We start from the raw sequence: 117,645 nt of genomic DNA, 5'->3' as shown, positions 1-117,645 counted from the left end.
TGTAATATCCCTCTTCTCAAAACTGGGTTGTCAGATTTGTGTGTGTGTGTGTGTGTGTGTGTGTGTGTGTGTGTGTGTGTGTGTGTGTGTGTGTGTGTGTGTGTGTGTGTGTGTGTGGTGTGCGTAGTGTGTGTGTGTGTGTGTGTGTGTGTAAGTGTTGGTCTGATCTTTTCTAATTGTGTATGTAAAACAACTGGTGGCGGACCAGCTGAATAACACTAGGATGTAACTCAATTAAGGAAACCTGGCATTTGGCATCGTAGATACAATTTTACTTAAGTCAATTACTGCTGGATTACAAAAATTGGAAGCACCTTAAGTGTGACCCATTCATCACAAATTCTCTGACTGTGAGTTTTATCTGGCTACAATGATTTGTTAGAGTTAGATTTAGGTGAGAGCAGATGGGCTTTGCAGAGGGAGGATTTAGTAAAGGTAATAGGTATCGGATTGACAGAATCCATGGAAGCCTGGTCTTAGACAGCACATCCTCTGGAGATCCTGACATGGTACTATACCACTCGTGCCATGTGCCACAGGCAATGTGTCTATTTAAACATCACTAGTAAATAAACTGAGTTTTCTTCATAAATCCACTGGTTCTGCAATTAAATAATTCATCACAGTTGTTATCTGTGGTTTGAAAACCAGTTTTGTCTCTTTTTCTGGCTGGCCTTGGTCGCTTGTCAAAACCGAGACATGTTGAGTGGGTTGTCTATTGGTCATCATGCCTGATCTCCATCCTGGCCTTCACCACCAGCCTCCCTGATGTCTCGTCTACCAAGCCACTTGTCTCTACACCTCCATTAAGTCATCTATCTTCCTGTGCTCCACCCCTGATCTCCCCTCAACTCACTTGTCTTGTTCACCCGTTTTCACTGTCTCCGTGTGGATGCCTCTGTCATGTCAGCTTTCTTGTATTTCATTCATTCTTGATGAGTCTGTCTATGTCCTGATCTTTTTGGGCCGGCTGCCTTGCAGAGTCAAGATAACAAATGAGCTTATCTGTTAAGGGGTAGAAGTTAGAATGCAAGCATGAAAGGAACGCTGTGAGTTTGTGTGTGTTAAAAAAAAAAAAATTTCAGATGGGAAAAAAAATATCCAATAAAGCCTCAACACCTATGGCAATGATAAAACAGGCTGTAGCATCAAGATTTCCAACTTGTCGGACAAAGTGCCCTTTCAGTAAATCCTAGCCACTGACAGACAGACAGACAGACAGACAGAGTATCCTGCTGCCACTGGACTATAATATCTCAAAACATGATTAAGCATTCAACAGCACTTTATTTACACTCCATGCTCATCTAGCAGCTTTGCTAGATGCTCGTTTTGCTCGATCCTTGTTAAGTGAGTGCTCTTTCTCATGGAACTTTTTAAGGAGGCCAGTTGATGGGCGTCAGGAGGACCAGGGTGAAGTTGAATGATTGAGTTGAGTGAAAAGATAATTAATGGTGAATCAATGAACAAAGCAGGAAGGGGTTAAGAGAGGAATGTACAGCCAGCGTTCAGGGATCTAATCTAAGATCCGTAAATTATTTATCAAGCTAAAATGACTTGAATGACAATGTAGGACTTTGGGCAAGCAGCCTTAAACATATACTTACCTTTGTGGTTTCAAGCATAAATATTTGCAATCAAACAACCTTTAATTATGAATAGTTCCATTTTGTTCTTTTAATCAATCTTATTATAATTGTGTTGATAACCTGTTTGTGAAGCCCACATTGGCCTATGTGAGCTCATATACAGTACAGCCCTTTGCATACAACTTATCTGAAAACAGAGGTCTGGGAAGGCGTGATTCATCCTTGATGAATGAATTAATGTTAAAAACCCCTTCAAGAATGTTTTTGAAATTTGAAGACGTCCGATGAAATCCGTGTGATTTATCCCACCTCTCATCTCCCCACCCTCATCAGCCCCTCTGTCTTTAATTAGTGTCTGGGGAATGAGAGTGGATGAGTGGACTGTCAATTTTACATTCATTATTTATTTAGCTTAGGTGTAAACTGACTACTCCACGTACTGACAGACATTTCTCTGGTGCTCTTTTGCACTTCTGTTTAGGTGATAATCAAACTCTGTGTATGATACTTACTAATTAGTCTGTCCCTTTCGGTGAGAGCGGCTGCATTCTGCCACTTGTCATTTAGCTACAGCGCATATTGAGAATGCAAATGTATGTAGCTGTGATTTTGGGCTGTATAGCATGGATAGCCCTTAATGAGGAGAAAGATTGCTATTTCATTCTTTGGCTGACATGTTGCCACCTGCTAAGTGGAATGTGCTCTGAATCTGAAGAGCTCAATGTGACAGGGGTGAATGTGAGTCAATGGTAATACAGGATGGTCAACAATAAAAAAATAAAAAAAATTCTGGCGCATGGTCGTGTATGTGCATAAATACAAACACACTGACCCTCCATTTCACGCACGCCTTCATGCATCAATATACTCTTACTCAAGCATACATGCACTCACACGTGCATACACAAAACACACACACACAATCACACATGCACTTAATTACTAACCAGTCCGTTCTTCTTGAGGTCAGCCCACATGCTGGTCCCGTCACCACCCCTCATTAGAACGTGGTAGGTGAAAAAGTAGATGCCAGGCAGAGGACAGGTGAACTTGCCGGTGCTGGGCTCATAGTAGTTACCAACATTGGTCACAACGTCATCAAATTTCAGTATTTCATTTCCCTCGTGCTGCTTGCGTAGCCCTGCATAAAAGGCGATTTTGGGGGTGTACAGTGAAGGCGAATAGCCACCAGGACCTGGACCGGGGGGCCCCTGTGGCCCTGGTTTGCCTGGCTCTCCAGGTGGTCCACGTGCTCCTGGGGGGCCAGGTATCCCTGGTGGCCCGCGAAACCCAGACCTAATCTTCTTCCCAGAATAATCCTGGGGTGGTGGAGAAACAGCTGTCAGCTCCTGACCAGGCTGAGATGTCACATAGGGGTCACATACCATCCTGCAACTTCCGAGCATTTCATAATGACTCCCTGTATTTCCGCTGTTTCTCCCTTTGGTTGTGTGGACCAGCAAGGGAATGGCCACCAACAGTATGAGAACCATGGCCACACCTACAGCAGCTCCAATGACACGTTTCCTGCGGCTGAGCCGCGAGGCGGCCAGCGTCAGGAAGTCCTCTTCCCCCTTGGCTGGAATAGTGCCGGCCAGGATGAAGCCTCTCAGAGAACCAGTATGGTATGAAAGGGTGAAGAGCGATGTGGAGAGTAGTGGAAGGAAAACAAGGTATTACTGGGTTAAATATAAGAGAGAATGCAAAATGGAGGAAAACAACCAGATGAGAGGATCCTAGAGAAATGACAAAGATATCCAAAGGACCTGCAACACAATATTCAAAAGGCTGTTTGAAAAGATTAAACCTTTATACACCACATTGTTTAAAGAAATAAAAATAAAAATCTGGTCGTCACAAATGTGTGGTGACACAATACAAAAGCATAATTTATGTGATGAAGTCAGGTTCTCCATTTTTGACATTTTTTACTCTTGTCTCCAAGTCTAGTTTAATTAACGGTGAACAGAAACCATGAGTGGCACTGAGAGGGTTGTTGTGAAAGCTTAAATATGCTGAAATAAGGGCTGATGTCAAACTCAGCTCGGTGAGGAGGGAGTAGATGCGTACTTATGTTTTTTCTTTTTGATTAAATTTTTTTTGGGGGGGGGTTAACTAAAAATTTCTTTCAAGTCCCCTTTTCAAAGAAGAGGCTTTCACTTCAGCTTGAGGACTCAACGCCATGACTTTAGGCAACAAATTCATTAGAGACACAATCATCTGCTTCATTGTCCACATTCAAAATGTACTTTTAAGCATTTTGATAACACTTTTTAAAAAAAAATCAAACTGGTGAGCTTTGATAGATTGCTCCTTTGTCTATTTGGATTTGGAAAGGTGAGCAAAAGCAATAATCACTCAGTCATTATTTTCTCCTCATTTACCACAGGTATAAATAATTATTTTAACATTAATAAACAAAAATCTGCGGGAATATTGTAAAAAAAAAATTATAAAGTGAATAGATGGAGATAAATATAAAACAACACATTTCGAATAAATTAAAATTACAATATTGTTGTCTAGAAAATAAGAAAATTAAAATTGCACATTCTCACAGGTGATTCGTGTAAACTGGCTTCAAAAAAAAGGGCCTGAGCGAAAATCTACACTGCACCAAAAGAACACGTCTTCTGCTTCAGTTTAAAACGGCTAAGATAAATGAGAAAAGACAAAGGAAAAAACTCACCATCTGTTCTTTGTTATCAAAAATTGGTGGACCATAAATTTCTCCGTGAATCAGCCCGGTTCCCGTCCCACCAAAAACGACTGAAAGTCTTCGGAGTGCCGGAGCGCCAATCGCGGAGCCAAAGAGCCGAGCGGAGGAAACGCCAGGAAAGTGATGGGAGTTTCTTAATCGGCTCGTAATCCCTCCTTTTCTCTCCAGGTGGAAAAAGTGACTTTAAACGGCGCTAACTTCAGAGTAGATTAAAACCTGGAAAATGCCCGCTAGAACACTTTTAGCGCAATTTTAAATGAAGGAGGCGCAGCAATCTGATGCTCATCCAGCGAGGCTGTCCGCTGTAGCGCTAATCGCCGTTTTTGGTCTATGGACAGTCAGAGTCGACACACCTGTTAGAGCTCTCTCTCTCTCTCTCTCTCTCTCTCTCTCTCTCTCTCTCTCTCTCTCTCTCTCTCTCTCTCTCTCTCTCTCTCTCTCTCTCTCTCTCTCTCTCTCTCTCTCTCTCTCTCTCTCTCTCTCTCTCTCTCTCTCTCTCTCATCTCTCTCTCTCTCTCTCTCGTCTCTCTCTCTCTCTCTCTCTCTCTCTCTCTCTCTCTCTCACTTTCTCGTCATTATTTAAAAATCAACCGTATTGTGTTCAATCATTCACCCCCCCCATTTCATTATCTGCATCTAAACAATCATTATTATCATTTGTTAGACCTATCAAATTAAAGTAGTCATCCAAGTAAGATGTCGACATATAAGTGACTGTAAAGTGCAACTGTAAAGGAAGAGAGTGATGTCTCCCATCTGTCTTCACCAGCACAACAGAGAGATAGAGGGAGCGCTGCAAAACGGACGCAGATGTTTTCATCGTCTTTGTCGGACAAGGGAGGACAGAGTAGGGTGACTAAGTAAAAGCTGCCTCAGCATGATGTGTGAGGAACGGAGAGAAGACACTAAACGTTCCCCTGACCATTGTGTGTGTGTGTGTGTGTGTGTGACTCGGAAGTGTGTGCTGTGAAGCCTCATTAGTGAGATACCATGGCCCACACATTGTGATGCTCTTTTTCCTTTACCTAAAACATCACACACAAACATACACAATGCCTGCACTGCGGTCCACACAGAAACACACATCCCCATTAGACATACCCTGGTCAATAATGACATTTTACACCATTATGAGAGGCCTGATTTGTATTCTTAACATTTTCTCAGTTGCAGCAACAGTGTGGAAATGATGTAATGTCATGTGGGTTAAAATATGTTTTGTCCGTGCAACAATTTTGCAATTGTTGGTAATTCATTGGTTTACAACGTCCATTTCATAGACATCTTTAGTTCATATTGTCATTTCCTAAGAGTCTTATGTCACCTGTCTGACAGGCACAATCGGAGATCTGCATGATTAATGAGCCCAAGCAGCAAGGAAGGGGAATAGGTCTACATTTAGTATTGATGACTCTCTTTTCACCAGCCCCCACTTCCTTGACCTCTCTTCTCGCAAATGATGACCACTGTCTGGCAGCAGGGATCATGCAGTCATGTCATTGTGACATGAAAAGGGGGGATCGTTATTAATTTTTTTGGTTAGCTTTCAAACGATGGAGTGGATTTAGTGGGGAATTGAGGTAAAGTGATGGACGTGAAGGGCTTGGGAAACAGTTTGCTCTGTGATATTTCTATTGGGAAATTTCAGCATAGCTTAACAAGGTGGGGGACTACATGTAGTTAAATTCTGTCTCAGTCCCAGCTAGCAGGTCAGTCAGTCTGGGCCACTAGAACAGTGCTTATGGGTCTCGACAGCATGGGACAGATAATCATTGCCTGCAGTCAGAGGCAATATGCCCAAGATTGGATTTTTAAAGCCTGTTAAAATATTACTGAGGTGATTAATATTGAAATATGCGCATGTCCCTCCGTTGTCTGTCTCCTTCTCTCCCTATTCTCTCCTTGATTTGTTCTCCTTGGTATTCATTCTCACCTAAATTTTAACAGAATACGTTATGTTTATGAAATGAGCCTTTTTCTTTCTTTTTTTATTTGCTGTAATTTTTTTTTTGTCACGTCACTCCTACTTCACCATGACTCACACATTCTCCTATGTCACACAGTTAAAAAACAAAACAAAACAGAATCAGCACAAGACAGTTTGAGTTATTAGCTTGTTTATTAATTCATTTCATATAAGATACACTAATGATAAATCTCTGGCTTTTGTGCACATGCCTGCATGATTTCCGCTATAACTTTCTCTCATCTGTTCTGCGCAAAAAAGAGGAGTAGAATGTTATTTATGGCTCCATAACTCATGCTGTACATCTCCTCTACACTGGCTGGTTTACCTGCATAGTTTTTAAAATGTTGTAATTCTCCTCCTCAGCTGTTCACAGAAACATTTAAGCAATATTATAGTTTTCTTTAACTAAATACAGGGCACTAAACCGAAAGTGTCTTTTCAAACAGTGCGGTACTGGATGGAACCACCCCAACTGTATATTAGCCATTTACTAGCACATGTGATATATGGTTTTGTTTTGTTTTTTGAGATCGTGGCACTGTCAAACAATTCACACCAGCATGGTGATTGTGACCATCACATACTGAGCTCTGAGGGATGATGGCATATCTTTCCCAAGAGGCACGTATCTGCCAGAGCTCTTGCTCCTCAGGGACCACTGCTCATGTCTTCCACAGTTAACACTGACAGGAATCCAGCTATCAAGCTCCCATACCTTACTACGTAGATTACTCTCTTGTAAATCAATCTAGAGGTCATCAGGGAACTGAAGAGGTGATTTGTGGCAAGTCTGACACCAGTAATCATTTAGCAAGTGAATGGTAAAGTAGGTGAGAAAAGATCCTGGCAAAAACATCCACATTGCTGCTTTAAGATACAGGAATGTCTGTACAGGAAAGTAACATGTGAACGGAATCCCATAATATATCTGATGTTCTCATTCAAGTAGACACTACAAATTATGGCTGCTTTGGGATACGTCATGGAGTTAAAGGAAAAGACATGCCGGTCCTATGGATAATACGTCATGCTTTTTGTGAGATGATTCAAAGATGAAAGTTTGTTTATCCTGGCTCACTAGTCCATGCATCATACGGCTGTTGCACTTTGACATGAAATACATTCTTCTCTCCCTGTAAAAGTGTTACCTGCACAGTAAGGATTTTTAAGCGTTATGCTCAGGTGTGGATGTATCTACATCCTGGTGCTGTGCTGTCTCATTAGGGTCTGATTATGGGGCCTGATACAGAGTGACAGTGTGCAGATTGAGTTGCACAGCCACTCTAATTCTCTCTATTAATAACAACACTCCACATTGCTGTCCTGAACCACGTTTATTAATCACAATTTGTCATCTGTCTAAGGCTCCACCCTCTCCCTCCCCCCCTTGCTTGCCCTCCCTTTCTTTAAGCAGTGTTCTCCTCCTCCCTCTCTCCCAGTAGAGCCAGTTATCCTCACACATCCCCACCCCCACCTCCCCACACCCCTCAACCCGGCTCAGTTCGCCTTCAACTCAGAGACATGGTCCAGCATACAGAAGAACATTCTCACTCCCCTCCCTCGTACAAACTCTCCAGCTTGATCACTTTAGCGGTGCTCTGGAAGGAGTCTGATTAATCAAAAAGTCACTGGCTTTAATTGGACAAATAACAGTTCACAACTTGGCTTGTGTAGATGCCTTTGGAAGCAATCTCCTGGAGGTTTGTCATAATAAATTATAATAAAAGAAACCTTGATTTGTCATCACAGAATAGTTATGCTCTAACACATACAAACCTTGTTGAATGTAATCATTACAAACATTGTCAGCCAGCTACTGTTATTGCATGCAGTGGCCTATTGGTACCCATCGATTCATTTTTTAATCCCAGACTGAAATTTCTGCGTGGACAAAACACTGGCATTTAATCAATATGCATGCAGGGATATTCACGCAGTATTATTGCATTATTGGTGAGAAAATATTCCCATAACTGAAATCACATTTCTCCTCATGTTTCAGTCAAATGGCCCTTGACCCCACTTAGAAAGATGATTTATGAGTCAGTTGGTCCCCTCGGCCCTGTTCTGCCATTCTGTTCTGCCATTCCAAATTTCAAGTTGTGTTTTTGCTTATCATACTGGCATTTTTAGGATATGCATTTATCCTAAACCATTATTCGACCTTACAGCGGAACTTTCCTGCTACTTTGTTTTTCATAAAGCACGACTCTATCCGATTGTTCTCTAACCCGCAGCGCATCTAAAAACCAGTTCGTCTTTGCCAACCAATACTCCCACAGCCCAGCGGCACCCACCACCACATGCAGCCCCCATCACGTAGAACCTGGATCCCTCTACTGTTTCCTTTGAGCAGAATGGGTGTTTGGGGGAAACAGAGGTGATTTTCATGTGCAAATGTCAGTCACTCTGCTCCCAGCAATCACAGGCCCATCTTCTCCAGAGATCGGAGCTTGAGACACAGCCTGAATAATTTAGCAGCTCTGTGCCACCGTGCTTTAGGGTCGCAACCTTCTAAAGTGATGACAGAAAGACGTTGGGTGATTTCTCCTCCCATTACCACTTATTTACAATTCTTGATTCCAGACAGACAAAGCAGAAGACCACTCCGGGGAAGAAAAATCATGTGCCATATACTGGACCATATAGCAGAGCACAACCAACAATGACATTTTCAGTGCATTGGCAGTGGCAATCCAATCCCTGCCTTAGAAGAAACAAGTACTACATGCTCACCCTAGAGAGCAATCAAAGATAAAACAAATGATGGACACACAAAAAGGAAAGATCTGAGCTGTGTGTAAACAACACACAGTTGTATAAAAAGTGTAGATTCAAAATCAGTCAGGAACCAAATACCCAAATTTTCAATTTCAGAGGAGATGAAATCACCTCGGATTGTAAGGCAAGACAAGAGAGCACAGTGACATGGAGGACAGAGTGAAAGAAATTGATCTGTCCTTGCACACAGACACACTCTACATTTCTATCATTCAGCGGGAGACAGACAGTGCTTGGTCTGACAAAACTGGTCATCACTCGTCTGCAGCACAGCTCTGACAGCAACACGACGAGGATGAATGGACTGAAGAGGGATCCTGACCGAGATACATGCTGCTGAGAATTGATACATTTATCCGGCTGATAATTTCTCTAAATGATGATGAAATCTTTCCCTTTTTTCCCACGTATATTTTAGGCAAGACAAAATGCAGCCTGCTTATACAAATTTATATCCCTCACTTGGCATCTTTATCCTGTAGACTGTACTGTATACCCACTCACGAAAACTAGCATCGAGCTATGTTATTTATAAAAGAGCAAAAGATGTAAATCAATGGCACAGGCACTCAAAACCTGATGGGAGACTGTGTGTTTTCACAGTACAGGAGGTTTTTATTTCAATGTAAGAAAGCAGCGGTGAATTGTGGATTAGAAATGCAGTGGGAAGTTCCCATAGAGATGTCAGTTCTGACAACCTATTAGCCCAGCCAGGGAGATGCAGGATCGCCAAGAAAGACTGAGAGGAATTAACGATACGTCACACTTTTCCTTCCACGCGTCCCTCTAACCTTTTGTCATGCATTGCAGAAGAAAAGCGAGTCAAACCCAACTCAATTTGGTCAAACTGCATTTATGAGGAGTGTCACTGGGCATATGGTTTGACCTTGTGTCACTTGAGTGTGTTACAAGGGCAGGCAGAGGGGAAGGGAGAGCACAAGAGATCCCTATGAATTATAGAGAGTGATTATTTGGTGACTTATGGTTGGTGGCTGTCAGGTACGGCATGATAAATTGCTGCTAGCAAGAATTACACTTTCTCATTCCTCTGCTGTCTATTTATCTGCCTTTCTCTGTCTGACAACCCCTTCTCTACCGTAAACCCATCCCTCTACCTCCTCTGTCCTTGTGCATTTAAGTTCTCAGACTAACTTTTGGAGCAACATGTCCTCCAAAGTCTTGGAAAGAAGCAGCAGATGTGATGACTGCAGTTGTCACCTAAGTTTTTTTTTCCATTCTGTGTGAATGGTAATGTCAGTTTTGCTGTCAGTCAGCTTGACTATTGAAGGACTGTCATGGTTGCATGACATTTAGACCATATGTCCAGGTCCTCCAAATAATAAATTGGTGATCCTTTTACCTTGTCCACACCATCCGTAGTTAAAGGCCCCATATTATGTATTTTTAACTTAATTTCATTCAGCTGCCAGATGTCCAACTAGACTGTATTCCAAATATTTTGACCTAAAGTGATCTGTGGTCCTAAATATCAGCTTTTCAAAATCGCTCATCTGAGCTACTCACAAAACACTTCGTTTCAGGCCTCTGGCTGCAGTATGTTAATGAGCTCCGCTGGTCAACGCCCCCTTCACCTGGGCCACGCCCCTCTGAAGTCGAGCGTTAGGCTAACAGGACACTGACCGGCATCACGTTTGTTATCATTATGGTGTTTGGAGGACAGATCGTGTCGGCGTACATTTCTGACCCTGAGTCGGACCCAGAAGCGGGGGCTCCTAAAGAAAAACCGACTGTGCGGCTGCAGCAGGAATTTAACTGAAGTGTGAATTAGCGTCTTCTGAGTGGATTGGCACCAAATTTTGCTCCAGAATTCATAAAATGATGATCTGTCATCCTTTATTGCACATCCATTTTGGTGACACTTTTGATTTTTGAGTGAAATGCCTCAACAGAATGAAATTAGTTGGATTTGTTCCAGACTTATGTACCCGTACAGATGTGTTATCTTTTCTTTAACTGTTGATCTTGTGTCACTATCACGTTTAAATTGCTCTTGGGAGCATCTGTCCAGGAAGACGTTAGATCAAAACTTACAGACTTTATCCTTCCCAGGAAAACAAGAATTAGGAACAGTGTGCATCTGTTGATCTGTTGATCCCTAAGCTGAAGAAGTTACATTTTTGTTTCATTGCTCCACAGAACAGCATCCAGAACATCTGTGGCTTGCCGGGATGTTTGTGAAAATCCTTGCAGCAGTGATGCACTATTGATTCTGGAGCCCTTAATTAATTCAAACCTGAGCAGACAAAAATATACCCTCATTTAACATTTGACAATATAAACAAATTTCCAAAAAGATGGTGCAAAGACATGTTTACCAGTGTATTGCATCACGGCTTCTTTTAACAACAATTCAGTAGGTCACAAGCAAACAGGTCAGTTCAACAACCAAACTCTTTTGCTGCAGGGCAGTGCTGTTATAATACATAGAGAATGTTGCTTGTTATTGTGTGGAAGAAATAATGTTTTTTCTGAAAAAAGTGTTGGCTACATGGCAACATACACTTATCCAAAACCTGCTTGTAATATATTGTTCAGCATTAATGGTGCCTTCACAAATGTGCATGTTACCCTTTCCTTGAGAAACATCAGTCTTAAAATGTTGCACCATTTACCAGTACATTCTTTCACACAGTGCTGAACCCTTTCCAACCTTGATTCAGCTCCTTTTTAATGCTCGTTTTTTTCCCCAGACCTGTTGGTAACTTGTTGTCAGGGATCTTTGTTCATTTTGAGATGTTACAGCACGTGTTTTCTGTTTGCATTTCACAACTTCAAGTCATCTTTTGCTACTTTTGAAGAATTTCCTTAGCAGGAAATTTCACATTTTCAGTGGTTGTTATGTTATCTGGTTGTGTTATTTTCAATAAAATATTTTTTACTTTAATTTTTATATGATTAAGACTTTCCACATTAATCAACGTGTCAGCCAGAGCATCAATGTAAATATGCCAGAATTAGCATAGTTGCTAATTCACATCCATTGTCCTCATCTTTGTTCAAATGTTTTGCAAATCCTAACAGTCTTTGTTTTTTATATTTTACACTGTGTCTAATCTTGTAAACAATTTTGTAAGTCTATGACTATAAGTGCATTGTTTAGCCAACATCTTTTTCTTTTCCTTTCGACTTTTCCCTTCAGGGGTCGCCACAGTGAATCAGTTGCCTCCATCTAACCCTGTCTTCTGCATCCTCTTCTCTCACACCAACTACCTTCATGTCCTCTTTCACTACATCCATAAACCTCCTCTGTGGTTTTCCTCTTGGCCTCCTGCCTGGCAGTTCAAAACTCATCCTTCTACCAATATATTCACTATCTCTCCTCTGGACATGTCCATACCATCTCAGTCTGGCCTCTCTGACTTTATCTCCAAAACCTCTAACATGTGCTGTCCCTCTGATGTACTCATTCCTGATCCAATCCATCCTGGTCACTCCCAAAGAGAACCTCAGCATCTTCATCTCTGCTACCTCCAGCTCTGTCTCCTGTCTTTTCTTCAGTGACACTGTCTCTAGACCAAACAACATCGCTGGTCTCACCACAGTTTTATATACCTTTCCTTTCATTTTAGCTGAAACTCTTCTATCACACATCACACCTGACACTTTTCTCCACCCGTTCCATCCTGTCTGTACACGCTTCTTCACCTCTTTTCTACAATCTCCATTGCTCTGGACTGTTGACCCTAAGTACTTAAAATCCTCCACCTTCTTGATCTCTTCTCCCTGTAACCTCACTCTTACACTTGGGTCCCTCTCATTGACACACATGTACACTGGCTTACTGCGGCTAACTGTCATTCCTCTCCTTTCCAGGACAAACCTCCAACTCGCTTCTTCCAAGTTTACAACAGTCACCTCTTCTAGTCTTTGTTCTCTCTCATTTTCCTCATTCATCAACTCTTCAAAGTACTCTTTCCATCTTCCCATCACACTAATGGCACCTGTCAATAGACTTCTATCCCTATCCTTAATCACCCTAACCTGCTGCACGTCCTTCCCATCTCTGTCTCTCTGTCTTGCTAACCTGTATAGATCAGTCTCTCCCTCCTTACTGTCCAACCTAGCATACACGTCATCATAAGCCCCTTGTTGCCCTTTGCTACCTCTACCTTCACCTTACGCTGCATCTCCCTGTACTCCTATCTACTGTCCTCAATCCTCTCAGTGTCCCACTTCTTCTTAGCTAACCTCTTTGTCTGTATACACTCCTGTACCTCCTCGTTCCACCACCAAGTCTCCTTATCTACTTTCCTTCCAGATGACACACCAAGTACTCTCCTACCTGTGTCCCTGATCACATTAGCTGTAGTTGCCCAGTCCTCTGGAAGCACCTCCTGACCACCCAGAGCCTGTGTTAACTCCTTCCTGAAAGTCATGCAACACTCCCTTTTCAGCTTCCATCATTTCGTCCTCTGCTCTCTCTTTGTCCTCTTCATCTTCCTCACCACCAGAGTCATCCTACACACCACCATCCTATGCTGTTTGGCTACACTCTCACCTACCACTACTTTACAGTCTCTGATCTCCTTCAGATTACACCGTCTACACAAGATGTAGTCTACCTGTGTGCTCCTACCTCAACTCTTATAGGTCACTCTATGTTCCTGCCTCTTCTGGAAGAAAGTATTCACTTTAGCCATTTCCATCCTTTTTGCAAAGTCAACCACCATCTGTCCTTCTACATTTCTCTCCTGGATACCAAACCTGCCCATCACCTCCTCATCACCTCTGTTTCCTGCACCAACATGTCCACTGAAGTCTGCACCAATGACAACTCTCTCATTTTTAGGTATACTCTGCATCACTTCATCAAAGTCCAACCAGAATTTCTCCATCTCCTCCAGCTCACATCCTACTTGTGCAGCATACCCACTAACAACATTGAACATCATACCTTCTATTTCTAGCTTCAGACTCATCACTCTATCTGACACTCTTTTTACCTCCAGGACATTCCTAACAAACTCCTCCTTAAAGATAACTCCTACTCCATTTCTCTTCCTATCTACACCATGATAGAACGACTTGAACCCTGATCCTGTACTTCTAACCTTGCTACCTTTCCACCTGGTCTCCTGGACACACAGTATGTCTACCTTCCTCCTCTGCAACATGTCGACCAATTCCCTACCTTTTCCTGTCAGTTCCAAAATTCAACGTCCCTACTCTCAGTCCTATATTCTTGGCGTTCCTCTTCTCTCTCTTCCTACGAACACACTTTCCTCCTCTCCGTCCTCGACCAACAGTAGTCCAATTTCCCTCAACAATGATGTGCCCTCTTGCGGCTACATTATTGTTTTACCAACATCTAATTTACAAATGTTTCATCTTATGTGGGATGTCATTCACGGGGCTGAATAATTTTGAGAGTGCAGCATTTAATAAGAGCATTATTTTGTGTTCAAGGTGGAAAATAAACATGAAATTGGTTGTAGTAATCTATTTAACATTATGGTTTTATAAAGTTGTGCAAGTACTCATTAAAATGTATGTTTTTTAATAAACCTTAAATACATTTCAGCAATTTTGCTTTCAAGTGTAGATGCCTTAAAGACTTTCTTGTGAATGATGACAGGACTCAGCTGTAGACAAGAGAGGAAAATTCAAGCCACCTTCAGGGATCTAGCAGGAAGAAGAACAGTGATTGTGTGGAAAGATGATCAGAGAGGTATGAAAGTGTGGATTCTCAAACCAGGTTTTTAATCGTTTTAACAACAAATGCTCTGTCGCTTCCTTTGAAAGAATTATCAAAGAGCTGCACAGACAGTGGACAATATTCATTTAGTGAAAGTAAAATGAGGCCTCAGCATCATCATGAATGAGTCATGGGAATCGGTGTTCATGAAGGCAAAGAAGTAATTCAACCTGAAATTTGCCCGAAGAAGGAACTGAGTCTTAAGTCTAATGTGGTAAACATTGAAGTTGGAGTTCATTCTCCAACTAAATGAACTGCTGGACAATGAGTGGACACACGACAGAGATAGTTCCAACTTTGAGCCAATTAAAGTGAGCCACTCCTCTGTCCAATATTAACAACCTGGAAGTTTGACGTTCTTCAAGATTTTTCCTTGGTGGTTTATCCTCGCCTATTTATATTGTTTTGTTTTCCTTTTCCGTATGCACATACCAAGAGACCCATTTTCCCATTTCTAATTGACATTCCCTGTTGCATAATGTTTCTAACTGACTGATCAGGTATCAGAGATAGAGTTCTTTGTGTAAATGCAGTCTGAATAATTCATACATTGCTGTCAGAGAAAGAGAGAAGGGGTATTTTAGAAATCAGCTCACTATGCCCTCGACCATGAATAATTGATCTGAACTGATTAAAATTTGCTGTGATTACCCCTTACCCCCCCAAACAGATATAATGCCACACCTGTGTTTGCTGTCTCCCCTTTCTCTCTTTCCTCTCAGTCAAACAACTTTCAATTAACCGCCTTCTACTGCATGCTGTGTCATGGAATGTAAGACACTTCAGTATTGTTGTGATTATATATTTTTTGATGGACTTACAGCAGTAGGTTGAATTTCCTTTTTCATGTGCATTCATAGGCATACTCACAGCAGAATTCAGTTCATTAAATGCTTTGTTTGTATTCAGAAAAGAGTATTGTGCTACTGCAATCCCTGTCCCTGATGAAAAATACTATTTAACTATGTCCGGTTTTCCAAATATTAGACCTTTATTAGTTACTGTTCAAGTGCTGAAAACATTTCTTTTCCTTTTCCTGCCTCGGGCAGTGGATGTTCAGTCATGTGCTCTTCCTCAAATGCAGCTTCAAATGTAAACGTCATGCTCTTTGATTTCTCGCAATACTTAGATACCCAGCAGAGCTATCTTGAACAACTTTTGTCCAGTTGCTGCACATTTGCACAAAACACATGCACATGGGCATGCAGGCTCAGGCTGCATTGGAATCGCTTGTCTTAACCTTTAATGTCAAACTAAGGATGGCACATAGATCTGTGGACAGACAGAAAAATGTGACAGAAAGTGACTTGAAGCCGGATAGAGGCAGGGAGCTAAAGGAAAGTGTGGGATAGTGACAGCTAATGACAGTAGCTGCCCGCTATGACCTTTAGAATGATCACAAGCATGACGACCCGGCTCAAGGTGACAGAGAAATGGGCTACTGCGGAAGAAGATGTAAAGGACACCAAAGACTTGTGTGGTTTGATAGTTGTGATGCTGTCATGAAGCAACACAATACAAGAAAGAAAACCAGCCCGTTATCCAAATCATCAATAACTGATAAAAGATGCAGTCAGTGAGACAGTATTGTTGGGAGTGTATGCACAAGGTTAGACCGCTTGTGAAGCATACATTTTTGGCAATTATACATTTGTGTGTCACACTATAAACAGTAATTATTTTATTTTATTCTTTTAAAGGGCGGCACGGTGGCGCAGTATTTAGCGCCATCGCCTCACAACACGGCGGGTCCGGGTTTGAGTCCCACTCTGTGCGGAGTTCGCATGCTCTCCTCGTGTCCGCGTGGGTTCTCTCCGGGTTCTCCTGCTTCCTCCCACCTCCAGAAGCATGCGATTCAGGTTGATTGGTCGGTCCCAAATTGCCCGTAGGAGTAAGTGTGTGTGTGCGTGTTTGTGTGTCTTTGTATGTGGCTCCGCGGTGCTCTGGCGTCGTGCCCGGAGTGTCCCCCGCCTCACACCCTCTGCCAGCTGGGATAGGCTCCAGCTCCCCGTGACCCGCTACGGCGGATACAGCGGCGGTACATGAAAATGAATGAACAAATTTTTTTTAATAGAGGGGGGTTAGTGTAACAAGTGAGAGAACATGTGGGATTAGTTGGCCAGACGCTTTTTGTGGTTATTTCCTTAAATTTTGTGTTCTCATATTTAAGACTACTTATAAAAACCTAATTAAAATATCTAAACTATGTATCTTGAGGATTACCATAAAAACTTGCTACGCATGTAGATGAACAACCAATTTTAAAACAGAGAAAACGTTTTCTCAAATTGGGCCCAAAGGTGACTAGTGACTTTAATAATTCTAAGAGTATATTGCAAAAAGAATAGTGAGCAAATTATAAGATGGTAAAAAGAGAAAACCGAGCTAACGATATACCCAGTTTCGTTCTGTTGGTCTTTAACTACATGAAGACGATGTACAGTTTTTATTATTTCATCTTGGTTTTTTTTTTTTCTGGTGTCCATACACATTTGTTCAGCCTGTCATAATTTGCAGTTACACTTACCTGACTATTTCAGGTGTTTTTGCTGATATTTGTTTATGTCATCTAATACATAAGATCTCAGATATTTGTATCTGAGTATATACAGAATGAATAGTGAAGATGCATCTGTCCATCTGTCTATGACATAGCGTATAAATGTGACCTCGATGCGTGGCTCACCAAGGCAGGGCAACGGTTGTTGCTTGCAAGTTTGGGAGATCAACAAGTCAGCGCATTTAACCTTTTTTCAGATCAAATGAACCAAAAGGCGTGGCTTCCCAATTCATACAAACGTACATTTTTTTTGTAGTCAATAAGCTTTTTCTCAATTGTTAGCAAAATGTAAGAATACATTAATTGTAGCTTCAAATCAGAAGAGGTTTATTCATTCGTTTTCACCACCTACTATATACGTACATTCTAATGTGGTCCGAGGATTTAAATCAAATATTGTCATTTTTCTAGTGTCTATACTGTTCTCCTTCTCATTCAAGCAAGTGCAACTTCACTCTCATTCAGTTATCTACTATAATCTAATTATCCCTCTAAATGTGATGAGGACTGGTTGGGAATGTGGTGGGTTTTGGGAAAAGAGAGGGCGAGAGAATATAAATAATGAGCCTGAAATTAGTGTTCCTAATTAACCTTCGACTAAGCTTCACACGACCTAGTTTACTATAGTTTTTGGATGGCACCAATTATTTTCCATAAATATTATTATCAAAAGAAAATATCAAGAAGGTGAATCAGGACTTTTGCAGGAGACAGGAAATCCATCCAAATCCAAGAAAATTCATCACGTTTCATTTAATAACAGATTTTGTCGTGTGGAGATACAACTGTATGCAAGTAGTCTGCAGCCCAACAGCAGCTTTTATGAGGTTAGAATTACGCTCTTTGAGCAAAAGGTTGGCACCAGCATGTTAACCTGTGCAATAACAATACAAATCTGCTGTTACAAAGATTTTATAATGTTCAACATCTATATTTAGCTTGTTTGCATGCTTGCATTTGCTTACTGAAACTAAAAAAAACGTTTTTGCTAGTTAACATGAGACGATTGCATGAAAATGCAGAGAATCATCTGTTTGTTAAGATCTATGCACATTGCCATCCTCAGATCCACGGTTCTTGCAAGAATGAAAAATCACAGGTCCAATGGGTTTTTTTTATTTGGAGTCACCAGCTGAGAAGAAAACTTTTGATATAAGGCATGGCCAATTTCGTTTTTCCTTGACACACCATCTATACGTGTAACTCTGTGGTAAATATCGCCATTTGTAATTTTCCACTTTCCAAAAAGAAAGTACTGTAATATTTTTGCCAGCACTAGTGCATTTTTTTGTCCCTGTGTTTGCATGGATACAGATGGATTTTAATGGAGGCCATAGGAACAGGAATTTTTCCACATTCATTATCAATCGGAGAACATTCTTTTTTCCCCAATTCCTGTCTATACACATAAACACATAATACACAATAGATTTAAGTATATTTAATCTAATCTAAACAACTAGAGTTTGGTGAAACTGGTAGAAGGATTTGGTATCTGACAAGACCAAAACATTTTAGTGGATTTGGATAATTAGGTGGGTTCAGAAAGTATTTTAATAGTTTTTGAATACTGCAAAGTTTGGTTATTGTGTTTTTATAAACCACACTATAAGACTGATTACCCTGAAAACCATAGATGGAGAATATGCCTTAAAAGAAAACATGAAATTTTGGAGTGGATCCAGATAAAGATCTTTTGGCCAGGTTTGCAGCAATGAATGATATTAGTTCTGTTCCACCAAGTACATAATGATCTTTCTTCACTATGTTCATTTTGTTTTTTGCTGTTTTCTTTGTGTTTGTTACAACCTGCCTCAAATTGATATAATGTATGAACTACACTCATCTAAAACTGACATGTCCACTGAATAAAAGATTATTGGACGGCTTTTCTCCTACACAACCAGCTTTATTCAAAATGGCTGTCAGGGTTGGAGAAAAAAAACCCCATTGTCTTAACATTTTTAAAACAGATGACCACTAAAGCTTTAAGACTGCAACGTTTGATTGCAATGTATGAGAAATAGAAAACCATTTCAAAATCTATTCCTTGCTTTAGAAAGCTTTAGCATTGAAATATATTATATGAATATCTATTTTATAGCTATTTGCTGTGTAGAATCACAAATGACCCACAACCAGTTCTGTTGTATTCAATCCACGAGTCAGGAAGAAGGACCGTTTCTTTAACAAATAAAATGCTCTTAAAATCTGACTGTAGGGAAGTCTAAAAATCATTTGCAACCGTGGCTATACAAAAGCAGGAAAATTATGCAATTACACTTTATAATGAAAAGGCAAGTACATGAAAGTATTCAGGAAAGATCTCACATCTGTTTATTTACACATTATAATGAACCATGTCTTATTCATGAAAAATTAATATTTTATATTGTGATATCACAGTTATTGTTATTGTCATCAAACAGTAATGATTCATAAGTTGTTATTTTTTTTAAAACAAAACTGTGAGCACTGGGAGAACTGGTCCAGGTCATGTCCCTGGTAAAGAGTTAAGTGGCTCTGGGGTGGTTGGGGGGCTCACAACTATAGCACCACACACGGCTGACCAGGGTCTCACTAGCAGTCTACTTGTCTGCTTCCCCTGCAGTAAAGCCTTCATAAGAGATGGGAAGAATGCTAAGAGAGCAAACATAGATTTCCTGCTGGGGGGATGGAGGAGGAGAGGGAGGGCAGTTGGAGTGTGGTGGGGTTGACTGCCCACATCAAATTCCCCTCCTTTTCTCTCGCCCCTCTGCCTTTCTCCTCTCGTCTCCTTCTCATCTGCCCGGCTCTGGAGGGACCCACTGTTTGTCAGCCAGGCAGTGGAGCGTCTCCTGCTAAACCCACCTCCTCACGCTTCTCTCTGCTCCCTTTTCTCTCTGTGTTTCTCTCTCTATGAACCTCCACCTCTCAGTGGCTCTGTTTTGTTTGCCTTTTCACAATCCCTGTTTCTTACTCTTCTCGGATCCATTATACACAATCCCTTCACTCTCTTCATTCATTCACTTTCAGGGGTGCCTATTAATAAAATCCAGGGAGTTGAACAGGGTTAGCTTTACTCTGTTAAGTGCAAAGCAGGGGGAGAGATAATAGACGTTAATTTGATCCTGAGGAATAGTTCCCATGTTAACACTGAATTCCTGTTACCCAGACAGTAAATATGAGAAATTGAGAGTGACTAGCCATTTAAGTGTTTCAGGTCTGTGAACATTTTGTGTAATTTCCACAGTTGCTTCACTGAATTAATAAACTACACTTCAATGCAGTGTCGGGAGGATTACTTTTAAAATTGACTCCACTTCCCTCAAATGTATTTTGTAATATATTCAGTTAGATTAGTCAATGCAACCTATTTTAAATACTGTGTATTACTTAAACATTATCTTATATAACAGCATAAATGAACGAAGGCTTACTTGAGTCGACATTTGTATTGTTTTCCTCCATCGTATCAACAGACCAAATGCATTTGAGCCGCACTGCATGTGTGAAATACTTCAACACAGAGGAGCAAAGGCTTTAACTTAACAGTATGTGAAAAAAAATGTAAATTCATTCATGCATACATTGGACATATTCCCACGTGAGTTTATTGAAACCTCTATCTCAACAAGATAGATAGCATATTATGGTTTTCAAAATCTGTTTTCCAGATACCATCCGATATTCAATGGGCGGTAGGGAAAAGTAGGGAGGCATTAAGATAGGTTAGCCAAACTAGCCAGCACATCAGCCGACACACTGAACTAAATAATTCATTTAAAGATGTTTCCTTCACATTAAAGTAGTGTCTTTGGAGAAACTACTGGAAAGCAGAATCTGCACCATGCAGTCAATAATGATAACATCTCTTTCTCTTTTTCAGTGTTTCTGGTAAAATGTGAAATGTAAAGTTGTGTTAAACTAATCCTTTAAAGAAATCTGTTAATTTCAAACATAACTTCATGTATTAACAAACATGTACCACTATTATACGGTATGTATGTTGTCACACCCCCATCACTGCTTGCAGTGCAGTAAGTTCCCATTGAAAATTGATTTTAAATGTGGAAGTCTACCTGCACGAGTATCACTGTGAATACATGGAGCTGAGAGAAGTCTCATGTAATTCCTAAAACGATGTGGCCAGAGTCGACCTCATTGAAAATGAAAAAAGATGGAGCATATCATACTTACCAGATATTAAGATTGCATCATTCAGACTGTCAAAAGGTTTTGCAGATAATTTCTTAACCTGAAATAATTCCAAAATAATTGCTGCCTATCAAGAGTACTGGGAACACTGTGTTTTAATCAATGCATTGCTTATCATATTTAAAGACTGTAGTCACCTAAAATAAAATGTATTTCACACGACAAAAAAGAGGAGGGAGAAGTATCTTCAGCCCTACACAAAAAGGTTAAAGGAACAAAATTTATTTCATTCATTTCATTTTATTTATTGATTTAAGATCTGGCTAAAATGACCCCTTTACTTCAGTGTCATACTCCAAATCGTAATAGTTTGGTTGTCATTTCATTCAAGGAGGATATCCCCTTTATTTTTGTTTTGCCTCCTTCCCTTTCCGATAACCAGCCACTTTCCAGGCCCAGTTAGCTCAGGCTAACTCCACATGTATGCCAAGATTAGCAGGAGAACATGGGGCTTTATTGATTTCTGGAGCTGTGAGATGACAACTTGAGTCCCAGATCTCCCTGTTTATATCTGATTGACTTCAACCGCCTTGTGGACTCTGATAAAGGGAAACAGCAGGGAATGAGAGAAAAAATGCACCAATATACACTTCTCTAAAAAAGGCATTGCCAGTTATTTTATCTTGTTCATTGTACAAACATGTGTGTGTTTTGTCTTAAGTATACTATTGTTTAAAGTTGTTTTTGCGAAAATACCAGGGGATAGTCTATTGTGGCACACCGCTGAGATGCCAGGTCAGATTGCAGGAAGTGCTGAAACACAGGGAGTTGACTCGCTTTGGCATTTGGAGGAGGACATCCCTGTAGACGAAACACAACATGCCTGCAGATGTGTCCTGCAGCTGGGGATGGTGGATCGCAAACTGCCACAACAAGAGAATCTGGAAGATTAGATTAAAAGGAGTGACATCGACTATATAGCTGCAACTCTGTCTCTGTAAGGGGGGAGCTGCCACTACCACCACCCCAGACAGGACAAACAGAGCTTGGGTGCATCAAATTCAGCTTCTCTGATTTATCATTGTTTTGTAAGCAAAATTGGTTTACTATACAGTAATTTGTTTCCCCATATTTCTTGAGACAAATGACACAGCACACACATTAGATTGTCTGTAGGTCGTTTTTGGTGAGTCACAAACAGCAAATCTCTCTGTCCTGTCAACCAGGTATGTCACATTTTTTATCCTTAAGGATTCAAGACATCACTAGATGTATGAATCCCTTTCCCTTTGTCTTTGTGTCATTGAAATGCATAGATTAATCGCTGACAGTCTATTGACTGATCTGCCAAGCCCTGTTAAAACCAACTGGCAGCTTCTCCAAGACTAAAGCATACATTGCATCCTTTTATACTAACAACAAACTTCCTTTCTTCCCTCCAGCTATTTATCTACCTTTCAATTCATGTCACCTTTCATTTCTCACTGTTGTTTCCAGCTGTCTTATTGCCCGACTCCTGGTCTTGAAAGAAGCATGTTGATTTCAGGCAGCTTGCCAACTTTGTTTTCCCTACCAACATACCACAATTCTATGATTGGCCCATTAATGTCTCCTTGAAGCTCCTCTCCCTAAACGCCATGAGCAACTTCAAAAAACACACATTACAAGGTGCCACTTATTTTTTTCCTTTATTTTACCAGCTGAAATGTTTGAGAACCAGTTCTTATACAAAAATCTGATCCGACCGAGAGGCTCCTATAAGTAAAAAGTACAAAAACACATAGGTACATATTAACATACAAACATACAGTACAAAAGAAATCAATGAAAATAAAATGAACCAAGCATGAAGAGAAGTGAGAACTGATGTCTGACTGAGAACCAGGGTGATTCATATATTCTTCGGGGATCTTGTTTCTGCTCTTTGCTGCTGTGGAAGAAGGGGAGGAGGCGAGAGCTTCACTTTTTGTCCGTCATATGTCATGGCCACTCTCAACGTCCATGTTCTGTATGTCTGAGTCTCCTGATCCAGCAGGAAACACTCTTTCAAATCCATGGAGTTAAGTACAGCTCAGCATAGCTGGGCTCTGCTCTCACCTTGCTGACACCGTCTCCTCATCAGACACCTCCTCTCTGCATGGGCTCAGGTGGTTGACAGGCAGCTGTCCATATGGGTGAACCAGGAGAGGACACACACTGTAGTGGGAAGTCATTGTCACTGCCCACCTCTCTGACACCTTAGCTGTTGTCACCTCTTTGATATAGACCCTTGTTGTGGATGCGCCTCACGCTACCTTATAAACAAGATACACCTAAAGTGACATCAGGGGAGATTTTTCTTTCTTTAACTCGGGTTCTATTTTTTTATGTCTCCTAGTTTAGTTGTTTTTTTGTTCTTTTTACTTCAGCAGCTCAAAATGCTGAATACAAACACAGATGACATCTTACTGGTTTTTATGGTCGTTGAATAATTATTTCAGTTAAATCTGAAGTGTAGCTAATTGTTGAGACTAAAACAGCGGACTTTGGCTCAAATGCTTGTCCGTGTCTGATTACCGCTTGAAGGAAAATTCAGCCACAAGGGCCCAAAGCAAGCCAGTGGCTGATGAAGACAAATGTGCAAACACATGTTGGCAGAATTGCTTTTTGGTTGAGCGTGATCGGCTATGCTCAAGAGGGCGGAACCAAGAGTTGTGATTTATAGTTTTGTGCTGTCCCTGGGCCACCACTGTCTGCTGCCTCCCACTACTGTAATTACCACGTGTGTCTATTACAATAGTTCTTCTGCCCACAATGCATCACTTCAGCCGAGAGGAGAGGAGAGGAGAGGAGAGGAGAGGAGAGGAGAGGAGAGGAGAGGAGAGGAGAGGAGAGGAGAGGAGAGGACAGATAATGTTGTTATTCCAACAGTGTTCTCTGCAAAAACATGAAACACTGACAGAGAGTAAAAATACACCACGGACGATGTGATAAAGGTCAAAAGAACAATGCTGAAGTGTTGAGGGATGCGCAGAAAAAAGCGAGAATAATGACAAGCACAGGTATCTCCCTTCAGTGTGACTTTATTTGGATGCTATCAACCATATCAGATAGTTAAAGTACATTCTTGCAATCATGCTCGCAAAAAGCTACAGTCTTTCTGTATTCTTTATTGCTACAGACCTGCCATAAATTAAATTTAGTTTATAATTTCAACAACATCGAGGTTGTTTTGATGGGTTTTTTATCCGTGGGTTTCACAACATATTCAATCTTGTTTTACATTACAGGTTCTCCTACATCTGCATCCCTGCTGACCGCTCGAAAGCCTCCAAACTGCTGGATTCAGTTTGCTTTGCCGTGGGCTTTATAGCATCTCCTAGTGGGCAAGCTGCCTGCTGCTTCCAGGCCTCTCAAAAAGAACGCTTTAAGTAACGTGATTTCAGTCAATACCTTCACTTTCCTCAGCAAATGCAGATTTCAGCATCTTTTGAACTTTTAAATTCATCTGCAGTATTTCCGTTATTAGTCATTTTCCTTCGCTGTGTTTTAGTAGGCGTGTGCACATTCCACTTCCCACACACTTTGTCAACACATTTGTCTGCATTAATTACAGTTTTGTTTAGATTTAATAAACAATGTTAAGTAAGGCAAGTGGATTTCCCTCTCAGACAAATTTGTTTTTTTACACCTACCTAAACAGAACCATCTGAGCTGAATCACCTTTTTCCTCTTCATTAGAGCTCTGAACCTGTAATGAGACCTGACGCTAAGCTCTGGGCAATGTCATTTATGCTGTAATTGGCCTCAGGGTGTAAAGGGAAGCCGTGCATCGATGACAAGCTGAGAGGATTAAATACTAGAGGGCTCACATACTCAAACAGTCACATTAAAAAAATAAAATTAACAAACAAGTCATACATATTAAAAAGAAAAGCATTCAAGATTTTCTTTGGAAAATATCACATAGCCATATTCCAGAGGATGCCTGAATCATGAATAGCTACAACATTTTTCAAACAAAAGTACTCAAACAAGGCAATGCTTGTGATGATTTTATAAATAGCTTTTAAATGACATTTTTCATTGTGTCATACAAAAAATCAGTTTCCATATACAGAAAGAATAAAGCTTGGCACAAAAAAATGGTTTCCGTTACAGTGCTGGTTGTTGGCAGTTTTGTCCATTGGTTAATCAAGGGTCATTTGTGTGAGTGAGGTCACACAGAGAATAGGGTTGTCTTCTCCGAACTGATAACATAGCTCATTAGAGAAATAAACATCTTCTTACTTGATCTCTGTGACCCAGGCTGAAGTGATTCTGCACGGCTGATTTCACAAGCCTTGATTTCTATAGGGTTTTGTGTTTTTATAGATGAGAAAGTAGAATTACCAAGAAACAGGAGTACTGATTGGGTCAAGATGGGGCTGATTGTGACTGATGAGTCTAAAAATCCTGGTCACTGAGTAATATAGAATATCAATATTTAAACATAAAAATCATGGTCTTTTAACATATTTTTTAATATCAGGTACACAAGCAGAATCAGCAAGTAAACACGTGTAACAGTGGCTGCTATTTCAGAAAGTCTGTACAATCTGAAAGTGCAGCAGACAAACTGTTTCTTGTCATTGTGACGTCGCTGTATGACACTTTAACATGATTTCTGTCACGTATTCAAGGGGGCTTTTCATTATATCCTGTGTGTACAACAGAGGAGGAAAGTATTATGGCTTTCTCACTTCCAAATTACTGCACAACAGTATTTAAAGGAAACAGACTTCTGAAAGCAGGAAACAATTAAGGCAAACTGGATGAAGCCCAATCTTTGTCATGGTTCGGTGTGGCGGTGCTGGGGGGTGTGGCGGTGCTGGGGGGTGTGGCAGGTAGAAAGGCCAAACCTGTGGGTGGAGCCTCGGCTCCACACCTGTTGGTCCTCTCCACACCTCACGCTCATCACCACGCCCGTTGCTGGTCTTCTCACCTGAACTCGATTGGTGTAATCACCACGAGGCTTCTTAAGCCAGGTTGTGTCTGAGCTCTTTGCCGGTTTGTTTCTAAAGGTTGGTTCTGATGTCCTGTCCTGAAGTTTTTGTTCCTGCCTTGTTTCTTTCTCTGTTTTTGTTTGCATTCTTGCCTGTGTTTTGAGTTTAAGTTTATTATTAAAATCATGAAGTGGTGCCCATGGAGTCCTGCATTTGGGTCCATACCCCTCCCTGTGTGACAATATTTTGCAATACAGAAGTGGTAGAATACAGCTTTATAAAAAAGGAGGCCCCAGTGTAAACCGGACAACAATGGATTAGACCGTTCGCTTCCACATGATGAAGTGACTCATTCTTATATCAATGATACCTTAGAGACAAATGCTGAACAAAACATTATCATTATTTTGTGTGTTAGTTTGTTTGCAACAGATGTTTGTATAAACCAACAGTAAAACTAATCAAGATTGAATTATCGGGCCCGACAATAGGCCAACTAGTTTTCATTCAAAACTGCTTTTAACACTCTTATCAGTAGTTCGAACTTTGATTTGTGGCGTGTGACTGACAAGTGTAGTTCCGCGGCTCCGACCACTAGGTGGCAGTGTCGCGACATCTAGTCTCGCGGAACAAGGAAGTGAAGTGTTAACAGGTAGCTAACAGCGATAATTACGTCGTGAATGCACGGTAAAAACAAGACCTCTGCGATTAAGACGTTAGTGAATTTATTGTGACACGGCTTACTTTGTTTTATCATAGGTTTGTGGTCGAGGTACTTGTTTCGGAGGTCTTTCTGTCTGCTAGCTAGCTGACCTGTTCCAGCCGCTTGTGTGTTGTCAGCGTTGCAGGTGCTTCTGTAGGTCGTCTCATCTGCTGCAACATGACGTCTATCAGAGGAATATCCTGGAGCTGTGTGGTCGCTGTGGTGGTCAGTTTGTTTCTCCTGGATGGTTTTGGCATCGCACAGGCAAAGGTAAAATATTCAACTCTTCACGATAGTTACATCTTTTCTGAGACATACAGTGTTTACATTCATAAACTTAATTTTTGAATAATATGTTCTGTTTCCCGTTAGTAGTGTTGATAAGCTTGTTGATGGTCACTCACTATCGTTAGCATTACTAGAGTATTTTACATTGAGCTGCGTTTTGCCTAAAATGCTAAGAAGAACGTGTTGTAATTTTCTCTGTAATCTGATAAGAACTGATAGGCTATAATAAATACCTTTGCACTACTAAAATATTTATATTTGTGTGTATATATATATATATAGTATTGTATATATATTTTATATATATTTGTAGCCTGTACTGTGTTTTAAGTAAAACTGATCGAGCAGTGTGTCCATTTTGTAATTTCCGTCTTTGGTTTTGGAATCTTAGCTTGGATCATTTTGTAAGGTCAAAGTGAGTGAAAGCTTTGTAGTAACCAAACAATGATTTTTTTTAAAAGTACTGTACCATAAAGGGAAGGTTGATTTTATCAACAATTAAAAAAGGAATGCAACAGAATTCATGACCTGTGAAAAGTTTCTGTAAATGATTGGTTGAATCTGAACGAATTACTGTTTGACAGGTGTTTCTTTGGAGTACAGCTATCTTTCTATTCTATTTATTCGGTTTATTTCTTTCTTTCCAGACATGTTATTACAGCAGACTTCACCTTCATCACTTTTGCAACATCAACAAAAACCGAAAAAGGGAGGAAAAAAAAGGGTTGACGGGTAGAAGCCATTTGGCTTGTAAAATTCCCGTCCCCAGAATCAAAAACATCTGTCATTACAACACATTATCGACCAATTTCATACATTAAATGTAACATTTCACAGTAATATTTTACCACAGGCACAACATAATAGTCTTAAGATGTTAATCATCATTTATGTCAGAACTGTAACCTTGCAAAGTCAAGTTTTTAAAAGCCTTTGTAAAGGTAGAGTTCCTAGACTCCTAACTTTGTTGTCCAGTTTGTTCCAAAGTTTGACACCAGTAAAAGATAATGAAAATGTTTTTAATGTAGTTCTTGCTTTCTTCTGTGAAAATGCTATGTTTCCTCTCAGTTGATAAATAGATTTATTATTCTGAGTTTGTGCTAATATATTTAGTGTTTTATACATGAGTTGAGCAGTTCTATAGCTTGTGATGTCATGTGTTTTCAGTAGTTTAGATTTAATGAATAATTGATTTGTGTGAGCTATATAATGAGAATTTTTGATAATTCTTATGGCTCTTTTCTAGGTCAAAAATAGAAGTTGTCAACAACTTTTATATGTTTCCCCACTCCTCAGCGCAGTAGTTCAGATAAGGCAGAACTAATTCACAATGAATCATATAAAGCACCTTCTGATTTAATAGTTTTCCACAGTATGGACACACTTCTGGCTAGTTTCTTTTGCAATTGTCTTACATGAGGTTTCCAATTTAGCATCTCATCAATGATCTCTCCTAGCATTTTGTAATCTGCAACCCATTCAATATTTACTTCCTTCGCCTTGATATTTATCTTGTGTTTGCAGTTTTTTCCCCCAAATAATATACATTTAGTTTTTGTTAGATTCAATGATAGTTTGTTTATATCACCCACAATTGCAGCTCGGCCAATTTCTCATTTACTGTCTGGGCTAATTTGTATATATCCACTCCTTTGAATAGGATAGTTGTATTATTTGCATATAATTAGAATTAAAATAAAGTATAATTTTTAGAACCTTTGAAATTTTACACAAATCATTTATGTAAATTATAAACAATTTTGGACCCAACACTGACACCAGTGGTACCCCACACACAATGTCTAGTGTTTTTGATGTCCACATCCCAATGTGACATAATATGTAAGTAGCTCTTTATCCATTCTAGTACTATACCCCTAAATCAAAATCTGTCAAAAGCTTTTTTGAGGTCGATAAAGATTCTTACAGAGTACATCTTTTGATCTATGGCATCAGTGATGACTCCAATAGTTTCTGTTAGTGCTAATGCAGTGGAGTGATTCTTCTTGAAGCCGTACTGGCCGCTGCTAAGAAGATTATGCTTTCTTATGAATTTATCCAGTCTGCTATTAAACGGCTTCTCTAGAATTTTTGATAACTGGTAGTATTGAAACAGGTCTATAATTCATAAAAGAATTTCGATTCACCGTTCTTAAATATTGGTACAGCAATTTTCATTCTGTTAGGAAACACCCGAGTTTGAAATGACAGATTACATATGTGCGTCAGTGGGGCTGGTATTACTAGTATGTCCTTGATTAGTTTCCTATCAATTCCATTCACATCAGTAGAGGCTTTTGTAACGCACTGGCTGACCAGTTGTCTTATCTCTATGTCCTTCACTGGCACCAGAAACATTGAGTTAGGGCTTTTTCCTCCATTGTTATGAAAATAATCCCAGTGCAAGTGTGAGACAGGAATGTTATCTGCCAGCTCAGGCCCGACACACACAAAGAATTCATTGAATTTATTAGAAACCTCATCCAGGTCCTTTAATTCCATATGTTTAATATTAAATTATTCCTGATAGGATGATTTGGCCTTATTTTGTTTTACGAAATTGTTCACTGTGTCCCATAGCTTTTTGGTCTAATTCTTATTTTCTGCTAGGAGATTACTATAGTATTCTTTCTCACAAGTTGTTATTGTAGCATTTAATGTATTTCTATATTTTTTATATCTTCTGCTTGTTCTGTTCCTTGCCTAATAATTTTTTTGTATAATATATTCTTTTTTCGACAGGCATTTATCAGTGACTTAGTCACTCAGTCATCTTAGTTTACATGATGAGTCTTCATGCAACTCTGTTGTGTTACTATGAATGAAAAGACTTGGACCCATTTTGACACAGATATTCTTGACAATTATAGAACTTCGAAGATGTTCGTTGTAAGTGCATCTGCCCTCCGTACAGAAACATCTCCGGCCACATATATAACAGAAACTTCTCCCAGAAGGATTGGTAAGAAACTTGCAGTTTTCAGTCATGATTTACACATGATATTGTGCCGAAATGTCTAAAACACAAGTACTTGTTTTCCAGTAACTGCCTCCATGTCGTGGAGCCCATGCCAGTGCCCGGCAGTGATGTTGAAGCTTACTGCCTGTTGTGTGAGTGCAAATACGAGGAACGCAGCAGCAACACCATTAAGGTACCGCTGGCTTTCTCGTCTGGTCAACCTCTCTCGCTTGAAACACATTTGTCAAGATGACAACCTGAATCATTTAAAACGTTTATTGTTTGTTATAAAGAGGAGAATTTTTCAGGGGACTGTGTTTTTACATCTGTGTATGATTAAAACTTCACATGTGCATCTGTAGGGACACATCATGAAAGAAATTTAAAACTCTTTCATATCAAAGGCTGAAAGGCAGTCATGCTAGAATTTTTGAATGTTTTTCTGAATTGGTTTTTATTGTATTTACCAGGTAACCATCATCATTTACTTGTCTGTCGTGGGAGCACTGCTGCTCTACATGCTTTTTCTGTTACTGGTGGATCCTCTTATTCGCAAACATGACACGTATACCCAACCGCTGCACAATGAGGAAGACTCTGAGGTAGCCTTTTTTTAACCTTTTTCTTTTTTTTATTTAATCACAATTGAAGGCCTTGAATTTAATGTTTTATTGTGTTCATTTTCAGGAGATGCGCCCACAAGTCGACCCCAACCAGGCCAGAGGGAACACAGTCCTGGAACGAGTTGAGGGAGCGCAGCAGCGGTGGAAGAAGCAGGTCCAGGAGCAACGCAAGACTGTTTTTGATCGCCACAAGATGCTTAGTTAAACCCTACATCTGACCTTAAGCCAGCTTTAGAGTAGGTACTTCCTCGAGCTCAGAGGTCTTATGCTGTCACCAGCTGCACTTTCACTAACCTCTTCATTTCTGCTGTATGCTGCACCTTTCTGGAAACGTATTTATGCCTTCACTAACAATTTTTAAACTTTCTCATAGCGAGCAGATTTTTTTCCCATCCATTCTGTGTAAGATTTAAGGACATTAAATGCATGTTTTCACACTCTTAACTGCAAGAAATAATTTCAGCAAATTACAATGCAACAGATTTTGAATATCTTGATAAAGTAAAACTGTTAGCAGCATCATTTTTTGTCGGTTAATGAAATGGATTGCAGTACAAATATTATTTATGAATGTTGATTATATTATTTAATTGAAATATTCACATACTTTATGAATTTGTATGGTAAACTGTTAAATTACTTGGGCATGATTAGTATGACTTTGACTCTTGGAGTAAGTAGTGGGTGGTAAATCATAGGCTTTGGTAATTTTATAGCATTTATTTACCTGCCCAAAATGTGCCTTTTTATTTTTCTCTCATTGTGTGCATCGGTGAGTGTTAACACCAGAGAAAAACTTGGATCTTACTGCATCATCTATGTGAAACATAGATGATCAATGTGAAACATAGATGATACAGTAAGGTCTAGTTTGAGCTTACTAGCTAAACCTTTTTGTAAAAGTTTTTTTGAGATGCATCATATATTTGTGTTTGCATTTTGTTTGATATTTATACTTAGAAAAGGAGAGCAGGGCATGCATTAGAGCTTTAAAGTTACCCTCAGTCAAATCAAATCTGTCACTTTAAAATTTCACATCAAATCAGTAAATCTGCTGATCATGGGGTTGATTATGTCACGGTCACTGAATTTCCCATTTTATCATATTATTGATAATTGAGGAATTATGAATACAACAATGACACATGCACAGTCTTAACTACTGAAATTATATTCATCTGTACTGTTTGTTTTATCATATATTTTTATTGATTGAAATATAATTTAAAATCTTTGGTATTATTGTTTTGTATATATATTTATTTCCATTTTAACTGTGGTATTATACTGGTTTGCACTGGCTTGATATGAAATGATAATAAAAATACCCTAAGTGCAAGAATTTATTTTTCGTTTCACTTGTTACACGTGCTGCAGAAGGCGTTGCGACTCTGTCAGCACTAGGGGGCGCCAGAAGACACTATGTGAACCCTGTGATTCAAAAAAAACATTTTTAATGAACAGAGATATGATATTTGGCTAAAAAGTCTTAAACTGTCACAATCTTATTTTATCTAGATTGTCTACATTAATGTAGTAAGACTGGCAGTAATCCAGCATCCAGTTATGCTGTGATATAAACACTTTGTTATAGTTTACAATCCCATAATTAATGTCTGTCTTCGTATTTTAAACATTAGTTCATAAATTACATGTTGAAGTTCTTCATTCAGGTCTATGACATCAGGCAGTTTCATGGAAACATTTTAACACCCAATTAAAATTCATGATTGCTGTGTAAACCTTTAATAAATTGTTTTATAACAGATAGATAGGGGTAAATTTGGATAAATGGGTGTTTTACTGTATATTATGTTTACAGCTGAATATGGGTGTTATAAATCAAGAACCACATCAATCAGCCGGAATTCTTACACCAAATAACTTTAATGAGTGAGACCCGACACAACAGACCTATTGGAATTTGTCCCTGCAAGCGATATCTTCACCTGTACAGTATCAACAGAACACTAACTCACTCGTCTGTCATTTCCCTCCTCTCTGCCGGCTATATTTTACAGTTTAGTGTAACCTAACAGTCAGTGTCCAGTATCTGTTGTGAAGGGAGGGGGTCGGTTCAGGGGACCTAGATGTGCTTTTCCGCTCCTGCAAAACCCCTCTAACTGTGTCCATGCTGCCCCTCCCGGCCCCACTTACTCCCATGGTCCCCACCCAGCCCCCACCTTCTTAACCATCCCCAAGCATGGCCAGTCAGTGGTTCACATACTAAATTTAAACTTGAGCAGGGCCAACTGCTCATCCAGCCTCTCTGGGATCCTGTTAATTTCCCTGCCAAGGGGATTTTTCTGTCAGTGGCCCTCAGAAGGAGAGGCCTGTGCCTCCTTGTGAGTGAGAATCAGAGGGAGAAGAGAAGACGGGGCACAGGGTGGTGGAGAGACACAGACACAGGATCGACACAACTTGGATCCCAGAGAGGGCCCTCATAACAGGGAGCCATTCACTGCCTCCTTTTGGGATTATACAGTGAGAGGATACATTTCTGGAGAACTTGGTGGCTGACTCAGGTGGACGTTTCAAAATGGCGGCTAATGCAGAGGCGGCCAAGCCGGTCATCATGAACGAAGAGGAGCTGAAGAGGAAGCAGAGGGAGAAGCTGAAGAAGCTTCAGGCTACGGGGGGAAACCCTCGACCAGCGAGGTCCCTCTTCCTCTTCACTCTTAAAAATCCCTTCCGCAAGGCCTGCATCAACATTGTGGAGTGGAAGTATCCTTTTGGATTTTTAGGCGCACCTTCAACATTCTTTTGAAATCACAACCCTTTATTCACTTCATGAAGAGACGGCATAAAAAACTTATCCTAAATCTTATATTATCTTAAACATATTTTGGCCTTAAATGAAAGATATGCCTGGTCCTGAAGAGAGGCCTCTAAGTAGGCCCTGACTGACTGATGCAGACAGTGGGTGTCTGCAGGCCAGTGAATTATCATGTAGCTCACCTGTGGTAAGTACAGCCAGGCAAAGACCCCTTTAAATCTGTGTTAAGGCTCTGCCTGAAGTGTTAAGACTTTTATTTTACATCTGGCAGTCTGGTGTGAAAGTCAAAGTTGAGGCCATCATGCTTTCCCCCTTAGGTTTACATCCAGGATATAGAAGCAAATAATATTGCTCCTCATTACTGTCCTGACATTCAAGTAGAAGCAGACTGGAGGCTTGATGCTTAAAAACAGAGCAGACTGCTGAGTGATGGTATGGGCCCTTATAGGGGAGGGGGGTTCCTGGATAATATGTATTTCACATTCAAAATAGAATCCACTCATCACATATTTCCAGTAACTACACCACATTGACATTATTAGTGAGCTGGGTTGTGAATGTAAATGTTGCTATTGTTATTATGATTATTATTATTATTACTATTATTGTAATAATTTTTTCAAACAGTATCTGGGAGTGTCTCCATATGATCAGCCATACCATCACACTTTAATCACATTGCTGTGTGATTTTATAGCAATCGCCACTGCCGTCGTATTTAGAGCAAAATTGCAGACTGAACAACTCTTGTTTCTGTACTTTTGAAAAAAAAAAATCTTATCACTGCCCACATTGCATCTGGCATAATGTCCAAATATTTTCTCTTTCTTCTGTGAGTAAACGGTTCATGTTCTTGGGCCTGTGCAGCTGTCAGCTGGCATCACAGGGAGGCATGACGCTAACCTGGCAGGAGAATGCTCTGAGAGCGCCCCCTATGGATAAGAATGAAGCATCACAGCAGACAAGATTACGTGCTGTGAGGCTGTGCTGTCAGGGATGATGTTTCAAGCAGTATTTAGAGACATTAACCAACGTTTATTTACAGTAATTTGATTTATTACATAAGCTCCATAGAAAATTGCCCAGACAAAGCAATCGATTATTCGATCTAATGGTTTTATTCGCAAGATATGACTTTAATAACTCAGATACAATTATTAATAAATATTACAGGTAAATATATTCTTCGTTTTGGCATAGTGGGGACTTTACCACTCCTTAAATGTTATTTTCCTGAGTCTCCTCATCCAGAACTTTTGAGATCATCATCTTATTGACCATCTTTGCAAACTGTGTTGCTTTGGCCGTGTTCCTGCCCATGCCTGAAGAAGACAGTAACAACACCAATGCAAGCTTGGTGAGTCTGAGTGTGAACACACACACACACACACACACACGCACGCACGCACGCACGCACGCACGCACGGACACACACACACACACACACACACACTTTTATGGATGCTTGACTTCAACAGGAGCCAGTTATTGATTTTATTTCTCTGTCATACTAAATATAAAAAAACATACATTTACTCATGGCCTTTTGTTTCTGAAGGATATTTCACTCTAACTAGACACTGATCACAGCCTTGTTTAACAAATTAAAGTGACTGCTTTGAGCCAGCCAAGTCAAAAACGTTACAGCTAAGTAGTTTATTTGATCAAGTCACTTTTAAATGCCTCCAGACTGAACTCACTCCTTTCTTTGGAGTCCTGTCTGTTCCTGCATGAAGCTGAAATGGGTTTTTGTGTGTTTTTTATGACTTCATGCTGAGGTTCATAAATACAACCATTTAAAATGATCTGTGTTCAGCTTTTTCTTAATAATAATGGAAGCATTTATTGATCTGCTCATAGAAACTGACAGCAGATCCACAGTTCCTTTTGTTAAAGTAGCGTAGTACTGACAGGTGTTGATGTGATTACAGGAGTTGTTATATTTTAAACTGATCTTGGTGTCTTTACATTGCTGTATAACTCAGGGATAGAACAATACGACCCGGGGATGAGCAGAGTGTATGCGTGATGTTTTGCACTATAGATAAACTGCTCATTGTGAGAGAGCCGATATGCTGATCGCTGTTTCTGCTGACATTCATCTCCAGTAGGTAGATATCAGCTTCTTTCCACCATTCAGTCAAGATATGCACACAACAGTAGGTTAAAGCTGTTACTCCTTCTGTTACACAACCGACTGACCCATGCAAGTCAGACCTCTGGGTCTGAAACTGACCCTGTTTCTATCCATAATTGTCATACTTCTTTCTTAGCTATTCCTCCGAGATGAGCTATGTAAGAAGAGCCAACAGGCTTAAGTGAGGCGAAGTAGGTCAATGCCCTGACAGCATTACTCCAGTGATGCAGGTGGATTCAGGAGAGTCCACAGGTGTTGCCTCAAACAGGCACATTTATACTCATACAGTCATAAATCATGACACTTTGTAACCCTTATACTCCACATTTGTCTCATCTAAATTATGCTTCTTGATTTTCCATGTATATTATTGCTGATTAGCCGTGCAGTGGTGCAGTGGGTAACACTGTTTCACAGCAAGTTCTCCTCCTTCTGTGTGGAGTTTGAATTTTCTCCTTGTGTCTATGTGGGGGTTGTCCAGCTTCCTCCTGCCACTACAGACATGCAGCGTACATGAATTAGTGACCAAATGACACACAGGCAAAGTTCTGAATGAGGAGACTCAGGAAAACAACATATAAGGAGTGGTAAAGTCCCCACTATGCCAAAAGGAAGAATGTATTCACCTGTAATATTTATTAATAATTGCATCTGAGTTATCATATTCATATCTTGTGAATAAAATAACTAGATTGAACAATCAATTGATTTGTTTGAGCGACTTTCTATAGAGCTAAAGTAATAAATCAAATTAAATATGAGTATGAGTGTGATTGGATGTTTTTCTTTCATCTAGTGCTATGAGCTGGTAATTTGTACCCTATCCCCAAAAAAGGCCCTAAAAGTGCTCAAGCGAATTTTAATGGTAAACTAGATGGGACTTGGACAGATCATAACAAGAATGGTATGTCCAAGTTGTACCCTACTTTTACCCTGGGCCATCCAAGAAAGGGTCAGACCCCACTTCAACCCTACAGATGATTAGCAGTTTCAGAAAATCACTGAATGTGTTTTGTATAAATTTTGTTGATTAAGTCATTAATCACAATGTGACTCAGCGCCACCAGTCAGTTTAAATCTCATCAGATTGTATTTATTCCACAAGCTATCGATTTTATCTAATTCAGCAGCTATTGCTATTCCTGTTGGCTGCCCTTTAAAGTTCAATCATTCCGTATCATTAACTTCCTAAAATATCATTTTCTGTTCTTTGTGGCTACAGGAAAGCTTGGAATATATCTTTCTGATCATATTCACCTTGGAGTGCTTTTTGAAGATAGTGGCGTATGGATTTGTCTTTCACGAAGGGGCCTATTTACGGAACTGTTGGAACATATTGGACTTTGTTATCGTCTTCATGGGGTAAGATGAGCTTTGAGCTGCAGGTGGATATTTCCACCAGTGAAGGGTACAGCTTCTCTTCTGACACATCAAAACTGCATTGTCCTGCTGAATGTCCATATTGTGATGCTCATTATGAGTTTTTAAGCAGTCAGAGGTAATGTTTAATCATCTTCCCCTGCAGTCTTTTTACATTTGCATTGGATACCTTCAACAAGATAGCAGGTGTACCGTTGGAGAAGGGTGGGGGGTTTGACATGAAGGCATTGAGAGCCTTCAGAGTTCTGCGACCCTTACGTCTTGTCTCCGGAGTGCCCAGTGAGTGATTTTTCTGTCATCCAAAATCACTTCAGAATAATAATGTGATGAAGAAATTACTGCTTGTGAAGTTTTGTTCTGTTGTAATGTTTTGGTTTTGCTGTTCACATTCAGGCCTGCAGGTGGTAATGAACTCCATCCTAAAAGCTATGCTGCCCCTGCTGCATATCGCCCTGCTGGTCTTCTTACTGGTTACCATCTATGCCATCATGGGACTTGAGCTGTTTAAATGCAAAATGCACAAGACTTGCTATTACATTAACACAAGTAAGCACTGTGGACACTATCTTTCTGATTTTGCTACAATTTCAGGAAAACATCCCTGATTTTATGCTCAAAAGCTCCTCTCATTCTCTCGGACCAACAGATATCTACGCCACAGCAGAAGGCGAGCTGCCTGCACCCTGTGCTCAGGCTGGTAACGGACGTCGCTGCTTAACAAACGGCTCTGAGTGTCGACCAGGTTGGGAAGGTCCCAACAATGGCATCACCCACTTTGATAACATTGGTTTTGCCATGCTTACTGTCTACCAGTGTATCACCATGGAGGGATGGACCAAAGTGCTTTACTGGGTCAGTGACTGCTTGTCATTTTTTCAGTGCCGTTTTAGAGAAATTGTGCTCTCAACAAAGGATTTATTTTTGCCTACATTTCGATTTAGATAAACGATGCCATAGGAAATGAATGGCCCTGGCTGTATTTTGTTCCCCTCATTCTGTTGGGTTCCTTCTTTGTGCTCAATCTGGTTCTGGGTGTTCTCAGTGGGTAAGACTACTCTCTTCAGCCCCTCTCCTACACTTTGCCTCCAAATATGGAAAAAGTCAAATAAATCACGTGTTTTTACTCAATTCATTCAGAGAGTTTACCAAAGAGCGAGAGAAAGCCAGGTCACGTGGAGAGTTCCAGAAATTACGAGAGCGCCAGCAACTGGATGAAGACCTGCATGGCTACATGGAGTGGATCACTCATGCCGAAGTCTTGGATGCAGACAGAGAAGGCAAAGGTCAGTGCTGTAAACCGCCATAGAATCCATCCGTTGTAGAAATTCTGTTGAATTACAGCTGTTATTCCATTGACAGGACTCCTGCCTTTAACAAGTGATTCAGAGACAGACAGCTTATACGATCTTGAAGGCAAGAGTCGAATCGTCTATTACTAGTGAGTCTGCTGTGAATATGCACATGATTTCAAGCGTATGCAAACATATGTTTTATTGTTTTGTTCTTCTTTTTTTTCCTTTTTTTCCTTTTTAGCCGCCTGGCCCGTCGCTGGAATCGCTTCTTCAGGATGAAGTGTCTGATTTATGTGAAAACCAAGGCCTTTTACTGGATAGTGATGTTACTCGTCTTCCTCAATACCTTGACAATTGCAACAGAGTACCACCACCAGCCTGACTGGCTCACTTCCCTACAAGGTTGGTTGATATAAAAATATGTTTATGTATCTATTATAGTATTTGTTTTACATAAATTCCATGGCCTCCAGCTTAGTTGTTCTTCCTCTCTTCACACAGATGTGGCCAGTCGTGTTCTACTGGTTCTCTTCATCATAGAGATGTTTGTGAAGATGTATGCTCTGGGTCCTAGAGCGTATTTCATGTCTCTGTTCAACCGCTTTGACTTCTTCGTTGTGCTCTGTGGAATCCTGGAGATGATTATGTTTTCTGCAGGAGCCGTAGCCCCCCTGGGTTTCTCTGTTCTTAGGTGTATCCGCCTGCTGAGGGTCCTTAAAGTCACCAAGTAGGTTCTTCCCATAAGTGATCATGTTGGTCTATGTTAGCTTTGTAATTTCCTGTCATCTAACTCCTCTTGACGACCAACTGTTTTGCAGATATTGGACCTCTTTGAGTAATCTTGTGGCCTCTCTGCTCAACTCTGTGCGCTCCATCGCTTCCTTGCTCCTTCTTCTCTTCCTCTTCATCGTTATTTTCTCACTCTTGGGGATGCAAGTGTTTGGGGGGAAATTCAACTTTTCTGACACCAGACCCAGGAGAAGTAACTTTGACAACTTTCCTCAGGCCCTCATCAGTGTGTTTCAGGTGCGACTAGACAGACGAATTCATACAGAACTCCTTTCTCTGTGATTAATGTAAACCAAAATCTCCTCCATCCTTTCATCCTTAATTTTTCCTGCTGTTTGACTCATGATTAAATCTCAGATCCTAACAGGTGAGGACTGGACCACCATCATGTATAATGGCATCATGGCGTATGGAGGGCCTGTCTTTCCTGGCATCCTGGTTGCTGTCTACTTCATCATCCTTTTTGTCTGTGGAAATTGTATCCTTCACATGCAGTCGCAAAGTCATCTATGGCTAAACAGAACAGCTTGTAGAGTATTTGATTGTAAACCAAATAAGAGGTTTTAACCAGAGGATGGGTCTGGATGAAAAGTCAGGGTAATCACAAAAATCTGGAAATATGGTCTCAACCCAATAACTATCTGCACAAAACTTTCCTGTCTATGCAATGATTGTTATGAAATTTCATTTCACTCAATAAACATGCTCCAAAAATAACTAACAGATTTAAAAACGTAGCAATCATATAAAATTTTAAGAAGTTCCTGAACTTGCAAACCAGATATCCTTCTCAATGTCTTTTTGGCCATTGCCGTCGACAACCTGGCAGAGGCTGAAAGTCTGACTTCAGCTCAGAAAGAAAAGGCAGAGGAGAAGTTGAGGAGAAAGCTACTCAGGTGACTCAAATAATGCCAACATTTAAACCCAAAGGAGATGAACTCCTCCAGCCCCTCATACAACAACTGCTTCTGTTATCTAACAGATCCAAAATGCCTGACAAGACAGATGAGGAGAGGGAAAGGATTGCTAAGAAACTGGCAGAGCAGAGAGCCAAGACGGAAGGCATGCCCACCACAGCGAAGGTTGGTTTAGATTTTGGCGATAATATTAACTTGGTGTGATGTATAATTCACAAACATAAGTACCTATATTAACCTTTTTTTTCCAGCTCAAAATTGATGAGTTTGAGTCGAATGTAAATGAAGTGAAAGATCCTTTCCCGCCTAATGACTTCCCAGGTAACTCAAATGATTTCTTTAACTTCCTTTCTTACATCTCTGACTGAAACACACACAGTTTTATTAGAAGTAATGGATTACTGGAATTCATATCCATTGCACTGGCTCTTAACCAGCGCTGCTATCTTGGCAGGTCTTACAGTATAATTATAGTAACCCCATATTATTATTAGACTTATCTGATTCCCTGAGCCAAGTTTAAGCCGTATCTAAAGTTAGGCTCTATTCTCACTACTCTAGTGACTACCATATAAAGTCTGCAACGTGAATTATTGTAGCAAGATTTGTATAAATACATGAGTCAATTAATGTGTCATCTTCTTTTAGCATTTGTTGCACTACAACATGACTACTATCATTTATTACATGTACTGTATTATTGAACGTATTCTCATCCACATCATAGGTGATGATGAAGAAGTAGAGCCTGAAATCCCCATCAGTCCTCGTCCACGACCAATGGCCGACCTGCAGCTGAAAGAGGAGGCTGTCCCGTTGCCTGAAGCCAGCTCTTTTTTCATTTTTGGCCCTCAAAACAAGTATGAGTATACAGTAACACTGTCTCATGATAACACAACATTGACCTGACTGGCATCACTGATGGCTGTGTCTCTTATAATTACACATTCAGGTTCCGTAAACTATGCTACAAGATCATCAACGCATCGTCGTTCACCAACTTGATCCTTCTGTTTATCCTGCTGTCCTCCATCTCTCTGGCAGCTGAGGACCCCATCGACCCGAAGTCCTACAGAAACAAGGTGACCGTTTATATGATCACAACAATTTGGACATTAGCTGTTGAGCTAAAGACACATATAAGGATCATTTGTGCTTTTCCTGCAGATATTGGAAAAGGCTGACATTGTCTTCACAACTGTGTTCACTATTGAGATTGTACTGAAGGTAATGGATATTTTATCTTTTGCCTTATTTGACTTTGGCTTGCATTTTCGAAGTTAAGCTATCAGTAATAATAAATGATAATACGATATATATTCCTGGGTCTGATTTATCTGACTGACAGATGACAGTATACGGAGCATTCATGCATGAGGGCTCCTTCTGTCGTAACTCCTTCAACCTCCTGGATCTGCTAGTGGTTGGAGTCTCCCTACTTTCAATGGGAATGGAGTGAGTGAACATGTTTAAAATAACGTAAATGTTTTAATTATCTTAACTGCTTCAACTTAAAATTTAGTTATGCCAAGATGCATAGTTGAAGACATGTTTTTGGTTGTGCTTGTAAACAGATCCAGTGCTATTTCTGTGGTGAAGATTCTCAGGGTGCTGAGGGTGCTGAGGCCTCTCAGGGCCATCAACAGAGCCAAGGGCTTGAAGGTATGAAACACATGCAGTAATTGGTCCTTCAGTGATCAAATGGTGAATATATTAACTGACAATTGTTGCTAATAGCAAAAAATATTATAAAAACAATGTACTTTTGTGCAACTCTCAGTGCACTCAAGGATGCCTGAAGTAACACACAAAACTGACACTTGGTACAAAAAGTTAGTAATGTGACGAGATAAACACGATTAAAATAATTACATTTTCATGTTTCCAATTTCTTAATCTTGATACTAATTTCTAAATATAACTATTACGTAAGTAAAGATTTATTTAAAGGACAAATGACAAGTATTAATCACTGGTCATTGTGTGTCTTTGATGACAGCATGTGGTCCAGTGTGTGTTTGTGGCCATCAAAACCATCGGCAACATCGTCCTGGTCACAATGCTGCTGAATTTCATGTTTGCCTGCATTGGAGTTCAGCTCTTCAAGGTGAGCTTTTAACTAATGTTGTTGGCTCAGTATGTAACATGATTCCACCGCATCTCCAACTGAATATACTGCTAATGCATTAATTTATCATCAATCACCCCCCCCCACCCACCCCCAGGGTAAACTCTACAGCTGCACAGACCCCTCCAAAATGACTGAGGAGGAATGCCAGTAAGACGAACATCACTCACACACCAGGGATGGTCATTTCTGTGAGGCCGTCTCAGACTGACGGGCTCACTGTGTCTTTTGCCAGGGGATTCTTCTGGAAGCCAATGGAGAATTCTCTACAGGACACAGTTTTGGCTAAGAGAGAATGGCTCAATGGTGACTTCAACTTTGACAATGTGCTCTATGGCATGTTGGCTCTCTTCACTGTTTCCACCATTGAGGGCTGGCCAAAGTAAGCAAAACATAATTTTTATATTGATGAATTTTAATCCTATCTGTTTGATTGAGTTAAATACAGAACATCTTATTACGTGGATATAGATTTGGGAAGTAATTTCACTGCCCAGAGACAGAGATGGTTGTGGAAGTTATAAATCCTTTTTAATCTGATGATTTATTCATTTAATCTCTACAAATCAGCCACTGGCTCTGATACTTGATCACTTTCCTGCCAATTTCCCCTCCTCTCCAAATATCACTGTGTTTATGTCCAGATTGTTATACAGAGCCATTGATTCAGACCAAGAAGACATGGGTCCCGTTTTTAACAACCGTGTGGATGTATCCATCTTCTTCATCATCTACATTATCCTCATTGCTTTCTTCATGATGAACATCTTCGTGGGTTTTGTCATCGTCACTTTCCAGGAACAGGGAGAGGAAGAGTATAAGGATTGTGAGCTGGACAAGAACCAGGTAAGACCCGGACTCATGGTGCTAACCTAAAACATGGTACTCATTTAAAACACAGCTTGTGTCTCCCTGCAGCGCCAATGTGTGCAGTACGCCCTGAAGGCTCGTCCTTTGAGGTGCTACATCCCCAAAAACCCCTACCAGTACAGGATTTGGTACATTGTTACCTCTTGCTACTTTGAGTACCTCATGTTCTTCCTAATTATGCTCAACACCTTGTGTCTGGGAATGAAGGTATGCAAACTCAGGGCATGTTGTATCCTATTGAGAATGAATTGAGACTACTGTCGAGATCCAAAAAGAAGAGATCATTGTTTCTCACAGCGTTGTAATTATAATTATGAGAAAATGCACACCTTTATCTATTATATGAATATTATGATGAGTATTTGAGCTGATTAGAGAACATTACATCACACTACATTAGTAATTTTTGAAATACTGACCCTTTGATTGTACTTAAAGTTTTGATGATGGACCAAAGCTTCAACTAGTTCAACTCAAAAAATACTAAATGAATACCTTTCAAATGTTGATACTGAATATTCACATTCCCCTTATAACAGCACTGTAAGCAGTCGGAGTTTGTGACAGAGCTATCAGACATTCTGAACTTAATCTTCACCGTGCTCTTCACTGTGGAGATGATTCTCAAGCTCATGGCCTTCAAAGCGAAGGTAAAGACTCTAACCTTTGTTGTTCAGAAAGTCCTTTACTCCATCCTCGTGTTGCAGCAATTCTTCATCTCTTCATGCAGGGTTACTTCGGAGACCCGTGGAATGTCTTTGACTTCATTATCGTCATTGGTAGCGTTGTTGATGTCATCTTGAGTGAAGTTAATGTAAGTAAAAATAATTAAAAATCACGTTTGTTGCATTAATCCTAATGAAGTCTACAGATATCCGATTACTTCAGGTGATGTGTTTTTGACATTCCCAGTCAATAGTGAGATCTGAATTGAAGTGACTATATTTATATAATATAAATGTACAGTAATATATATGTAACATATATTTGATGCTCTGACCCAGAAGAACATACTCGTGGCCAAACAGCTGATTGATACTAGTTCACGGGATATGGTCAGTACTGTTGTTGGGAACCCCACCAACGCTCCTGCTCCAACACTCCAGAGCTTTAGGCAACCAACCACATTACCATTCACCAACCATTCATCATCCTACAAAATGCAGAACAATATATCAGCATTATTGTGATTTCTGTGTGTTGTTTGAGCACCTTTTAATAGGACAACATCAAGGATGGTTTTTAGTTATCTTATGTGGTAATGCTACACAAACTCACCGTCTTCTTTGGTCACTTTTCATTCTTGCACTGCACTTCCCTCTTTTTCATCCACAAACACAAGGCTGTTTCAAAAGCAATTTTTCTAAAGCCTGTTTCACGCCGTTCATCTTTTTGAAATCCCTTTCCATCCATCCGTCCCTACATTTCACCTCACTCATCTATCTATCCTCCACAGACTGCCCTGGCCTCCAGTGGAGGACTGTACTGTCTCCATGGCTGTGCTGTAAATATCTGATCTGCACCACACTGCACTGCTGCATGAGCCTTGCTGTGTGAGCACATCACTATGTTCTTTACTAAACTCTCTATGGTGCTGAACAACGTGACTCAAACTGCTGGAGGAGCATCTGTTTTTTTTTTGTCTGTCTAAATTTACAGAGCATATGTTAATATACTCAGAACTACAACTCAACTCAAAAAGTATTAGTGGGGGCTGGTTTAGCTGAAAATGTATAATAATAAATAATAAAACTTCTTCATATTGTTTGTTTTGCATGAATTACAAATTGCAGTTCTAGTTTTCAGTAACTAAGACCTGGGGGCTTTTAACTAATCAAAGGTGTAAAAATGTCTTTAATTTGAACCCTTTTGATGATAAATCCAACCTAATGAGTGATATATATATATATATATATATATATATATATATATATATATATATACACACACTGTATATATACTGTATATATACTGTATATATACTGTGTATATACTGTGTATATACTGTGTATATATATATATATACACACACACTGTATATATATTGTATATATACTGTATACATATATATATATATATACACACACACTGTATTTATATGCTATAACTGCTCTTAAATATAATATCTTTTGTATTTACACTTAATGCTATCATCTCTTCATCTGTTTTGTACAGGAGACAAATCCTATGCAAGAAATTGCGGTAAGACCAAGGTTTCCAACTCTTTAAAACAAATAACATAAACACCCTGCTTCTGTTAATGTTAGAAATAAAACATCTTTTATGTGTTTCTTACCTCTGGAACCCTCTGTTTTCTTGTCATATGCAGGACGATGAAAACGCATCAGTTTCCATCACATTCTTCCGACTCTTTCGTGTCATGCGTCTAGTCAAGCTGCTCAACCGTTCAGAGGGCATTCGTAACCTGCTGTGGACCTTCATCAAATCTTTCCAGGTCTATTATGCTGTTGTCATTTTTATTCTTTTCTCCACTATAAGCAGTCTTTAGATGAGCTGACCAGAGTGTTTTGTCTTTAGGCTCTTCCCCATGTGGCTCTGCTCATCGTGATGCTCTTCTTTATCTATGCTGTCATCGGGATGCAGGTAAAGTCAAAATCTATTTTCTGGAAGAAAACATCGGACACCTGTTTGGATGCTAATGTGTTTGTGAGTAAATGTTATTGAGACACCTTCCTGAGTTTGGTGTTTGAATTTATCAACCAATCAGATATTTGGAAAAATTGCCCTTGAAGATGGCACCCAAATCAATCGCAACAACAACTTCCAGACATTCCCCCAGGCTGTGCTCATGTTATTCCGGTGAGTCTCTGAACCAGGTTCATTGGCTGATAACTCACGTGTTGCAAAGACTGAGCAACATTCTCCTTCTATGTACCCAGATGTGCTACTGGAGAGGGTTGGCAGGAGATCATGATGGCCTCCATGTATGGCAAGAAGTGTGATCCCAAATCTGACGTCCAGCCAGCAGACCTGTACACCTGTGGGTCCAATTTTGCCGTTTTCTACTTCCTCAGCTTCTACTGTCTTTGTGCTTTCCTGGTGAGTAGCAGCAGAAAGCCAAATATTTGGTTTGGTTGGTTTACCCATTTTGTCTGATGTTAACAAGATTACTTGATGCATTTGCTTAAAACTTGTGAGGGTTGGACCTGTAGAACGAAAGAACCCATTACATATTGTAGAAGATCTGGACTAAGGGATGGATTCAGGAATGCTTTCTAGATTTTTTTGAATCATTGCATGATTTTTAGTACCATTTCTGTAAATTACACAAACTAGGTGATGGATTTATACTGAAACTGGGCGGTTCTTGTCCTACTGTGGAAACTATCCATCCATCCATCCATCCATCCATCCATTTCCTGCCACTGTATCCGCCGTAGCGGGTCACGGGGAGCTGGAGCCTATCCCAGCTGGCATAGAGCATGAGGCGGGGGACACTCCGGGCACGACGCCAGTGCACCGTGGAGCCACACACAAAGACAGACAAACACACACACACACACACTCACTCCTACGGGTAATTTGGGACCGGCCAATCAACCTGAAGCGCATGTTTTTGGAGGTGGGAGGAAGCAGGACAACCCGGATAGAACCCACGAAGACATGGGGAGAACATGCAAACTCCACACAGAGCGGGACTCGAACCCGGAACCGCCGTGTTGTGAGGCGACAGCGCTACCCACTGCGCCACCGTGCTGCCCACTGTGGAAACTAGTTAATTTTAATATGGATCTGGATAAATAGGTATAACTATTCTTCTTCTTACTTGCTTTAGCATTTCATGAACACAAGGACAGCCATGGGCATCTAGTGGTGAACAAGTGATGGAAAGAATTCAACAAATGGAACAGGAAATGCTGATTAATCTGAAGCAGTTGTTTTTCCTATGAAAAAACATTACTGACTAATCCAAGTAGTTCTGAATGTTTTCATGGTAAAATAATCTAAATGCAGATGTTGATAAATTGGAAACTAGTTTGGTGGGTGAAGGGATGCTTTGGAGGGAACAACTCTTAAAACAGCATTGTAAGATAAAAATATTTAATCAGTATATTAAGGGAGCTTTTGTCCTTCCTCCTTTAGATCCTAAACCTGTTTGTTGCTGTCATCATGGACAACTTTGACTATCTCACTCGTGATTGGTCTCTTCTTGGTCCACACCATTTGGATGAGTTCAAGAAGATCTGGGCTGAATACGACCCCGAGGCCACGTAAGCTTAAACACCACCCTTATGCTCAAATCCCATGGATTTTATTGGTTGCCAGTTGGCCATTTTATGAGTCTGAGAGATTCTCTGATCTCACAGCGGGAGAATTAAACATCTGGATGTGGTGACATTGCTGCGGCGCATCCAGCCTCCACTTGGCTTTGGGAAATTCTGTCCTCATCGTGCTGCATGCAAGGTACATTAACCTGTTGAGAGGCCATGGAGAGGATGTAAATTAAAGAAATATTCATAAATCAAAACGCTGATCTTTATTTGACAAGTTACAATTACAATAATGATTCATTATTTGACATTCTTGTAATCCTCCCCGGTGTCTTGTCTGCAGCGTTTGGTTGGTATGAACATGCCTCTCAACAGTGATGGCACGGTCACCTTCAATGCAACACTGTTCGCCCTGGTCAGGACGGCCCTCAAGATAAAAACAGAAGGTAATCAGTAATCAGTAGTTAAATGTAGTGGACCATAGCTCATGTAATATATATACATAAAGTATATGACTTTATATACAGAAAGTCATAAACTATATTATTTTGTATACAGTATATCAAGTCAAATAATCATCATTATCATCATCATCATCATCATCATCATTATCATCATCATCATCATCATCATCATCATCATTATTAGAAACAAATAATCATACATATGATTATTTGCATTGGACTGATAATTGATGTTTTGAGTAGGCAACTTTGAGAAGGCCAATGAGGAGCTGAGAGCCATTATAAAGCAAATCTGGAAGCGTACCAGTATGAAACTTTTGGACCAGGTCATCCCCCCTATAGGAGGTAAATCCACATAAACAGATTTGTTCATTTTTTCCTTATACTAAATAACTAAGTATCTCTCACTCTGACATCACTGCAACTTTTCTTTTTAAAGATGATGAGGTGACCGTAGGGAAATTCTACTCCACCTTCCTGCTTCAGGATCATTTCCGTAAGTTCTTGAAGCACCAGGAGGAGTATTATGGTTACCGGCCCGGTAAGAAGACCACTTCTGGCCCAGAAATTCAGGTGATCTTTCAATGTGGCATCAAAATTATAGGATGTTAAAAAAATGGAATTTATTGTACGATAAATAAAATCCTCTTGATTAGCAATAACAAGCATCTTTCAAAAGTGCACAAATGAATAAATTTAGCTCCAAAAAGTTTTTTCCCCTATAAATTCATGGTTTTCTCCTCCATAATTTTGCCACCCTTTTCTTCTCTCACCCACCTATATGCCTTTGTTCTCCATTTTCCACATTTTCTATGTTCTTCTAGGCGGGCCTGAGGAGTATTGAAGAGGAGTTGGCTCCACAGATGCACAGGACAATTTCAGGAGACCTGCAGAATGAGGAGGACATGGACAGAGCTATGGAGGAGGCTGGGGAGGAACACATCTACCATGTGAGAAACACTGGCTGCAGCATGAAATAACAGATTAATACAATTAGGGAATATATTTCCGAGTTTTGTGACATTTATTTTTCATTGAATTATTGTGATTGATCAGTAGGTTTAACTGTGTACATAAATATTTCTCACTGCATGTGGTTCTTGTTCTGTTTTTTTAGCGCACTCACGGCCTGTTTGGTAACCAGATAGAATCATTCTCAGCCGAGCCCGTTGGTGCACAGTCCCAACAGATGACCAACCAGCGGCCGCTGAAGTTCTCTGAGAGCCAACCTGACTCTCCACCCAGCTCGGCCGGCTTGGTGCCCACCTCTGAGTTTGACCCCACACCTGTACCGAAAAACAACACAAATAACAATGCCTTTGCGGAGTTAGTGCTAAACACACACATACTCACATGTGTATCAAGGACACATGATGACATGTGGGTAAAAATGTCTTTTTGTTTTACAGAATTTCATTTGAAAGAGAAGGCAGTCCTGAGGAATTTTACAATCCCAGTGAGGATGCAGAGCGAGGTGTGTCACTGAATCAACTTTTTGTGCACCATTCATACAGATAAATGTTTCACCTGACAAGCTGCCTCACATATAATGTGTTGGCGATGTAGCATTCAAGTTTATGGGGCATGTCCTGCTACTTCCTAGTGAAGATGAGCTGAAACATTTGATTCTAGATTAGCAAGTATTTTAATCAAATCTGAAAATAAATCAGAACCAGATTGATTTATCTTTTCTCTACATTTTCTTTATTCGTTCAGAAAACTTGCACGCCTGGAACTTCAGAGTGGGAACTGACAAAACACAGGTAATACTTTACTAAGTCATGCAGTGAACGTGGTGATCAATAGCTTGTATAAACAATGTATGGATGCATATATTATTTTTGCAGTTCCCTTTTGACCCTGACTATAGTGAGAGTCTGAGCCAGAGCTCCAGCACAGGAGCCGACCAGCTCATCCAGGAGGTAAGAAAGGACAGCTCTCTGACTGGGCAGCTCTTCTATTACATTTTAGTAAATTACCATCTCTATCATTAGCAGGAAATGTCCTGCTGCACCATCAGATCTTTCATACATCAGTGATGATAAACAAACCCTCTTTTCCTGCACCGAGCTCATTTCCTGGGCACAGATTAAGCAGCAACATTAATTTTTATAGGACTGTAGGGTCTACTCAGAAAAAAATATGGCAATCACAGTGATTAAAAACTAAACTAAATTTTAATGTGCAATGTATAAAAAAATATCACTTACAAATGATGTAACTCAAAATGTGCAGCAATAAAGCCTGATACAGTAGACCCTGTGGGTTTTCATTATGAAACCTTTGCAGACAGAATTGTTTCTGGTATTAATGACGTGTTTGTCTCCAGGCTCTAATGAAAGGTGGTCTGGGATCCCATGCGAGAGACCCTGGTTTTTTCTCTGAGATGGCTGAAGTAATGCATGCATCTGTGGATGATGTGGAGAGCGTGTCACTGAGCATCCCCCATGAGAAGAAGAAGCGTCCTGTCCCCGTCCCTCCTCGAGTTGCTGCCCCAGCGGCCCCGACAGCAGGGAATCCAGAGCCGGCTGTGAGGAGAAAGAGACGTCCGATCCCGTTGATCCCCTCCTTACAAGATCCAACTGAAGCCAACTCCAAAGTTTAGAGTTTGTGTTTCTAACATTATCTTGTCTCTTTTTTTTGACACGTACACTGGCTCCACCTCTCCTCACTTTACCGAATTTGTGGTCCCCGCCATGACAACCCACATCCACTAATCTGATTTGAGTCCTGAAGGTTTCATCGGATTTAATGTGATGTCATGTGTGGTTGAAGCTCTATCTGATGACAAAGAGGGTTTTTACCTTCAGATTTAATCAAACTAATAAAAACAGAAATCCATGGGAAACAGATTGACACACTTGTTTGTAATGATCGTTCAGGTCATCCATTCCATAAGTTACAGGACAATTGTGTGTGAGGGAGCTGAAAGTCTTACTAAAGCCGATCTAAGAGCGATAGAATGGTGATTGAGATGATGACTGAACATACGGAGATGACAGATGTCTTTATTGTGCTGCATCTCATCGAGGACAGTGGGAAAGGACTCCACTTTGAAGAGACAACAGAGTTTCTGTGCATCCAGGTCCAGAAACAATCAGTTAATGCAACGTTAAAAATGCATTTCTTTATTTGAAGACAAAGCAGTGTCTGTCTTATTACTGACGTTTACCGAGTTTTTTTGTGCCGGGTTTAAAGAGTAGACATCTATTTTTTTCTAATTTTGGACATATAGGTACATTAACTTAAATAATTATGCAGAAATGTATCTGTATTCAAGTGTCTCAGTTGAAATCATACTGTAGTCGAGTAGTGCATGTGATCTTTTATCACTTTAAGCCACTCAGTTACTACAAGATTTTTTTCCCATTCCCATAGTCATGTCTGGGAGCTGTGAACTGGGACATCCATAAGGTTTATTTATCTTCAGCATACCTGGAGTATGGTGGATTTATCTTCAATTTACCCAGGCTTAAAATACATTTCATTAAGAATTGCATGGGTATAATTTATTGCACTTGTTTCATGTTTTGTGCCTGAATGCAGAGACAGGCCTTTAACATTTATTTCTGATCACCCTGTTTTGCTGTCATTCTCACATTATGAGCAAGGTTTTGGAGATTAAGTGAACCTCTTACGTCTCCTTCACTTACAGTATGTGTGCCACTATGACTAACATTAAACTGGTGTTTTCACTGTGGCAAAAGAAATAAATCATCCCAATATTCATTTGTGGTAGTTTTCTTTCTGCAAACCAGTGAGGGATGCCTGACATCACACATCAATTAAGTGGGAAAATCCTTCACACAAAAGGCGTGATTTCTCCAGTAAATAAATCCAGATAGACAAGATCTCAAATGAGGCAACTGGTCTAACGGAGCCTTGATAAAAAATAAGGTTGGACGCTCCCCCCAGACCTAAGTGTGAAAACTGAGAGACCTCTAAAAATAGCATTGCCTAACTAAGCAAAGAATCCTCCTTATGGAATGGAAACCAATGAGTGACTTTCTGCATGGTGGGTTCAAATATAGGTAAATAAAAATAAAGTAAATGAAAAAAGTGATGCACAAAGCAAACAAACAGCACCGTGAATCAGAAATCAAATCGTCATCATACTAAGTTACATTAGTAAAAGTAAACAAGACCTTAAATAATTCAAATGTATTTATTGAAGCAAAGCAAACAATAAAACAGACTTGAGTTAGCCATACAACCTTAGATGATTCGTTTACTGATGACAGGTTTTGAGAAACCTCCGTGATCTCTTTAAAGCACCGGCAGTAGCTGGTAACTAAGGGTTTAATATAGCGACCACATAAGGTATGGACACAACATACTGTAACAAGTCTCCTCATTATGTTTAGCTGAAGAGCACATGATTTTTTGAAAAGCAAACACATCTGTTCAGAGGACAGGCAAGGACTATAAAACACACATTTGAAAAAAAGGGCCATACACAGTATAAAAGCTCTAAGAACAAATGATAGTGTTAGGCAAAGTCAGCAAATTTTATTTTTATCATTGATAAAATGTCTACGGTCTATTAAAAAAGGTTGGGTTCAATTTCACTTGATTACAATTAATTTCATTGATAATCATAATTATATATCATAATTATATCCCCAACTGAAAAAGGGCTAACATAGAAATGTACATGGATTCTGGCTGACTTGCATAAATGTACACAGATCTGGTTGCCGTTGTGAAGATAGACTCACAACTAAAACAAAACAAAAAAATCCAAGAATCCTCTACTCTAACATATCAAAACATAAACAAAACAATAAATGGGACCTACAGAATATATATGATGTTTGACTACAGATTATGTTAGCAATCCAAAGAGAGCAGGTGAACATCCGACTCGCCAAAACACCAGTCAGGAGTTCTCATCCTATTCATTTGGATTCGGGTTGGCGTCAGGATATTGGGAGAGGTCAAATGTGAGCACTTTACTGATGACACAGTCTCCTTGCTGTGCATGGAAAAGAAATATCAGTTAATATCATATGTACAGTATTTTCCGAACTAAAAGGCGCACCTAAAAGCCTTTAAATTTCTCAAAAACCGAAGGTGCGCCTTATAATCCAGTGTGCCTCATATATAAAAAGGTTGTTGTTGTTTTTAAGGGTGTCCATTGAAGGTGCGCCTTATAGTGCAAAAATACTGTATGTATGTATCTGTCAAGATGTTTGTGAACTACGACGCTTCAAATACAGAAGATTCACAAATGAGCTGCAAAATCTACATTATTGCTTCACACGGTACTCGTCGGTTTAATACCATTATTAACCACATCCCATTATTACTCTGAACCAGTCAATCATTTGTTTGAACATTAGCATACAAGTTGTGCTTTTTGAGGCCAAAGTGATATTTAACCGTCAATAAGTACTCTGTTCTTAAAATGTTTTTAATCATTACAGATTAAATGTAAATTAACATCTTCAAGACAGAACAAAATTCGGACTTTTGGAGGCTTGTAGATAAACTACAATAAACAAAGGTTCTATGCATTGTACTGTAAACATACAATAATGACAAAACATACCTCTGGATAGACACCGATAAGGGAGTCAGCCTTGGTGTAGAATTCTTCCTTCAGAGAAATAACAATGGCCTGGAAGTTTTGCACCGACTGGTCTTTGATGTAATTGGCCACCTTGGGGATACGGGGGGAATGATAAACTGCAATTTGTCTTTAAGGTGATGAGCAACAATAATTAACAAAACCACGACAAGATTTTGACATCACAAACAAAACTGATCGAAAAGTTGATGTCACTAAATCAGACATTGTTGGACAGACCTTGCCTATGTTGGTGTTGTCCAGGGCGGCATCAATCTCATCCAGGACAAAGAAGGGGGCGGGTTTGTAGCTAAAAACGACCAAGAGAAATGATGTCAAAAGATTCAAATGGCGCAAGTTTTATTTTGTGACATCAAATGTGTTTTAATACTGCATACCTGTGAATAGCAAAGAGCAAAGCCAAGGCTGCAACAGTCTTCTCTCCTCCTGACAAGTTGTCCATGGGTCTGAACCTCTTCCCCGGAGCCACGCAGTTATAGTTGATCCCGTCCAAATATGGTTCCTCAGGGTTTTCTGGGCCCAGGAACGCCTACAGGACAGGGACACACTCTTTAACACCTGAGATCTGTGAGTTTGTGTTGGCATATCAAAATCATGTAATTTATTATTTTTAAAAAATGAAACAAATAAACATTTAGGCGTACTTGGGCACTGCTGTTGCGTGAGAGGGCCTTGTAGATTTCATCAATATTGGTGGCCACCGATTCAAAACAATTATGGAATCGATCAAACCTTTCCTTCTTGATTTGCTCAAAGGCTTGCTTGGCTTTCTTGGCTCTCTTTCGAGCCGCTTCGAACTCTGAGGGAACAAATGAAACAGCCATAAGATCACAGACGACTCTAGTAAGGAACTGTAAACCTGCATCATTTTGTTTCTTCTCCATTACAGTAATACCTGGCCCTACTGCCAACTTACCGTCACTGGTCTCTTGGAACTTGTCCCTGACGCTCTCGAGCTTCTCCATGGCCTTCATGTTGGGGGCACTTATCCTCTGTAGGATACTCTGCTGCTCATTTAGACGCTGCTGCAGCGTGTTTGTTTCTGCCTTGATCTCTTCCTCTGACAGTGCATCCTGTAGGGAGTCAGGATGAAATTACCTTTCAGAGATATTATATCTCTAATACAAATGGCTCTTTCTCCCTCGTTCTTTCATCTCCCCTCGCATGATTCGGATCTTTTACCTTAAGGTCTTCTGACAGGTTGCTGTAGTCTATTTCTATGAGAGCTTCTTTAGCAAGAACACTGCTGGATGTTCTCTGGCTGCTGGAATCATCCGTCTGTGAACTCCCCTTCAAACATAAAACAAACAAAAGATGACATCTACTATTTCAGGTCCAGTGATGTACAGGTGAGAGCCTGTAAGAGGGTGTTTGCCTTTACCTCTCCCTGGCTGATGTCATCCATTGTTCCAGAGCGAAGGGGCAACCTGATATCCTGCATTTTGCAGGCTTGTAACAAGTTGTGACGGTCGCTGCGTTTCTGCTCCAGTTTGGTCTCAATGGCAGTCACTTCTTTCTGGAGCTGAGTCAACTCTCTGATGGGCACAAAAACAAGGCTCGTTACACAAATCTTTAAGAAACAGGAAATTACGTTCATACTTGTGTTCGCAGTCACTGACTTGTTGGCACCACCCAGTTTTTTGCGGATTTCCTCCATCTCATGGTTCTTATCATTGACTTCTGACTTCTTGGTAAGGTGCTGGTTCTTCAGGTCCTGCAACTGGGCCATCGTCTCATCTATTATTTTCATGTGTCTGTGCTCCTCCTACAGAGAAAATCACAAATAGAAACACGGCATTATTTCAAACTGAATGAAACCGTTTTGAGTTCAGAGTTCATCCTTCACTTTATATTTTTACCTTCTTAAGTCTTTCTATCTCGGCCTCATCTTTCTTGACAGTCTGTTCCCACATCATGACTTTCTCCTGGTCCTCCTTCAGTTGATTCTTCTCATAGTCTACTTGGATACCCAGGCGGGTTTTCTGGGTTTCAAACTCAAGACTGAAGCAAAAGGATGTTTACCCCAGTTAAACCACAGGAAGCCTGTGACAGGTTAACTTAAATGTATAAAGATGACCTTTTAAAACTCACCGCTTCTTCGCAATCTCATTTTGTCTCTTCACCTTTTCCTCTTCAAACTCTCTGATGTTCCTAACTCCAATCTCCTTACAGAATTCAACAAACACCTCATCCTCCACCTGAAAAAGACTCAACTTAATATTACAAGGCCAAATATCCACCAATGGGATTCAAACAATCAGTTTTGTCTATCTCACCAGGTTCATACGATCTCGCAAGTCTGTGATCTCCCTCTCCCGGGACTGGATGATCCTCTTGATGTCGTTGATACGAGGACCAAAGTTGGCCAACTCACTCTCTAGCTTAGACTTTTCCTGCATGGAGCAAGTAAAATGCACTTCAATGAGCAGTTTGAAGCAATAACAAACAACAGAGAGAAAAATACTGAGGGTATGTTGTGCCTGCATGTTGAGGGAGAGGTGACGAGTTTTTGTCTGTTCCAGATCACTCTGGGAATATTTCAGTCTCATCTGCAGACCGTGGGCCTGAGACTGCACCTGACGCAGCTCTGCCTCCTTTCTCTTGGCCTTCATTTGTTCCTTAAAAACACACATTCAGCAGGAACAATGTTGAGTTCACAAGTGGTGATACATCAAACTACAGTGATGACAGAAGAAAATTCCAGAGGAATTCAACAGAAACCTCGTCAGTACATCATACTTCATAAACACCCTTATTGCATATCCTGATAACCTATAGGGTCTCAGCCAGAACATCACTGATGTTGGTCTCACAAAGTATAATTACTTTGAGCTCGTCTGTGAGTTTTTCTTTCTTCTCCTTGAGTTTATCGACTGCCTTCTCATCCCAGCGCCTGGCTTTAGCCTTCAGGTCGCTGGCTCCTCCAGATATGACTCCAGACTTCTGGAACAGAGTACCATCCAGGGCCACAGTCTGGAAGTACAAAGAGAAAACGTCAGGCATAAGAATAGCTACATTTCAACTCAATATACAATAGATATAAAATGTCATGGCACAGAAATGAAATTAACATGTAGTGGTACCTCTACTTACGAATGTCTCTACATACGAAATTTTCTACTCACGAAATGCCTCAACAGGAAAATTTGCCTCTAGTTACGAAAGAAATTTCGAGTTACGAAACAAAAGACGAAGAGTTTTTTTGTCCATACAAAGCAAGAGATATTAGAAAAGCATGAAAAGGGGATGCGTTAGGTTGATCTCGCCAAAGAATATGGCCGTAATGCATCTACGATCACCACGTTATTAAAACAAAGGAGAATTTAAGGAGTTTAAGGCATCGCGTCGGTGCTTGGAGAAGTTCTAGAGGAGGACTGGAATTCACTCTGTTGCCTGGCATCGTGAGATAGGAGCGCATGAACCAGAGAGGGCAAAAAACAATGAAGACAGCAGTTAAAAAGTAAATGACCATCATTTCTATTCTTTGTTTTTTAAAGTATGCACAACCCTCATTTATTGTGTAATAATGTAATTGTAACATGTATTTGTTATATCTTTTGATGCATTTTTATGCTTTATAAAACATTTATGTCTGAATTTTGGGGGGCTTGGAATGGATTAGGGCTTTACATGGAAAACGCGTCTCTACTTACGAAATTTTCTACTTACAAAATTTCTTCCAGAAGAAATTAATTTCGTAAGTAGAGGTACCACTGTACATAAAAAAACATTTGTGATTAACGTCAAGTACCTTGTGTCTGTATGGTCCCCCAAAAGCGATCCTTCGTGCATCCTCTACATTCTCACAGACCAGGGCATTGCCACATGCGTACTGGAGCGCCTTCTTGATGTGGGGAGGCTCGTAGCGAATCACATCGATCACCAGTTTGGCTCCGCGCAGCTCTCTTAGTTTCTCATCAGTTGGTTTCACCTTTGATAAAACAAAGGCATAGTGTAATACTAAAAAATACATGTACTTAAATTGTTTTTTCATTATTAGGTGTCCCATTTTCAGTCAAAAAATATAGTTGGCTGTCAAAACTTCTAAATTACACACTTAAAATGCATTACACATAAGCTAAACCTGGATGGCCTTTCTTCTATTTTCATGTAAAAAAAAAAACTAAATGAGGTTTTTTTCAAGATGTGTATATCATTAACTATATAAAGTTTCCTTTATTAGACCCCCAAAGGGCAAATTATCTTTCCACTCCTGTTAGTGCTCATTACACGCATGTATATATGGTGCAGGCTCGAAACATACACACACAAACACACAAAGGGCCTGTAGGCATGTAAATAATGGTGCGAGGTAGAGCGGTGGGCAGGTCCCTCTTGGGGTGCCCCAATGAGCAACATATAAGGGGACAGTGCCTTGCTTAAGGGCACTTCGGCATTTCACACTTAAAACTTTTTGATTCACACGGGTCATGAACCGGCCACCCTCTGGTCCACAGCCCAACAACTGCTGAGCAAATCATTTCTCTGTACTGTCCAGTGCTCACCTCTAGGTAGTCAAGAGGAAGGAAGGTCTCGGGCTCCCCTCGCTGCTCCTTAATGTACTGAATACAGTCTCTGCCAGTCTTCTCTGAATCAACGATAATGGCGTCCATGTTCTTGCCCAAAACTTTGGTCACAGCAATCTGATACTTTTTCTGAGTGGGCTGGCACAGATCAATAAGACGACCATACTACAGAAGAAAAAAAAAATAAAAAAAGGACAACAGCACATAAGTTTATTTCATTACGATTTTTTAGATTACTTATTATGCATGACATCTACCCAATATTTTCAAACTACACCTTTGCAAAATTGGATTACATTGTTTCCACACCTATTTTCTCACTTACCACAGAGCCGGGGTAGAGTCTTTTGATGCTCTCCATGATTTCAGCCTTTCGTTGCTGGCGGCTGTTTTCCTGCCTGTCAATTCTGGCGTCTCCCAGCTGCTCCATTACCTACAGTAAAAAGCCAATGATGATGGGATTGGTTACAGAGCATTTTACATCTTAGTTTCACATGTCAAACACAAGTCGAACTGGCAGTAGTAACAGCGGGAGTGCAGACAGCACTTATTGAGCATTCTAGCCAACTAGCTTGGATTAATGTTCCACCATCATTTGTATGGTTAGAAATATTTTACATTAGTATTTACATTGTCTAGAGTGAGATATAATTTGCTTTTTTTTTGTGAGTTTAGAGCACCTGGTTGAGCTCCATGTTGATCTCATCAATTCTTCTCTTAGCCATCTCCACCTCTTCAGTCAGCTCCTCCTCCATGCGCTTCTGCTCGTCCAGTGACTGCCTGAGGGGACGAAGGAACATGAACAAAGGATTAAATAAAGATATTCAAAACGTAATAACCTGGTTCATAGCTCACTTTAAATGACACAAACTAAAACCTCTGACCAAGAACAGGTGGAGGGAGGAAACTATGGATTGACCATACGCTGTTGTGTTGGACAAGGGGGACCCCATATCTCCCCTTTGGTGGGGGAGAATGAGAACAAACCTGCTGGTGGAAATGTAGTCCTCTAATTTTTCAATACGCTTCTGATTTTCCTCAATTTCACGAATCTTCTGTTTGATCTTGGCCTGTAGAAAAAGAAAAACATGGTTGTGGTCATTCAAGGTAGTTCAAATCTACATATTTGGCCCTGAGAAATGTGGCAATGATTGTCTTAATTTACCTCTGTCTCTACTTTCTTCCTCTCCTCCAAGTCAAGGCGATCCTGATCGGCCTTCTGGTCCCGGTTGAACTTCTCCAGCTCCTGTGCCAGCGTAGCAGCCCGTTTACTGGCCTCCTCTTTTAGACGATGGTACTGCTTGACCTGGTGACACAAAAGTTAGGCTGTCTATAGAATGTACACTGGGATGTCATTATGTTTGTCTGATATTTGCAAAACAATCCATTCAGTTTACAGAATTACTCTTTTAAGGGCTTTTACACAGGCTCAGTTATAATATTACACCTGATTTTCCTCCAGTGTCAGATCTTGGCCCTGACTCTGGGCCTCTTCCTCCATGCGCTCTTCAAACTCTTGTTTGGCCAACTCTACTGCTTTCATTTCTTTATCCAGCTCATCCATGTCTGCCTTGCGTTTCTTGTACATCTTCTGGGCATTTTGCAGTGACTTGCGTGCTGCTTCTAGCTTCTTGATTTTGTGTGAGGTGTTTTCTTTGGCCTTGATATACTGCGGCCTCTTTTGATTCAACTCTGAGTCTTTCTCTCTGTGGGAAGAATTAAGAGATTAATGAATCATCAATCTAAAACATTATGTATACAGAAAGGCCATGTAGTTGTCACTTACTTAATTTCCTTCTCAATTGTCTGCTGCTCCCTCATCAGCCTGCCCAGCTCCTTCTTCTTGTCTTTCAGCTCCTCCTCAACATGGTCCATCTTTTTACGGTCCTTATCAATCTCCTTGTTCCGCTGACCCAGCTCTTTATTCAGCTTCTCAATCTCAGTCTCATTGTGATACAGCTTGAAGAGCTGCAACTGAACACTAGCCCTGGCAACTTCATCTTTCAGACGCTGGTACCGCTCAGCCTGGAAGAATAAGAAGACGAACTTTATTCACAAAAGTCCTAGCATCTCTTTTATCTGACCTCAGTAATTCTATTCTGTGTAGTTTAATTGGTAATGAACAAAATCCTGATGAAAAATAAAAACTAATTTACTCATTATTTGAGTTAATTTCTTTCTTATCTTGAGTTTGATCAGTAAAGCTGTTGAAAAACGAGAATCCGCAACACTCAAGGTTTGCTCCTCAGACACAGCTCTACCCACCACCCACCCACAATCACACATACCTTAAATTCATCCAAAACTACCAAATTCCTGATATTTTGACACTGAAAAAATACTGGCAGTACATAAAAAACTGACAAACAGAAAGCCGAAGCTTTTCAACAACAAACACTTCAAAACAACCATTTACTAAAAAAATGAAATGTGTTTCTTCCTAGTCAAAGGTACTAGTGGTTTTTGATTGTTTCAGAGCCAATGCAACTTTTTTCAAATGTAAATGTTTCAATGCCAAATGTCACTGGTACTGTTCTAGTCCTATAGATCAAAAATTGCATACCTCCTCTTTCTCTTGCTTGGCTTCTTTGCGCTCAGCAGCAATGTTTTTCTTACGATGGTAGTTGAACTGTGTGTCCTCCTCAGCTTTCACCATCTCTTTCTTCCTGCGGTCATACTCCTGGGCCAGCTCTCCAGACCGTGAGATTTCTTCAAACAGAGCCGTTCTTTCCTTGGGGTTCTTCATGGCAATAGACTCGACAGCACCCTGGTGGGGAAGTGGGCAAGGAAAAAACTGGGATTAACAGTAGCCACTGAAAACATTGTTATCAGGTGTTAATGTATTTACACTATAATTCTGACATTTTGGGTCTGTAATAAATCGCAAACTACATTTAAAGCTGCAACAACGTGTGGAGACACATGTATAGTTATATTATTCTCACAACAGAAAGTACAAAAAAATACAACTTGTCTGTTTCAGTGAACAATCATCATCAATTACTCATATATTGTAATAAAAATAAACAACTGCCAGTCAAGACTTCTCTTAGAACATGTTCATAGAAGGTCAATCTCACCTGGAAGACCAGGAAGTTCCTAGCCTTGATCAGAATGCCAAGTTTTTCAAGCTCTTCACTGTATTCAGGCAAGCCCACCACCTTGTTGTTGATGCGATACTCAGAAGATGACCCTAATGAACACATAGCAAGAATATTAATACGGGATAAAACAGGCCCACTGGCTTCATGCAATATCTGCACAATGAACTGTTCTATTAATCAATCTACAGAAACACAATTATCTTATAATAAAGACATACTTACATAACAAAATTGTCTGCCCTAACAAGTTCTGATAAATCTGTGACAAATAATTAGGTGCCAATTACAAGTCCCAACTTAATGTGGATGGATTCATCATAAATGTGAGCTCAGTGTAATACAGTGTTATAAAGTCTCTGGTTAAGAGGACCAAAAACATTTTATGACAGTTTCTAAAAATGTTTAATATTCTTATGGTTGTACAGCTGTACTTGAATATGTGACCCTGAAGCAACGTTTTTTTTCCCTTTACTGAATTTTAGTTTTTTGATAAAATTATTAAACTAATGTTTTCCCACAAAGATATGCATGAATGACATATGTGAATCCTTTATTACAACATGGCTCATACCAATGATGACCCTGGTGAAGGATCGTTCCTCTCCATCCTCCTCCTGGTAAACCATACTAACAAAGGCTCTGTTGGCAGCTGGTTTCCCCACTGGTGCGCCATGAATTAGATCCTTCAGAGTCTTCACACGTAAGTTACTGGTCTTTTCTGCCAAAACAAAGCTGATGGCATCCATAAGGTTGGATTTTCCTGCAATAGAGGCATTGCATTTATTTCACTGACATTGCACATACAAATAAACAATTTACAAACAAAAATGAGCACTGTATTCATCACGCTGTATGTTTAACGCTTCTGTCCATGAGTTTCAAAATGAGCAGCAGTCTATTTAAATTCATTTTTGAGAAGTTTCCTTTTGGTCATTGAGGTGTTGTTCAAATATACTAACTTTAATACAGTAATTAGTACCTCAATTGTATTCTAATACCACTTTCAATTATATCCCGTATTGGTAAACCTGGATGATAACACTAACCCCTACAAAACGTGACATTACGAAAACATTTCCAAAACGAAAAAGTTAAGTGCACTAAAAACAAAACTACACGTACGCTTACATGCAATGAAGAGGTTCTGTCATGAAACACAACACCGAGTTCGTTTAGTGGTCAAACCTTCAGCAGAACACACAACGCTAACATAACAACTATGCACGATTTACTTTATTTAAAGCCAGTGGGCAATAAATACGCTATGTTTACCGTTAGCAAAGGCTAGCAAGTCGTCTTATTTTAGCAAGCGACAAGCGGCTATTGCAATCAAAACATACCAGATCCATTGGGTCCGATGATTGCAGTAAATTTATGAAAAGGTCCAATAATCTGTCGTCCTTTATACGACTTGAAGTTTTCAATTTCTATCAGCTTTAGGTATCCCATCTCTGTCGAATGTCCTGCTGTTTCTGGAAAAAAATCCTCTGAATACAAGCTAGCAGGTCCAGTGTTAGCTTGCTAACGTGATAAAACCAGTTTTTAGGACCTATTTTTAAGACGAAGCCTAAACGAGGATGAATGAACGTGCAATCTATTACTGGAAAATACCGTTACATTATGAAATGCATAATTAGTTAAACAACGGAAACACATCAGAATCAGAATCTAGACCAGATAGACGCGATGCACTTGTGACAACAATGCGCCATTTTACAATGCAACAGGAAAACCTTCGAGCGCGCCAGACGCCAAACTCGCAGATTATCGCGAGATTACGTAAAAGCGTCCCTACCGCCGCTCGAAATAATCAGATACGGACAGTACAGCTAGTTGATTATCTGATTAAAAAAAACAACAAAAAAAACGTAGCATGTTGATTGTGATAGATTTCTGTGTGGTTTACCAAAGAGGATTTGTCTTAAATTAGTCACAAACCTTAAAGCCGCAAATTGTTGACGTGTTGCCATGGTTGCCAAGGAAATGAAAACATTGCTGCGCTCGATAACAGAGGAGCAACATCGGTCTGCAATTTAAAACTAACAGGAATAATTTGGCCACATCTAACATTAAAGGTAAGCGCGTTAGATTTTTAAACTGATTTTAAATTAAATGCAATTGATACTTGATCTTAAAAAAAAAAAAAAAGGCTGAGAAGTAATATTTGTCATATAGGTGACAGTGAGATCTCTTCAGACTTTGGTTTTAAGGGCCTGAAAGCAACAAACCTAATTCAAAACGCAGGAATCTTGTTGTGGCATTTGAGATACTACAAAAAAAAATAATTTCCAGCTTGGGTATTTCAGACATTGTAATGTGTCTCTTACCATCAGGATTCATTCATTTCATTTATTCATTTATTTCAGGCAAGGCAAGGAAAAACAAAACAAAAAACAACAACAACAAAATAATTAAATAAGCAAATAATAAATAAAGATCATATCTTAAGGATTATTAGACACTTGGAAAATGTACAAAGTGGATTTGCCTGTGGACCGGTCCATAGAACGGGCTGTGGACAGGCGAAGGTCTGCAGACGCCGCACGCAAGTCCAGGATCCTCAACACTCGTCTCCGGGTGATGGGCCTCGACCTTGATGCTCTCAATAAACAGGTCCAGGAGAAGAAGCTAAAGAAAAACATGGAGATGAACCGGGACAGAGCTTTTGGTAAACAATGGACAGGATGAGAGCGAAGTCAGTTAAATTAATTGAATCACAACTACAGTATTTTTACACAGTCTTCTATAAGAATTCCATCTCCATGTATGAAATCACCTTTCATCCTGAATGAACTTTTTTTTTTCCTACATTGCAGATAAATTGAGAGAATACCATAACGACATGCTACTGCAGCAAGATGCTGATGGAAGTAAGAAACGGGCAGCCTTACGCACTGACCTGACTCAGTATTGGGCTGCTCAGGAACAAGACTCACAAGATGCTGATATTAAGTGTGACCTGAAGGGGGCATTCAGTATCTCCTTTCCAGAGTCTGAGCTGGGGCCTGCAAGTATGCAAATCTTTCAGGTAGGCTCAGCGTAACAGGCAGGTGCTTAGTATGCATCAGACACCAGAGGAACAAAGTCCAGCAAATGTTTAATTATTAATCACACTAACTACTGAACACCACATTCTTATTTAATGTACAGGGAGAAGGAATCGGAGAGGAACAAAAAAAGAGAGAACAAATGAAGAAGACACAAACAGATCTGCTAGCACAGATGCAAGACAATGAGCAACGGCTCCTAAGAGACAAGCACAGAGGTGAAAAGACACAAACACAAGACAATACTTTAAGCGCTGAAGAACTAATGTTATACTGTATAGCCTCTGTAAATCACACACATGCTTCATGCTATCCTGCACAATCACACTCCCACGCACATCTCTTACTGCCAGGCATTGATGGATGCTCATCCCAGACAGCCGTCATGCATGTGTGAGAGCGTTGCTGAAGAACTTTGCGCAATGTGTTGTGGCTAATACAGGTGTGAAAAAACAGGCTTTTGGTGATTTCCAGCAAGCGTGTTTGTGTGTGTGTGTGTGTGTGTGTGTGTGTGTGTGTGTGTGTGTGTGTGTGTGTGTGTGTGTGTGTGTGTGTGTGTGTGTGTGTGTGTGTGTGTGTGTTACAGAAATGCTCATAAGCAAAGAGTTGGTGCATCAGGACTTCAAGAGGGTTCAGCTGCAGGCACTTGAGATGGAGTGTAAGAAAGATGCCCAGATAGCTCTTCACAATGGCAATCAAGCTCTGGTACGGTACATTCATGTTCACGCACATATAAATAGAGAAATACACCCAGGCACCGTTCTCTGGGGTGGATGTTAAAAGTGAAATCTACAGGGTTTTGACTCTGACATGGCATTCTCATGTGGGATTATAAAATTGAAATAGCTAATTAAAAATGCTAGTTGATGCATACACACAGTCATGATGGAGGACGGTGCCATCATATTAGCTGGTACCAAGCAACATAGAAGGTTAAACTGCTTTGATGTATGCGTGAGCATTGTTTCTTCATAAAAGCCCCAATTTAACCATCCTATCATTTGCCTGCTCTTGGCTGAATCCTCCACTGGGAGTCTTCGTTCCAAATCATTCAGGTCACGGTGTATTTCATGACTATTCTGTGGTTTCTCTAATAACTACTCACATGCACAGTGCACAAGCAAACATAAAAGACTGACTGGATCTCTCAGGAGAATGGTCACCACAACTGTGCCTCACTTCTGTGCTACACGTAACCATATATGAGCGTTTGATAAAAGCTGCTGCTGTTCTAATCAAAAAAGAGATTAATCGATTGTCGGATCAGTGCTAGAGGCCTCACATTGTCACATTAACCTACAGGCTGCAGCACAAGCTGAGAAAATGAAGGAGCAGGACAGGAGGGAGGAAATGCAAAATCTTGCAGAGATGTTTCACACTCTGACATCTGACATGATGACAGAGGCTGCAGAAAGAGATGTGGGAGGAAGGAGGCCACCTCGTCCCCTGATAGACAGGTGGAAAGGGATGAGTCCTGAACAGCTTAGCGCCATCCACAGGAAGAGAGAAGAACAACGCATTGAAAGACAGGTATTGGAGTCAATGAGACAAAATTCAGGCTGAAGTCACATGTTGGTCCTTGTCAGATATAATGTCTTACAAAATACCTTCAAAACTATGTTTCCCAACCTTTTCTTTTGAAAAAATGGGAACTTGTAAATTGCCATCCACAAATGGGTGACAATCTACAGTATGTGCCCAAGGAGGACTTTTCATGGTGTTTGGCATGAAATCACATAAAAACTCTTCCAGAGAAAAGACAGTTTGTAAAACATCCCAGTCTAAAATAATTAAAACTTTTTAAAAATAATTAAATTAAGCTTTCAGTGACCATTTGTGTCCAGCACAGGTCTGAATTTATTACGTTCCTCCACAAACATTTTTGTTTGAGTTTCTGCTTTATTTTGGCATCCCTGTCTGTGCTTCATTGTAATCCAGTCACGTTTATGAGCAAGTAGGTTTATTGCTCTCCCAGACAAAATTTAACTACTGTAAAACAATCCTAACATTTTGCACCAAAAATATTAAAAAATATGTTATTCCCATGTTGGAACCCACTAGGTTTATGTTGGCAGCATTCAAAAGACAATCTACAAAGATTCTTTAAACCTGATATCCCATTTACAAATCCATTCAGATGTAATTTATTAGACCTTTATTTCTTGCCATCTTTAGAGACAGCGTCACGCAGAAAAGGTTCAGAATGCAGCTTGGGAACTCCACCTCCTGAAGCTGTCAAGAGAAGCAGAGGAGGGGGACAAAAGAGCAGAGGATCTGAGAAGGGAGAAAAGGATCCAGATGGATCATTACAACAAGCAGCTGGCCAGAGACCAACAGGCATAGTGAGTACCACACATACTTAACTTACATATTTAGTCAGATGTATTTTGATTACAGGAGACAATGTCCCCTCAGTCAGATTTAAAATTCAAATAAGTATTTTCTTAAACCACAATATTTGTGTTCATGTCTGTCTGTGTTTGTCCCAGTCAGGAGTTCCTGAACAAGAAGCTGTACACTAACAAACCCACTGAGGACTTCTTTACTCAATTTAACACCAGCTCCCGCTGACAGCTCCACACCTTGCACATCTTTGTCCTCTTGGGAAATAGTCTTAATAAAATCTATTGATTGTTTTACCATAAATCAATGTGAATTGAATCCCAGGCAATCAATGTTTGCTGACATAGGGTGACACATACATATTAATGTTATTGGCAGACGTTGAAGACAAAAGGGACACTTTTTTGATACAGATTGTTGCACGTACACTTTATTTTTCACTCATATGTCCAGTTACAGTGGCAGATTCATAATGCAGTAGCAGGTGGCCCCATTTGTTGTACAAATTCACCCCACTCTTTTCATTTGCTCATGATATTAGACCAGTTCTGATGTGATTTTGTGCACTGCACACCAGAAAACATATACACTCCTGTAGTGACAGTCACTCCCTACCCCTCACCCCTACCTTTCAACTCAGGAGTTATTATTTAAATCTCTGAGAGTTCTGAAGAAGCTTCTCTAAACAGACCAATGTATGATTCAAAACATTTTTTTAAAATATTTAACTCTAATTGAACTGTAAAAGGGGAGGCAGCAGTGGAAACGCCCTCAGCTTTCCCTTCAACACATGAAAAGCAAAGAGTGAGTGGCAGTTGAGTATCTGTGTGTACACTCATTCCCCATTCAAAGCTAACATTTGCCCTCCCCCGAACCACCCCACCCCTCCAACACTGACAAACACAGATGTTTAGCAGCAGATAGTCAAGTTAGAATATTGGCGTATTTTGTGTCAGTCACTGCTCCTGTATGAAAATAAATGCTTTTAAAAGGTTCATTTGTCCTGAGTATGTCTGAATAACCAACAACAAGGAGCTTACACATACACACATCCTTCAGTGCCGCTAGAACTTTTACCCTATGCTTCACCTAAAGGACTGTCAGGTGATGTTTAGCTAGTGTTGAGCTATTATTTGAATAGAGAACTGAGGCAGCAATGTTGCATATACCGGTAGGTACTCCCTGTGGTATGCACAAACTGGTTCGCTGCATCCCAGATCTCAACTGCATCAGACAAAACCTCCACAGATATTCACTGCACTGCAAAGCATTGCTGAATGGTTATGGGGATGAACACAATCTTAGCTTTCATTGTGATTTAACTACGGTACTACTATCACTAAATGACTCTAATGTACATTTTTTTGATTTTGACATGTCTGCAAACATCTACAACACAATGTGCATTTTTTTTGTCTTTTGAAATTTTTTTTGTTAAATATTTCTGCTCAACAGCCAAATTTCACTGCAATCATTAGTCAAAAATGGAAATTTTGAATTCATAGCAATAGTACAAAGAAGAAAAATTACAGCTTGCAACATTTTAAAATTAAGTGGGTTCAAACCTGCACATTTTTTCCACGTTTTTTCTATCAAAGATGATCATGTTAGTCAAAACAATCTGTAAGTGTTGTATTTACATTCTGTGGGGAAAAAAGCTGTCCTCCCAGGAATTTTATAGCCACCCTTATGTCTTCAGTAAATTGTATCATAAATTTAGTCTAATCAGTAGAACATAAATACATTACCTACCACGCTCAAATAAGAATACATTCTCATTGTTTGGTGTAAATACCAACTTCGTGCCTTTATTATACATCACTGGCAATTATCACTTCTAATTGCAATATCAGTGCGCAATGACGAGGGTTTTGCCTACATGACTTCACTCTCTGATGTATAAAATGCAAATAAACACTGCTCCTCAAACAGTTTGCCCCACATGAGATGGATATATTGGATGAAATGTATGAAAAGATTGTTAATTGGATACAACAGTGGTTTAAATAGCGTGTAGAAAGAGACAAAGACAAACACAGAAAGCTAGACATAGGTCTCAATACAAAATAATTACAATATCATTTCCAATAATGATGTTACACTTCTGGGAAGGCGAGATAATAATGACATCAATCTGGTGCTCTATGCAGACCCAGCAGGCACAGGAATGTATAAGGAGCATGTACATATCTATAATACTGTATTATGGCTAATCAATAGATGTAGATGCAGCTATATACACTAGATGCTACTCAGCATGTTCACAGCAAGTTCCCCTTATGCATCCAATGCTATTAATATTAAGAAACTTGGCTTTACTTAGTTTCAATCAAAATAACTTGATCTATCAAATGTGTCAGTAAACATAAGCAAAGACTTTTTTGATGAAAAGTGTAAAAAACAATATGAAAATGTGATGAAACATGTACAGTATTTAAACATATTTGTAAAAAATATTTAAAATTTCACTAGCAAGTACAATCTGAGACATCAAACTGGAGTTGGACTGACGAACGATGTGCGAAATAATATAAGGCATGATAAATATCCAAGATTAAAGACTTTTCACAGCAGCGCATGCTGTCTGTTTCCCCACACTAGGCTCTGCCATTCACCTCCCTTTTAATGCATAACCATGCATCTCTGTAGGAATGTACCTACGAACCCTCTGATGTGTCTCCTTCTACAACACTCTGCTTATCTTTCTATAGAGTTGTCTGCGAAGAGAAAAAAGAGACGCAAGAGAAACAAATGTTAGTCGTTAATGTTACGTTGTAAATCAGGTAGAGGAGGACGAGGGAGGTCAAAGGACATCTTCAGGTCAGTCAGACTTTTATCACATTGTCCACTACTTTGGACGCTCCTTTGGTCAAAATAGTCCATTGACTCAGATGATTGCCGCAGGCATCTGAGTAGTCATTATTGATTGTGTGTTAGTCATTAAACTACAGTTCAGCAAGTCATAGGGAACAGGAGCATATGGGCACATATGTGTTGACATGTTTTGGTCTGCTGGTCCACGGTGGATGTTCAGGGGCTAATCGAGGACGGTGACTGAGTTGGCCATGCCGTTAGTAGCTGAGGAGACGGTGGTGGGGTTGAGCAGTGAGCTCTCTGGCAGCCCACCCTCACTGGGCCGACTGAATTGGCTGGCCAGAGACTCATCCATGTTGAGCTCCGTGGTTACGGCGCTGCTGCCATTGAAGTCCAGGTTGTCCTCGCTGCACAGCTTACTGTCCTCACCAAGGGATGGCTGGCTGGCCGTTCGCTTCTCCTCAAGGTCACTGCAGGATGTGAGAGCACAGAATAGGTCAAAAGCAAGAAATACTATCTGAACAAAAATATAAAAAAAAGATCTATGATCTTGTGATGTGATTGAATGTGATCTGATTAAATAACAGAAAGTGAAAACATTTTAAATCTTGCAAGAACAGCAACTTTTAAGTTACATTGCAAGCGATAAGAGTAAATTTAGATAATAGAGGAATCTTCTTGGTCTTACATTTAAAGTTTTATTCATTATACTATTATTAATCTTACACTTATATAGGCCTGAAACACAACGCGCAGACAAAGGGCCTGTAGACATGCAAATGTGGAGGAAGATGGTGCTGCCCTGGGTGTAGTTAGGGGTTTGGTGCCTTGCTCAAGGGCCCCTTGGCAGTGTCATACTGTGCTCCACACTGGACTTGAACCTTTTACATTACAGTAAATTAAGCATTACTGGGTTTTGGAGTCTAAGTTGAAGAAGTGCTCTGAGGACATTAGATTGCGCTGTATGGCAGTAATTTAATAATATTTTTAAAAATTCATTACATGCAGAATAATTAGCAACAAAAATAAGACCAGCACAGTCCATAAGACCATTCCAACAGTTATTAAGGGAAATCAGGGGGTACACAAGGCAGGGGATAGGAAATCACACCACAGCATACCTTTCTAGAGATCTGCATGGCAGGAGCAGGCATTAGGGAGAGGAGGGACAGGAAGAGGAGCAAAAGGGTTAGGAAAACCAAACAGTGCTGAGGGAGTCAGGGCTGAGATTGGAGTAAAAAATTGAAGCACTGTTAGAAGCGATGTGCACAGAGATTACAAACCTATACTCTCCAAATGTCTCGTCCTTCATGGGTCGTGCTTCTGAGTCCATTGGACCCTCTTCTTTGTCTTTAACTGAAAAGCATATAATTTAAAGATTTTAATCTTTACCTCAACTGTTGTTTCAGACATCCTGACACACAGCAAGATAACACCAAATGTATGTGTATGGAGAATAAGTTAACACCAAATGTATGTGTATGGAGAATAAGTTTACCATAATAACTAATAATATCTCAAATAAGTAATTGTTCAGAGTGGTACTATTTATTATGCACTTAGTCAATGCTTGTAAGCACAGACATTTAAATCTACTTTATGAGAGTCAGCCATTTGTTTGGAATGGGCTAAATGGCTGGTGTTTTTCTCTGGCCTGCAGTTGTATTTTCTCTTGAGGTTTGGGATTATCATTTTGCAGTTCTTTTCAGGGCAGAGTCTATTCCTTGAAGAATTCTAGAGTTTTCTTTCACTATGTGTTTCATTTGAAGACTATAGAAGAAAACATTGAACAAATGGAAACGAGGCAATTAGTTGGAATAGGTGACATGCTTTGGATAACAGGGGTTGTTTGGGCAGAATTTCAAACATGATGCAATATAATTTTACTTTATTCTTGTGATAAAACGATATTCTGTGACACATTCCTCTTACAGCTTGACTTATTTTTCTACTGCAGTGTCATTTTATCAGACAGCATTATGACAGCATTAGACTGCCTCATGCCCTAAGCCAGCTGGGATAGGCTCCAGCTCCCCGTGACCCACGATAGCGGATACAGCGGTAATAGAAAATGGATGGATGGATGGATAGACTGTCTAGTGTTACCAACAAAGCTTGTACAGAGCATGACTTAGCAGCTGCTTAACACTGTATACAGGCTTAAGGAACAACCAAACTTTTGAACAACATCCCAAAAATATACTCTAGGCCTCAGTATTTTGTATTCAACAATGTTTAAACAACCCCATACATGAAACATTTACGTTCTTGCTGTTAGACTTGACTTACCTGAATACTTCCCCCCTTTACTCCTCTTGATGAAGCAGAGAATAAGCAGTATTAGCAGCAGCAGCACAATGGCACTCACGACACCAATGAACCAGCCCTGTGTTGCAAACCCTTGCTGCACCTCTGTCACCCCTGAAAAGGGAGACAAAAGCGAGAGAGATAACACTTCTTTTTTTTTAAAGGAAAGATGAAAGGACAAGAGGAGAGGAAAGGACAAAACCAGTAGGAGAAACTAGATGAAAAAAGAAAAAAGAGAAGCAAAACAGACGGCATTATGCATTTTGACAGAGTGGCATTTCACTGAGGAATCAAGGAATACAGCATATTACACCAAACAAACACTAAGCAGTGGATCCCTTCATACAGCTAGCTAAGCTCTCTGTTCTCAAAGGTCTTTGAAAGCACAGAGCACTGCAGGACCTTCTAAGTAGGATTAAGCTTTGTAAGCACGAGTAGCAGAGGAGAAAGCAGAGAAATGAAAAAAAAAAAAAAGGAAGATTAAGGAAGTTAGAACACTCATAGTACCTGTTCCTTCTGTCTCAATGTCAGTCTCCCAGAAGGTGGCATTGCTGTAGGTGAACCGTAAACGATAATGAGAGCCTGGAGTCAGGCCCTGGAGTTGAAAGAAAGACTGAGAGGAGTTCACTTTCTCTGTCTTCTTCCATTCACTGCCATCTGCAAAGAAGTTTTATTTTCTATTCATCATGCCATGTTTGTCCAGATTGCAAAACTATTCCTGTGATGGACTTAAAGGGTGACTTGAAGGTATCCCCAAGTACTTATTAGTGTAGACACTGTACCATTTTTGTTCAGGTAGAAGATCTGGAAGTGAACATTCCTGTGTCTCTTCTTTGCCACCCAACTAAGGTTAAGCAACCTTTCCCCCACAGACAGGCTGATGTTGGCAGGAGGTGCTACAAAACATTCAGACAGAAAAATCAAAATTTTGATCAAGAATGGTCTTGTCCACTGTATCTCTGATCTGTGGTGCAGAAGAGATCATCTTTGTACCTCCATCCAGAGTGGTAGCACCTTCCCTCTTGACAGGCTCTCCATCCCCTGCAGCAGTACGTCCCCTCAGGTAGAAGCGGTAGTGGCTATGACGGTCCAGGCCCCTCAGGGTGAGGTGGGTGACCGTGGGGTCATCTATTGTCTCTACCTGCATAGGGCTGTCATCGCTTTCCACGACTGTCCACAGGAGAGGCAAAAATATTCAATCAGTAGTTGACCATCAATGCAAACATACCGATTGCACATTGATCTGGGTGCCATGTGAGGGACTGATGAGTATCATTAGGACAATAACAATTTCTGTAGCATGATTGATTTACTAGAAGTGTCCTGTGGGGTGTCATTCAGAATGCGGATGTTATTTCTGATATCTTTGTTACATCTTTGCTAATATCCACCAAGGATGTGGTTTGTGGATAAAAACTAACACTACTTTTCAGTAGTGTTAGTTTGTATGTTTGATTGTTTGTATGTTGACAAAATTTCATCTAAAGTTGCAAAATAGTATGACAGAAATGATCAATTATTGAGAGGATCTGAAGAAAAGGCATGGATCCAGTAATTTCTTTGTTTACCTACATTACATTAACTGGAGGAGTTTTTGAAATATTTTTCAATATACTCATTATCTACTCGAGGGATTACCATGAAACAACAAAGAGAATGGCACTTGTCTTCGAGGAAGTCAAATTTCATTTGTGAAATACAGTTGTTCTTGAACAATGATTAAAATAATAATACCAATGTGTTTCTGAATTCAAGGGTTAGCTTTTCAAAGTCGGGGAGTCACATCATGAGGATCAAAAATGGGACTATTGCTTTTAGCTGCAGTGACCTAATCAAGCAACTGAGATACCATGGCAAGAACTCATATTCCTCATACACTGGAGGTTATTTTGTGAGACGGGGATGTAAAAATGCTCACCCTGTTGGTATTGCAGTAGATACCCAATGAGGACTCCATTGGGCTGATGAGGTGGCCTCCAGTGGAGGGTCATTTCCGTCTCTGAAGGACTTTCAAGGATCAAGTTTGTGGGAGGACCAGGAACTAACAGTAACACAAACAGCCTAGATTAAAATGGGCCTCAGTTTAGATGGCATGCTTAATAATTTTGATCTGCAATCACCCATATTCTCCATTAACATCTATCCATGTGTCAGTTCCCTTGTCTCGTTCACTGTCCGCTACAACTTCCTTCATTGTAATCCATTACAATCTGATATTGCTCTATTTTTGTCATTTTTTTTGTGTTATTACATATTTTCACACAAATCGCTCACCTCCTCCAAGTTCAGCCTTGTTCTCCCTTTTGACCTACCTCCCTCATGGGTTTTGAAGGACTCTTTCTCAGAAGGAGGTCCCTCTCCCTTGCTGTTGAAAACAGTGACCTCCAGGGAATAGTGGGAGTAGGGTCTAAGATCACTGATCACCTTCCTCTCCTCTTTGGCAGCAGTAACAATCACCAGAGTGTTCTCTGGCTCCCTGGCCCTGTGTGCTCGGTGGTGTCCCCTGGAGCCGATTCTGGTCAGGTAGATCTTAATACAAAAATCATTTCAATTAAATAATGCAATAAATAGTATACCAAGACATAATTCAATCCATATCGTGACTGTTTTCAGTTATTTGAAGGACTAAATTTTTTATGATAGCATTAAAGTTCAGGTTTTATAGATGCAGTTTGAAAAGGATTCAAAGAATAGCTTGAATGTCAAAAGGACCATGCATCTCAAGAACCACACGGTGCATCTAGAGCAGGGGTGTCAAACTCATTTTAACCGAGGGCCACATCAGCATAATGGCTGTCCTCAAGGGGCCAGATGTAACTTTTAAATATAATTAAATGTTAAAATAATATAATTAAACTCAAAATTTCTTGCTTATTCAAGTTACAAATATTACAGTTGCACAGCAAAACTATGTTTGCTTGATGCTCTGCTATACCATAAATCCTTTTCATATATCAGGTTATGAAACCCACATAACTCCATCAATCAAGAATCAAACTATGAAAGTGAATAAAGAAAAAGGCAGTCAGAGACTGCAACATCCCGCGACACCCCTGAATACCCCTGACCCTGACTTACTTTCATAGGTCAGGGTCATTTAATAAAAGACCCATGAGCCAACATGTAACTGGTGCATTCCATTTGTCACGAGGTGTGTACCTACAAATGTGTACCTAAAATAGTATAAAAGTGAAAATGTGACCTTGCCCTAGTTTTTCAAGGTCAAGGTTGTGATCTAATTTTCATCCCCTTGCCTCACTGAATATAACGCCTTTTGTTTCGTCTTTCTATCTTATCCAGTTCCTGAGATATGTGCAAAAATATATCAGGATAGAAAATATCTCAGACCATAGATCAAAGCTAGTGCTTTGAGTTAAGGTCTTACTCACACTGGCCTTCTCCCTCGTCTTTCTATCTTTTCCATTTCCTGAGTATATAAAAGTTGAAGTTTTACTTTAACCTAGTTTTCTCAAGGTCAAAGTCATCATCTCACTTTCATCCCCTTTGCTGGCCAAGTAATGTGCTTTTTGTTTCATTTTTCTACCTGCAACGTTTGTGAAAATATCTGGTGGACAGACGCACGGACGGATGAACGGACGACTACACAAACAATGACAATTACAATACATCACGGCTTCACAGTATGTAATTAGGACATTAACTTTGTTTTTGTCAAAGTTAAAGTAGCCTTAATTATTGCATTGTGGGAAATGTGGTTTTTGGTCAAAGCATGCTTTTGACCTATTTATTTTTAGACACTGAGCTTTTATGCTCTCGCTGGCCACATAAAATGATGTGGTTGGCCACATTGGGCCCCCAGGCCTTGAGTTGGACACGTGTTCTAATGTGTGATATATGTGACAGTGAGATAACCTTAAAAAGAAGGCTGCATTTTCACAACCTTAAAATTGAGGAGAACTGTGAAGGCCTTGTCAAGAATTTCCGTCTCTGAAACTAACATATCTATTATTCATGAGGACAGGGGCTGAACATTTTGAATGTAAAAGAAGAGGAGATACAGGATCAGTACCTTGTATCCCAAGAGGATTCCTCTGATGGTGTCTTTCTCCACAGGGGCCCAGGTCACCCTGATGGTGGTGCTGTTCAATATTACGATGCCTACATCCATTGGAGCCTCCAACGGAACTGAAATACAGATGAGAAGGTTTATTGTAACAAAGAATACCAATACTAGGGTAAGAAAAAGGTTTTGCTAAAAAAACAAAAACAAATTGTTGTTTTAAACTTTACCATCCTCTCCTGAGTAGCCAATAACAGGGTCTGCCTCAGGTCCTTCTCCCTTCTCATTGACAGCCTGGACTTTCATTTCGAAGGCAGAGAAGTTTCCAATGTCACTGACAATGAATGGTGGTGCAGTCGTGTAATTGGTGTTCCAGTTTGGCCCGCTCCCAACCACGCGCCTCCATTGTACCCGGTATTTAAAGTCAGGTCCATTGAAGTTACGTTTGGCCATTTCCTGAAGTAATGTGATCAGCAACAAAAAAAGGCACAAACTCTTTATGAACAAAATGCTCTTTTAGATGACAGTAAATTCAGGTGACAGATGTACCTCCCAGTTGATGACGAGGGTATCTGGTTCTGCGGACTCGCTCCTCACGTCTTCAGGATTATTATCTGGAGCTATGATTGGAAACAGGATCATTAAGTTGTTGTTTGGGATTCATTTTGAGAATTTTAATTAGGCGTTTCATAATTATGGCTCAAACCTTCAGCATCTGTGTTATGGATGTCAGATGGTTTGCTGGGGTCACTCTTTCCTACATCATTGATGGCAATGACCCGGAAATGGTAAGACATGTAGGGCCACAGATGAAGGTTAGCACGCTTCTTGTTGCCTCCTACTCTTTTCAGCTCTTCCCAACTCTTCTCCTTTGAGCCTTGGTCCTCAAACTCAATCACATACTCTACAGAAAGAGGGACAAAGACACAGGAGGCGATGTAAAAAGACAAGCGGTAAACAATGTGGACGCAATTGAAACAAGACAGTCACAGACTGCAACATCCTGCAACACCCTTGAATTCAAAATTTTACCCTGACCTACCTACATAGGTCAAAGATCAAAGCTAGTGCTCTGACCTACTTTCATAGATCAAAGCATTAGCTTTGATCCATGGTCTTACTCACACTGGCCTTCTCCCTCGTCCTTCTCTCTTATCCAGTTCCTGAGTGTACAAAAGTTGAAATTTGACCTTGACCCAGTTTTTTCAAGATCAAGGTCATCATCTAATTTTCATCCCCTTTGCCACCAGAGTATTGTGCTCTTTGTTTCATCTTTCTATCTGCAACGGTCGCAAAGATATTTGGTGGACATACTAACGGACAAACTAACGGACGAACGGACGAACACACAAACACTGACAATTACAATACATCACCGCTTTGAAGTGGGATATACTTAGAAATAAATCCTATGACGCTTTGAGCTTTACAAATATCTGGTGCTGCAGATCAAGTAATGAAAACTGACCAGCCTTTCATTTTACCAAAGTGAGATAAATGATAAGGGTTTGTTGCTCTGAGTGTAAGAGTTAGGCAAGATGAAAAATTATGTTTGTGTCCGTGTGTATAGGTGTGATTGTCAGTGTGTATCATCATTAAGTATACCAGCGCAAAACATCCAGAGAAAAACACAGTCTATGATTGAACAAAAGCAAAACAGGAAGAGTGGATCGCTATGTGTGTGTGTGTGCGTGTGCGTGTGTGTGTGTGTGTGTGTGTGTGTGTGTGTGTGTGTGTGTGTGTGTGTGTGTGTGTGTCTTATAAACCTAGCACAGGGCTGTTGTGGTCGTCTCCTGGAGTCCAGGTGAGGGTGACTGCACGATGTTTAGCTTCAGTGATCTGGAGGAGGGCAGGGGGGTCTGGGCGGTCTGAAGAGGACAACAGTAATATTACTGTAAAAAGTGGCTGAACGGCTTTTTATATATATTCCAAAGTTATGTCCACAATCGGACTGTTGTTTTGTCGTACATTACTGTATGTATGATGGTCTTACCACATAGAGTGAGTGTGCTGCTGGCTTCAGCCATGTCCACCTTGGTGATAACCTGACATGTGTACACGCCCTCATCATCTGGTCCCACATTTGCTATTATCAGGTCTGGTCCTTCAAATGTGTATCTGGAGAAATGTGGTGATTTTGTTAACCTTCTTTAGACGCCCTCACCTGAGATTCCCGATAGCAATTTTTGCCCAACATTACAAAAGTTGGGACACTGTAAAATGTTGATAAAGCAGAGTGTGACAATTCCTCATCTTTTTCCTATTCAGTTCAGTTGAAAAGATTGCAAAGATGGTGTATCTAAGGCTATACCTGACCAACTACCGAGACTGGGAAAATTGTTAAATGCTATAGTTTAAAATATTTTAAAATTAGTTTAAACAGTTTAGCTGCAAAAGCTCCTCAGGGTAGATGACTTTCAATTACATTTTCTCTGGAGAATGTATTCTCTGAAGATTTTCTGAGAACAATTTTCTCATACCATCTGCTGCATACAATATCAATGATTGATTGAAATGGCAGCAGATGGTAGTAATATGATTGAGGATGAAAGTGGCATCTTCAAAACAAAGAGGAGTTCACTGCTTCATCAAAATCTCTATAGACAAACAGTCCAACAGTTTGAATACAATGTTTTTAATGTGCATTTTGATTAATTTACAGTCCATAATATCATCAGAAGATTCAGAAATCTGAGAATGTTAAGAGGCAAGTCATACTTCAGTGTGTGTACAGATTTCAAATAGGGGGTATTGACATATTTGACTTGCATATCTTTCATGTCTTTAGTATTAATACTGAAATGTACATGCAGGTTTTGGAACAGTATCTGTTGATGACCAGACGAAGACTTTTCCCACTGACTGCTTATTCTATCAATACAAAGCCATTTTCTGCTGCCTTACAACTGTTATGCTTCAGTAGAGAATAATTCAGGTTCTAAGACGGCCTGACTGTGGTCCAAACTATTAACTTGATGAAAAGGTGCAGTGTAAGATATTAGAAGACATAGAAGAACAGAATTCCACTTTTTCCTTTGAACTTCATGCTATTACATTTGGCTAACAAGGATTTCCAATTCATTGTATTCTGTTTTTACTGATTATTACATACTGTCCTAAGTTTTATTTGTTTTTCTACAGGACACGGATACAATATAGTAGATAACTATTGTTTCATTGGACAAAGAAGCCTGATTATTCAGCGTAAAAAAAACACAACAAACAAATTATAAAAATGTAATCCCCGTCACTAATTTCTGTCATAATCCTGACTACCGTCAGTTCCCCAGTGTATTGAAATTTGACTTACTTTTCATCAATGGGGGATTCAATGAGCTTCTGATTGTTCTTTCTCCACAGAATGAGAGGAGAGACAATTTTTGGGTCAACGACAGACAAGCAAGTAAAGATTGCTGTCTTCCCAGGCTGTACTTTTAGAGCCTGTGGAGGCGACAGGATCACTGTCCTGTCTGGAGATGAAAAGAGTGAGACATAAAGTGAGACAAACCACAAGAGATGTAAATAGCATCAGCTGCTGAGGGACATGGTGTCTCACTCACTGAGCACTTCCAGCTCGGCCTTGACAGAGAGGTTGTAGTTCTGTACAGAGCAGAAGTAGATGCCTGCATCGTCGTGGGTTACGTTTGAGATTTCCAGTCCCCCACTAGTGAGAAAATTAACTCTGGGATCAGCCAGAAGGGAGGAAGTGGCACTGCTCTCCCTGGGAAAGGCATAACACACACACACACACACACACACACACACACACACACACACACACACACACACACACACACACACACACACACACACACACACACACACACACACACACACACACACACACACACACACACACACACACACACACACACAAAGAGAGAGAGAGAGAGAGAGAGAGAGAGAGAGAGAGAGAGAGAGAGAGAGAGAGAGAGAGAGAGAAAGTGAGAGAAATTTGTGTCACCTATCAAAAAGGAAATATTTTCCACACCAGCATGTGCTGATGAAGTCACCCATTCATCTTCCCTTCTATTTTACCAAAAAATGAACAAAGCCTGTTTGAGTATCTGCCAAAACAGCCCAGCATCCAGTTGATAATTTATGCATATTAAAACCACCTACATAAAAATATCACATTTGTGAATTTTTTTTCTGTGAAAATATGCCAGAAAACCCACTAGAATACTGCGGATAATACCATACAATGCAATGCAAAACACAATGAAATGAGAGCAGGTGGTAATGTGTCTCACCATACGACGCTGGGTTTAGGAGAACCAAAGGTTTCACATTCTAGCAAAGCTTTCTGTCCCTCTGCAAATGTGTAGCTATTCCCATCCTCAGTGAGGATCTGAGGAGGCAGCTCTGAAACAGTCAGACAGACAGAAGTGAGACACCTTGAGGTACACGCATGACTCACAAAAACACACAAAAAAATGACATGTACAAAGACAACAGTCACCTATGACATAGACATTAGCATTGGTGAGGATTGTCCCATGCTTGTTGGAGGCCTGGCACTGGTAGACAGCAGTGTCTGCAAAATTGACATCTGCTAGGATGAGAGATTTGCTCGCTGTCAGAGTACGTCTGGGGTCCTTTTCTATTTCTGTGAAGACACAAATGAAGATGTTCAAGTTTACGTATTGAGCTTCGTATTTGAAGGCATGTCCGTGTACTGACCTGAGAAGGGGATCCCATTGATCGTCCACCTGATGGTAGGGGTGGGGATCCCATCTGCTTGGCAGTCTATCTTGACAGTCTCACCTGGAGCGTACAACTGATTGACTGGACCATTAGTCCAGTAAGGAGCCGCTAGAAAAGAACAAACATATTAAATTACATACAGTACAAGAAAAATCAATAAGATCGGTCATACTGGAAAAGTCTCCCTGTTCATTTTCAGGGCAGGCAATTTTACTATTCACAAAATCAGCCTGACACAGTTCCATAATGTCTTCTTTGTTATATAAAAGTGTAAGTCATTCAGCATCACCTGGATATGTCATCTCATACTCGGAGAAAAATTACTTTACAGAAAACTGCAAACAATGGTACAAGATTTCTGCATGAGCTTTCCAGATGGGACTATTAACTCCGCAAGGATCTAAAAAAACCACTGTCTGACTGCATCACCGGAAGTGCAGGACTTTGAGATAACATTTCAAATAAATATGATGTCTCTGTATTTGTGACTTCCCTTCTGGCTGATGCTTTTCATCTGACCCTAGTGGAGTGGCCTAATTTTATGGAAGTGTATTTCAAGATTGCTTGAGTGCGGGGCGCGTGAAACACACCTTCCACAGTCACAGTGTAAGTGTGTACAGCCTTCCCTTGGAAGTTATCAGCTATACACTGGTATTCACCCCCGTCGCTCTCAGAGATATTAGTGAAGCGCAGGCGGCGGTCAAACATATCTTTAGTGGTCCGAGATTCAGAAAGCTCGCCGTCTTTCCTCAGCCACGTCACACTGGGAGTTGGACTGAAGAGGAGAAGATGGGGAGGACATGTTATAATAGGAATGGAGAGGAAAGAAGGGATGGATGAAGGGATGAAACAGAAGGAACAGAGAGGAGAGTCATGCAGCAAGACACAGAGTTGGGGAGAGACAGGAAATGATGGATAATGGATTGAAGAGGGTGCAGGGAAAGAGGAGGAGGGGGGAGAGACGAATGAGAGGCAGGTAAGATTGATTAGAAGGAGCAGATCGAGTCTTCTGATTGATAGGGTAAGTACGACACACGTATGAGAACAAAGGGACTCACAGGCCTTGGACTATGCACTCAAGCTCAAGAGTCTGGCCCCTCAGAGTGTGGTAAGTGCTGTGGAGTCCAGTAGGTCTCATCATGTGGGGCCTTCTGTTCCGCAGCACCGAGTTGGCTGGAGAAAGAGAGACAAACAAAGAGGGACGGGGGAAAGAGTCATACATATGGATGGGTAATTTACAAATTGCTGTGCTGCTGACAAAGCAGCTACTATGTTGACTCTGACAAACACCAACTTTCCAAAAACATGAGCCATGGAACTGTATGGAGAGGACGCTTCTTTTCCAGCTGCTTATTATTTTACACACACATACAGAGAGGTCTTGTGTTAACATGGGCTCATCTTCGTGACCTCTGGTTGGACCACAGATGCTGTCAGCCACATCTCAGTGTGAGCTGCATCTCATTACCACTGGACTGAGGAGGTGATGGGCCCCCTGCTGGCTCTGGGGCCGTCCAGTGGATACGGTACTGCTTCGGTTAGCACAACATACCACCACATGGGGAGAATTGACTTTGGTTTAACTGTGGGCCTCGGTGCTTCTCAACATGCTGACTATTATTACACTGCAGGTGTCGATTTGATATACAGACCAATAAAGTGTTCTTCTTACAAGAATACATCTTAGATGAAGGAAACTCACATTCAGTCTGTCCAGAACACATGAAAGGAGAGATAGGTCCTGAAATTTCTTTTTGAATTTACATATGTTGTTGTATTAATTCATATTAGCCTGCACCGCCTACAGATCATTATATATGTTAGTGCTGTCATTCGCTGTTGACACTTGATTTCTTTCAAATGTGAATAAGTAAGCCCAAAAAAAAGTTCAGATTATTGTAGAGGCAAAAAGTCAAACTCACAGGGATTGACAGTCAGAGTGATGGGTTCCTTAGCCAGAATGGTGCGTGTTGTCAGGTACTGGACATTGCAGGTGTAGTCATCCCTGCTGTCTTCAGTTGTCACATGGGCAAAGTATAAGTTTCCATCCTTCCCAACAACCACTCTGTCACTTAGCTGGATATGATGCAGACCTACAGGGAGAAAGAAAAAAAAAAAGACGTTATTTAAAAATCCAGACACAGATTAATGAAGAATATGTTATGTTGGAGAAAAAAATGTGAACTACCTCTATGAAGTGATAGAAACGATGGATAGACTAATAGGTTGCAGATGTATTGAGGCAAAAGGAATAATGTAGTAGAGGTAATGTACTCACGCCAGTCCATCCAGTGAATGATGGGCTGCATCGAGCTCTCTGGGGGGTTACACTTCAGAACAATGCTGCTTCCCTCCTCGGCCTTCATGTTCATTTTTTTCTCTTTTTGCTGGGATGGGGGAGCTGAGGATGGGACGGAAAAGAAAAACACACACTCGTGTGAAAAGGCATGAGATGTGTGTCGCACATGAACCACCTGTGCATGTGTTTGCTGATGTGTTTTTCCTTCCTGATGCAATCCACATCACACGTCAGCGTAAACACACAATGCTGTGTAGGACAGTTATTTAAATGTTTGTCCATTTTAGCAACTTTCAAGATTGAAAATTTTGCCGTTCAGAGAAGACGCCAGGTTATCTTTAGTCCTACTCCCAACCCCCGTCACACACGCACTGGAGTTACCAACGAGTGTTTTACATGACATCAACTCAAGGGTGTTTCTGGGGAAACAGTTGTCAGGGAAACTGAAGGAAGGAGGTCGCCCAGGAGAGCTCCACTTTCACAGGTGGACAGATGCGTTCTCTTTACTTTTGTCCAGGTGTGTGTGTGTGTGTGTGTGTGTGTGTGTGTGTGTGTGTGTGTGTGTGTGTGTGTGTGTGTGTGTGTGTGTGTGTGTGTGTGTGTGTATGTATGTATGTATGTATGCGTGTGTGTGTGTGTACCTAAATATATGCTAATTATCTTGTTATTGCATCTGATTATGCTCTGAGTGGCAGAACTAGGAGCTCTAGGTGTAAGCCTCCATCTGCTAACAAATGAGCTACATAATAATTGGGGCAGAGAAAAGGTGGGCACTTCCCCCAGCTTTGTAAAACGCTATTATTGGTAATAAAACCGACAACAAGACTCACTTCTAATGTGGACCTTGAAGGCATTCATAGGAGAACTAACATTGAAAGTGATGTCTATGAAAGATATGCAGTCCCTCTAATCTCCTGTAGCTTGTTTGAAAATGTCTGACATGATGTTTGACCGGTTTGATTCTGTTTCAAACACTGTGATCGCCTCTCTGATAAGTTATTACAAGTTATTACAAATCAGCAAATATTCACTGAGCATGACGGACTTTAATAATATTTAAACATCAAACTTTAATGACCCCCTCTCAGCACTGGTCAGCGGTTGCTTTAGGATTAAGCATTTTCTCACCATCGATGCTGAGTGTGACCTCGTTGGATACGGCCGTCCCCAGCTCGTTGGACGCGTAGCATACATATTTTCCTTTGTACTGCTTCAAGGTGTCCATGGTATTACTGAGTGTGAAGAATGCTGATGAGCCAGGGTGTTCAGAAACCTTCAGCTCAGGATCGTTGCCCGGATCAAACTCCATCCCATCCTTTGTCCAGCGGAAGCTTGAGCAAAGAACAAAATAAAAGCAGTCATTTTGATGTTCACTGACATATGATAGTCAAGAATTAAGTTTCCTCTCATTGGAAAAGCTATTTTTAGCAAATGCAAGATGTATTCACATGTCAGTGAATTAAAGGACACAAGTGGATTACTTAAATATTGCAGCTGCTCGCTCCAGCGGGACTAGAGGTGTTGCATGACTGTGATATCCATCTCTTCAATGGCATTTACATTAGCTTTCCACTTACAGCAGGTGAGACATTGTGATAAAGATTTTTGGAGGGCTTAATGACATTTATCCCTCGCTAAGATCAGGCCCCTGATTGAAAAATTGTGCTCTCATGTAATGGTAATATGTAGATGTCAGTAGAACAAGGAAAGAGAAGGTCACTGTTCTCACTTGTCTGAAAAAAGATCACTGTGGTGAGACTCCCCCTGAAGACGAGCATCTTCACACTGACTGTGTGCGTGTGTGTGTGCGTGTGTGTGTGTGTGTGTGTGTGTGTGTGTGTGTGTGTGTACGTGTGTGTGTGTGTGTTTGAACTGACTCACATGGGTGGAGGGTTGCCAGTGGCTTCGCAGCTCATGACAAGATCTTCAACGCTGAAGACGGTGACGGACTCTGGCTGTGTTGTAATCACTGGAGGCCTCTTGACTGCAAGGGACAAACACAGAGTTACTGCAGGCACAAAGCTTTGCTGTTACACACCTGCATGGTCTAAACGGATGAGAGCACAGGCACACACTTACAGTCTTCTTTAGTCCTGGATACTATTAGCCGTAGTAACTCTAGCTATGACGTAAATATATAATCCCCTCTTGTGACACATCTGTGTGACTATTGGTAGGTGTTTAGAAGATGCCAGTCATTTTAATACAGTAGTTCAACAGCTACCAATAAGTGTATTCAGTTCATATCACTTAGAATTACTCCCCAGAGAAAGAGATGAAAAGTAGGCCAGGAAAAACAGTGAGAGTAACAGAGCAGGTAGAGAAAATGGGCTGAGATGAGAGGAAATGGATAAAGCGTAAGTAAAAGGTTCATGTGCAACCGAGTGAGGCCGAAAGGAAGAGAGGGAGGAGATCCGTCTGTGGGGAAATGAAGCAGGGATTTTAAAGAAGAAGAAAAGAAATGACCACCAATCTCTCCCTCTCTGCCTCTCTCTCTCTCTCTCTCACACACACACACACACACACACACACACACACACACACACACACACACACACACACACACACACACACACACACACACACACACACACACACACACACACACACACACACACACACACACACACACACACACACACACAAACACACTGTCCATAACAGCCATAAAGCATGAAGCCTACATAACAGACCTATAAAAACCAACAGGCTAGGATTTGGTGTGACCACTGTATCGACCCAGTGTGTCTGATTCCTCCTCGTAATGTACGATGGCTGCTGTATTTTTATGTTCTGCTTTTCAATATTTATAGAGTGGAATCTATATACAGTATTTCTTGCCATTGATTTTCTATACCAGAGGTTACAACTTAAATCTTATCAGTACAGTCTTTATTAATGGAGAGACACAAAATCAAGGATGAATTAATATTATGTAGATAAGTGGGTAAAGGAGGACACAGGACAGTGGTGGAGAGTGTAGTGAAGTGTATATGCAAAGCAGTGCATAAAACATAGCCCAGAGGAAAAAAAACAAATAATAGGTGGATTCACAGAGGTCAAGAACGAGACCTAAAAGGAGAGCGGGGGAATTTAAAGACAAAATTCCAAGTGATGAAGGAAATAACGCCATTTCCAGAGCTGATCACACTGAGGAAGCTCCAGGCTCTGCTCCCATCACTCGTGGAGCGGGAAGAGAGGAGCCGGTGCTTATTGTTTTAGCTCCTCTTTTTTCCTCCATGCTTTTGATCTGACAGCCCTGCTGCCTCCTTTCAGACAGCAGCTCCTCTCACTTCCTCCACCCTGCTCCGAGCAGCACCCCAACCACTGGGTGCAAGCAATGCTACAAACACGCCCACACACAGAAAAGGGCACACAAGACTGGACAAAAGATAACAAACACAAATGCATGCTTCCTTACAAACATATCAGCATGGCAAAAGAGGATTCAATCCAATCACACACAAGAATAATGCTCGGAGTTCTCTTGAAGGCCATTTATTTCAGTGTGGCATAGTGCACAGGACATTTATTGCATGCTTGATGAAAATAAACCTCTCTGACATCATCATAGTGTTGACCATAAATGTAGCTAGCATCTGCATTAAGACAGGTTGACGTCAATAAAGTTAAAACCACTTACGATCACTTATGTAGTCTGTTAGTCCACAGCAGCACAGAGGAAGCAACAGGGGAAAGATTTAGTCGATAGATAGAAAGATAGATAGATAGATAGATAGATAGATAGATAGATAGATAGATAGATAGATAGATAGATAGATAGATAGATAGATAGATAGATAGATAGATAGATAGATAGATAGATAGATAGATAGATAGATAGATAGATAGATAGATAGATAGATAGATATTTCACACATAATATGAACAATTATGGATGCTAATGCCTTGTAATATCTGTTGTAATAGGGTGACCTTCTTGATCCGGACTCAAACAGATTTCCTTTATTGATCCTGATGTCTTTCTCAGTAATTCTCATTGATGAGAAATAGGCTGGTTCATTGAAAGGCAGGGGATACCTTGACCTTTTTTAATCTTTGACCTGCTGCTTGCTTTTCCTCATCATCATTCTCTCTGCATCCTCCTTGGCCCTCTCACGCCCATGTCACCTCAACCTTTAGGAAATTACGTTGGAAATTTATTGCATCTCATCAGCATTTGCAGTTTACTTGTGTGTGTGCAGAAGCAGTGTGGGCGGTGAAAGACTGACTCACTGCAAGTAGTCTTAGATAGAGTAAACAACAGAGGCAGCGGTGGAAATAATATTTGCTTTCTCTCTTTCTTTCTTTCTCTCTCTCTTCCTCCAATGGAGCTCTGTGCAGGCCGGCAGCTGAGATGAAGATCAATTTCCCTTCAGGGCCACAAGCTCAGCTGTATTTCTAATTCTCATATATTACATGGGGGGAGGAAGGAATGAAAGTGAATGAGAAAGAACCTGGCTGGACTTTCGTTGTATAATTCAATTGCTGATTGAATTACTCTGCAATCAGATTCTGTTATGCACCAAGGCAACCAGATCAATAATGGTACTTATCAATGCAGCATGAGGGATCAGTTACAAAGTAATTAGACACACCACAGACACCGATGAGTGCTAACCAAAGAAACCTCAGACTGTGTAGTATTTCAAGCATAATAGCGCAATCCAACCACGGTTGCTGAGCAAACACTTGTTCACTCTGCTCATTTGCACTAATTAATGATGAGTGATGCTGATGAAAGATAATTATTAGCATGCTTTGAAGAACCAACAGTGTAATTAAAACAACAGACAGATCTTTGAACTGGATGGAAGCGTTCATCTGCCATTGTTATGAATATTGTGATTCAAATCTGTACTCACAGTTGGAAGGTATGTGTATGGCTGCTTGGCTGGGCTGGTCAGAGAGGGTGAGGAGGAGGAGGAGGAAAGGGAGGAGGCGGGAGGAGGACTGCCTCCTACTGCCAGGCTGCTGTCGCTGCAGGTGAGACATTGCTCAATGTCCCATCCAAGTACCACCTGCTCACGCAAATGCACAAACACACTCCAGCAAGGTTACTGTGGGTGTGTTTTCTTTGCTCTCTCTCTCTTTTGCTGTCTTCTTTAGGTCAGAGACCACCAACTGGTCTTTTCTCTGAAAGATAAAAGAGGGTGGAAGGGGGAGGGGGCAAGAGAAACAAAAAGGGAGGGGCAAACAGGAGGCCATGTGTCAGAATGGGAGAAAAATTAGACTGCACCATGTGGTCAGACCTATACACGGATCATGACATGGAGTTAACACGCCAATCATAGGCCAGCAGTCACGCATCCCAACAGAACACCAGTGATGCCTATCAATACACCTGTTCCTGCAAAAAAAATTAAAAAAAAAAATTCTCCATTTGGTTAATTACATGACCAGTGGCCTGTATGGAAGGGCCAGTCAGCAGGACAGATGGAACGATAGCACAACAAGACGCTAAGCAGACCCTCCCAGTTCCCAGATGATCTGTGGACGGACAAATGATTGATGAAGTGTTAAATCAGATAACACACAAGACAGACAAACAAATAGTTGATAATTAGGTTGGCTGCTCACAGCTGTGTTGCACAAACTGAACATTTCATATTGTGCTTGGGCGCTGTTGCTGTGATAAGTGTGTGATAAAGATGCTATCAGTCATGGCGAGGGAGGTAAGCCACCCCTGCTAGCAGTCTATCCGCTCTCCATCTGTACACTTGGATTCGGTCCTCGCCATAACTTGCAGGCCATCCTTCCTGCAGGCACCATGTGGTGCATCCCACTGACTGTTTACACTAGTCAGTATCACAGAGACAGAGCTGTTACAGCACACCATGATTAGGAGACACGCGAGACAGAAAAAGGAAAATGGAGATAACAAAGAGAGATTGCATGTTTGGCAGGCCTGTTCTGATTGAAAGAGTCTTGGCTCTACACAGAGGAGTTTGTTGGCAGTGCCACATGATTGGTAACCTTGAAGAGTGAGGGAAGGTCAGTGATGAGAGGAGGTAAAGACGATGGAAAAGAGCGGAGGGTGAGAAGATGAAGGAGAGAACTGATTATCATCCGTTTACAAGTGGGTAATGGCTTAATAGCTGATGGTATTATGTTCACATCATTCTGTGAGCAATTCATTAATATCACAACAAAGGAAAATGAATATGTGAACTAATTATACCTTTTGAGCCAAATTAGATTAGATTAGAGACCAAACAGGAGTGGCGTCTTTAATGGCTCAGTTTAAGGTTCAGTGTTGTGCCAATGAGTTGCTTGTCTGATCAGGAGAATGGAACAGCAAGCACACCAGAAGGGGATGGAGGGGTGAAGGGTGTTGGAGGACTTTAAAAGGACAGGATGAGGAAAAATAGGTTTAAACAAGGAGTGGAGTGGGATGGGTAAAGGAGAGGGAGGGGAGAGACGGAGTGAAGGAGGGAGGGTGAGAGGTGATGGGACGAGTGGAGGGATGTGGCAGAAATGGAGGAGGATGGATGACAAAGGATGACATCTGTGAAGCTAATCTCATCCAACCATACACACACACACACACACACACACACACACACACACACACACACACACACACACACACACACACACACACACACACACACACACACACACACACACACACACACACACATAGAAGCTTTTCCAATCACCGTGAATTATTAGTTTCCTTCTGTCTTTACTTCAGACACTTCCTTTGCTTGTTAGTCTCTGGAGATGGGGGCCAATTAAAGTGATCCAGTCTTAAACCTGTTACTTTAAATCAGTGTAAGTGGGACATGACTGAAACGAGGTGTGTCAGAGTATATGCTATTCGTGCTAATGTGATCTTTTTTTGTGAATGTGTTCTAACGTGGGATATTCTCTGTCAGTACTCCCTCTGAAGAGACGGACGAAGAGCTGAGCGGCACAAGCAGGTCGCTGATTAACAGTGTGTCACATTTCAAACTGTCGTGCCGCCAGTCACCATTCGCCTTGGAAGTGTGCTGTACGTGCACAAGCGAGCGCATGGATACACCCATGGGAAGGAGTGGGCATACAAAGAAACCTGTAATGAATGGATAGACTGACAGAAAGGAAGGAGCAGAGACAGACCTGGAGAGGTCTGACAGGATACATCAGACAAATAAAAGGGCATGGTCCAGTGGGCTCCAGCCGGGAGTTAGGGAATAACTCAGTCATGGTGAGTAGCATCAGTAAACGGGAACACTATAATGGGTTGGGAGGGGTGTATAAATGGACAACTTGAGCAAAGGAACACAGGGGAAGAGGTAAGTGGTGTGGAAGGTTGCCATGTAATGAGTGTAACCCCCTACAAACATGCTGGTGGCACAAATTCATGAGACTCACACACTAATGTGCACACAACACACTTGTAGTCTGTGTGGAGGCGGTGACAGTCCATTATCACATGCGAAGGAGACGCGGACATACAAGAAGATTCCTGATTTCACTCGTCTGAGCTGTCAGAGATCCAATCTTTGCCATGTTACCCGCTTCGTTGGACAAGGTCAGAGGTCACGCCTGAGATTGCTGCTTACAACAGACCTAAAATGTCCCCTCACAGGGTTGCTGAGTGCTTTTAAAAATATTGCCACTGGATGCCAATAGTCATTAAATGACAAAGATTATAGTGTGAGCGACTTTGTATTGAGATTTGATTTCAGGGTGTGGCAATTTATTCTTTTCACAATAAAAGTCTGACTGCAGACAATTAGTGAACAGCGTGCCTCATGAAAAATAAGACAAAACAAACAAGAAGATTTTTGTGGCTACAGTATTTTAATTATTCATGATTTTTTTTCCACAAAAAATCATAAATTACCTCAACATTTTTGTACTCTGTTGTTACTTTTGTTATCATACGAAGAATTTAATTGCTGTACACCATTGTGATGTATACGCCCCTTGTCTTCCATTAGACAGAAAATTGCACCCTTTCATGTTCTGCAAAATCTAGTAATTAAAATCAAGTAGACATGTTGGGCATTGCCAAGGACTTTCTAGTGCTGAATTGGCTCTCCTAACCAAAGAGGAGGGGGGAAACACACGGAATCAAATCTCAAGGGTCAAATCATGTTCTGAGTTTCACAAATCTCTGGATCCTCATTGTGCAAACCGCCCACATGTACGTGAGAGACAATCGCTTCATATCCTCCTGTTTCCGTGTGAGGAGATGCTTTGTTACATGCAGCGTCGCAGTTTTTTCTTGCATCACAGTGAGTCATGCAAATATTAATCCTGAAAGCCTGTTTGTACTTTGATCAGGTGTTCTGCTCTACCTAATGTGTATGTGTGTGTGTGTGCGTGTGTGTGTGTGTGTGTGTGTGTGTGTGTGTGTGTGTGTGTGTGTGTGTGTGTGTGTGTGTGTGTGTGTGTGTGTGTGTGTGTGTGTGTGTGTGTGTGTGTGTTTGTGTATGCATGTTCAAACGTGTGCAAGTCTTGTGTCCTGTCATGCCTTGTTGTTAAATATTAACTACCTCCAGCTGTGAGGGACGTGTAGGGGGAGAGGATGTGGAACGGAAGGCAAGTGTGGGGGTAAAATGAACACATACCCCCTTTACCCCCTACTGTTTCCCTAGGGTTTGTCTATCTGGTGAAGCATTGAACTGAAAGGAGACAGAAGAAGGGTCAGAAGAAAAATGGAGCAGTTTAGACATTCATAAAACGGGTATTTACCAAAGACAAATACACAATAAGGCTTCACAGGTGAATGGCGGAGAGACATTATTAAGGGTCAACGGACAAAGAGAGCAGGCGGGGCTTTGAGAAAAAAGGTGATGCTGGTGGGGGGTAGATGATCAAGGATGCTCTAGAGTGAATAATTCATAGTAATACCCTTCCTGTCTGCAAAATTTGCCCCAAATCCACCAGATTCATAATTCATTTTCTTCCCTCACCATACATTTGGTTTGGTCCCAGACTGTTGCTGTCCAACTTCTATATACCTTCGCTCCCTCCCCTCTTCCTCTCTCTGGCAGGGTCATACTTAATGTATGAGCCTGTTGCAGTGAGACAAGTCTTAGACCCACTTTGTCACTACAGCAGAAAAATACCACAAATCATGTGAAATAATACTCATTGTCTTTTTCCACTCTGCTCTGCTAGTCAGGTTGTAACGCATCGCACGTGTGACTTTCATCATTCAGTGCAGTGAAGATAGCATTTCTCACAAGCCTTTTCTCAGAATGTTTCTATTTAGGACCCGAGTCTTATAATAGGAGCAGCCTGTGAATGATGGGTGCTCATTTTCCTGTCACCTTTTTATCAGTTCTCTCCTCTCTCAGCCTCTCGGGTAGCTGACACTAAAAGCTTTCTTCAATCCCCCTTCGATCACTTTTCACAGTACATTTCTCCTCTCCTTCTCCTCTGTCCATGTTCCTTACTATCTCTCTCCGTCAATTTAAGAATCTGCTTATGGAAGCATTCTGGCTCGGATAACGGAGAAGAAGCTGATTAATTCAGTATTTGTAAATTTAATGGAGAAGGGGCTTTTCAGCATGGTGGGAAGCCAATAATTACCTCATTCTGTTGCACTTTGTTTACTAGAGGTAGTAGCACGGGTTTTCAGGTAAATGCTTCATACTCAACGAGAATTAGACCTTTTCTTTAACCAATGTGCAGATGGCATTTTTATCAAGTCTAGTGTAATTATACACATGGCCATAACATAGCATTCCATTCAAACTAATATCAAATGAACCCTTTGTATTTTCCTCATATTCCAAGTGCCTGCAGCTCCACTGATGACCCCAACCCCTCCTCCTGTCAAGGGTCAGGAGTTAATATTGGAATGACATAAAGCTGGAGAAAATAAAGGTTGTCAGAAGAGCCATGAGGGCAGACAACTTGATCCACCCTCTCTCTCTCTCTCTCTCTGGTTGCCATGACAACAGGGTCTCCACACAGCATCTTACTGCAGTTATTCAAACATGGACACTTACGTTTTTGCAGTATTGCTGACACATACACACACATATATACACATAGACACATTTGCTGGTGCCACACACACACACACACACACACACACACACACACACACACACACACACACACACACACACACACACACACACACACACACACTCAGATGTTCATGTGTGAGCTCAAATACTTCATCTTCATCTCTATACTTCAGATGCTCAAGAGACAAAACATAGACTTTGTTTCTAAGTGTTGAAGTATTCAAATATTTATGAGGTGAAATCATTCATAGACTTCTCACGCAGAAAGTTAAAATACAAAACAGTGGTACAAGATTCTCAAAGTTCTTTACAAATCTCATCTTTCCAATTCTCTCCTTTGAACATGTATATCTTTTCCCCCTTCTATTGGCAAGAAAGCAAAAGCAAGTACCTCTAGTGTGGTTTATTTATTGATGTTTTTCCCCTTAAGTCACAATAGGAATTGTGGAATAAAAGAAGTGGTGAATAATTCAAGGGGAAGGGAGTGGACTCATTACAATATATGTGAGGTTTGGAGAGAGGAGAGGTGGAGAGATGGAAAGTGGAAAGAATTTTGGCAAAAGGAAAGAAGGGCCAGATGAAGCAAGGTGATCCATAACAAAGCGCATAAAAATTTAATAGATTGTGTGAGGAAAAGGGAGAAAGAAGTGGGATGTAAAAAAAAACCCCAAAGAAGATGGATTAAAAAGTGATGATTCAATGACAGCTGTGAAAAAGCTCTGTAACGATCAAAAACCGGGTGTTAACCTGATGTAAGGGTGTATCAGATTCCCTGTATGTGTGTGTGTATCAGTAAAGATCTGACCGTGTGTCAGCGGGTCACCTGATCTCTTCTGTCAGATAATGGAGCTGGTCTTGCAGATGGAGTGCTGCCTCTGGCTTTCTGTGCTTTTAGAATGTTAGATGCTGCTCACTTAAGGCCACTGATATGATAATTCACTTATGGGCTGCCTGTCAATAGATTAGTCATAGAAAATGGAGATGTATCAATAAAACAAAACAAAATGGAGCAGGATGATGGTGTGTGTTTGGGTAGGTGAAGTCATCAGAATCAGAATCTTTTAATTATTCCCAAGAGGGAAATTGCTTTTTGTTACAGTTACTCCACACAGTAGGACATAAGTAAAAAAGTGAGACAAGAGTAGATAAATTAGAATTAAGAAGAACAAAGAGATTAGAGATAAATAAATTAATAAATACACAGAATTATATATAAACACATATACAGATACAACGCATTAACAATAACTGCCACTTCATTTCTCCTTCACTGCGTATTAAAGTGAGGCATTGTACAGCCTGACGGCCACAGGCAGAGAAGATTTCCTATGGTGTTTAGTTGTATATTTAGGAAGGGTCATCCTAGTACTGAATGTACTCTTAAATCCCATCACTGTCCTGTACAGGGGGAGGAACTCATTGTCCAAGATGGCCCTTAGTTTGGACAATGTCCTCCTCTCCAACACTACAGTAAGTGAGCCCAACTCCCACAATGTCACCAGCCCTGCGGATCAGTCAGTCCAGTGTCTTGGCATCCTCCACCCTCAGATCACTGCCCCAGCACACCACAGCATAGAGGAGCTCACTGGCCACCACAGACTGGAAGAACATCCTCAGCATAGTGTTGCAGATTTTGAAGGACCTCAGCCTCCCGAGGCTTTGGCCCTTTTTATAGAAGATGACAGTGAACTTTGAACTTATGACAGTGAACTTTTGAAATAGACCCAGTATTTGGGAAATGTGACCATATTCAAGCTGTTTTCGTGTTGTTTGTTTGCAATTCATGTGCAACCAGAGGGTAATATACATGGAAAAAACTGAACTAAACAGAAAAGAGAAAATTTAACCGGTAAGTAAGTCAATAAAATTCTGTCTGTTCACTAAATGAGCAATTTATGCTGTTTGTAAACATATGCTTACACACACACGCACACGCACACGCACACGCACACGCACACACACACACACACACACACACACACACACACACACACACACACACACACACACACACACAGTTTCCTTACATTTCTGCATTGTTGCCTTCGGGTGTATTTGCTTCATTAGCCACAGCATCCATCAGATTCTGTGCCTGCAGCACGAAGCGCAGTAATTACAGACACACCCTCTGTGTCATGAAAGATATAAGATGTGGTGAACACAAACGACACCATGCATGCCACATGTCCTCCAGGTTGCATTGGTATGCACTCTGTGTGCAGTGGGGACATGCAATGATGAATACTATCACGATAGTTTTTGTGCAAGAGTGGTTTAGTGTCCATGAAGTAAATTGCCAGTGGCATTAGCTTAAGTAAATCGGGGCAATCATGGCATTATAAAATCAAGCCAGCAAGCTATTAGGAGTGACCTTCTCTGTCCCTGTTTGATGCATCCTACATCCCTTCTCTCTCTCTTCTTATTTCTGAAAGTCAGCCTCTCACCTTTTCTCCTGTTCTTCCGGATTATGGCTTGTTGTTTGTGTGTTTGTTTGTTTGTGCTTTTTTATTTTATTTTGATGTGATTTTTTTTTTTGCTGCCGCTTCCTAAGCAGAGCTTAGCGGAGAGCCCGCAGTGAGCTTGTTTGCACACGGCCATTCATCCCTTAGAGAGACAAATTAAAGGGAGATCAGAGGGGTGAAAATGAGATTTTATGTCAGTGTGCTAGTAAAGCCTTTGAGGATCTAACTGGAGCCGGGCGGCCCAATAAAAAAAAAGCAGCTGACATCAGTGCAGTCTTTTTCAAAGATAACCCTGAAACCAGACACAGGAGCGTAAAGATGACAAACCAGCCATAACATAAAAAAAAGTATGCAATGGTCCTGAGGCCTGCTTTGTGTTGTGCTATTGGTGCACAATTATGTTAGCTAGTGTAAATAGTGACGTTTGAGGAGGGCTGTACAGTCAGTCATTCTGCAGACAGAGATGAGGAGGAGGAGGAGGAGGAGGAGGAGGAGGAGGAGGAGGAGGAGGAGGAGGAGGAAGACAAGGAGGAGGAGGGAATGATCCCTTGGGTCAGGTGATAAGTGGCCCACACAGCAACGGAGGACAAAGCTGCCGGTGGCTCATACAACATGCAAGCACACGTAGCCTCCTCTACAGGGAGAATCTGCATGCCACGCCCTGAGGAGGGGTGTGGAGTGTGTCAGTGTAACACAGGACCTTCATCACAGCAGGTTAATGTATAGGAGAAAAAAACACATTTTCATTTGGGATAACAAAGTTATCATATTTACATAAAAGAAAATTGGTATTTCTTTTTTTTAACCACAGGCAAAATGTTTTCATAGTATTTAATGAAGGCTTTTTTTCCCTTTTTTTTTAAATTTTGCCCAGAGCTTCCCTGCAGAAAACTTACTGCTAGAAATTAGATTTTTCCCAGAAACATATGACGAGGCGCTCTTCAGGCTGGATGTAATCCTTTCACCAGTTCAGGGAAATGAGCTGCAGGCACACCAAGGTCACCCATAGTGCTTTACTGGTACATTTGCATGAAGGACGCAAGTGGTCCAACGACTGTGGGAAGGTGCCCAACCCCACCCTCCCTTCCCAGCCTGACAGTTCTTACCTGCTGTCGGGTTTATGAAGACATGGAATCAAATGTGAAATGACAAACGTCTACTCATGGACATAAGGAACACCGACAAACTAGTGACTCACCAATCAGAGCAATGCAAAATACAGAAACGTAAAAATTGCATTTTTTTTGACAACAATTGCAAACTCTAAAAGCTCCAGTGTAACGAGACAGATACAATTAAATACTGTACAGAGGATTTGCTGCTTAGCCAAAATAACTCACTGGACTTTGTGACTGACATCTTCAAAATGTTTAACCAGGTCAGATGACGGATTCTTGGCAATCCCATTAACTTTGTTAAAAGTTGCAAAAGCAGCACTTCCCTTTAAGTGCTCCTCATCTAATCATGTAGAAGGCTTTCTAGGGATGAGGAAGGAGCTGTAATGTTCCTAAATAGTTCATAAATGCCCAATGAGGGGAAATCGAAGAGAAAAAGACAGGAGAGAACGGGCGACATAAAATAATGCATATTGTAGCTCTCGTCTAGTCCAATATTTCAAATCTACAAATATCTTTAAATTCATAAAAGGATCATAGTCGTGAAGAAGAGCTAAGGAGGAATTTATACACTTCTGTCTGGATGTAACAGATCTTTAATTTTATCTTTATTGTCACTATAAGAAGAAGTATGAAAAAAACAGTGGGCTTCTCTCTATTAATTTAAGTAAATCTTATACAAAAAATAATACATCTTTTCAGCAGCATATGCAAATAATGAGATGGGGATTTTTATTTATTTTTTTGCAGCCGTTTTATCTCTAGTTATGCAGAATTTGGGTTTTTTTTTTTAAATCTACTGATTACCACTGTGGAAATGTGTGTGCGTTGGAGATGCCGTGGAGATACTGCTTTTATCTATAGCAGCATCTTTTGCTGTCTCTCTTATCTTTTCATGTCATGAATACACACAGGAACACAGTAGCTAAGAGAAAAACTGTTGCTCGGTCTTGCAGATGCGCAGCCAGACTCACGCGCGTCACGCTCTGCAACAGGGCGGGGTATTTTTTGAGGTAACTGGTCGGCAAGACAAGTCAGTTTGAGAAGATTTGGTTGACATTCAAATAGGGAAGCATGAGGATAATGACTGAAGCATGATGACACATGGTTTGCATGGTTGTGTGGCTGCTGAGCATTATACACAGCTGATTAGTATGCGACACCTGTGTGAACATGAGAGAGTTAGTGTGTGTTTACTCAGAATGTGGGAGGTCAGCATTGTTATGCGTGACTAGATTTGCTTGTTGTAGTTAGTGTGTATGTGTGTGTGTTCGTGCATGTGTGTATTCTTGCGTGTACACACGGTGCCTAGGTATCAATAGTCCTGCCTTCCATTCCTTCTCTCACCCCGCTATCACCATGACAACCTCCTGACTCCAGCTCAACCACACACAGCAAATATTTCACCCCCCTCCCCCTCCTCACATTCATCCTCCCCATCCCATCCCCCCATACTCCCTCTCCTCCATCGCCTGTCTCCGGTCTCTCCATCTCTTGCTCTTTCTCATTTCTGTCTTTCTCCAGTTCCCTTGCTGTGTCTACATGCTTCACAAACATGAAAGAATTCCTCCTTCCTGACTGTCATCTTTGCAGAAAGTGTCTTCTTATACTTGTGGTGCTCTTTCTCTTTCACTTCAGTTCTCTATACTCTGCTCCCCACTGATTGCTCTCACTCCTTATAAACTTTCCCTTTTCTCTCCCTGAACTCCTCTACCTCACCCCTGCCACCCAGAGTGTTCTCCTTCCTGTTAGAGTGAAGACGTACTACGGGAAGAAGCTTCTGTATATTCATCTTCATTACATAAACACACACTACAGAGGATACACAGAACAATTATAGGTAGCTCATTATCATCCTATGACATTAATGTGTCACAAACTTGAGAGAAAGCAGTCTGTCGGGAATATACAAGCTAGCCCAGCTAAGTGATGACTAATTCCTACCGCATCTGGTATCATTATCATCAGAAATACATTTCTCTTCTGTAACCAAATCCAATAATTATCAATGGTGTCCGTGGCAGGGATCTGTTTGAGGCAGCGTTCCTCGTGCTCTCCAACAGAGATGTCCCAGACTATCAAAAGCTGCAGTGTTATCAGAAGCGCACAGCCCCGTCCCCGCTGACGATTCCCATCTCTGCAAATCCCCCCTCCTCACTTGCCTGTGCAGCTCCAGACCCTCCACGCATCAGTGTGTAGTAGTGCAAAGGGATCAAGGACATGACATTTTCCAGAACGCATAGTGATTTTCAGCATTGCTGGAAAAAAATGAAAGAGAGTAAACAGACAACCTGTTCAGGCCTGTGTGTGCAGAAGTCTGTATGGATGCACGAATGTTGTCATCTACCATTAAAGGGACGGTTAAAGCGAGTAACAAGTAGATCTAGCGCTACAACATCCATTCCAGGAGGCCGACAGAGAGAATAAGCAAAAAAGTGAAGGTACTGGTTCATTTCATCTCTATTTTTATGTATATTTTTTGCATATTCTGCTCATTCCTCACTGCTCCCCACCTGCACCCTGTTCCCCATCCCCCCCCCTCCTTCATCTGCTGGAGAACTGCCCTACAAGCTGAAGCCCCAGCTGTGGCCATAACTTCCCTGCACTCCTTCATCTCCTTTTCTTTCCTGTGGTCCCTCAGTTATGAGAAATGACAGAAGGGGCTTGGTTCTAATTCGTGTGTGTGTGTGTGTGTGTGTGCGTGTGTGTGTGTGTATGAGAGAGAGAGAGAGAGAGAGAGAGAGAGAAAGAGGGCACCACAAAGATGCAAAGGAAGCTGCGGTGACCTTTCCCTGTGGCTAAACAACCAGTTGATGAGCTTTTCATATTGAGTTAGGCCAACAAGGTCTGACAGTCTATTTCTACACCATAGAAACACATAAAGCAGCCTAAGGACAGCTGTTGATACTTTTGTGTTTGCTAAAGAACAGAGCAGCATAATTTACGGACAAACATCTTCTCAAATTAAAAAAATAGACTAGCGGTGATATTCTAGTCCACTGATTCACCTGCTAAAGTGACATAAATCATCTCCATTCTGTGATAGCATGGTTTGAAACTCGCTGATCCTGCAGGTTCCTAAGTAGGACACCCACCCAGCACATCAGCAACTCCTGCAAGCATGCATTAGCCAAACAAACAGGACTTTTGAGCGTTTCTCAGACAGCCGAAAGGCTATTCACACTGAAATAGGGCCCAGATTTTATGACACTTGTGGAGGAGGATGGTCACCCACTGGCAGGCTAAGTAGCTGACAACACAAGGAACAGTCTGCATTATACAAGTCCTGTCATTAACATTTACTGTTGGATTGTATTTCCCCCCTCCGAACCACAGGCTGGTCGAAACAGTAAGCATCGTCCACACAGTCATAAATAAACGCAGACCGTCTGGACCGCTGGATGGAGGAGAGAGGGAGGGAGGGATGGAAACATAAAAGAGATGGATTTAAAAGCCAGAATTACAAGGACATATAAAGATTGATGAGATGTGATAGTTGAGCAAAGGATGAAGATATCCTAGCTCATCCTGTCTTTTCAGTCTGCAGGCACTCCTACAGTGTGTTTTGAGCTGTGTTCCTTCTAATCTAATTAAAGTCATAGATTAAGTGTGAACACAGCCTGAGAAGGTGCAGGTGAGCTGTTTGTGTGTGTGTGTGTGTGTGTGTGTGTGTGTGTGTGTGTGTGTGTGTGTGTGTGTGTGTGTGTGTGTGTGTGTGTGTGTGTGTGTGTGTGGCAGGTGTGCATCTGCATCTGCACTCACTGACATTTCAATCGCAACATGAGCCCTCCTTTGTCACCCTCAGCTCCCCTATCTCAACAACCTTTATCCTACCACTTTGCCCCCCCCCCCCATCTTCACCTCCACACTTTTGCGCTTCCTGCTCACAGCTCCAAGCAGGATCACACTTATGTAAAATGACCATTATAAAAAAGGTTACAGATGATAAATATCTTTTATTTCTCACCCAACAGTCTACTCTCTACTGCAGCTGCTGCCCCACCCAAAGACCCAGAGGATAAGATCTTTGCTCATAATTATGTCGTTAAACATGTTAACAGTGTCTGGGCCCTCAATCTCTTCTTTCCAGCTCCTCTTTTTTTCTGTGGTTTGTTTTCCTCCCCTTTCCCCATTTCTCTTCATCTCTCTGTTTTGCCCATTGTGACATTTGTACCCTGGAACGATTTCGTTTTTCCTGCTTGCTGCTTCTGTCTTTTCTCCTGGGGTTAGAGCCTTTTCTCTTTTCCTCATATTAACAAGAAACCTCACCCGCGACTCTCCCTATATGGACCACTGCTACATCACACAGTCCTCTCTCCAGCACTGATTTCAAAAAGTGATTTACTAAAATTGCTACACGACAGCATGCCCTGCATGTTTGGCCACAAAATTGCTCAATCTTCGCTGCTGTGTGCCAGAGCATGATGTCTCATGTAAACAGACCATTTTCTAGCTTAATATAGAGTTCCATTATTGAAGCTCCAGCACTGTGAAGAGGAGTCTGTTGTGTCATGACCAATTTCTCCCTGATCAATTCTGAGAACAAACAACATCAGTTTGATTTAAATACACTACACTGCCTTTAGAATAACAAGACAAGAATTACATTTATCAGTCCTTTTAGGTAGAAATAGTGTGATAGAGGGTAGCATGGAAGTGTGCATTCTGGTAATGGGTAGATAATGAGGAGTGATAAAGGGAATGAGGGCAATAAATGTTGAAGAAAACAGAAGAATATATTACATAAACCCTTAAAGTCTCGCTGACATGCAAATGATCTGAAGTAGGCCAAACATTGAGAGGCAGAGGCAACTCAAAATATGTGAGATAGAAGGGAAACTGAGAAGATTTAGCAAAACTTTTTAACACTTCTATGATGAATTACTGATAAAGATGGTATTGACTGTGTAATTAAATGTCAAAAACACTTTTAAATAAAATGTATTATACAACAATCTGAGAAAATTAAGTGTCCTCGGGGTCATGCACAGTATATTTCATCCACGAGTAGGCAAATTCATGTGAATAGCAATACAGGAAAATACAAAAGTCCCACAATTCCTACATTTAGTCACTACAAGATAACATCAAAAATTAAGATGCCCACTCGAGCCGACACATCTGTTGTAACTCACAAACAAAAACTAAAGAGAACAAATTGAAGAGCAACCTCCTCTGTTTTTACATCTTTTCTCTTTATTTTCTGTTTTTTCTACATACTGTACTTGAATGTCTTTCCTGCTGCTCATAATCTGTTTCCCTTCTTAACGGCTTCTTTTTTTACGATCCACCCCTTTTGTTTCCACACCTCTTGTGTGACATTTAAACCCTGTGCGTCCTTCATCTGCTCTCCAGCAGCCAATAACTGCATGTATACGGTGGGTGCAGTGTGTAATAGGATGGCACAGTAGGTGAGATTAAATTAAGCCATTGTATAGGGATTACAACTCACTGAAAACCTGATTCCCTCCCACTCTCTGTAATCCAACTCTAATAAATATATCATGGCTGACACAGCAGATGAAGCGCCTGCGAGAAACTGCAGTCACAACACTGCCGAGACACCGAGAGGAGACAAACACCGACAGCCTGTTTACTTGCATCACCTGCAGTATTTGAAGATGTTGTGCCTGATGGAGTGTGTACGGTGTGATGACGGGGCTTTGTGGTTGTCTGTTTTGGTTATAGTTCATTCAAATGAAGCGCAGGTGTAGAGTGGAACAAAATCAATACACTTCAGTGAATACAGCTCTAATAAATAAGATTTAATGGATTCACCACACAGTCAAACCACACTGCTTCACATATGAGAAAGTTAGAATGTGTTCCGCTCAGTTGATGTCAAGCTGTGATATTCAGTTGACTCAAGCAGCTTCAACAAACATTGGTTATGTTTACGTTCTTAAGCATGAAGGCAACGTACCAAACACTGATCCCCATGTTATCAGTGCAGGTCTTAGCCTTAATCTGCAACTGAGGGACATAATTTTCAGTTTTCCATGTTGATCTCAGACTCTCTGATTAACTCTGTGTTGTGTGAAAAGACTCCTAAACATAACTGTAATGTACAGTAATCAAGACATCAAACATAAACATGAAAAATGTTTTGCAGTTTTATAGCATCAGTGCTCCTATGTGATCCTAGTCACCTTAGTCAAACACTCCTGTAACACGCTATCCCTTTTAAGACCCATTGTCAGAGAACAACTAACAGAACAGCAGACCTCTAAAAACCTGTCAAACATTTATCAGATTTGGGTCGACTGATAACTTAAAGCAAAGCAAACTGTGCTAAAGAAACCTACAATACTGAGAAACAACGTGCCCTCATGTTTAATGACGAATACAGCAAACATCTCAGCATCCAATCAATAATTACTGAACCTATGCTGCCATGTCCCCTTAATATACAGTTCAGGCAAAGAAAGCAGAACTAGGATGATAAAATTCCCACATGTGGACACAATATGTTCACAAATAAGGTCATTAATAAACCAATAAGCCTACTGTATATTATATGCACTGACTCGCAATCGGGAGCTGTTGACAGCTAATTTAGCTTCTCTAAATATGTTTATAGTCCAGTCTACCCCTGAAAGCAAAAACTTATTGTTCATGAACATGTGAAGATTGTCAGTCATCCAGGTGCTGGTAGATCTCTGTGTTGAATAAAGTCAAGTGGCCTCTTGGGAAAAGCTTTAAGATGTTTCACCTCTCGTCCAAGATACTACTTCAGTTCTTCAGAAATAAATGTTTGTACCTGGTTAAAATCGTACCATGGAAGCTGTAAGGCTGTAAGGCTGGCTTACAGTGAGCCTGGGGTACAATCACATGTCAACTCAAAATGTAACTTCAGTGTTTAATAAAAGTTTTATTACTTTACTTTATTATTAAATTAAGATTAGATTAAATCAGTTTAACTAAATGATATAATTGTATGAAAATTCAAATTACCTTCAACTGACAAACTAGAACTCAGCTGTACCAAACTAAGAATAAAAGAAAAGAAAAGTGGAATCTGTTTATGTTTGACCAGCCTACAAACATTTCTACACCTACTATGAATACTAGAAGTCTGCTGCTACGACTATACTACTATTATTACGACTACTGCTGCTGCTCTTTGCGTTTACAATTTTAGCCTGATTTTTTTTTTGGATAAAATGAGGATTCTGTTATAGATTTTTGAAAAACTTGACCAACTATATGTCAATTTTTAAAAGTTCGGTGGTCGGAGGAATGGAAACGCAATAAAAACCCTAATTATTTCCTACATCATTTTTTAAAGACGTCTCGATGAGATGCCCTTCGGGATGAGTCACAAACGCACATAGAAGCATCTTTGACCATCAACAGAACACTTCATAGACGCAACAGGGAAACACACTGGACAGAGGGTCAGTTTATTCCAATTATAGTCACTGTCGGAGACAATGAAGTCTCTTTGATAGAGCTGACTGTGGTCCAGATGGAGTGGCACTAAGGGGAATTCTCTATTTCACTGAGACAAAGACATAATTTAGTCATAGACAAAAAAGAGGGATGAAGACAGCATCAAGGAGACGCAGTGAAGGTCGATCATGGAGGTTCACATCCCCCTTACTTCATATTCAGTCTTATACTTTATTATTTCCCAGTCTAGTTCATGTGCTGAAGAAATGTAATTCACAGAATTTGAAAATGTGTTGTATCAAAAGGATAATGCAATGGGATAATGGTGCGTTTGTTTTAGTTACCTTATTGTATTTTTCTCTAAAGAACATGACTACAGTTCGATCCACTATTATCTCCTACGCAAGGGAATTCTCTGATTCCTCCTTCCTCGTATCATCACCTCTGAAAAACTGTAATAAGGTAATTCACTCTGCCAAATTAAATTTTCATACATGACGCCTTCATTTCAGCCCAAGTCTCCATTGCAGGTTCAGCTGTAATACAGGGTGGGATTTATGAGTCTTTGTCTGAGAGCATCATTCTGTAAAGAATGATAGAGTCCTTAGTCATTATTCTGATTAAGACCCTGGTGTGGGCTTCTCTGTCTAATACTGATAATGGCAAGTGGAAACAAAGAAGTACATGATGGGAAGGTTATGGAAAAGAACAGAGACAGAGAGGCGGCAAAGGAAAACTGGATTACCAAGTTGAAGGTTTGTTTTACTTCTCTGTGAAGAGAGACCATCACCCCAAGTGAGAAGTGATGACGGGAACAAGGTGGTCCAGAACAATTGTTATGACAGTAGTCTTCTACTTTGTATCACCTTCCATCTCAGCTTTTATATTCCTGCCATCACTGCACCATCTTGCTGCCTTTTGATCCATCAATCCTTCCCACCTTTGGATTTTCCTCCGTGGTTGTCTCATCTCACCTCTGCAAATTTCATTTTCCACTTTTGCAGGCCTCCTTCACTCCTCCTCAATTCACTATAATCATTTACCCATGGTTGGCCCATCAATCCATCTGACCCTTAGCTCCCTAAATCACCACAATGTATTCCATACCAAACCCTGACAGCATGTCTACACGATCCCCCACTTGACACCCAGTGGGCCGACTCCCATCTGCACAGGATAAATCAAACAGCCCCCAAGCTGTAGGAGGAGGCATTGGGTGGGGGACTCTACATATTGACAGCATCCTTAAGGTGCGCACACACACACACACACACACACACACACACACACACACACACACACACACACACACACACACACACACACACACACACACACACACTTCCAAAACACACCTATATGGTGAGACAACTCGTAGTCCTTTGAATCTTCATTTGTGAGTTTATAACTTTACAACCATTTTTCATAAAGGAGAGTAAAAAGGAAACACAAATGCAACAGTTTTTCTTGAGTCTCTGTGCCGGCTCTCCATGTTAACCCTTATTTTACCTCACTCCTGATTTAATAGCTAGATCAACAGAAAACAGTCTTTGATCCACAACAGACGCCTGAGTAATCAGGCCAGGGAGGCAACGTTAGAGAATCTTTAATTTGGTGCACTGCAACAGAATGTCTGCAACGTGTCTTTGGAGAGCATTTATTTGTGTGTTGCAGAAGTTGTTTCTGTGCAGACGCGTGTTACGTGTGTGTGTGTGTGTGTGTGTGTGTGTGTGTGTGTGTGTGTGTGTGTGTGTGTGTGTGTGTGTGCTCTGACATTTGTCTTTGATGAACAGGATGACTGACAAAGATGCCCTGAGGCTTAACAGGTTGCCGGGGAGCTAAGGGCCAGTGCAGCGCTGCTCTTCCCTGGAGTTGCTCCTAACTGGCAGATTGAGAGCAGATAACTACTTCTACACAACACCAGACTACACCTCAACTGCATAACTATTAGACAATATCATCCCACAGAAATTAACACAGCAAAAAATAAATATCCCAGCATACATTGCTGAGTTCTTTTTTTTTGTTTCTCATAGCCATCTTCAATCAATACTGTGCTTAAATCTCAGACATTCTCTTCATCCTTTCCCTTTTCTCCAGTGTGCTTTTGCCACACCCATCCTCCCCTGTGACCTTGCCCTTTTCTCCATCCTTGTTGATCCCCCCCCCCAACCTCCGCAACACATGTGGTAGTGAACGTGCATTAACGGATGCAAAGTGCACTGCTCTTCAAAGGAAGTCCACTTCTTCACCTTCTCCATCTGATTAAAGCTGCTCCCACCATCCTCCCTTTGCCTCCTCTCCCTCTCTTCTCACTGCATATCCCTGTGCCCTCTCCGTCCCTCTCTCCTCGCACAAATCCCTGCTCCCATTCATCTCTTTGATGGAACAGCTCAATTAGGCAGCCTGCGTCAGAGGAGAGATTACATTCTCCACCATATTGTAGAAAGGGTAATCATAAACTCCAAATCTATTCAGCAACGAGAAACAACTCTCTGCTACAGCAGCAGCTCCCAACATCATCTAGATCCTACTGCCGCTGCCATTCAAATAACGCTGCATTAAATAGTATGATAATGTGACCAGCAGTAAGCCTCTGGAGCATTGCTGCCATGAAAAGGATTCGCACAAACACACATACACATATGCACACCCACACCCATTCTCATTTACTCCAACACGCCCTCTTCAACAGCAGCTGTATCTTGATCTATTGTGTGAATGTGTGCAGTGCAGTATGTTTATGGATGTCGTACAGATGGTAAGAAGTCATTGTCAGGCAGAGAGCCTTCCCTTGACTGGGTTCATCTGGGACAAGCTGCAGGCTACTGGAGCACGGTGGGAGGGAGAGGAAGGAAACAGGTTTGTTGTACCACCAGGGCAACAAATGCGCTGGCTTGATGTGAGCTGGTGTGCGAGATGCACGTTTCCTCCCACACACTTTCTAACACACAATTAACATTTTTGCACATTTATTTTTGCTAAACTGGTCAAACGATGGAAAATTTTGTCTGTTGCTGCCATTGTGTAGAACTTATATGTAACAGGCTGCAGAGGGTGAAAGCAGGCAGCTGGATGGCATGCAGCCAGGTGAGTGCATCCTTTTCTGTGGCACACCTCCACATTCTGCTGCGAAGGCGGCCCCACCCTTACTTATACATCCCCCCCGGTACCTTCCTTCATATAAATGTTTCTCACACGCTCCATTTTCTGCTGCTATCTGAATATCTCTCTTCCTTTCCCTGTTCTGGTTAATTTTAGATTCCTTCTCATTTTGCCTCCGATATCTGTATTCTAAGGTTACCCCACTCACTACCCTTGGAAAACATACCCACTGCAGCTGCAGGAGACAAGATTGGTAGACTGGAAAATTGTTGTAGTCTGCTCCGCTGTGCTGTTCACGATGCAAGCGAGTTTCACCCTCTGCATCACTGACAATCACGACAACACATTGCAATCACGGACATTACCTAATATTAAAGCACTCAGCTATTGCTGGGTCAGGGGGATGTGGTGGAGAAAATGACAATTATATTAAAGAAGCAAGGCAGAGGGAGAGCAGAAACACTCATTATCATGCATTTTTTAAAAATAGAATACACATTGCTATATGAAGGAAAAGCTTTACATTAGATTTTTTACATCTTATTGGAAAATACCAGACATATAGAAATGCAATATATTTAAAGTGTAGTTAATTCAATTACCAATTATTTATAAAAAAAATAAATTAAAAAAATAGTTTCTTTTTAAATGACATTTATATTTGTTTTGGGACAAATCCTAACTTTAGATGTCAGATAACATATTGTCAGAGTAATCTAATCTAGTAAACCGAACTATAACGTGCTCATTGATGACTTGATGGGACACACCACAACTATATATTCAATATTAATGAATGGGAACCCTGTTGCATGCAACAGGGGGCGGCAGTGGCTCAGTGGTAAAGCGGGCGGTAGAGCAGGTCGTCCTATGATTCAAGACCGGCGGTTCGATTCCCGCTCCCGCCCCCCCCAAAATATACCCGGAGGTGAGCTGACAGTGGGAGGTGTCAGCTCATCTCCGGAGCACTGCCGAGGCACCCTTGAGCAAGGTGCCGTCCCCTTTACAAAAAAATTGCTCATTTGAGGCGCACCAAGAAGGAGCTGCCTGCCACTCTACCTCCCCTGCATGCCTACAGGCCCCCTTGTGTGTGTGTGTGTGATACAGGGGCCTGTACTCACATGTATGCATGCGTTTGTAATCAGTAGCTAGAGTGTGCTGTCTGTCTTAATTTCCCTTCGGGGATCAAACCAGTATATAAAATTAAAAAAAAAAAAAAAAAAAATTAAAACACACAGGATGTTTAAAATCAGCAATATGAAAAAAAAAAAAAATCCGGAAAAGTAATCTGCACCAACAGGTTATCCATCGCAGCCAGATTGAAGACATTTCTTTTAATGTTGATCAAATTTACTGTTAACATGTACTATAATTTATAACTAAAACTGAAATAAAGAAGTCCTTTGATATTTGTCTCATTTTTTAAAACCCTCCGGTTTGGAATTACTATAAGTTCATAGTTTTCCTTAACATGAACACAAATGAGGGGAACAGGACAAGAGGATGTTGAAGTCAGGAGCGGTAAGTGTGATTTACATGAACCACACTGTCATCTTGTTTCCGCCAATGGAAGATGAAGCAAAGGTGCGGTTCAGTAACGACCACCTCCACCTAATTAATCTGCTCTCCAGCTCTCTACTGCTCTCCTCCTCCTGGATGACAAACTGTCTGCCTCGTCACAAAAACATTGTCCTACCTTCACAACGATGCTCCTCTCCTCTGGAACTCCTGGTGTCCCTTTCCCCTCTCTTCCTTATCTACTTGAGGCTTTTCTTCCCTTTTCTCTATGAAATTGATTGTACCCCTCTCCTCTCTGCTGATGCTGCAGTGATAGAAAAACACACCCTCCTTTGGCCGCGCTCTCTCTCTCCCTCCCTGAGCCTCATTGGCTGCCTGGTAAAGGTGACATCACTCTTCTTTCCTGCTTGCCCCCTCCCTTCTCCTCTGTTCCCTCCCTCACTCTCTCCTCACCTCTCTCTCTGTGGATTCTGACCATTCCTTTATTGTACAACCCCCCCTTCCTATCCTCCTCTCCCTCCTTGTATAGATCAGAATTCGATCATTTTGCTGCTCTTATATATTCATTTATGCAGTGACAAGAATAGTAATTCACAGTCCATTAGCATACACTAGCACATAACCTGTGGGTCTTCTTCCTCTCTAGTACTGCACCAATCCTGAGGCTAATAGACCACAAAGGTGAAGTAATGCCTATATAAGGTGTTGGTTTAGTAATCTCTATCCCAAATTATTATGTTGCTTATACATGGATTTGGTTTCAGCTACTCAAAGCATGAATGGGAAGAATACTATATACTGCTGGTGACAAATTGTGTCGGGAATACTGAGTGTGTGTGTGTGTGTGTGTGTGTGTGTGTGTGTGTGTGTGTGTGTGTGTGTGTGTGTGTGTGTGTGTGTGTGTTGCGGGGGGGGGGGGTTAATAAAGGACTGTATAATCCAGAGATTGTCTGGATCAGCTAGATACTGTGTTGAGATAAATGTCATAAAGTGTTATGATCCTGTTCAGGTGGGGATAGACTCTCTCTTATTTGCCTCTCTTTTATCACTTTTCTTTTTTATCTATGTGTCAATCATTTTACCTTACATCTTCATCATTTCACTCCGTTCATTCAAAAATTCGGCAATAAAATTTTTTTTCTAGCTTTTGAAGTCTGCATGAACCAACAACAGTTTATTCTTGAGAAGTCCTTTTTGCACCCCTCAGATGTTTCATACAGTAGCATGAACATCTCTTCAGTGGGTAGCTCTGTTGCCTGACAGCAAGAAGGTTCCGAGTCCAAGTCTTTTTAATTTTATTTTAACATTTTAAATTCTAGAAAATTCATGTTAAGCATTCAGATGCCACCAAAGGTGAATGGAGAGGAAACAGATCTTGGCCACAAACAGAAACCAGAACTTGGCTGTGGGACAAAGACCCAGCTCTGATTGTCTGTGGTGGCCCACTAGAGTACAAGGTGAGTAAAAGGATGTTTGTTTCAAAGAACATTTAAGGTCACTGAGATACACAAATCAACAATATCCTCCAGGACAGCCACGCACAGTACATCTAGTCCTTGACAGGAATTGGGAAATAGATAAACAGAAATATTGTATTTTAATTTGTCCCTACTGAGGAATGACAGTCCAGTCCAACTGAACAGTTTGTACTAGCACTTGTAAGCCACACGATTATTGTAGTTAGAATTAAGGTTAGCCTGTGAAGCATTGGGATAGTTAGTACTGTCTTTGTAATCATGTTAGTGTATTGATATAATTTACCTCTATAAATGATGATTTACTACTGTACACAGGACAGTGTACAGTACAGTATATAAAGCACAGCACAGACTACACACTCACGAAGCTGTTAGTAGACTAGGTGATAGCTTTCCAGTAAATTATTGGGGGGGGGGGGTGAAAGGAGTTGTACTGCACTTTACTATACTCACTCTGTATAGACTGGGTGGTGCTGACCCTTCCAAAAGTCCACAGATACTTATATTCAGTTATATTTTCATCTGTTTTCAGAATTCAACAGAGGAATGTCAGCTAATGTTGGGGTAGAAGACACCACATACAATATCAATCCAATCCCCTTCCTAAAAAATGAAGTCCTCGCACTCAGGTAACTGGGGCATCACCTCCTCTAGTCACTAAACCCCTTTCCCACTAAGCTGCTGTCGCTTTTCTTTGTGCTTCCCCAGCCTGAGGTTGCCAGCACCCCCATCTGCAAATTGTGCCCAGTGATGTGCCAGGCACGCAAACAAAAGAAGCTTGAAGAGCAGTCAGCACGGGAATAATGATTGATGAGATCATTTCTCACAGGCCAGAGTGTCTGGTGTTTTCCTCGTGAGGATTGGATGGCTGAAGGAAGGCTGAGAGTTCAGGGTCAAGAATGTGGCTCAGTGATTGTGGAGACAAAACCAGGATGTGAGACCGGGGTTAGACATAAAGCTGTTATTATTCTAAAAGCATACTCAGTTGCGGTTTTGGGGTACTTTTAATTGCAGACTTGATAAATCAATATTTATCACATGTCTCAAAATTCAGATATGACGGTGAACACATCCTTCATCACCAGAAGAAAGCAAAATTTAAAAATGAATTTGCTGGTTATAGAAGATTTTATCTCCTTCTGACATTACAAATCCAGTCCATTTCATGTCACAATGATTTATATACACTTTTAAATTACATATCTATATTTGTGCTGTGATAATTTTTCTGTATTATAGATTATCTATTTCATTTAGGGAGATAATTATCTTGAAAAATAAATCACAACAGCAGCTGCTGTCCAATAATTTTATGACATCTTAGCACATGTGGATTGAGCTCTCTGAGCATTGAATGTACTCGACTCAGTAACATAACTAATTATGGCACCATATGAGTGATTTTAATATAGGAAAATTGGATTCTACTTTGTGAGCAGGATGTCATAATGACTTAAAAGTCAATAGGATTCTGGGAAGCACTCTCTTAGTCATTTCATCTCTACAACCACTGTTCATTCTAGGCTATTAAAACCAAGATAAACACTTACGTGTATTCAGGAGGCAGGTGCAAGTGGATGACAGGGGAAAATTAGTTTCCAAGTTGTAGGATGTCTCACTGAGACCTACCAATAAAGATTGTGTCATTCTCACCTCATTGTTTAATTTCATGTGAAAGAAACTAAAGTCCGAGAGTAAATTCACCTCTCTAACCTTTGCAATACAAACTTGTGTGTGAGGACATGTTATCCTCAGCCATCACTGCATCACGCAGTGGACTTCACTGGCCTAGCCGTCACTCAGAACCATTCATCTGTGAGAGACTTCTCACTTGCCCTTGCAAAAACTCTGCTTATTTTCCTCCCTTCCAACTCAACTATAAGGGAGTCAGTTGGCAGACCGGCTGCAGAGATGGAATGATATATGAGGAGGAAGACAGGAGCCTGGAGAGAGAAAAGGGAAAGTGAGCTGCAGAGGAGGAAGTGAGAGCTATGAACGAACAACTTAATGTCTGGAGTTGCAGGGTAAACACACACAGTCAGCAAAAGTCAGAGAGAATTCCATCAGCTTAAAAAGCAAAGGGGATGGAGGTAATATAGTAAATGGCTGCAGTATGGATTGAAAGGCAGAAGGAAGAAGTACTGATAAAGGACGAGCACTGGATTAAAGCTGAACTGGATATGAGGATAATGTATGATACATAGAGGGAGGTGTGGAGGACACACAAAAATGCACAGACAGCTGGCATGAAAGCAAGGATGTAAAACCAGAATTGGTCATTTCCCCAAAGGCCCACTGGATCTATAGAATTGAAGCTCTAAGCCTGCACCAGGCCACACAGACAAGAGGGGATCAGAAAGTACTGATCCATTAGCTACGAAATGTGTAATTTTAACAAAGTCTCAAACTAAGAGAAAGAAATTTATAAGAAAATCTGAATGCAGCTAAGATGAACCAGATGGCCAAAGAAATAAATTCAAGTTCCAGAGAAGTCAGAATTAGTCTCTGAGTCAATACATGGGTTTCATTAGAAAAGCAGCTCCAGAAAAAAGAGACGGTATGAGGAACAACAGGAAGTTACAGTCCTCTTGTTTTTTCAAAACTCCTGTTACGCAACACAATGGAAAAAATGATCTGTTTATAAGAGAGACCTAAAGATGTCTGATAAAATGAACATTTTTAAAATGAATTTTCTTTTTACTAATCAGCTGAGTACAGAATAAGAGTTAAGAAACAACCAGTGACTGCTCAGTGGCAGAAACACAACTGTCTGTGTGTAAAGAAATAAAATTACTTAATGAAAAACAACATTCACAAACATCTAAACCACATGTTTCAAACTCAAGGCCCGGGGACCAAATGTGGCCCGCCACATCATTTTATGTGGCCCGCGAGAGCATAAAAGGTCAGTGTCTATAAATAAATAGGTCAAAAGTGTGCTTTGAGCAAAACTGCACTTCCCCCAATGCAATAATTAAGCCCATTTTAAGCTGACAAAAACGTTGTGAACAAAGTTAATCTCCTAACTTGTGTTTGATTTTATTTTTCTTTATTCACTTGAATAGTTTGATCCTTGATTGATGGACTTTTGTGGGTTTCATAACCTGACAAATTAAAAGAATTTATGTTATAACAGCATATTTTTTCTGTGCAACTGTAATGTATGTAACTTGAATAAGTAATAAATGCAGCTATTTAACATTAAAGAGTAGTTACGTTTATGTTATATTGCATTCAGTTACATTAGATACATTCATTAGTTACATCCGGCCCTTTGAGGATAGTGGTTTTGCTGATGTGGCCCTCAGTGAAAATAAGTTTGACACCCCTGATCTAAACCATCCTGTGTCGACACGTGAGTGTAACGGGAGAAAGAACAGTCTGTGATTTCATAGAGGCTGTACAACAGAAAGGAAACAAAATGCTCAAAGCACGAGTAAATATGAGATCTGATGTCCATCAGCTTCACACTTTTGATGTGATGTACATCAAATGGAGTCTAAGAAAAAAAAAACTTAAATACATAGCTTAGGTATGTCAGCCAACCTGCTGACAAGATCGACCACGCCCCCAGGACACGAGCAAATAACAGTCACAAACCGGGAAATGAGAGAAGGGGTGGGGTGGAGCTGCAGACGGAGGGTTGCTAGAACACAGATATAACCTTCACATCACCAACAGCAGCGAGCCACAATGAGCACACAGTCCTCTTCCATCCATTTAAGTCACTTTAAATATGTGTTATCACCAGTAAAGGAAGACAATTTGACACTATTACAAAAATATGATTTCAAAAAGATGTTTTACAAATTGAAAGTTAAAAATAAAACTTTCAAAATCATACTAACAGCCCTGGTCAGCAAGGTCTGTCTGTATTTTCAAATGTATAATTTCTATAACATAAAGGAAAAGAGTAAAGTGAGTAATGTGGAAATCACCAATAAATAAAATGATCCATAAACTCAAGTGCAATCAAAACATCTAAGTTATCATTCCAAACATCACCAGTCACTGAACTGCTGTGGACATAGTGCAAACTTCAAGAGATAATTAAATCTTTGAAAAGTTTTCATTCTTTGTCAGACTTTGCTGAAGAATCTCTACCAGGAGTCCACTGAAATATAAAGCTTGTATTGATTGATCTCTCCATCTGTCTGTTTGCCTGTCTGTCAGAGCAACTTACCTGATTTGCTTAGTTTAGGCTCTTCCAACCGGGATCAGTGACTAGTTCTGGCCTCCCAATCACTGAAGCACAGCTTAAATACAAACACATTTCACACCAGTTGCTCAATACTTTATACACTGCACATGTCACATTATTGGAGGTGCATTTAAGTCCACTACCCGGGTGACAGGATGTGGCTCTGATCAAAGTTCTCAGAAGAAGATTAGTAAACTCTTCCTCTTCAGGATCTGTCCACCAAGTTGCATACATCCTGGGCTGTTGCTGCTGAAGGTGGCATGTTAAGATCCACTGATGCAGTTAAAGTCATTAGGCGGCCAGAAGGTCAGCCAGCCGTCTCTGACCTGGCGTTAATCACTCTCTTATTGACGGGAAATGACTGTGATTTAGTTTCCTGCCATGCTTAGTGGCCACAACACATCTCATTAAGCATGTCAACGGCATGCAAATAGAAATGAGCCAGTCTTGAAAAAATGTGCAGTGGTGCGTCAGAAGTGAGAAAGCATTCAAGAGAAGAAATAGCTGTTGCAAAAAAGTCAAAAGAGAAGCAGCTAATAAGAATATTTGTCTTTTACTGCGGCATATCAAGAAGGAATTACCCTCAATTTTAGAGGGTTTAACCACAGTTTAGTGAGATAGCCATGAAAATGTCACCAAGAGTCAGCTGGGGTTTTTTGTTCTACTGTAAACATATCCTTATAGAGATTAATAAATTGTTATTGCCACATGCTGTATTTTATCACTTCCTCAGCACTTTATTCTTAAATAACTTTTCAACAGATGGAAACCATGACGTGATCTTCAATATGACACGACTGAATTTCCTACAGCGACATGCCTCTAGCAAAATGCCACAAGGTGCAGACTGCTGTGCCACTGAGGGGAGGTGAAGGAGAAGCTTAAGGGAGAGCGGGATGTGATGTGGCAAATAGATGCGATCATGGATATTTAGAGCTCAGAGATAATAAAGACTGTGACCTTTAAAGTAGATAGACTGTTCTGGTTTGGGCCTGGACTCTACATAGGTGTCACACGTTTGTGAGTTATACAAAATAAAAGCATGCACAGAAATATTTCAGACATGAAGTGCCATCTCTTTCTGCTGTACTTCCACCTCACCCCCATCATCACACGAGGAGCAGCGATAGCAGCTTCATCAGGAGGTGGTGACAAACCTGCCAAATTCACAGCAGCACATAACAACACCCTCCCCAACCCGGATCAGCTGCTGTCAAATTGCTGGGCTGCTCCTGTCCACCTTGATATATCAAGATTCTCCTCCTGCTACACCTTCACAGCACAGACCTGCTGCCAGGAATCGTGGGGAGGGGGGAATTTGGTAACTGCAAAATTACATAAACAGCCCGATTTTGATAAGTGGGTTTCCTCTGGGGTAATCTATATTTGGAACGTCAGTCATGAATAAACCAATCTGAATTAATGAGAGAAACAATGACAAGCTATCAGTATGGTGCTCTCACTCAAAGAGCAATACTGCTAACTGACTGCAACAGTGGATACTCATCAGGCCTCACCTTTATCCTTCTAGAGCTGTAGTAGATAAATTCTGTTACGAACCATCATCAATTTCCTTCATATTAAACATGTCTCCAGCTAATGAGAAAACTTAAATCAATTACTTTAATGAACTGATTTCTTCCCTTACTTGCTTGGGCTCCTTGCACAAAAAGCCTTTTACAATCTGCTTCTTTGGGCACTGTAATATTGTAATTCATTCCAGAGACAATGAAGACAGCTGTAGTAAAATGTATTAGGCTAAGAGCTTTCTGGCTCATATACAAAGTAGTCATTATTAATGAACTCCACTAGCCTTCATTTCCTACAAGCGCCACTAACACCGAAGAGGAGGGAATGCTATTATCGGTGCAGTCCGTTTAGTGTTGACAAGTTTTAAAGTTCTATTGAAGATCTAGTTCAGGGCTACTTTTTTTTTTTTTTTAACAATTCAGGAGACATTTATTTGTATAATTAAAAAAAAAAGTGGTTGCCAAATAGGAACAACTTCTGAAATTATCACATGCAGATGACAGAACACACAAATAATATCAAGTGTTCAAACAGTCAGAGAAAGTCTGTCACCAGAGCATTAAAAAAAGAAAAAAAAAAAAAAAAGCAAAACACTACAGGCTAACAAGTGTGAGGAAACATGATCTCCACCCAGTGGAGAAGACTGTGCAGTGCATCACAGGAGAGGCTGAACTCTTTCCAAGGACGGCTGACTGTTGTCACATTGTCATGTTTAATTCACCAAAGAAAAATAAATCAACTAAAACTAATTCAAAATTCTGCTGCATAGGTTTTGGCTTAGACCAAAGGCAAAACACACAGTAGGCCTATTTTAAAGCGTTGATTTTTAAAGGTCTTTGTATATTAAAGTACTACTTTGCACCACACTATTACAGAAACTTGAGACAAGGTCCGGTTTTTCCCCCCTTTTGCAGCCTTTCAAAAATAACTAAAGCCTTCACTGACACTGTCAGATATTTTTTAAACTCCTGAATCTTCCAGAGGAGTTAAAAATTGAATTTGGTCTTTTATACGTTTAGGGTTTTAATGGTTTTGTCACAATATTTTATTGTCAGTCATCACTATGTGCTATTGTATGTTGAATTTAGGAAGTTTTCCTAATTGATCTTCATTGTCCGTCACAGTTGAGATATTCAATGATGTGCCATAAAATCCAAAGGAGGAAAAATGAACTCATCTATGAATAAATGTATTGTGAAGTCTTTTGCCATTTTTCCAGTACTCATCATTTTTCATCTTTAATTAAGCTTCAGCAAAGCACCAGATGCTTATGGAATATGCAAATCAAGAATTCCAACCAGAAAATTGCATCTGTGCTTTTTTTTTTTTTGCTGCCCATTCTGTAACTAATGTGACTGTCAGTGGAGGAGGCGTTTAAGAAACAGGCAGTAATGATGGTGAGGATTCATTTCTTTACTGTAGTAGGTCTGCAGGAACGAATCTGCACACTTGAGCAGGTTGAAGGGATACACAGACGAGCTGCAGAGATGAAGTGACTGGCATTGGTACCTCTAAGAAGCACAGACACCCAGAAACTGGGTCTTACTTAGAAAAGTCATCGCTTCATTTAAAGTTTTTGTTGGACCAAAACTGTAACCGTTTGTCACAGCATCCCAAAACTGTAACCCTTTGTCACACATGCTCTTTCTGCTGGTATGAGTGTAAAAGCTTGATTTCATTTGTCAAAATCTGGTGAAATTCAACTCACTGCTTTGGTCAGGAATGATAAGTGACAAAAAAGACAATGTGATGTGTGCATAGACAAAAAAGACCGCTGTTTTTTTTAGAATGGAAAACAATGCAGTGAGACCCAAACTGATCATTTTATACTCTTGGCAGATCATGAAAAGCTCTGGGATTGACTGGGTCACAAATAACGGGACTGTTTATCTTTCAATTTGATTGGTTTATCTATGACAGGATTACGAGCAGTAACTGTGGGACTGCTTTTTTCTCCTCATACAAGGCTTGACTGTTGAATTACAAAATGATCCAGTCTAATTTTAACTACTCATTTAGTGCGATTACATACAAGTTTGACCAATTCAATTTTAGTGAATGTTTAAAACACTGTTCACAGAGACAATAGATGCAATTGTATGCATTTATTCATGTA

The 117,645-nt window shown here is 40.7% G+C and overlaps 6 protein-coding genes across 12 annotated transcripts in view; 3 read left to right on the top strand and 3 right to left on the bottom strand.

Annotated features, from left to right (window-relative positions):
* Nucleotides 1-3,115, bottom strand: part of c1ql4a (complement component 1, q subcomponent-like 4) — a 7,722-nt gene extending 4,607 nt beyond the window's left edge. The window contains exon 1 of the mRNA XM_068340430.1: nt 2,537-3,115. Within this exon, the coding sequence (XP_068196531.1) occupies nt 2,537-3,082 (546 nt within the window). The 5' untranslated portion in view covers nt 3,083-3,115. The remainder of the gene's footprint in view (nt 1-2,536) is intronic.
* Nucleotides 3,116-27,066: 23,951 nt separating this feature from the next.
* On the top strand, nt 27,067-32,335 carry tmem9 (transmembrane protein 9). Of its 5 annotated transcripts, none has more exons than XM_068338351.1 (6): nt 27,067-27,087; nt 27,195-27,408; nt 30,297-30,388; nt 30,470-30,578; nt 30,856-30,987; nt 31,073-32,335. In XM_068338351.1, the coding sequence occupies exons 2-6, from the start codon at nt 27,316-27,318 to the stop codon at nt 31,211-31,213; spliced, it is 567 nt and encodes a 188-aa protein (XP_068194452.1). In that variant the 5' UTR covers nt 27,067-27,087; nt 27,195-27,315; the 3' UTR covers nt 31,214-32,335. The 5 variants fall into 5 exon arrangements, with proteins under 5 accessions (XP_068194452.1, XP_068194471.1, XP_068194481.1 ...); XM_068338370.1 differs by having other exon boundaries at nt 27,077-27,087; nt 27,276-27,408; XM_068338380.1 differs by having other exon boundaries at nt 27,079-27,087; nt 27,284-27,408.
* Nucleotides 32,336-33,310: 975 nt separating this feature from the next.
* Nucleotides 33,311-51,722, top strand: LOC137602603 (dihydropyridine-sensitive L-type skeletal muscle calcium channel subunit alpha-1-like). The gene is made up of 45 exons (XM_068325476.1): nt 33,311-33,732; nt 35,036-35,141; nt 37,144-37,283; nt 37,447-37,580; nt 37,695-37,847; nt 37,948-38,153; nt 38,243-38,346; nt 38,439-38,584; nt 38,661-38,739; nt 38,835-38,995; nt 39,095-39,320; nt 39,412-39,619; nt 39,740-39,860; nt 40,164-40,278; nt 40,365-40,464; nt 40,551-40,620; nt 41,027-41,159; nt 41,252-41,381; nt 41,467-41,526; nt 41,648-41,754; nt 41,874-41,961; nt 42,299-42,406; nt 42,525-42,577; nt 42,663-42,809; nt 43,072-43,273; nt 43,346-43,504; nt 43,837-43,947; nt 44,028-44,111; nt 44,754-44,801; nt 45,473-45,499; nt 45,627-45,752; nt 45,836-45,901; nt 46,026-46,117; nt 46,198-46,357; nt 47,402-47,529; nt 47,626-47,722; nt 47,873-47,975; nt 48,237-48,338; nt 48,433-48,566; nt 48,818-48,943; nt 49,111-49,319; nt 49,403-49,467; nt 49,710-49,756; nt 49,841-49,915; nt 50,323-51,722. Exons 1-45 carry the CDS (start codon nt 33,548-33,550, stop codon nt 50,596-50,598), a joined length of 5,517 nt encoding a protein of 1,838 aa, XP_068181577.1. The 5' UTR covers nt 33,311-33,547; the 3' UTR covers nt 50,599-51,722.
* Nucleotides 51,723-52,144: 422 nt separating this feature from the next.
* smc1a (structural maintenance of chromosomes 1A) lies at nt 52,145-62,903 on the bottom strand. 2 transcript variants are annotated; one of them, XM_068325102.1, is made up of 26 exons: nt 62,554-62,903; nt 61,785-61,973; nt 61,190-61,302; nt 60,673-60,876; nt 59,896-60,134; nt 59,557-59,815; nt 59,275-59,415; nt 59,097-59,179; nt 58,790-58,889; nt 58,435-58,542; nt 58,089-58,274; nt 57,335-57,514; nt 56,410-56,556; nt 56,064-56,201; nt 55,860-55,976; nt 55,675-55,781; nt 55,443-55,584; nt 55,203-55,348; nt 54,965-55,118; nt 54,766-54,873; nt 54,500-54,656; nt 54,228-54,382; nt 53,961-54,112; nt 53,803-53,872; nt 53,545-53,655; nt 52,145-52,968 (listed from the first exon to the last, which is right to left on the bottom strand). In XM_068325102.1, the coding sequence occupies exons 1-26, from the start codon at nt 62,660-62,662 to the stop codon at nt 52,888-52,890; spliced, it is 3,696 nt and encodes a 1,231-aa protein (XP_068181203.1). In that variant the 5' UTR covers nt 62,663-62,903; the 3' UTR covers nt 52,145-52,887. The 2 variants fall into 2 exon arrangements, with proteins under 2 accessions (XP_068181203.1, XP_068181197.1); XM_068325096.1 differs by having other exon boundaries at nt 55,860-56,201.
* Nucleotides 62,904-63,081: 178 nt separating this feature from the next.
* On the top strand, nt 63,082-66,889 carry ribc1 (RIB43A domain with coiled-coils 1). The gene is made up of 8 exons (XM_068325106.1): nt 63,082-63,288; nt 63,580-63,881; nt 64,030-64,241; nt 64,364-64,478; nt 64,847-64,965; nt 65,563-65,790; nt 66,436-66,602; nt 66,750-66,889. The coding sequence occupies exons 2-8, from the start codon at nt 63,683-63,685 to the stop codon at nt 66,829-66,831; spliced, it is 1,122 nt and encodes a 373-aa protein (XP_068181207.1). The 5' UTR covers nt 63,082-63,288; nt 63,580-63,682; the 3' UTR covers nt 66,832-66,889.
* A 2,751-nt stretch (nt 66,890-69,640) lies between these two features.
* Nucleotides 69,641-108,624, bottom strand: l1cama (L1 cell adhesion molecule, paralog a). Of its 2 annotated transcripts, XM_068325076.1 has the most exons (28): nt 108,499-108,624; nt 87,617-87,887; nt 86,395-86,409; nt 84,633-84,735; nt 83,880-84,082; nt 82,731-82,853; nt 82,375-82,545; nt 81,511-81,625; nt 81,043-81,227; nt 80,429-80,560; nt 80,208-80,354; nt 79,999-80,110; nt 79,306-79,466; nt 79,056-79,215; nt 77,739-77,863; nt 77,512-77,613; nt 76,452-76,649; nt 76,295-76,365; nt 75,976-76,201; nt 75,755-75,870; nt 74,037-74,253; nt 73,643-73,765; nt 72,718-72,894; nt 72,507-72,620; nt 72,232-72,381; nt 71,707-71,838; nt 70,701-70,773; nt 69,641-69,887 (listed from the first exon to the last, which is right to left on the bottom strand). In XM_068325076.1, exons 2-28 carry the CDS (start codon nt 87,744-87,746, stop codon nt 69,641-69,643), a joined length of 3,828 nt encoding a protein of 1,275 aa, XP_068181177.1. In that variant the 5' UTR covers nt 87,747-87,887; nt 108,499-108,624. The 2 variants fall into 2 exon arrangements, with proteins under 2 accessions (XP_068181177.1, XP_068181186.1); XM_068325085.1 differs by lacking the exon at nt 86,395-86,409.
* Between the last annotated feature and the right edge of the window lie 9,021 nt (nt 108,625-117,645).

The sequence above is a fragment of the Antennarius striatus genome, chromosome 2 (assembly GCF_040054535.1).
Source record: "Antennarius striatus isolate MH-2024 chromosome 2, ASM4005453v1, whole genome shotgun sequence".
Classification (NCBI taxonomy): Eukaryota; Metazoa; Chordata; class Actinopteri; order Lophiiformes; family Antennariidae; genus Antennarius; species Antennarius striatus.
The sequence above is the reverse complement of the archived record's forward strand: the minus strand, read 5'-3'. Positions and strand labels throughout refer to the sequence as shown.

Bases quoted from the DNA above. Each gene is read 5' to 3' on its own strand.
- tmem9 (XM_068338341.1), top strand. From the start codon at position 27,116: ATGCACGGTAAAAACAAGACCTCTGCGATTAAGAC. The intron at 27,151-27,275 runs GTTAGTGAATTT...GTGTGTTGTCAG, and splicing joins AAGACCTCTGCGATTAAGAC to CGTTGCAGGTGCTTCTGTAG. The intron at 30,579-30,855 runs GTACCGCTGGCT...TGTATTTACCAG, and splicing joins GCAGCAGCAACACCATTAAG to GTAACCATCATCATTTACTT.
- LOC137602603 (XM_068325476.1), top strand. From the start codon at position 33,548: ATGGCGGCTAATGCAGAGGCGGCCAAGCCGGTCATCATGAACGAAGAG. The intron at 38,996-39,094 runs GTTGGTTGATAT...CTCTTCACACAG, and splicing joins CTGGCTCACTTCCCTACAAG to ATGTGGCCAGTCGTGTTCTA. The intron at 49,468-49,709 runs GTGTGTCACTGA...TTATTCGTTCAG, and splicing joins CAGTGAGGATGCAGAGCGAG to AAAACTTGCACGCCTGGAAC.
- smc1a (XM_068325096.1), bottom strand. From the start codon at position 62,662: ATGGGATACCTAAAGCTGATAGAAATTGAAAACTTCAAGTCGTATAAA. The intron at 57,515-58,088 runs GTGAGCACTGGA...GTTTTATCAAAG, and splicing joins TTCCTCTTGACTACCTAGAG to GTGAAACCAACTGATGAGAA. The intron at 55,119-55,202 runs GTCAGTGACTGC...TGTGCCCATCAG, and splicing joins AAACTGGGTGGTGCCAACAA to AGAGTTGACTCAGCTCCAGA.
- ribc1 (XM_068325106.1), top strand. From the start codon at position 63,683: ATGTACAAAGTGGATTTGCCTGTGGACCGGTCCATAGAACGGGCTGTG. The intron at 64,479-64,846 runs GTGAAAAGACAC...TGTGTGTTACAG, and splicing joins CCTAAGAGACAAGCACAGAG to AAATGCTCATAAGCAAAGAG. The intron at 66,603-66,749 runs GTGAGTACCACA...TGTTTGTCCCAG, and splicing joins GCCAGAGACCAACAGGCATA to TCAGGAGTTCCTGAACAAGA.
- l1cama (XM_068325076.1), bottom strand. From the start codon at position 87,746: ATGTCTCACCTGCAGCGACAGCAGCCTGGCAGTAGGAGGCAGTCCTCC. The intron at 76,650-77,511 runs GTTTATAAGACA...CTCTTTCTGTAG, and splicing joins CCACAACAGCCCTGTGCTAG to AGTATGTGATTGAGTTTGAG. The intron at 72,621-72,717 runs GTACAAAGATGA...AATGTTTTGTAG, and splicing joins TGCTACCACTCTGGATGGAG to CACCTCCTGCCAACATCAGC.